General features: G+C 56.0%; 5 protein-coding genes across 9 annotated transcripts; 3 read left to right on the top strand and 2 right to left on the bottom strand.

Moving 5' to 3' along the window:
• The first annotated feature begins 475 nt into the window (after positions 1-475).
• On the top strand, positions 476-1,485 carry ISG15 (ISG15 ubiquitin like modifier). Its single transcript, XM_052654203.1, has 2 exons — positions 476-568; positions 1,015-1,485. The coding sequence occupies exons 1-2, from the start codon at positions 566-568 to the stop codon at positions 1,483-1,485; spliced, it is 474 nt and encodes a 157-aa protein (XP_052510163.1). The 5' UTR covers positions 476-565.
• A 2,293-nt stretch (positions 1,486-3,778) lies between these two features.
• Positions 3,779-42,624, top strand: AGRN (agrin). Its single transcript, XM_052653696.1, has 39 exons — positions 3,779-3,985; positions 6,158-6,419; positions 24,423-24,470; positions 27,957-28,172; positions 28,412-28,636; positions 28,725-28,949; positions 29,135-29,341; positions 30,404-30,622; positions 30,697-30,891; positions 30,983-31,183; positions 31,266-31,414; positions 31,501-31,606; positions 32,307-32,423; positions 32,510-32,674; positions 32,830-32,973; positions 33,080-33,204; positions 33,280-33,385; positions 33,478-33,810; positions 33,890-34,027; positions 34,483-34,610; positions 34,747-34,861; positions 34,940-35,059; positions 35,251-35,598; positions 35,715-35,907; positions 36,016-36,231; positions 36,694-36,923; positions 37,012-37,146; positions 37,244-37,340; positions 37,443-37,607; positions 37,722-37,833; positions 38,040-38,051; positions 38,278-38,394; positions 38,551-38,743; positions 38,823-38,910; positions 39,075-39,098; positions 39,774-39,806; positions 40,092-40,316; positions 40,782-40,885; positions 41,238-42,624. The coding sequence occupies exons 1-39, from the start codon at positions 3,779-3,781 to the stop codon at positions 41,393-41,395; spliced, it is 6,201 nt and encodes a 2,066-aa protein (XP_052509656.1). The 3' UTR covers positions 41,396-42,624.
• A 1,655-nt stretch (positions 42,625-44,279) lies between these two features.
• LOC128061515 (tyrosine-protein phosphatase non-receptor type 11-like) lies at positions 44,280-55,958 on the top strand. 5 transcript variants are annotated; one of them, XM_052653870.1, is made up of 14 exons: positions 44,280-44,321; positions 50,108-50,230; positions 51,225-51,422; positions 52,107-52,293; positions 52,368-52,487; positions 52,688-52,801; positions 52,941-53,037; positions 53,250-53,329; positions 53,662-53,817; positions 54,027-54,158; positions 54,879-55,033; positions 55,140-55,207; positions 55,338-55,656; positions 55,828-55,958. In XM_052653870.1, the coding sequence occupies exons 1-14, from the start codon at positions 44,308-44,310 to the stop codon at positions 55,880-55,882; spliced, it is 1,818 nt and encodes a 605-aa protein (XP_052509830.1). In that variant the 5' UTR covers positions 44,280-44,307; the 3' UTR covers positions 55,883-55,958. The 5 variants fall into 5 exon arrangements, with proteins under 5 accessions (XP_052509830.1, XP_052509833.1, XP_052509832.1 ...); XM_052653871.1 differs by lacking the exon at positions 44,280-44,321 and adding an exon at positions 44,601-44,815; XM_052653873.1 differs by lacking the exon at positions 52,368-52,487.
• Positions 55,959-57,920: 1,962 nt separating this feature from the next.
• On the bottom strand, positions 57,921-58,670 carry RNF223 (ring finger protein 223). The gene has a single exon (XM_052654283.1). It carries the CDS (start codon positions 58,668-58,670, stop codon positions 57,921-57,923), a length of 750 nt encoding a protein of 249 aa, XP_052510243.1.
• Positions 58,671-60,184: 1,514 nt separating this feature from the next.
• C16H1orf159 (chromosome 16 C1orf159 homolog) lies at positions 60,185-75,589 on the bottom strand. The gene is made up of 14 exons (XM_052653563.1): positions 74,890-75,589; positions 73,950-74,311; positions 73,593-73,699; positions 73,412-73,500; positions 71,798-71,873; positions 69,590-69,676; positions 69,212-69,277; positions 67,630-67,764; positions 66,989-67,014; positions 66,854-66,884; positions 65,685-65,767; positions 65,018-65,077; positions 61,081-61,183; positions 60,185-60,468 (listed from the first exon to the last, which is right to left on the bottom strand). The coding sequence occupies exons 4-14, from the start codon at positions 73,481-73,483 to the stop codon at positions 60,185-60,187; spliced, it is 1,023 nt and encodes a 340-aa protein (XP_052509523.1). The 5' UTR covers positions 73,484-73,500; positions 73,593-73,699; positions 73,950-74,311; positions 74,890-75,589.
• Positions 75,590-121,896: the final 46,307 nt, after the last annotated feature.

Raw genomic sequence — 121,896 nt, 5'->3', positions numbered from 1 at the left:
TTCATTTTTATAGAAAAGATACATTCTTTTTCATTAAAACAATCTGAACCCATATTGTCATAAACACAACAGTGATTATCTCTGAGTAGATTGTCAACATTTTGTTATTTTGTAATTAACCCTGGCAATATTTTTCAAGGTTAGTAATTTTGCAAATTGGTAAATGGAAAGTGAAAGTTTCTGATTCTTAGCTCATGTTATTACGATATGTGTGCATCTTGGAAAGGACCCGAGGTGTGGAACATGCAGGGATTTCTGAACACTCAATCCTGGAGGTGGGGATGCTATCACAGTCCCAGACCCAGCTGGTCAGGTGGAAAGCCCCCCTGCCCAGCCCACCTCAGTTCCTTGTGTCATCGGCATTCTATTTGGTTTCTGTTTCTCACTCTGGGGCTGTCCTGGGAAAAGGAAACCGAAACTGAAGCTGAATTAGCCTATGTAACTCTGACGTGGTTTGCTCAGGCTTTTAAAGGGCTGAGCTGCCAGCGCTGGAGAGCGCTGAGAGCGGAGAGGCAGCTACAGCCAACCAGTGTCTGCAGAGAACCAGGCACCAGAACCCACGGCCATGGTGAGTGGTGAGGCGGGTTTGACAGGTGGGGCACGTGGGCTCTGTACTCCCCTGCCTGGTGGCATCTCCCAGGAGAAGAATGCCTACATATGCACAGGCAGGTAGAGCTACTCAAAGCATCCAGTTCCCTAAGTTTGAGGGGAGGAACAAGGCTCTTTCTGAAATCAGGGTCTGGGTCCTGAAAGGTGGCTTCTGCCCAGCGGCCAACTCTGAGATCCCTTGGGATCAGCACAGGGCAGGGGGGTATTTTATTGGAGAGATGACATGAAGGTTGTGGGTAGTGGCTCTTCTGCTCCCTTGCATTCTCCAGTGCCTTGGGTCCCCCTCCTGGTGGATGGGAAGGGTGGAGAGGAGGGAGCTGCATCCCTGGGGTCTGACACTCACCCAACTGTCAGTGCTGTACGTGCAGTAGTCCCAGGACTTCTAAATCTGTGTGATGCCCACAGGGCGGGGACCTGAAGGTGAAGATGCTAGGGGGCGAGGAGATCCTGGTGCCTCTGAGGGACTCCATGATGGTATCCGAGCTGAAGCAGTTCATCGCCCAGAAGATCAATGTGCCTGCTTTCCAGCAGCGCCTGGCCCACCCTGACAGCAGGGAGGTGCTGCAGGAAGGGGTGCCCCTTGTCCACCAGGGCCTGAAAGCTGGCAGCACCATCCTGCTGATGGTGCAGAACTGCAGCGCCACCCTGAACATCCTGGTGAGGAACGACAAGGGTCGCAGCAGCTCCTATGAGGTCCAGCTGACGCAGACTGTGGCTGTGCTCAAGCAGCAGGTGTGCCAAAAGGAGCGTGTGCAAGCAGACCAGTTCTGGCTGTCTTTTGAAGGGAAGCCCATGGATGATGAGCACCCGCTGGGGGAATACGGCCTCACGACCGGGTGCACCGTGTTCATGAATCTACGTCTGCGGGGTGGGTAGGGAAGGGCCAGGAGGGTCTTAGGGAGGGCTCCCCATGCAGCGCAGTGAATAAAGTTGTAGCAAAGCCAAATGTGAAGTGTTCATTCCACCCTGTCCAGCACCCCTCGTCATCAGCCCTCCATTCGGCACCCTTCTGGTGAGATTGGGGGAAGGGTGGAGGAGGAACTGGGTGGGGGGACCCAGGGTCACTGGGTGGTCACCAGGCTAAAGTGGCCAAGTTAAGGGACAAACCTTGTGGGATCAAAATGGTGACACCACCCCCACCCTCTGGAGAAACTGAAGATGTGTCCTCAGCTCTTTGGGAAATTAACTTCTAGAGAAATAAAAAGAGGCAGGTCTGTTGAAGCCCATCCCTGTCTTCCTGTTGAGCCTCAGTCAGCCCTGCACAACTGGTCCCCACCCTCACAGCTGGGTCAGCAGATAGCACAGGGAGGGAAAAGGCCTGGCTGGGTCCCAAAGGCCACACAGTGAGTGTCCCTGGAAGTGGTGAGGGGCTGAGTCCCTAGGGCCTTCCTTGGCCAGTTGTAAGGGAGGCTCCCCCACACCAGCTGGGGGCTGAGGGCCTCCAGGACCCATCAGAATACACTGTCCAGCGTGCATTGGTCTGGAGGGAATTGCGGACTGGGCCTTGGGCACACACATCACCATTAGGGTGAGCTGCTCCTTCAGAGTTCACTTCATGGCAGGGCCAAGCCAGCAGGTGAGGGAGCACCCACGATGGAGGTTCCTGTTGTTCACATGGATGGGAGGGGAACAAACTACACCTGCTTCCAAACTAGATGCTTCTTTCTGTGCCAGTTTCCCAAGTGAGTCAGCCGTGGACAGAACGCAGTGGGCAGGGAGGGGGACATAGAACCTACACCTCTTGGGCCAAAGTCCATGACTCTGGGAACACTCAGACCTCAGCTTTTGGACTCTTCAGGGGCATTTGGCTGGAGACCCAAACCCCTTTCTGATCTGTGGGAGTTTGCATCTGAGCTGGGGGACCCCCAGGTCTGGCTTGCCTGTGACACTTATGTGTAGACACGCAGGTGTGTGTGTGTGTGTGTGTGTGTAGGGGGACTCCTGGCTCTAGCCTCATCTCCTGGGCCCCCACCCTCACCTCTTTGTCATACTGTAACTTAACAAGTGTGAGCACACCCTCTCGGTGACACCCTCCTTTCTTGAATACCTTCAGCAGGGTCTGGGCGAGGTAGGGTCCTTCTCCAAGGTGCCTCTGGGCTGCTCACCCTCCATGGCCTCTGGCTCAGAGATCTGTGGTTTGCTTGGGTGAGGGGGTGTGCAGCAGACTCAGCCCTGGAGGAACAGAAGGGATCTCCTCTCCTCCCATTCCCACCATCTTCAGCTAGGTTGGGTTCTAATGTGCACACTCTGGATCTCGGTTTATCCCCCTGGACCCAGCGGGAATGGTTGGAGAAGTGACTCAGGGGAGCTGGGAAGGGGGCGTGGCTGGCCGTCCATCGCTGCTGCTATTCCCACCTCAGTCAACAGGGGGAGCCCGCCGCCCTGCAGAGGGCTGGGAACCGACCCGGGATCGCGAGGTGGGCGGGGCTGCGCTTCGCTGCGACCAATCGCCGCAGCTCCCAGCCCGCATTGGTCCCCGCTGGCCGGTGGTCCCGGGCGGCCGAGCTTCCGTCCCCAGTTCCAGTGAGGGACTAGGGTCCCCCGTCAGGTTCCTCTCGCCGGGGGAGGGGCGCAGCCCTTTAGGGCGCGAGGGGCGGCAGGGCCTCGGATCCGGCAGCCCCTTCCTGCGGCCAGGGAGCCCCCGCCGCCCCAGCCCTGGCGCAACCTGGAGCCCCTTGGAAGTCCCGTCACGTCGTCTCCAGATTATGCATTAACCCGATTTCAGCCGCATTTCCTGGCGGGGGGGTGGGGGGGTGGAACGTCCGCGCGAACGGGGGAGGGGCGTCCGTGGGAGTGCGCCGCAGCAGGGAGAGCACCCTCGTGCCCGCCCCAGCCCCGCCCCTCGGCCTGGCCAGGCCCACCACCCACCTTGGCCAAACCTAGACCGGCCCCCTCCCTCCCCCAGCCAGGCCTCCGCCCGGCGCCGCTTTCCCGGCGCTTTGTTTGCGGCTGCCGCGGGTCGCAGGGCGCCGGGAGGGCCGGGGGCGGGGGCGGGCGGGCCGGGGGAGGGGGGCGGGAAGGGGGTGGTGCTGCCTCAGGGCCCGCCCCCGCGCCGCCCGCGCTCCCGCCGCCTCCCCAGAGCTGCGTCCCGTCCTGTCCAGTCCCGTCTCCGGCGCGGCCCGGTCCGCGCGCTTGCTCCGGCCGCCTTCCGCCGTCCTCTACCCGCGCCATGGCCAGCCTGCGGCCGTTCAGCCGGGCCCTGCTGCAGCCTTTGCTGCTGCTCCTGGTGGTGGCCGTGCGCGCCCTGCCCAGCGCCGACGGGACGTGCCCCGAACGCGCGCTGGAGCGGCGCGAGGAGGAGGCGAACGTGGTGCTCACCGGCACCGTGGAGGAGATCCTCAACGTGGACCCGGTGCAGCACACATACTCGTGCAAGGTGGGCCCCCTGGGAACCCCCGGGACCCTGAGTCCCTTCAGACCCTTCTAGAACCCCTGGTTGGGGGCCTTTCCCCCGCGATCCCGAACCCCTAGCCCGGAGGTCTTCCCGTCGCGATGCCGGCCACCCGCTGAGACCCCCGCCCCGGGCCGTGGGAACGAGCCCTAGACATTCTGCAGCGCCAGCTCCGGCTCCCGCTCCCTTGGCGACCGCCGACCCCCGGTGGGGGGGCGGGTGCGGGTCTGAGAAAACTCGCTAGCGCCGGAGGGAAAGTTCCTGCTGTGCCGCTGCAGTCCCGCTCGCGGTGCCCGGGCCCTGGAGACCCGATGGTGTCTATTCCTTCACCCCAAACCCACCCCCTTACTGGAAACAAGTGCGCCCCGCCCCCCGGAGAATGTTTGGCTACCGCGCCCCTTCCCCACTGGCCAAAGGAAAGGGGACGAGGGGAGGTGACGCTTTCTGCTTGGGGTGGAGGTGGTGATTTGGCCTGCGGTCAGTGCTGTCGCCCTCTCCGCAGAGGTGAGAAGGGGTGGTCCTGAGAGAGAGGAGGGGTGCACACCTGTCTCCCAACCGCGGGGGTCCTGGTGGGGCTTGCTGCAGTGATGGGTGTGGGGTCCGAGCAGAGAAGTGGGCGGGGCCGTTGCTGAGCCTCAAGTGCGGGGGGTGCAAGGCAGGTGCTCCATCCCTGGGAGAGCTGTATATCCCCTGGCCTTAGGGAGAGGGGCCTTGCCTGGCCTCTCCTTCAGTTGGATCTGGGAGCCCCCGGGGTAGGTCTGGTGGTTTTTTCCCCACAATCTGTTCCTAGGGAGGGCTGAAGGGACCCAGGCCCCTGCTCCCCTCTGGCCCCTAAAACCACCTCCCTGACCAGAAATCGGATCATTCCTCTTCCCTGGAGATGGGGAGGGGTGGCAGCTCCTTTCAGACTGGCCTGTGCTGACTACAGCTGGGATCCCCCGCCAGGCCCCCTCCCCTCCACCACCGCCAGGGCACTTTGCCAAGTCCCTGCAGGATTTTCCCGACTTCCTCCCCGCTGCTCCTGGGTGTGGCTGGGGTGGGGGGAGGCGATGAAAGCCGCCCAGCCCGCCCCTGCTGGTTATGGGCCTTCCAAAGCCTACTCTGTATCTAGGCATGGGGGGTGGGGGAAGAGTTGGCACCCCCACCGTCCCTGGGCCACTGGGGGGTGGAGGGAGTCCCTGTAGATTTTGCAGACCCAAGGCTCCCAGCAGGAGGGGCCAGGTGGATGGGCCACTGTTAGCTTTCTCTCCCCTTTCCAGAAGTCCTGGCCCCCAGAGATCCTGAAGAAAGGGGTGTCTTTTCTCAGAGACAGCATTCACGGGCAGTCCCCATGGGCCTGTTCCTTTAGGGCAGCTCATTCTGCCTGCAGTGCCTGTGGCCCTCCTGCCCCCACTGCCAGTGGTCTGTGGGCACCCCAGGGCTTGGTTTGTCTGAACAGGTGCCCTCAGGGCCCTAAGAGCAGAGTGTGGAGGGTGGGGCTGCCCTGTGCTGCCCAAACTTGATTTTGTGGTTCACAGGCTGCCTTGGCAGCGCTCATTGTAGGAGCCCTGCAGGAGGAGGGGTCTTTCACCTCCTGGCTGGCCCGTGTCTTGGCCTATCCACAGGGCTGCATGGAGCCAAGCTGGACCGCAGCCTTGAGCTCAGAGCCCATCACCTTGAAACTTCATCATCCCTGTTAGTTGCTCCTGGCTCTTCCCAGAGGTGGGCCCAAGTACTGGGTGGGTTGACAGGGAGAGTAGGGTGTGGAAGGCAGGCACCCCAGGCTGGATGGGTCCCCTTCCCATACCTGAAGTGAGGTGGACATTTAGAACTGGGGTGGCTGGGGTCACCTAGACCTGAGGGTTGGGGGGCTGCTTCTTGAGGGAAGGGGTGTGTTCTCAGGCCAGGTATCCTGGAGTATAACAAGGGCAGTGGCATCTGTCACGTGTGTGTGCTTCCCTGAAGCTTCCTCCTAGGCGGGGGCGGGGGGCACTGACTCCACATACCTGCCCAGGGTTTGGGTATACTCTGGACATCTGGCCTGAGCAAGTGAGGTGGGAAAAGAAGGAAAAGTCCAGGCACCAGTCTAGTGTTTGCCTCTGGCCTCGCCACCTCCCCTGGTCTACCCAGTGAGAAGAGAACCGCTGACACTTGAACACCCCCTCATGTCCACTCTAGGTTCGGGTCTGGCGGTACCTGAAGGGCAAAGATGTGGTGGCCCAGGAAAGCCTGCTGGACGGAGGCAACAAAGTGGTGATTGGCGGCTTCGGAGACCCCCTCATCTGTGACAACCAGGTTTCCACTGGAGACACCAGGATCTTCTTTGTGAACCCTGCCCCACCATACCTGTGGCCGGCCCACAAGAATGAGCTGATGCTAAACTCCAGCCTCATGCGCATCACCCTGCGGAACCTGGAGGAGGTCGAGCACTGTGTGGAAGGTGTGTGGGGGGCCGAGCAGAGCATGTGACTTGGGGGCGGAAGAGAACTTGTCCTAGGCTAGGGCACATGGCATCTTGTGGTCTGACCTCCTTTTCTGGGTCCTGGCTCCCTGGTTTCCTGGCCACCTCAGCTCCAGACTCATAACATAAGCAGCACTCCCCACCCTGGCCCTAGCGATGCCACTATCTGTCATCTTGGAGTCTCAGCCCTGCAAAGGGATAGGCCTCCCATTCTTCCCTCCGCCTCCCCAGCTCTGCACACCCCTTCGTGGAGTTCCCTGTTCTAGGAGAGAGGCTGGGACCAGGTGAATGAACACCGGTTGTTTGTGTTCTGCAGAAGCCTGAACACATGTCTAGACGGGGCCCAGATGTTGAGCCATTGGGGTGGGGCTTAACGATTGTGCTGGAGGGGAGGCTACCCTGTTATGTGTTCCCAGAGGCCTGCCATTTCTGGGAAGGGACAGTTATGTGGAGTGAGCTGCTTCTAGGAGTTTGAGGGGTTGTGGAATCCCCTAAGAGAGGTGAAGTATCTTTCCTTGTCTGCTGTCCCCATGTGTCTACTCTGAATGGCTCAAGAGCAACCCTCCCTCATCCTAACCTCTGAGAGATGAGCAGGAATCACATGATGGCTCACCCATCCCCTTCACCCCAGGAGAATCCCAGTTGGGGGCTGAGATCCTTGGCTGAGGAATGTAGCAGGGAGAAGTAGGAACTGCCTGTCGCCCTCACATCCTGTCTGTCCCCTTATGGCTGCATGGGGAGGGATGTATGGGAGGAGGCGGAGAGATCGCTTCCTCCCAGGGCAGCAGGAAGGGTCCCTGACTTCCTGTCCTGGGAAGGCGACCCTGTCCCTGTGACTTGCTCTGTTGGCCGGTAGGGAAGTTCCATCTTCTACCCAACTTATTGCTGTGGTGCTGGCTTGCTTTTGTGGGATCCTGGATGGTGGATTCATCTGGCCTGGGGCGGACTATGTGTGTGGGGGGATGGTGTGGAACCTGAAGTGAAGAGCCCTGTAGCATCCTGCTCAGCCTGTAGTCATTTTCTCCTGGGACTGCATCTATGGTCCTGATGCAACACCGCATAGAGATGCCAGCAGGGCTGTGTCCCTGGTCCCTTCCCAGCACTAGCTTAGCTGAGGGGTCCAAGCATGGCCCTCCCACAAGGTGAGGACTGGAGACCCTGACTGTGCTTTGGAAGCTTGTACTCTAGGGGAAAGATGGGAGAGTGGCATGGAGAGGAGGCAGGTTGTGGAGTGTGATCCCCAGTTTTGGAGGATGAGTTGGAGGCTAAGGAGAGGTGGGAAGAGGGGTCAGGCTGCAGAAAATCTGTTTCTGCAAGATCAAGAAGACAAGTCATTAACTCCATAGCCAGAAGGGTCTAGTTCAAGGATCTGTGGAGTCAGAGGGCATGTGGCAGGGGGGCCACCCCAGGCAGAAGAGGGTCTGCCATCTTGCCAGGTCCTACTCTACCCAGGCCAGGCCCTGGCTCTGGATATGTCAGGCTGGGCACAGGACCCCTGGAAAGGAGGGTCTGCAGAGAGAGCCCCCAGTGAGACTTCATCTGCTGTCTGCTGGCTACCCAGGATAGGGACCAGTCTAGGGCCCCAGCTCCAGCTGAGCAAGTATGGGGATGGTGGTAGAGGGGAAGCCCCCAGGGAGGGAGGGGCCCAGAATGAGAAGCTTGGGGTCCACTGTAAGGCTCTGGGGAGCCCTGGAAGTTTTGAGCTGGTGACACGGATCCCTTCTTTGGAAGGAAAGCAGTGCCATAAGGGGGAGGGGGCCAGGGAGAGGGTAGATTAGATGCGGTGCTTCCCTCTAAGGATCCCCAAGGCCTGAGGGACAAGGCTCTCAGGAGCTGGGGCCAGGCTTGAGGAAGGCACAGCCCTCTTCCCACCTCCCACAGCAGGGAGCAGGCAGGAGAAGGGCCTGCCTCTCATTCTGTAGGTGATGCCTCCCATTCTGTAAGAGAGATAAAGACCTCTGACTCCACCGCAGGCTCTCCAGGGAGCCAAGCCTCACCTTAGCATGGGGGTTAGGGTTAGGGATGGGCCGAACTTGAGCTCCAATGACCTCTCATCTGACCCTGACCCTTTGCTGCTCCTTGGGGCCCCACAGCTGCCCCTGTCCCTTGGGACCCAGAGTGAAGGCTGTGAAGCTACTGATTGTGGAGGTCACCCCAAGACCTGTGTATCTGTCACACCTGTCCCCTGCCCCTAAAAGGCCCACAGGAGCCAAGGTCAGGGGACACATCCTGGAGGCCCACCCCCCTGGATGCCGCCACCTCATCCCTACCTGGACTCTGCTCCCTGCAGGGGTACCTGCTGCTGGGGGGCATACCTGGTCCCCAGCTCCACTGGGATTGTCTTCCTCAGTTTCTCCCTTAGGGCCTGCAGGGTCTTCCTGGCTTCCCCAGCCTCCAGTCCCCAGGAAGCTCCTCCTCCCCAATCCTCTGCCTGGGGAGCCACATTCCGAGCATAACTGAGACAGGTATGTGTCCCTCCCTCTGCACCACTTGTGGGTGAAGGAGACTGCAGGTTTGCTCCAGGAAGGAGAGAGACCCTCCCGCCCTGCTTTGTCAGGGAAGTGGCCTGGCCTCTTGCAGTGCCAGCTGCCCACGCACCATGAGCTGCCCAGGCTGGCAGCTGAGCGGGCATCTCCTCCAGCCCTTGGCCACTATACCCTGGTCCGGACACCACTCGTACACTCCCACCACCCTCCTCTCCCCCACCTAATGAAGACTGGTTCTTGGGCCCCCCTGAATCCCCTAGGAGGGATGCAGGCTTGGGGCCCTTCCCCAGGCCTTTCCCTCCCCAACTCCGAGCCAAAAGCAGAGAAAGGAAGTGTTGTCTGCCCTCTCCGGGCCTGGCACAGGAACAGGGTCGAAGAGTCTGGCATTAGTCCAGACCAGCCCTGCCCAGTCCTGAAGCCGGGGGTCCTGGTGGCCACAGCCTAGCCTGGCCTGCCTGATTCCAGTCAACACCCTCCCTCCTTCCCTGCCATGCCAACCTTTGGGCCTTTGGGGAAGGTAGTCCTAGGCTATAGCTCAGGCCAGAGAGATGCTGGGTCCCGGGCCGCCGGCCTTGGCCTTGGTGCAGGCCCTGTGGCCTGGGAGCTGGATGTGGACACAGACACCCCCAGACAGGGACTGGCTCTGCAGAGCAAAGCAGGGCAGGTAGGAGCCCAGGGCAGGTTCCAGGGCTAGCTCCCTCAGGGCCAGAGCTGGCTCCCTCTGCTGTCTGGCATTTAGCTTCTGTACCCCCAAGTCCTGAGCCCGCCCTACTCCCCCACATTCCTCCCTGCCGAGGTGGGAGGTGGCTTCTTCCTGTCCCTGTTTCCCTCTTGCAGACGTAAGTTCTCACCCCACCCCCTCCAGACCCGCCCCATTGCAGTCCGTGGCCCCTCCCCCAGGCAGGTCCTTGGAGCAGGGGCAGGCCCAGGCTGGAGGCCTAGGCTTTCTCCTTCCTTCCAGCCACTGGGGGCGGGGCATCTGCTCAGGTGGAGCGTGGCCTCCTCCTGCACTGTCCTCTCTCACCTAGGGTCCCCGGTAGGAAGTCTGCGAGAACATGGGCTTGTGGGACCACAGCGGGCTGGCTGATACCCTCACTGGGGTGGCCCCAGGGCTTGGGGCGCAGTGGGGGGTGGGGACGGGGTGGGGGGGTGGTGCGCTGCTGAAACCAAAGGGCTTTGGATCCATCACTTCAAGGCAGTGCGCTCCTTTCCCGCAGGAGGCCTGAGCTGGTAGAAACAGCTCCTGACTTTTTCCAGACCCCACCCCATCACCCTGCTCCCCACCCAGAGAAGTGCCCCAGCCTCCATACTCCCCAGCAGATTGTAAATGGAAAAAAAAAAGTTGTTTTGAAACTGTCCTCTCCTCCCCTGCTGTCTATACCTGCCTTCCCCAGGGCTCTGGACAGAGTAGATTCCAGTGGGGCCTGCCTGTGGAAGGAAGGCAGAGCCATGGGGGTGCTCGCAGCCTCTCTGGGGTGCTGGGAAGAACTGGATCACCTGGTCAGGGCTAGCTGGTCTGGGTCTGGGGCTCCAGCCCCCTGCCCCGCCAATCCTTTCAGACTGAGGTAGGGAGAGTGCAGAGGGTGGGATGAGGCTGCCCCAGGTAAGGTTAGCAGGGGAGTGAGCCCAGACTTCAGGGTTGTAGATCTAGCCAACTGTTGCTTGCCCTGCACAGCCTCCTCCAGCCTGTTTTGCTTCCTTCCTAAAGGGTTAATCCCCCAATCCCCTGAGAATCAAAGCCTGCCCCCACCCCATCACCACAGGGGGGTGGAAAACAGCTGGTGAAATTGACCTCTCTCCTGCCCCTGCCCCCCAAGTCCTTTGCCTTCACCTGAAGGCCCAGGCCAGCTGCCCAGAGGCCTGAACTGCTCTGCTGGCCCCAGCAACCCCCTCAGCATTGGGATAGGGGAACTGTGGCTCCCCACACAGGCCCCTGAGGCCCAGCCCAGCAAGCTGGGGACTGCAGGCACAATCCCTGAAGTAGCCCCAATAGCACTTAACACTCCAGAGTCCCAGGAAGCGCCCACCTCTCACAAAAAGAAAAAGGGATCTCAGAAATGAGACAGTGACAGCTACCCTGATGAGAGTGACCCAGCTCATCAGAGAGTTCTGTGTCCCCATAGGCTACAGGGGGCTCAGGAGGGATCTGGGCCCTGTCCTAGGCTGTGGCTGGGAGCCGGGGAGGGGTGACCTAGGCCTCTGGGGGGCCTTAGGGGGCCCTAGGCCTTCCAGTGGGGAGGGAAGCTCCCCTCAAAGGGGCCTCTCCCCCCAGAGCAGAGCCTGAGAACTTCCTCTGAGGAAGGCCCCCTGCTAGGGGGCTGCTTACAGCTGGACCTGGGAAGGGGAAGATGGTCCCTCCCATCTCCCCTCCCACTGAGGCATGGGAGGGGCAAGCTCTCTGTCCTCACAGGCAGCCAGCTGTTTCCAGCTGTGTGGCCTGCACTTGTGTGTGTGTGTGTTTACATTTGTATGCACATGTGCCTGCAATCTCAGGTGTACCAACCAGCACACAACAGTTCTGGTTGAAACTCCAGCTGGTGGCCTGTGGTTCCTGCCACCCTTGTATCGCAGGACTCAGCCTGGGGAGGGGACGCTGCAGATACTCTGCCAATGCGATGGTACCCGGCAACCTTGGCTTGTGTCCCAGAGCTCTGAGAACAGGGCTGTGGGCCCTCTGTGGGTCCCATCTCCTGCCTGCTGCCCCAGTGTCCAGCTTTGCTCCCGTCCCACCACCCCATCCCCAGCAGAGAGCTGGGCCCCTCCTCCTGTGGGCTCTGCCTCTAGGTTTCTCAATGCCAGAGATGGAAGGGCTGCACTGGACAGGAAGAGTCCCTGGGGTCACTTGGGTTCCCTGCCCCCTCACACGCCTGCTGGACCCTGTGTCTGGCTAGGTTAGGGAGCAGGGCAGGTCAGGAGAGGTGGGTCTGCCTTTGATGTGAGGTGGGCCTGAAGCTCCCTACCTCTCCCCTTAGCAGCTGCCTCTGCACTGCCCCCTTTGCATACCAGGCCCAGAAGCAGGCAACCTGCTGTGGCTCCCTGAGGCACCTGTCCCTCTGGCAACAGGTACATGATTTCTAAGTACATTGGGGAGACATAAAGGCACAACATCTGGGCCAGATTATGGCCTGTCCTGACCCACGAGTGGGGAAAGCATGTGTGTCCACCTCTGTTCCTGGAGGGGGCGCAGTGAGGCTTGCTAGAGTCCACTCATGACTCCATCCATCAGTTCCTTCCTCACCCACCCGTCCACGCAGGGCCTAGCAGCAGACCCTCACAGGACCACTAGAAGAGCTGCTGCAGCTACCCATGTGGCTCTCTCCTGTCTGGTCGGTCTTTCTGTCCCTTTGTTCCCAGCTTCTCTTGGTTCCAATGTTGTAGCCATGCGTTCTGGGAAACACACTCACTCAGAAGGACAATGCAGATAGTGGAGTGCAGTTTATTACACCGGCGGGCCCAAGGCAGAGTCTCTTCTTAGCCAAGGACCCCAACCAGTTTTTCTGAAAACTTTATATACCCTAAGAGTACGTGCCCAAACCCACCTCCCCAAATTCCCTGAAACTAGTCTGAACAAAGGAAAAGAAAGATACAATCAAAGTTAAACCATGATTCATATGCCTTAATCCTAGGTAGTTAACGTGGACAATTATTAATAGGCCTGTGATCATACCCCAATAAGCATAATAGAATTTATGATTCTATTTGGTTACACAGATAATTAGGGTATTCTTTTAGGTAACAGACACTCTAGGAACGAGCCCTGAGGCTCTTCCATCCGGGGGTCTGGTTTTCCAGTTGGTATGTCGTTTCCATAGATACTGGGCATAGAGCTCAAAGTCCACGGTCCAGCCCAAGATGGAGTCCTGCTTTCAAGATGGAGCCTGTTCTGTCTGTTTCCTCATTCATTCCCTCTTCTTGATGCTCTTAACTCATAGTATGAGCATCATTCATAGGGGTAAATTGCACCCTGACTCTCCAACCCCCAATTTGGGAGAACGACATCAACCTTTGGGTTACAAAGTTCATAATACATTGTAAAATAAAGGGTCCACAAAGCAGAACTATCAAGGCAACTATAACAATAGTAAATATGGTTTTCCACCAATCACCCTTCACCCAACATAGGACTGAAGTCCAAAAAGGAAGATTATCATCAGACATAAGTTTTACCTGACCTTTCATGTCATCTAGGGTGGCTGATATATAGCCAGATAAATCAGGAATATATATACAACATTCAACTTTAATTATAGCACAGGTCCCTCTTTGTACTGAAACTATGGTCAGTCTCAAGATGATACCAGCAAGTCCTTGTAGCAGCAGTTGATTGTAGAGCTTCATCTCTGTTTCTTCTTTAAGATGATCTTGGTTTCACAGGGATCAGAGGGGTCCCTCTGCGCAGTCCACTAGGCGTCCTCTGGGTCTGCGTGGTATGCTCTCTTCATCTTCATGTGGTGGATCCAGGGAGTGACACCTGCAACTTTAACTGCAGTAGGTCTGGTTAGAACAGCATATGGACCCTTCCATTGTGGGGCCAAGGAGTCATGTTTCCAGTCCTTGACCACACCTGATCCCCGGGCACAAATTCGTGAATCTGTTCCCCAAGGTGGAATGGCACCCTTTCTTGTACAACCTTAGTTACCTGATTTATTACCTTACCCAGTTGTTCCATCTGCTGTGAAATCTCATCTCCCCTTACCTGAGGCAAATTTGTTGACACCTGTTTTATTATGGGAGAGGGCCTCCCATACACAATTTTGTATGGAGAAGAGCCATGGGACTGTGGGGTCATCCTGAGTCTGAACAGAGCTGTCGGAAACAAGTCCACCCAGGAACAGTCAGTCTCTAAGATCCACTTGGAGAGTGTCTCTTTAAGTGTCCGGCTGGTTCCTTCCACCATCCCAGAACTCGGGGGCCTATATGCTGTATGTAATTTCCACTTGATGTTTAAAGTTTTGCTTACTTGTTATACTAAATCAGCTACGAAAGCCGGGCCATTGTCCGATCCAATGCTGGTAGGAAATCCAAATCTGGGAACTATTTCCCTAAGCAGGCACAGGCTGCTTTTGATGCTCTTTCAGTCTGGGTAGGAAAAGCTTCTACCCATCCTGAGAACATACATACTATGACCAGCAAGTAATGGTAGTATCAGTGAGGTTTCATTTCAGTGAAGTCCACTTCCAGGTGTTCAAAGGGCAGCGTGCCTTTTACCTGAATCCCTGGAGGTTTCTGTCTGTGCCGAGAGGCAGCATTGACCTCAGCAGGCAGTGCAGTTCTGAGATTTTGTCCTGCACAGGGAAGAGAAGTGGGGAACCAAGAAATAGTTTCAAATTAGCTCTTCCAGTTTATCATGGCCTATATGGGTCGCTTGGTGTGTTTGGCTTACCAGAGTGGGTGCCAGCTCCTCCGGTACCAATAATTTGCCACTTTGCAATTCCCACCATCCCTTTTCAGTCTTGATGGCCCCTTCTGCTTTGGCTAGTTGGTTTTGGGCTTCATTGTATTTTGGAGAGTCTAGTGTTAGCTCAGGTAGCTCCGCCAATATGAGAGCTTTAATAGGGGCTTCACTTGTCACCCCCAAGCCCTCGGGTGCTGATTTAGTGGTCTTATCTGCCAGGCTGTTCCCTGAGCCCGGGGGGTATCCTCTTTTTGATGTTCTCAGCAGTGTATGACTGCAATCCTTTCTAGTTCCCAGGCAGCATCTAATAGGGTCTTAATTTCTTATTTTTAATATCTTTTTCACTAGCTGTCAAAGGCCTCTCTCCTTATACAGGGCCCTGCAGTGTGGCAAAAGCATACTTGGAGTCTGTGTAACTGTTTGTCTTCTTACCTTTTGACAGCTGGAGGGCCTGGATTAGAGCATATAGTTCGGCCTGTTGAGCGGACCAGTGTGATGGCAGAGAGTGAGCCTCAACGGTGGTTTCTTCCATGACTATTTCATATCCCGACAGTCATTGTCCTTGTTTCACCAGCCTGGTGCCATTGGTGTACAGGACCAAATCTGGGTCCAGGATTGGTTGGTCTCTCAAGTCAGGGCTGCTGGCATATGTCCTTGCAATCATGTGAGGGCCCACATTCTCCCACAAGAAAGAGTGGCCAGATTCAGGGCCTGACAAGGCTCAGTAGTAACATGGGGGTTCTCACATAACAGTCCCAGGTATTGCGTAGTCCGGGATGTTGACAGCCATTTATGGGGGTCTCCTCACAGGAGAGTGTTGACTTCATGCGGGACTTTTACGAACAAATCTTGGACCAAATCAGCTTGGTTGCCTCCCGGACCAGTAAGGCAGTTGCAGCAACTGCCTGTAAGCATCCCAGCCACCCAGTGTCAACATTGTCCAGCTGATTAGAGATAAGTCACAGGTCTGTCCCATGTCCCCATAGTCTGGGACAACACTCCTATAGCCACCTTGTCCTTTTCAGTCATGTAAATAGTAAACGGCTGAGCAAGGTCTGGCAGGCCCAAGGCGGGTGCTGACATAATTGTACCGGGTTTGAGTTCTATTACCAGTGGGACTTGTTTTGCAAGCCGGGGGGGGCTGTCTTCCGCCCAGACCTCAGGGAATTGTTGAGTTAACTTTCTCTCTCTACTGTTTAGCCTGTCCAGTTTCCCTTCTGGGAGGTCGTGCAACCTCCATTCATCTTGAGGGGTTACTGAGAGGAAGAGTAAAATAGGTGGTTGGGCCCACTCGAACAGTGGGTCTTTCATGGGGGGAAAGGTCACTCGTATCCCCAATTTAGACAGCAAGTCTCTTCCTAACAAAGGTACTGGGCATTCAGGGATGTATAAAAATTCATGAGTCACTTGGTGTCCTCCCATCTGACATTTTCAGGGTAGGCTAGAGACCAAAGGCTGCATTTATCACCATCTGAGACCCAGCAGCCTCTGGCTGGGTCTATTGGCATATAAAATCTATAGGCCTCGCATAGTCTTTCACAGAACTCAGAGGGTGATTCGCTTTCCGTTTGAATCACTTCGGAGGATTTTGGGATACTCATAGCTTTTCGGGCCCCCCTCTTGAGACCTTGTAAAATAGTAACCCGATAACTCTCCAGGTGGCCCCTGCCTTCCTCTGTGTTACAGTCTCCATTGGGCCTCTCATCGGTGGTGGCTAGCTCTGCCCACCGCTGTGGGTTTGCAGTACCCTCAGGTGCCATTTCTCTTAACCATTTTTAGTTCTCAGTTAGGATCCTGTTGTCTGTCCTCAGTGCTGAAAAGGGAGACAAGTAGTTGGATTATGTCATCTTATGTAGGGCGGTGGGTTCGAAAAATAGTCTCCATTAGCCTAATCGTTGCTTGTGGCTCCCCCGAGTAAGGTGGAGCGTGTCTCTGCCAGCTTAATATATCCGTAGAGGAAAATGGCTGGTAATAATAGGCTACAGGGGGCTGATGGTAGTGCCCCATGCGTCCGGAGCTGGAGGCTGTCGTAGCTCTCTGAGGGGCGTCTGTAGTGGGGTTCTTCCCCCTGTTCCTTGGCAGAGCACAGCCTCTGGCTAATTGCTGTGTTTTCTTCCCCCTTCCCATCAGTACTCACCGGATACAATCTAGGAGGTCCAGCTGAGGTGGAATTCTGGGGGCATTGACCAGAGGTCTCCATTGCTGGGATTGGAGCCTGCCGAAACGGCAGCTCTATGAACTCCTGGAGAGCTGGTGGAAGAGCAGGGGCTGCTGCAGGAGCTTCACCTGGCCCTGGATTGGGCAGTAAGGCAGCCTCCGGTCCTGGTGGAGCACTGCGAGGCAGGCCCGTCATTATCCAGTATGGAGGAGGGGTCAGGTCATCCCCGTCCAAATCCTGTATAATTTCCTTTTTTATCATCAGTCAATTTTTGTGCCATTAATATTTTCCCCTTTCCCTTCTGGATACAGAACCTTGTCTAAGTAGGAGGGTCTTGAGCTAACCCTAGCCATGAGTCAATATATGGATATTGATCCAGGTGTCCTGGCTCTGCATAGTGACTGAGGTGTCCTGTCCTCAATCTGTGACTACTGTATAGACTGCTTCCACTATTTTTAAGTTCATGGTGTTATCTGGTGGCCATCCTACTCCCATAGGGGGCCATTCAACCTCACAGAGTATGTGGAGGCGGTTAGGCTTCATCTTCACCCAGTTCAGTTCAGTTCAGTTCAGTTGCTCAGTCGTGTCCAACTCTTTGCGACCCCATGAATTGCAGCACGCCAGGCCTCCCTGTCCATCACCAACTCCCGGAGTTCACTCAAATTCATGGCCATCGAGCGGTGATGCCATCCAGCCATCTCATCCTCTGTCATCCCCTTCTCCTCCTGCCCCTAATCCCTCCCAGCATCAGAGTCTTTTCCAGTGAGTCAACTCTTCACATGAGGTGGCCAGTCTCCTCCACATCCCTTCTTTAAATTTTTAATCATGCACTCCAACACAGTTGCCTTAGATTCACTTCCCCCCATCTTGCTTACCTTCTCGGACCTTCTACTTTTCCTTTCGTTCTGTCTACGAAGTTCTCAGTAGTACTATGTACTTCCGATATTTCCACTCAATGACATTTAAATTGCCATTCTGCCTCCTTCCTAATTGGGGTGAGATCCCAGAGGGAGAAAGGGGATCAGGGTGTCTTCACCTGCTGGTCAGCACAGCCTAACCAGAACACCATGTGATCTAAGACTGTTTCTCCCTTAACTTTCAAAGTCCATTCTGCCTTGGTGGGCTTGATCAAGTGCAGATGAAAATACAGATGGGTTAAATATCCCACGTCCCAGGCCATCTCCGGAAAAGCCAATTCGTACTCACTTATGTATCCCCCTCCTTCTAGCCTGACAATTCCGAGGGGGTCGCACAGAGTCGGACACGACTGAAGCGACTTAGCAGCAGCAGCAGCAAGAATTTCATAGCAGATGGGACACCTCCTTGGGGAGGGCAGAATACGAGCATACAAAACCAAGTGTCTTCTCCTAAAAATCCCCTGGCAGTTGGCTTGATAATAATTTTCCCCAAGATGGCGTGGACACCACCTCCTAAATGACCTTCACAAGTTTCCTTCCTAAGCCCTACACACTCGTCAACCTGTGTACCAGGCAATTGTTGCCACCTGCCTATTTCAGGCTTCTGTGGGTCTGTGCCCCTTCTAGTCCCTCCCAGGGGGGTGATCAGGCCCCATCTTCCACGCTGCCAGGTGGGTTCCTCCTCACCTGAGAGCTTAGTTCCCCTGCTGCCATCCACTACCTGCTAACATGAAAGATCTGGGCATTGAGAAGCAGAATCCTTCCAGAAGGGCGAGGCGCCTTCCCCCTCTAGAAGATTTGAGCCACAAGGCCTCGGGGTAGTCTCAAATGGGACTTGTCTCCTCAAAGTGAGGAGTTTCTCGGCCAATGCACCAAATGTTGTAGCCACGCGTTCTGGGAAACAAACTCACTCAGAAGGACAATGCAGATAGTGGAGTGCAGTTTATTACACCGTCGGGCCCAAGGCAGAGTCTCCTCTTAGTCAAGGACCCCGACCAGTTTTTCTGAAAACCTTATATACCCTGAGTCGGGAAGATCCCTTGGAGAAGGAAATGGCAACCCACTCCAGTACTCTTGCCTGGAGAATCCCATGGAGGGAGGAGCCTGGTAGGCTACAGTCCACGGGGTCGCAAAGAGTTGGACACGACTGAGCGACTTCACTGTACACCCTAAGTGTATGTGCCCAAACCCACCTCCCCAAATTCCCTGAAACTAGTCTGAACAAAGGAAAAGAAAGATACAGTCAAAGTTAACCCATGATTCATATGCCTTAAGCCTAGGTAGTTAACAGTGGACAATTATCAATAGGCCTGTGGCATATCCCAGTAAGCATAATAGAATTTATTATTTTATTTGGTTACACAGATAATTAGGGTATTCTTTTAGGTAACAGACTGTCTAGGAATGAGCCCTGGGGCTCTTCCACCTGGGGGTCTGGTTTTCCAGTTGGTATGTCGTTTCCATAGATACTGGGCATATAGCTCAAAGTCCACAGTCCAGCCCAAGATGGAGTCCTGCTTTCAAGATGGAGCCTGTTCTGTCTGTTTCCTCCTTCACCAATAGGTGTCTGTCTGCCACTCCTCTTCATCTTGACATCCAGCTGGTCAATACCTCCAAGAAGCACCGCCCCCCAACTCAGACCTTTGTGCTGGACTGTGCATCTCTCTTGGCCTGCCTGTGGCCCTCAGCAGGAACACAGGGTCTCCTGACTCACTGGCACTGACCACACCTGGGTGCCACCCTGGCTCCTCCAGCTTTCTGTTTCCTCCTAGACATGGGCAGGACCTGGCCAAAAGAGGTGGATTTGGGGCTGTCCTAGAGGGGAGGGACAGAAGGTATGGATCAGCTACCTCCACCCCATCCCCTACCTCACGGGTCCCCAACTCCCGGGCCATGGACCACTTCTGGTCGGTGGCCTGTTAGGATCCAGACCACACAGCAAGAGGTGAGGGGCTGGAGTGCTGGTGAACAAGCGAAACTTCATCTGTGTTTACAGCTGCTCCCCATTTTGGTATTACCAGCTGAGCTCTGCCTCCTGTAAGATCAGTGGCGGCATAATAAATGTAATGCATTTGAATCATCCCCAAACGTCTCCCCACCCAACTCCCAATTCGTGGAAAAACTGTCTTCCACGAAACTGGTCCCTGGTACCAAAAAGGTTGGGGACATTTGCGCTACCTTTGATTTCCCTGGTGGCTCAGACGGCGAAGCATCTGCCTACAATGCGGCAGTCCTGGGTTCGATCCCTGGGTCGGGAAGATCCCCTGGAGAAGGAAATGGCAACCCACTCCAGTACCCTTGCCTGGAGAATCCAACGGATGGAGGAGCCTGGTGGGCTCTACCTTTTCTTCAGGTGTCTACTACCCCCTCTGTTCGGCTGGCGCCCCCTGGTGGCTGAAGCCTGTCTTGGCAGGTGTCCCGGCCCTGGGTTCCCCAGGCCTGCTGGTCTGGCCTTGGCCCTTGTTTCCCTGAGGCCTCACCGGGCTGGCTTCTCCTGGTCTCATGCAGTCTCCTGAGCTTGTTTTTACTGGGCCTCTGTAGTTGGCTCTGTCTGCATGTGCAAATCCCTCGACTCCGTCCTTCGGGTCTCCGTACAGACATTCCCCACATAGATGCTGTGATCTAGGGCAATCTCAGCTACAGGGTAACCTCCCAGGGGCAGAGAGCTGACCTGACTCGGCACCTGCCTCCTGCACTGAGCCCACCCCCGGAGGAGCTTGGCCGAGCCTGGGCAGGATGAATGCTGAGTAATGAAGGAGGAGAGGTGCCGGGGTCAGCGGCCGCTGCCCTGCGAACCAGCCCCAACTCTTCCACAAGTTCTCACTTAATGCCACCTCCCGACAGCGCGGGGTAACCAGCAGTGTGGGCCCTGCCCGGGGGCTCGTGGGCGGGCACACAGCCCGCGGACTCAAATGGGCGCCTCCCGGCCTTAGCCTCACCTGAGGGGGCGATCGGGCCGGGCTGGACGCCGCCTCTTTACCAGCGGCTGGCCGCAGTCCAGCAGCGACGTCCCGCTGTGAAACGCCCATTGTCTGCTGAGGCCGAGGGGGAGGGGATGGCCCTGAGACCCGACTCTAGGAGGCTGGGGGAGGGGGCCGCCCTGCCCTGTCCTCTTCCCCTCCCCCACCAGGGCGGCCAGACACCTGTGGCTGGAGGCCACATACCTGCACTCGACTGTTCGATGCACTTTACACACTAACCGGGTACCCTCAAGGGCCCAGGAATGGAGACTGGCGGAGGTCCCCACAGCAGAGGTGTGTGCGCATGCGTGGAGTGTGCCTGCCGCTGGGAGGGCGGTGCCGCCCCACTCCCACCCCATCCTTTTGGAGCGCGCCGGCCCCTCCCCTACGGAGTGAAAGGGATCAGAGGGAGGCCAGTAGGTAGGCTTTCTATTCTCTCTGGACTTCGTTCCCCATCTTCCTCTCAGGGCCAGGGGAGCGTCTGGAGGGGCCCAACTACACGCGTGTATGTGGGGGCTCACTCCATGTGTGCTGTGTGGATGAGGGGCAAGTTTTGCATTGCATGAAGGTGTGCAGTGTGTATGCACGCAGGTGTGTGTGTGACTGCACGGTGCCTGTGCAGACTTGAGTGAGTGGTTGTACATATGTCTGCGTATGGGAGACCTGGAACATGGAATGTGTGTGTAGCATGTGAGCACTAGCATGTTGCTGTGTTTAAGCCTAGAGGGGGTCTGATTCTTGGCTTGGTTCATCCTCTCTTCCTGGGACCTGAGCCTGTGTGGGCTGGTCAAGGCTGAATGACTTTGAGTCTGGAGATCCTAAAATAGCCGGAGTAGCCTGAGCCCTCCTCCCCCTTGACTGGATCTGAGGCCTCAATGGCCCTTTGTCTCTCTGAAGGCATCCAACCCCCGTGGGGGCTCAGACTGGAGCTGAAAGACACCAGGCTGCATGCGGTTGCCTTTACCCCAGGCCAAGCCCGACAGGGCACCCAGCACCACCGCCATGGGAGCATCTAAGGCCAGCCCATTTGCGGGCAGATTCCAGGCTCTCTGCCTGGGGGAGGCTTCCCCCAGATCCCAGGCCTTACCCCTCCCACATTCTGGTTCCCTCCCATGGCCCACCCATGATGCTCCACAGCTGCAGTGGCAGCAGCAAACAGGGCTCCTGTGCAGGCATGTGTCCAGTGGGCAAGTCCATGGTTTAACTCCTAGCACTGACTGGACCCCTCCCCAAATCGAAGGATCAGATTGCAGTCCTAGGGGGGCTGCAGTGAAAAGTAAACGGGAAATGTGTCACTGCCTGAACTCACCACACCATGTTCTGGGCTCTGGGCCAAGCCCTGCCTGGAGGAGATAAAAAGTCAGACCCTGCCCTGGGTGCTCCCAGTCTGGGGCACCGCCAGTATCAGTGTGGTGTGGGCAGTGCCAGGGTGAGGTGAGAGGGTGGGAGGCTCCTCTGAGGAGAGAGTGAGGACAGCCAAGGGCAGGGTCTCCAAGTAGCCTGACTGCTGCTCTGGGTGCATTGTCCCACTTTGTGTATTGGCTTTTCCTACAAGTTTCGGTAGAACCCTAGGTTCCAGGGCTTCTCTGCCGTGGGTGATGGGGGACCCGGACAGGGTGGGCTGATCCCGCTGGGATTTGGCAGCAGTGTGCCGGGCCGTGGGACGGAAAGGAGTACAAGGAGATGGACCTGACAGAACTGAGAGCTGGCTGGCAGGTGGTTGTCCCAGCCGAGGAAGGTTGGGAGGCGTGAAGAGCCCACCTGACGAGGAGGGAGTGAGCGGGGTGTGTGTGTGAGAACTCCAGGGAAGTGTTCGTGAGGCAGCTGGACACGTGGTGGGGAGGACGCGAGTGCCAGGTGGGCTGCACATCCTGGCCGGCTGTGACGTCACGGTCCCGACTTTCCCGGACGGCCTCTGGGGGGCGCTCCGGGCCTTCGGACCGGGCTTGGAGCCCCCGACTATTTGCATAACGCTTACTTACATGGGACTCATTTGCATGATCCTCTCTCCGTGCGGACGCGAGTTGGGAGTGCCGGGATAATTTGAGGTGCTGATGTCAGTTCCTAGGGAGGGGTGGCCCACTCTCTGAATTGAACCCAGCCCAGTTCCCACCTGTGTATATGCACTTGGAGATGCTACCCCCACAGTACCAGGGTGGGGCCAGCAGAAGCAGAGATATTGACACGCACAGGCGGTGACACGCAGCCTGCAGCCCAGAACCGGGTCTTTGGTGCAGGCCGAGCCCCGCTGCGGGGACTCAGACCCTCCGCCGCGCCGTCGCTCACACGCACAAGACAGCCCAACTGGTTGGGAGCGGGAGGGAACCCGTCCCTGTCCCGCCCCACCCTCGCCCACCTACTCGCACCCTCTCTGCAGCCCCCCACCCCACCCCCACACCTGCGCCTCCAGCTCCAGCCACCGCTCCCCTTCATCTCCCACCCCGACCCCGGCCCCCCAGGCAGACCCTGCACCCTCCCTAGCCTCAGCGCCCCACCTCTGCGCCCTCCCCGGACGTTGCTCCCTTCCAGCCTCGGTTCCCACAGCCGCCCCCTAGCACCCCCAGCCCATGCGTTCCCTTTTGTGCCGCCGCCTTCCAGTCCTCATCCGCCCCATCCTTCTTGCAGCGCAAGCCGTGACTCCCCGCGGACGCTGGGGTCCCCGGAGGCGTCTTCCTTTGTCTCTGCTCCCCGCCCTCACTCAGCGGCGCCCCTCGCCCCTCACTCACCGCCTCAGCCCCGGCCTGGGCGCGGGGAGCGGGCGCGGCCCTCGGCAGCCGGCTCTTTCTTCTCTCCGGACGCGCGCTCGCTCCTCCCGCTCGCTGCCGTCGCCGCTCCCGCCTCTGCCAGGGACTGAGCAGCTGGGACCCGCCGCCCCGCGCCTAGCTGAGTCCTGGGCGAAGGGCCGATCGCCGCCAGTCCCCATCGGACCAGCCTCTCCCAGGCTGCCGGGCGGGCAGGATCCGGGGCTGTGGGACTACCGAGGCTGGCTCCGGGAAGACTGAGCACAGCTGGACCCCGGCCGAGAGCTGCCGGAGCCTCTGGCCCAGGCCCTGACCGGTGTGGACAGCAGGGGTGGTGCTGGCCCTTGGTTGTTCCTCCGAGTCCAATTTTGGGATTTCTGCTCCAGGAGAATTCTGCACATCCATTATGAGCCTCAAGGGCTGTGGAGGGGGCTGGTGCTTCCCACTCCCTGGCTGTGACTGGAGCTGAGCTTTGAGAATAGAGCGGCTGTCAACTGCCCCAGGGGTCCAAGAATGGAGAGAGTGGCACGGAAGAGGCCCAAGGGCACCCCGTGAGAAGCCCCACACCTCAAGAGTGGGGGCTGAGGAGCCTGGGTCATGCCTCCACTGCTGCTGGAGCGGGACCGCCGGCAGCGGCGCAGGGTCTCCGTCCTGGTGCGGTATTTCATGATCCCCTGTAATGTCTGCTTGATCCTCCTGGCCACGGCCACGCTTGGCTTCGCGGTGCTACTCTTCCTCAACAACTGTATGTGTCTGCGGGTGTGACTGCCTCTTGGACCCAAGTGACCCTGCCTCTGCTGGCTGAGGTCCCCTGCCTCAGCCAAAAGATTAGGGAACAGGCAGAGTTACAGAGAGGCCATTAGCTGCATCTTCTTGGAACACCATGGGTTGTTCTCTGAATGCCTGAGCCCCCAAAAGCCTGTCCATGGGCTGGGTGGACAGGTGGGAGGATGGTGGCCAGCTCTCATCCTGAGCTGCACTGACAACTTTCTTTGGGATCTGGGGAGTTGGGGCAGCTGGTTACATTGGGAATAGGGGCTTTGGAAGGGCTTGGGGCTCATCTAAGGAATAGATGGTGCCTACACCTCTGCCACTGGGCCTTCCTGACAGGTGTCAGGCCAGGATGATACAACTAGAGGGGCAGAGAAGAGCCAAGGCCTCTGTCTTTGTCTACTGCCAGGCCTTGGCCAGTCTTCATGGCTCTGAGTAGAGCCAGGGGAGGGATGTGTACAGGCAAAGGTGACCACCTCCAGGTTGGACAATGGAACAGGCTAGGGAAGGATCAGCTCAGGGGGAGCTAACTTGAGATTTGTTTTTTTTTCCAGACAAACCTGGGACCCACTTCACGCCAGTGCCCCCAACACCTCCGGATGGTGAGTAGGGGTTCACCTAGTGACAGATTGAACTTGGAACTCTGTGCCTGGATGGGCAGTGGCACTCGTGAAGGGGGAGTCAGGAGCTATCCTTGGGGTGTGCACATCAGATGTGTTAGGAGTATCTGGAGCAGAGGAGCCTGGAGGAGGAAACCTGAGGAGTCCATAGTAGTGGACAACAAAAGGAACGTGGAGTCTGGAATCCCTGGGCCTGGCTGCATCTTGGCCTCAAAGTTGGGACTGGAGCCCCCAGGTTGTGAGACAAGATGTGAACAGAGGGGTTGGGGGCTGGGGACTCGGGGAGGGTCTCAGCAGGACCAGTGACAGCTGTCTGAGGAGAGATAGGGGGGTCTGTCCCCAGACTGAGCAGGCTGGGCCTGGCCTTTTTGCCCTGTTTTGTGGGCTGGGTCCCAGCCCCCTGGGTGCCTCCTGCTGTGCAGGCTGCTGTAATTAAGCTAATGTGAGAGCAGAGGAGAGGACGCTGTCATTGCTGCAGGAGGGCAGGGGTGGATGCGGTCCTCTTGGGAGACAGGGGCGTTCCCAAGTTTGCTTTCAGTGCCTGGGAACCCTGCTGGGCAGGCAGCTGCCCAGGTCCACCGAAGTACACACACAGAGGGCCATCTATAATGGGATGAGCCATGGGAAGGGGCAGGGCTGCACTGGACAGGGAGTTTGGGCCCAGGACTGTCTCCCATAATCTGTGGGCAAGAGGCCTGGAGCTGGTTGGATTTAAGCACCCTCTGTCTCAGTTATCCTCAGTCTCCTCTCCTCAAGCCCCAAGGCCTGCCATGTCTCACCTGTCATGTCTCTTTGCTTTCACACATGCACTGCCCCTCCCCACAGCCTTCTACGCGGGCCCCACACCTGCATTCTGAACTCATTCTGAACTCGTCACACGTTTGGGGACAGCTACCTTCGCCCCACCCCCATGACCATCGTCATTCCTCCTAGGCACACACACTGCACATTCTTGGCCACAGGCAGGGCTCAGGGCATCAGCTCCATCCTCCAACCTACCCAAGTGTGGGGAGAGAGTTAAATATACCCACTCTAACCAGAGGCTATAAAAAGCCACTGCCGCCTCCAGCATTGCATGTTGTGAGGGGGGCCTTGGGCAAGCAGAGAGTGAGGCTCCTGCAGGAGGCCAAGCCCCAGAGGTGACCCTTAAGGGCCACGCAGCCTGCAGGTCTCTGGGCACTCCTCCTGCCCTAAGAAGACGCAGTTTACATGACAAGGATGAAAGTGTTGGAGGACGAGGAACCTAGTGGTCATACAGAAGCAAGTGTCCTTGGCCCAGGGGCTGGGACCTTGAGTGGTATCTGGCTGAACCAGGGTGACCAGAGGGAGAGTGAGGCTTGAGCTCAAGGGCACAGACACAGAGCAGTTGAGAAGGGAGCCTGTAGTACAGTGAGGTGACCAGGTCCTCAGCCATGGGGTCAGGACCCTGGAGAAGACCTTGATCAGCAGGTCTAGTTGAAGCCAAATAAAGCAGCCAGCCAGCCAGAGGAAATGCCCATGGATTTGGCCTAGGGATCCCCAGGGCCTTGGGCAAGAGAGGGCTGAAGGTAAAAGGAAGTGCTAAGGGGAGAGAGAAGGAGATGGTTGAGATGGAAAGTGAAAGGAGGGGTCAGAGTGGACACAGTAGTGTCCCTGAACAGAGGAGCAGCTGACGTGCTGGGAGCTCTTACAGCTGTGGTCCTCGGGGGGTTGACCCACACACAGTGGCATCCTGGGCCTCTGTGAGCCTTTGCAGGTATTGGCCTATTTAGCCTCACAACAACCCGGGTTTTGGGGGGGGGGGGGTAGGTTTATTGTCTCCATTCCTGGGAGGAGATCCTGAGGTTTGGCCAGGTGATAACTTGCCCGTAGTCACATGGCCAGTGAATCCTGGCTCCAGGATCCGATGAAGGATCTGGGTGGTTGCCCATATGAGGTAGAGTTAGGACAGGGGTGTTGCAGGGACTTCAGGCTGGGATATCCATGCTAACCCCACCCTTGCCTCCAGCCCCTGTTCATTCAGCCTGTGTCGGGTGGGGGCAGGGACTCCCAGACAAATACACAGGAGCCCAGGTGGGCTGTTGCTGTGGTGACAGCTCCAGCTTCCTATGTGGCTCCACCTTCCTTGGAATTGAGGGTACTTCCTCTTGCCCCACTTCCTGAGCCCCCTGAGAAGTGACGAGGGGGTGCATCCCTGCTCTCCATAACTTATTAATGATAACTGGACCCAATTAAACATTTATTAGATCCAGACAGCTGCAACCAGTAATGGGCCTACCCTGCCTGCGGGGTGTCATCCTGGGCAGGGGTCCTGAGGATTTCACTGCCTTGACACTGCTCAGGAGGGATTGTCCTGATGGCTTTGTAGCTCAGTGAGAGGATGTGCACTGGCAACACTACAAAGTCAGGAATTAAAATGTTTTAAGAAGGGATTTCCAGGTGGTCCAGTAGTTGACTCTGAGCTGCCAAAGCAGGTGGCACGGGTTCGATCCCTGGTTAGGGAACTAAGATCCTGCATCCTGCATAGCCCCCCAAAAAGTGATAAAGTGTTTACAGAAGAGAAGGGGTCTGCAAAGCCTTGTGTAGGCTTGGGTCCCTGAGGAGGTCATGCTGAGTGTGATGTGGGGCGGCAGGACCTGAGTTGGGGGCTCAGGAGGACAGGTGGGGAAGGATGAGGTGGGTGAGTACAACGGGCCCCAGGGAAAGATTGCAGCTAGGAGGCCTAGGAGGGTGGGCGGGCTAGGAGCCACAGCAGAGCATGCCCCTGGGGAATGCTGGCTGGGGGGCATGGAAGATGGGGAAGTGGGCAGAGAACGGCTCAAGTGGGGACAGGCCTGAGGAGAGGGGAGGCCTCTAGAGAAGCAGGAGGAGGAAGGAGTGAGAAGAGTCAAGGAGCCCTGGAGCAGGCAAGGCACTGGGCCAGGGTGGAGCATGCGACCGACCTCAGATACTCCCACCCCCTGTCCTACAGCTGAGTGACATCAGGCCTGACCCTGAAAGGCAGGGGAGGTGGTCCCTGGGGAAGTGACAAGGGCCAGGTGTGGGGGTGGTCACTGGAGCAGTTCCCAGGGATGTGGTGGGGAGGGCCAGGCTCTGAGGAGTAGGTCACAGTTGGATGAGGGGCTTCCGTTTTGATGAGAAGGCACTGATTCCCTGTGACAGAGTTGGCCTGGGGGCCGTCTGCTCTCTGTGTGGGGACTGGGTCAGGAGCAGATGCGATGCCCTTCCACAGTTGAGCAGAGAAGGCTCTGGTGGGAGAGCTCTGCGGGGCGGGGGAGGGGGAATTGTTGAGAGGGGGAGGCTTGAGGCCGTGGCTACGATGGGCACACCAGGGTTCCTGTGAGCACTAGCACAAACATGGGTGGGCACGCATATGCAAGGTCTGGGCAGGTGTGCAGACATTGGTCCGTGTGCGTGGTGACTGGAGGCCTGGAGATGGCAGAGGCCAGGCCCTGACCCACCCCGTTGCATCTTCCACCCCACACGCAGCGTGCCGAGGAATGCTGTGTGGCTTTGGCGCTGTCTGCGAGCCCAGTGCAGACGAGCCGGGCCGAGCCTCCTGCGTGTGCAAGAAGAGCGCCTGCCCCAGCGTGGTGGCGCCCGTGTGCGGCTCGGATGCCTCCACCTACAGCAACGAGTGCGAGCTGCAGCGGGCGCAGTGCAGCCAACAGAGGCGCATCCGCCTGCTGCGCCGCGGGCCCTGCGGTGAGTGGGCGGGGATGGGGGTGGTAGGGGGGGTGGGGGGCGGGGCCTGTGGGGATGGGGCTGGGGCCTGCGGTGAGGGGGGTTGCAAAGGGCTGGGCAGGGGCGGGGCCTGTGGGGATGGGGGTGCGGCCTGCGGTGAAGGGTTGCGAAAGGCTGGGCGGGGCCTGAGATGAGCCGGTGTGCGGAGGGCCACTGGCCAATGTACGGAGGGCCGCTGGCCCACCTTGCTCTGCCCACAGGGACCCGGGACCCCTGCTCCAATGTCACCTGCAGCTTTGGCAGCACCTGTGTGCCCTCTGCGGATGGACTGACAGCTACGTGCTTGTGCCCTGCCACATGCCTGGGGGCCCCGGAACGCCCTGTGTGCGGCAGCGACGGCAGTGACTACTCCAGTGAGTGCCAGCTCTTGCGCCAAGCCTGTGCCCACCAAGAGAACGTATTCAAGAAGTTCGACGGTCCTTGCGGTGAGCGCTGCCCTGCGTGTGTAGCCCGACCTCCCTCAGTGTGTGCACACAACTGGCAGTGCCCTCACCTCCATCTTCCTGCCCCCAGACCCCTGCCAGGGCTCCCTCAGTGACCTGAGCCGTACCTGCCGTGTGAACCCGCGCACGCGGCGGCCGGAGATGCTCCTGCGACCAGAGAGCTGCCCTCCCCATGGGACACCCGTGTGTGGGGACGACGGGGTTACTTACGATAATGACTGCGTCATGGGCCGAACAGGGGCTGCTCGAGGCCTCCTCCTGCAGAAAGTGCGCTCTGGCCAGTGCCAGCCTCAAGGTGGGTGGCTCCTGGGGGAGGGCCCCTTCCTGGGACTCTGCATGACCCAGGGACCTACTCATCCCCACCTTCCCCTCAGGTCTCCTGGGTCCCCAGTCATCACCCCATGTGCCCATGGAGCCCCTACCCATCCCAAGGAGGTCTGTTGTGGTTCTCTTACTCTTCTGATCTCCCTGGTCCCCCAGACCAGTGCCCGGAGCCGTGCAGATTCAATGCCGTCTGCCTGTCCCGCCGAGGCCGCCCCCGCTGTTCCTGTGACCGCGTCGTCTGTGACGGGGCCTACAGACCCGTGTGTGCCCATGACGGGCACACGTATGACAATGACTGCTGGCGCCAGCAGGCCGAGTGTCAGCAGCAGCGTAGCATCCCCATGAAGCACCAGGGCCTGTGTGGTGAGCATGCGGGCGGGTTCCGTGCTGGGAGCAGGCTGGTCCGGCGGTCCATGCTGCCTGTCATCACATGCCATCTCCATGCTGAATCATGCTCCTCCTGGGCTGGGGGCAAGAGCTGGTCACTATGAGGAGGGCTGGCAGGGCTTTTGTCTGTCGGTGGGCTCTGGGGGTGGGATCTGTCAGGAAGTTGGCTGCAGTGCCTGGGGGGATGTTGGGTCCAAGGCTGGTGTCTGTGGGCGAGGTCCTGGGTACCTGCCTGGCAGCTCTCAGGTCTTCTGGGTCGCACACTCTTGGGACATACAGCCACATTAGAAGCAGAGTCTCAGCGGAACTTCAGTGGGCCCGGAATGGGCAGAGACAGCGTGTCCTGTGTGCACTGGGGCTCTGCCCACCTCTCACTCCGTCCCCGTCAGTTGGTCTGTCCATCTTTCTGGTCTCTCTTTCTGCGTCTGTATCCTCTCCTCTGCCCTTCCTTCCCTCTTGGCTCCACCTCTTGTGTCTTCCAGCCTGACCTGCTGGCAGGATGAGGTACCGCGCCTGCCGCCAGGAGCCCACAGCCCGAGGTCTGCCCCCCGCGCGGCAGGGGGGGGGTGGCTCGCTGCTGCCTGGCCTTGTGGTCCTCAGAGCAAGTGGACAGACACCTCCTCCCCCGTGTGGCCCTGGGTGTGGCTCTGGGTTGCAGACTCCTCCACCCACAGAGAGACTCCCCCCCCGCACATGCATGAGCCCCAGGGCTCTGTCAAGGGTCAGTGGCCTAAGCGGGCGAGTAAACCTGGCCCTCCCATACCCCTCTGAAGTCAGTCAAGAAACTCCTGTGCTAGAGGGCATCCCCATCCCACACTCATACAGGGGCCCAGGGCCGTTTGGGTCTGTGTCCCTGTCCATGTCTCTCCTGTGTCTGTCCCTTTCTCTGCTGTGTCCTGTGCATCTGGTCCTTCTCCTGGTCCACTCTTCCTCCACCATCCCCACCCTGGGTGGGGGTCTGCTGCCTGGGGCTAGGGGCTTTGTGCATTGCCTAGGAGAGCAGGTGGAGACCTTGCTGAGTGCCCATGTTCTCCCCAGACCAGCCCCCATCCCCATGCCGTGGGGTGCAGTGTCCATTTGGGGCAGCGTGTACTGTGAAGAATGGGGAAGCCGAGTGTGCATGTCACCAGGCGTGTTCAGGCGTCTATGACCCTGTGTGTGGCAGTGATGGCGTCACGTATGGCAGTGTGTGCGAACTGGAAGCTTCAGCCTGTGCCCTTGGGCGAGAGATCCGAGTGGCTCGCCGAGGACCCTGTGGTCAGTGGTGGATAAGTGGGCCTGGTTGTGGGGAGGCCATCTCTGTCACCATGGTGATGGAGTCTTCTCCCCAGACCGCTGTGGGCAGTGCCGCTTTGGAGCCCTGTGTGAAGCTGAGACTGGGCGCTGTGTGTGCCCCTCCGAATGTGTGGCCTCAGCCCAGCCTGTGTGTGGCTCTGACGGGCGCACATATGCCAGTGAATGTGAACTACATGTCCACGCCTGCACACGTCAGATCAGTCTGCACGTGGCCTCAGCCGGTCCCTGCCGTGAGTGAAGCTGGGTACACCTGGTGGGTTGTGGTCCCGAGTGTCCTTCAACTGATATCCACTGACCCCCTTCTGGCTCCACCTTCTCTAGAGACCTGTGGAGACACAGTGTGTGCCTTTGGGGCTGTGTGCTCAGCGGGGCAGTGCGTGTGTCCCCGGTGTGAGCGCCCTCCACCCGGCCCCGTGTGTGGCAGTGATGGCGTGACCTACGGCAGTTCATGTGAGCTCCGTGAGGCTGCCTGTCAGCAGCAGACACAGATCGAGGAAGCCCGGGTGGGGCCATGTGAGCAAGGTACGCTGGTGGGCAGCTGAGGTGGGCTGGTGTGTGCCAGCCTAGGCCAGGACCCCAAGGTGACCTGGCCTCTTCCCCATAGCTGAGTGTGGCTCCGGAGGCTCGGGTTCGGGAGAGGACGGCGAGTGTGAGCCTGAACTGTGCCGGCAGCGAGGTGGGATCTGGGATGAGGACTCGGAGGATGGGCCATGCGTCTGCGGCTTCAGCTGCCGGGGCGTCCTGAGGAGCCCGGTGAGCATCCCCCGCAACCCGGCTCTGATTGGGCAGTGAGGCAGGGGCCATGGCCGCCCACACCTGCCCTGATGCCCTTCCTTCAGGTGTGTGGCTCGGATGGAGTCACCTACCGCACCGAATGTGAGCTGAAGAAGGCCAGGTGTGAATCACAGCCAGAGCTGTATGTCGTGGCCCAGGGAGCCTGCCGTGGTGAGTGAGTTTGTGGGCGTGTTCGGCTGCATGTGGGCCATGTGTGCATGCTTAAAGGTACATGTGCCCATGGGTATGAGGGAAGTGGGAGTCTGTATTGTTTGAAGTTGCTGTGTGTGTGCTGGGGTGGGTGTGTGTGAACATGTGTGTTGTGTTTGAAGTGTACAGTTTTGGTGCATATCTGTATTCATGCAACTGTGGTGTGTGGATGTGTGTGCCTGCTGCTCAGCAGGTGTTTGCTGAGCACCTACTGTGTGTGAGGGCAGCAGTGAACCAGTGAAGCACACCCATTAGGCTCTTTCTCTCGTGGGAGGAGACCAATGGTGACCAGCAGTCATGTCTTTGTGCATGCACAAGTGCTCCTGTGTGTGTCTGCGTGCAGGGGATGTGCTGGGTATGTGTCCTGCCACCTTGCAAAGGCTCACTAATCTGAGTGTGGCTCTGGTTGTACACGTGTACACAGGGGTTCACATCCCAAATCTGTGGTGTCATGTATTGCTGGTCCTTTGCGTATAGATATTCTCTTTCTTGTGTTGTATGAGGTTCTCACCTGTGACCCGAGCTGCAGTCCAGAGGCCCCAGTGGGAATTGGCATCAGGAGGGCTGAGTGGTGATGGCTGGGGAGGTTGAGGCACAGTGGTCACACCCAGGTTGGGCATCCAGTCCTGCCTAGCACCTAAACCCCCGCCCCTCCCTGCAGGCCCCACTTTGGCCCCATTGCCACCTGCGATTCCCCTGCACTGTGCTCAGACCCCCTACGGTTGCTGCCAGGACAACATCACTGTTGCCCAGGGTGTGGGCCTGGCTGGCTGCCCCAGTGAGTACCCGAGCTCAGCCCTGACCCACAGCCACGCAGAGCCATGCGCCTAACTGCAGTGACGCTGTCTTGTCCTGGCCTTGCAGGCTCATGCCAGTGTAACCCACACGGCTCCTACGGCGGCACCTGTGACCCAGTCACAGGCCAGTGCTCCTGCCGCCCGGGTGTGGGGGGCCTCAAGTGTGACCGCTGTGAGCCTGGCTTCTGGAACTTCCGTGGTATCGTCACTGATGGCCGGAGCGGCTGTACCCGTGAGTGACAGGGCCTATGGTCAGTCCCTAGCTGAATGCTCCTGCCTGTCCATGCTGTCCCTGTGTCCCTTGTCCCACCTGGCAGGAGCTGGGTCAGGCTCCGGAGCCCATGGAGAAGCCAGCACAGACCTCAGCCTCCTTCCCCTGCCTCCCAGCCTGCAGCTGTGACCCCCGGGGCGCCGTGCGGGACGACTGTGAGCAGATGACTGGGCTATGCTCCTGTAAGCCTGGGGTGGCCGGGCCCAAGTGTGGGCAGTGTCCAGATGGCCGTGCTCTGGGCCCTGCTGGCTGTGAAACAGGTGAGGACCAGATCTGGCACTGCCCCAGGCCCCTCTGCTAGGGGGTAGATCTGTCATAGGGATGGAGCCTCCTGAGCCAGTGGACTCTCCTGTGTCTGTGCTCCAGACTCTTCGCCACCCACGACCTGTGCTGAGATGCTTTGTGAGTTTGGGGCATCCTGTGTGGAGGAGGCTGGCTCTGCCCACTGCGTGTGCCCAACACCCACCTGTCCAGCGGCTGATGCTACCAAGGTGAGGGATGGGGAATGTGGAGGGTGGCAGGAGTGGGGCGGGCCCTACCCTCTACATCTTTGCCCTGTGCCTCAGGTCTGTGGGTCAGATGGAGTCACTTATGGCAATGAGTGCCAGCTGAGGACCATCGCCTGCCGCCAGGGCTTGGAGATCTCTATCCAGAGCTTCGGCCCCTGCCAGGGTGAGGCTTTACCCACTGCCCTAGACTGACCAGGAAGGCCTGACTGTGCTCTGACCCTGGGCCCTGCCACCTGGGTTCTCCTCTCCTCGCAGAAGGCATCACTTCTGGTCCGCATCAGACATCCGCATCTGTGGCCCCCTTAGCACCTGACCTGAACAAGGCACCATTGCCGCCCCCCAGTGCCTTGCCCCTGGCTCCCAGCAGTACCCGCCACAGCCAGCCCACTGCTCGAGCCTCATCACAACCTTGGACCATGGCCAGCATCCCCAGGACCACCGCAAGGCCAGTGCTGACCATGCCTCCCATGGCCCCCTCCCCGGCAGCCAGCCTCGTCACCTCTGCCTTCGGCGAATCTGGCAGCGCTGATGGGAGCGGTGACGAGGAGCTGAGCGGTGACTTGGAGGCCAGTGGGACTGGCTCAGGAGGTGAGCATGGGCTCTGGGACCTGGGGGCAGGGCCCAGGAGGGCTGCACCTGCAGCTGGGCTCAGACTGTACCTCCCCAGGACTTGAGTCCCCGGAAAGAGACAGTGCTGGGACCCCTGGGCTACCCATGGAAAGGGCTTCTTGCTACAACTCACCTATGGGCTGCTGCTCAGATGGCAAGACACCCTCCCTGGACGCAGAGGGCTCTAACTGTCCTGGTGAGTAGGGGTCCAGGGGCTGGGGTGGAGCGTGAGGCGTGGCCTAGCCATGGCTAGAGACGCCATCTCTCCTCCCAGGCCACAGGCCTGCCCAGCAGGTAGGCACCCAGGGTTTGTGGTCTTCTGATTTTATTAATAGCACACATGTGCCAGTGGTCCTGGGGATTCAGCACAAGCACATATATGTGTATTCTCGGCCCCTGCACATGCGTGGGTGCCCAGGACCCCATGGCTAACGTGTTTTTCCTGTTGCAAGCCAGCCTGGGGCACTGCTCCAAGGAGTCTGCCTGGTAACCGAAGCAGCTCTGCCCTGGGGTCCCCACTAACCTCATGACCATCTGACTAACCGCCACCTGCCCTGCACCCTGCGTGGCTTGCTGCTGGGGCCTATGTCCATGGCTGGTTCAGAAGCCAGGCAGGTGCCGGGCAGGACCTCACTGGCCCCTCCTCTGCAGCCACCAAGGCATTCCAGGGTGTGCTGGAGCTCGAGGGGGTCGAGGGGCAAGAACTGTTCTACACGCCGGAGATGGCGGACCCCAAGTCTGAGCTGTTTGGGGAGACTGCCAGGAGCATTGAGAGCGCAGTAAGTGTGGGGCTGGGGTTGCAGCCCTGCCAAGCCACCAGCCTTTCTCCAGAACTGACCAAGAGAAGCGCTGGGGGGTGGGCCTTAGCTCCAGCCCGGGCAGCCTCCCAGAGCCTAACTCACTCCCCACCGATAGCTGGATGACCTCTTCCGGAATTCAGATGTTAAGAAGGACTTCCGAAGTGTCCGCCTACGGGACTTGGGGCCAGGCAGCTCGGTCCGGGCCATTGTGGAAGTGCACTTTGACCCCAGTGAGCCCCCACCCTGGTCCCCCTGGGGGGTGGAGGGGCACCCTAGGCTCCACCATGCTCAGGGTTGCTCCTCCCCAGCCACAGCCTTCAGAGCGTCCGACGTGGGCCGGGCCCTGCTCCGGCAGCTCCAGGTGTCCAGGCGCAGATCCCTGGGCGTGAAGCGGCCTCTGCAGGAACACGTGCGGTTCATGGACTTCGGTGAGTGCCTGGTCCAGCACTGCCATAGCTTGTTCCCTCCCTGTGCCCCACCTGCCCGCAGGGCCCCTGCTCCTTGTGGATGTTAATGGCGTTCCCTCCCCTCAGATTGTCCCCACCTTCCTGTCTCCCCCATCCCCGCACTGCCTTGGGGACCCTTCTCTTTCTGGGTCTTGATGGCATCCCCTCCCCAGACTGGTTTCCTGCATTCTTCACGGGAGCCACCCCAGCTGCAGCCACAGCCAGAGCCACCACACTGGCCCGCCTGCCACCTTCAGCTGCAACCCCTCGGGCCCACTTTCCCAGTCACACAAGCCGGCCTGTCAGCAGGACCACACCTCCCCTGACCACGCGCCAGCCCCCCACCACTGCCCCTAGTCGTGTGCCTGGACGCCGTCCCCTGCCCCCAGGCACCCAGCAGCCCCGAAGGCCCTGTGACTCCCAGCCCTGCCTCCATGGGGGGACCTGCCAGGACCAGGGCTCAGGTGCAGACTTCACCTGCAGCTGCCCAGCAGGCACGGAGGGTGCCGTCTGTGAGAAGGGTAAGGTCTTACATGCCAGAGAGGGACAGGGAGGCAGAGGGGGCCAGGGTGGGGTGAGGGGCGGGTTGGACTTTGTGGCCCCCATGCCCTTCACTGCCCTTCCCTGTCTCCTGCAGCCCTGCACCCCTCCGTGCCAGCCTTCGGGGGCTACTCCTTCCTGGCCTTTCCCACCCTCCGTGCCTACCACACCCTGCGCCTGGCGCTCGAGTTCCGGGCGCTGGAGCCCCAGGGGCTGCTGCTCTACAACGGCAATGCCCGGGGCAAGGACTTCCTGGGACTGGCGCTGCTGGGAGGCCACGTGCAGTTCAGGTGGGTGGCGGGTGGTGGGGATCAGGGATGGGGTTTAGGGATGGGGGACAGGGCCAGGCAGTGGTCCTGGCTCCGTTTGGCTGTCCTGAGTGCCTGCTCCTGCCCCAGGTTCGACACAGGCTCAGGGCCCGCGGTGCTGACGAGCTCCGTGCCCGTGCAGCCCGGCCAGTGGCATCGCCTGGAGCTGTCTCGGCACTGGCGCCAAGGTACTCTCTCCGTGGATGGTGAGACTCCTGTTCTGGGCCAGAGCCCCAGTGGCACTGATGGTCTCAACCTGGACACTGACCTTTTCGTGGGTGGCGTCCCTGAGGATCAGGCTTCCACGTGAGCATGGCGGAGGGTGGGGTGGCCCCAATCAGAGACCCCCCAACCTTGGCTCTGATCCCAAACTCTTGAGGGTGGCATCCAGTAGGTCCAAGATCCCTGTGGGATAACACAGGGGTGGAAGGATGGGCGTGGACAATCACTGTGACCCTGACCTCAGCCCCAACCCTTGACAGTGACCCTGATTCTGTCCTGATCCTGAGGACCCAGCTGCAGTGTGACCACCAAGGAGGGGCTGGGCTGGCCTTGATCTTTAGTCCCATCACTTGACTCTCAGCCCAGCCCCCTCCTGATTCTGTCCTGTTTGTGGGACTGCCCATCTTGTGAGCACCAGGGTAGGGGGTGGGGATGGGGAACAGCCCAGGCTCGTGGTCCCGACTGCATGAGGAACACCAGTGTCACAGTTGGCCGTGAGAGAGGATGCCTCTGGTCTCTGACCCCTGCCCCTCATCTTGGTGGCAGGGTGCTAGAGCGGACCTCTGTCAGCGTCGGTCTTAGGGGTTGTATCCGCTTGCTGGACGTCAACAATCAGCGGCTGGAGCTGAGCAGCTGGCCGGAATCTGCGACTCGAAGCTCCGGAGTGGGCGAGTGTGGGGACCACCCCTGTCTGCCTAGCCCCTGCCTCGGAGGGGCCCCGTGCCAGGCCCTGGAGGCAGGCAGGTTCCACTGTCAGTGCCCACCCGGCCGCTTTGGTGAGGGCAAGACGGGGCTGAGTGTTGGGGGGCTGTGTGTCTGTCAGCAGGGCTCAGGTCTCCTGGAACCCATCCTGCCTCCACCCAGGCCCAACTTGTGCCGACGAGAAGGACCCTTGTCAGCCAAACCCCTGCCATGGAGCAGCCCCCTGCCGCGTGCTCCCCCAGGGAGAGGCCAAGTGCGAGTGCCCCCATGGCCGGGAGGGCAGCCTCTGCCAGACAGGTTGGGGCAGCGGTGCTCAGGGTGGGGAGGGTGGGAGGTGAGTGGGCTCCAGGAATCAAAGCCTAGAACCCTGTGTGACCCTCTCCTGTCCTCACAGTCTCAGAGCCAGAGGACAACCAGCCGTTCCTGGCTGATTTCAGCAGCTTCTCCTACCTGGAACTGAAAGGCCTGCACACATTTGAGCGGGACCTGGGGTCAGTGGGCAGAGGGGTGGAAGAGGGGAAGCGCCCCCCACCCCACATCCAGCTGTGAAGTGAGGGGCATCAGGTCACCCACCTGCCCTCCCGTGGCCCCAGGGAGAAGATGGCGCTGGAGGTGGTATTCCTGGCTCGGAGTCCCAGCGGGCTGCTCCTCTATAATGGACAGAAGACAGATGGCAAGGGTGACTTTGTGTCCCTGGCGCTGCACAATGGCCTCCTGGAGTTCCGCTACGACCTGGGCAAGGGGGCAGCAGTCATCAGGTGGGTGGGGGCACTGCAGTGGGCAGGACTGGGCCTGCTCTAAGTGTTCCTGGGGCCCCTGGCAGGTAGACTGTTAGAGCCCACCGTCTATTCACGACACCTGTTCTTCTCCAGGAGCAAGGAGCCGGTGGCCCTGGGTGCTTGGACCAGGGTCTCCCTGGAGCGAAATGGACGCAAAGGAGCCATGCGGGTTGGCGATGGGCCTCGCGTGCTGGGGGAGTCCCCGGTGAGTCAGTGTCTCCTGGGCCACCCCCCTGCTCCCCGCCTCCCTCCTCCTCCTGGGAGGCGTGCAGCCCCCGCCCCATGGCTGGCGCTCACTGGACTGTTTTTTCTCCCCTCTGTCCTGGGCCTCTGTCTGTGTCTCCTCTCTGCTCCCACTGCTCTCTGGCCCTTGCTCTGCAACCCCCACCCCGCTCGCTCTTCGGATGTCAGAAATCCCGCAAGGTACCGTCTCTTCTCATCCTGCTCATCCATCTTCTGCCGCCTCCACCCCTAGAGTAGCTCCTTCCCCACTAAGCCTCCACATCGCGGCCACATCTGTGTGATTAACTGCCTCCACCATGCTGGAGGGCGCGGGGGGGTGGTCACCACAGGCGGGCGGGCCCTGGTGTGGGGATCACATCCTGTTCCTGCTGGTGGGAACTGCCCCTTACCCTGCACCTCCCCGCAGGTGCCACACACCGTTCTCAACCTAAAGGAGCCACTCTTTGTTGGGGGGGCCCCTGATTTCAGCAAGCTGGCCCGAGCAGCTGCTGTGTCCTCTGGCTTTGATGGAGCCATCCAGCTGGTATGTATGGTAGGGGTGGGACCCTGGGGAGCCCAGGGTCGGGGGGATGGCAATGCCCTGGTACAGTTTCAAGGAAGGGCCCATCCCAGGAGGGGCCTCTGTCCTCTGGGCCAGAGGACACAGGCAGGACAGAAGCTGTCACGCCCCACCCCCCAGGTCTCCCTGAATGGCCGCCAACTGCTGACCCGTGAGCACGTGGTCCGGGCCATGGACGTCTCGTCCTTTGCAGACCACCCTTGTACCCAGGCCGAGGGTCAGCCTTGCCTCCATGGGGCTTCCTGTCTCCCCCGTGAGGCCTCCTATGAGTGCCTGTGTCCTGCAGGCTTCTCGGGGCTGCACTGTGAGAAGGGTGAGTGCTGCCCACGTGGGCCGAGGCTGGACATGGGAGGGAACCTGCCAGAGGCTGCACTCACCTCGCTGTCTCTCAGGCTTGATTGAGAAATCAGCTGGGGACCTGGACACACTGGCCTTTGATGGACGGACCTACATCGAGTACCTCAACGCTGTGACCGAGAGGTAGTATGTCTCCTGGAGCCGGGCACCCCTCAGCCCTCCGTCCCATCTGCCCAGCTGCACAGGACCATATGCGTGATACTCCACACCTGCCCCTGCTCTGAGCCCACCTTTGCCCCTCTTCCACCCTCCTTTCTTCTCACTGTCTCTGTCTCTTTGTTTCCAAGCGAACTGACCAATGAGATCCCAGCGTAAGTAGCCCACCTCCACTCTCACCAGTAGTCCATTTCCTGGTCCTCTGCTCCTCCCACTCCTGGCAGCACATCCCAAGGGCGAGGGCAGAACTTTCCATCCCTAGTGGAGGAGGATGGGGGTTTGTGGGGTGCTGCGTGGGGCTCAGTTTCCTAGCTTGGAAGTAGGGAATCACCCTTTCCGAGATGTGTGTTGGATGTCAGTCTATCCCTCCTCCACCCCTGCAGCCAGGCCCCTCACCACAGGGCACCAGCACGGTGTGCAAGCATGTGCACACCCACATCTGTGTGCACACAATGCAAGTGTGTCACTGTGCATGTGAGTCCATGTGCCCCCATGTGTGCACACATGCACGTGTGTGGGGGCCTATCCAGGGCTGTCTCCCAGCCAGGGGCCCTCGGTCACTATTTCACGCCACCCGTGTCAGAGCTCTTCCCTCTGCACCTGGCCTGGGCCATGCGCACCAGCTCTATGTCTGCCCATGTGCGTGCACGTGTGTCACTGCCAGGCCTCTGGGGTGGGTGGGGCCAATGTTTCTCCATGGATGTTTGTCCCCCCGCCTTCCATTGGTGAAGAGGGGGTGTGGGGAGGGCTGCTGCTGGGTCCTGCCCCACCCTGCGCTATAGCCTGTCTGCCCTCCTGCTTACCTGCCTCCCTCTCTTCCTGCTTCTAAGCCCTGAAACTCTGGATTCCGGGGCCCGTCCCAGGTGAGCAGTGGCCCCTGGCCCCTGCTGTCTGCCCACTGCCTTCCCATCTCTTCGAGCATCTCTGTCGATCTCTCCCTCTGTCTGTCCACTTCGCTCCTCTGATCGCTGACTTGGCCCCACCATCTGTCTCTCGTCCCACTGGCCGTGTCCACCACCTGCCCACCGAGCTGCTCTGGTGGCAACACTGCCCTTATGGCCTCTGGAGTCATCCCCCTCACCCTCCTCCCTCCCCTGCCCCATCCCCACCACCTTCCCAGAGGTCCTGACCAGCCCTCTGCCCACTAGTGAGAAGGCACTCCAGAGCAACCACTTTGAGCTGAGCCTGCGCACTGAGGCCACACAGGGGCTGGTGCTGTGGAGTGGCAAGGCCACGGAGCGGGCTGACTACATCGCACTGGCCATCGTGGACGGGCGCCTGCAGCTGGCTTACGACCTGGGCTCCCAGCCCGTGGTGCTGCGCTCCACCGTACCAGTCAATACCAACCGCTGGTTGCGGGTCAGGGCACACAGGTCAGCAGGGAGCCCGGGGCCACCAAGAATAGCAGCGGGTGGTGTCTGGACTTGCCCGGCCAGGGCATGCCTGGCCACTCGTGGCCAGGGTAGGAGTTTGGTGTGTGTGTTGGGGGGAGGGATGGTGGGTAGGGCTGGTGGTGGCCCGACCTGAGGTCACTGCCAATGAGGAGGGAGGGAAAAGAGGGTACAGGAGAAGCAGTGATAGCCAAGAAACCCCTGATTTGAAAGGGGAGTCCCTGCTCTGCCCAGATGCTGGTCTGAGTCTGGCTGCTCCTCCAGCAACACTTTTCTCACAGGAGGTCCCCCCATCCTTGGCTACTAGCTGCTCTCCTGGGGTTGGTGCCATTCCATCCTGGCCCCCAGGGTGACACTGGGTGACAGTCCCCAGGGTGTGGTGTTGGGATGAAAGGGATGGGGGTCAGGATCTGGAGCCCTGACAGCCTCCCTCCCCCCACACCCCAGGAAACAGAGGGAGGGTTCTCTTCAGGTGGGCAACGAGGCCCCTGTGACTGGCTCCTCCCCACTGGGTGCCACGCAGCTGGACACAGATGGAGCCCTGTGGCTGGGTGAGTGATTGTGGGGGAGGCCAGGGAAGGGGCAGCCAAGGGTCTCTGAGGGACAGGTTCCGCCCCCTGGGGCTGGCAATTAAGAGGGGCACTGTATCAGCCCCATCCAGGACAGTGGGCGGGCTGGCTGGGCTAGGGTTGGGGTGGGGTCCTCCCTTTCTGTCTCAGCCCCTGCTGTAGCCAGGAGGGGGTAGGGCCAGGAGGCTGGAGCACACCTGCTGGCCACCTGGTCTCCCCAGGGCACTGACAGCCCTCCGGTAACTCACCTAGCCATTTAGCCTTTCTGCCTACCAGTGCCCAAACTGCCCATCACTGAGTCACGGCCTGGGGCCTTTCCTGTGTCTTCCTGCAGGTGGCCTGGGGAAGCTGCCCACGGGCCAGGCCCTGCCCAAAGCCTATGGCACAGGCTTTGTGGGCTGCCTGCGGGACGTGGTGGTGGGCCAGCGCCCGCTGCACCTGCTGGAGGACGCCATCACCAAGCCAGAGCTTCGGCCCTGCCCTGCCCTGTGAGCCACGCTGCAGCCGCTGCCCACCCTGTTGTAATTATTTTCTATTTTTGTAAACTTGTTGCTTTTTTGATATGATTTTCTTGCCTATGTGACGGCTGGAGGGACTGCTGGCACGGCCTCCCTCCTAACCAGGCAGGCGAGCTGCAGAGATGGACTTGGTGCCGAGGGACTCTCAGGGTCAGGAGGGTAACTCGGCACATGGAGGACTTGGCTCACTCAGCAGCCTTGGGATGCGATGTGACCCTCTGCGTCAGGACACTGTGTCCTGGCCTCTCAGGCTGTGCCTGCACAGTGCCCACTTGTGCTGGCCCCTGTTCTCCAGCCTGTCGGCAGACCTTGCATATACACATTGCCCACATTCCCTCTGGCGAGGCCTGTCCCTAGAGCAGCAAGGTGCTGTGGGGTTTGGAGGGGCCCTTCCTCTGTGTAGGCCTGAGGCCTTTCTGGATTCCAACTGAGCTGCCCCTCCACTCTGCCTGTGCTGGGTGGGGCCAGCCTCACTGAGCCTCATGAGCCCAGGCTTCATGTGCCAATCCTGTGAAACAATGTCATTGTTGGGGCCATGCTAGCCCCTCCCTCCAGCTATGCCCACCCATCCCAGGGCACTGGAGAGCAGAGGCCAAGCCCAGGCCTGTTCAGGGCACCCTGGCCCACGGCTGGCCCTGCCCATCTACCCAGCCACCCTGGACGTGGCTGTGACCCCTTTCCACTGCCCAAGTTCCTGTGAGGAGCCCTGAGAAGGAGCAGGGCCACTTGTGATATGTGGACTGCTTGATTTTGGCCAGCATCCCCTCTCAAGGATGCATGTCCAGGCATGGCCACCAACCTCAGAGTCTTTATGTATGGATTTTATTTGATACCTGGGGTGGCGGGCCTGTTGTCTTTCTTGTCCTGGCCCGAGGACAGCTGAGGACACCACATAGAAAACATTTTGTCCAGTTCGGGGGTGAGGAGTGGTTGTCCTTATCCAAAACTGACCAGGAGTAGATTGGGTGTCTTACCAAGGCCAAGGAGCAGGTGCAGGGGTGGCAGAGATGGCTGTGAAGCCAGAAATGCCTTAAACTGCAATGTTAGGTCTCATCTGGTCCCGTCCCCCCAGCTGCCCACACCTCTCGTGGTGGGGGTGGCAACCCCAACCCTCCTGCAGCCTCTCTCACAGCCCAGCCTGGGCTGTCAGGCTTAGAGGCTGGAGGAGCCTTATATGTCCTGTTACTAACTCCAACCTGTATCTGTGTCAATCACCGTGAAATAAAGTCTGAACACTTTCAACAGGTGCTTGTGTGTATCCACACCAATGCCACTCCCCTCAGACCTGCCTGGCCCTACGCTCTCCCACTTGGCTGGTTTCTGTCCTGAGAGCACCATGATGCTCAGCTTCATGGTGGCGTGCAGGCTTCAACCTCCTTTTGCTCTGGGTGGAGGAAGGGTGCTGAGTTGGGGGCTGCTTTGGGCAAGGAGACCCTGTGCAGTGAGTGCACACACTTTTGTGCATGGGGCTGGCCAGGTGGGTCCATGAGGCCTGCACCCCAGGTAGCCTCCTTAGGGATGGCAGGTCCTGCCTTGTGTGCATTTTTGCACACATATCTGCCAACATCTGTGTGTCTGAGCACAGGGTGGGAAGAGGAGCTATGAGGACAGCAGGTTGGTTATACTCAGGTTAAAGGGGGCCTGTGGGGGGTCAGGATGGGGTGAGGGGAACCCTGGTGGGTGGGGATGGGGTGGGCCTGTGCTGGGCCGGACATGGGGTGGAGAAGACACTGATTGAGGTGCTGAAGCACCTAGGGGGGGGCCTTCCTGCAGCATCTGGAGTGGCTAGGTTTGAGGAGCTGAGGCCACCTGAATGCAATCCATGAGGCCAAGGGTTACCAGGCAGAGGGGAGTCTGGGCTGAGGCCAGACTGGGGAGTAGGTGGCTCTGCTTGGTGTTGAATGAGGGGAGAGGAGACCTCCATGCTGGGAGGACCAGGAATGGGTGCTCTGGGAGCTGATGCTTCCATGAGGGGCTCTCAGGGCAACCAATGCTGAGGGTGCCGGGCCTTCAAAGTTGTCAGGAGCATGAGGAGGAAGAGCTCAGGGTAGGGATTTGGGGTCGGGGTTGCAAGAAGCAGAAGGTTCCAAGCCATGGTGTGGTGTACCACTCCTGAGAAGGGGAGGAGCTGGGGTGCTGGGCAGCCGCTGAGGCTCCTAATGGGGATCCCAAAGTTAGGAGCTCAGGCAAGGAAGGGTGGAGCCCCCACGCAATTGGCCAGTGGGCACCGGGGACAATCGGACCTGGCAGGGGCATCTGTAGCAGGAGTAAAGGCCCCGCGGTCAGAGAGGTGTCAGCATTGCCTAGGAAGAGTGGCAGAGGTGGGGAGAAGGGAACTTAGCAGCCCAACATAGGACTGGGTAAGAGGAAAGGACACAGTTATCAAGTGGGCTCCCACCTCCGCCCCTTTGGGGCCCTCTCTGGGACACAGGGCGGGTGGGGCCTGTTTCGCCCACTTCTCTAGCTCCCAGCCCCTCCTTCCAGGGTGTGGGGAGTGCAGCCCCTCCTCCCTCAGGACAGAGGCAGAGCCAGAAATGTTCTTGGAAGGAAAGCACCCAAACGAGCAGGACCCATAATTAATCACTTTCTGTGCAGCCCCGGCCAGGGCCGCCTGGCACCTGCGCCCTCTGAGCCCGAAATATGGTGTGAACTCCTTGTCCTGAAGCTCGGAGCGACCTTAGGAACTGGTGCTGTTAACTCAACCTGCCAGCAAGGCAGCGAGACCTGAGGGCTCGGCTCCTTTAAGGGAAATATGGAGGGGCGGGACCTCTCGATGGGCGGGGCTCCCTGGGCGGGGCGGGTCCCGGTGGGCGGGGCTCTGATGGGCGGATCCTCTGGGTAGGCGGGGCCCCCTCAGAGCTGCCAGAGAGCTGGAGCCCAGCAGACATGACCTCGCGCAGGTGAGCCTGGTCACCCGGTGGCCTGACGCTGGACCCCACCATATGCGCTTCGGGCCGACGGGTGCGGACAGGGGGTGCGGGAGAGATGGGACCCGGGACGTCTCCTGCTCCTGACCGGTGGCCCCCAGGCCTGACCTGACATGTCATCTCCACATGTGACCTGTGACATCTCCACAGCCAGGGCCAGATGCCTGGGTCCTGGGACAGTGAGGCCTAGCCTTACTCTGGCCGGTGGAAAGGACTCTTTCAATCTGGGCCTGGGCCTGGGTGGAGGTCAGAGGTTCCCTGACCCTAGGGAATGGATGGTGCTCTTGCATGGCAGCCGCTGGAGCCTAGAGTGGACAGCAAGTGTCAAGTCACTGACAGACCCTCTCTCTCTCACTCTCCTGGACTCCTTGCCTTCCTTTTGGTCACCAGAGATGTTTTCCACCTGGGGGTCTGCCCTTCCCCAGTTTCAGGACTGAGAGCATCCTGGAAGCCCCTTGACCTGCAAGGTAGGCTCATCCCTTCCCGGGCTCTCCTAAGGGCCAGGTTTAGGGGCAAGATCCCTGGCAATGGTGTGTGTGCAACCTGGGACAGGACACAGCTCTGCCCCCATGAAGAGGAAAGGTGGGGCATGTGCAGGAAGGGGCACTTCCTGCCCTTTCTACCAGATCCCCACTCCCTGGTTGTGCACACACTCATGTGAGCTCAGACTCTAGCTGGATGTGGATGTCACTGGGGAGCCACACAGGTGTGAGATGCCTGTCACCACTTCTTAGCACTTGGTACATCCAGAACACCTCTCTCTGGAGCTGGGTGAGTCTGGAGGTCACAGGAGGGGTTGCCCTAAGACCCCGAGTGACTCCCTAGATCATTGAGGGGCTGGACAAGATCTGATCTGTGGGTCTAGGACAGTGCCTCAGTGGTGAGGGCCCCAGAATCCCTAAAGGGGGTGTGGTGGGCCTGGCAAGGTGGCCTCTGGCAGGGCCAATGGCCCTCGAAGGCTCAGGAACAGTGGAAGTGAGTTGATCTCCAAGAGCCTGTCAGCCTAGAGCCCTGTGGTTCCAAGATGTAACATCCAGCTGGAGCTCAGGGAGAAGGGCATTTGGGATCTGTTTGGAATGACCCTCAGGCTCCCCTGAGCCTCATTTCTTGGTTCCCCAGGCAAGTTCTGGTGCTCAGAAAAGATCATGTCTGTGTCATGTTCATGTGACCCTGGGCCAGCCTGGGAAAGCCCCGGGTGGGGCTCTGCCTGCCCTTGCCAACCCTCCTGCCCCACCCTGTGATGACCATCTGGACTGTCACTCCTCCGACCCCTGGGTCACTGCCCACAGCCCTATCAGGCCTGGGCAGGCCCAACCAAATCCCAAGCGAAACACATCCCCCCTCCTGCTTACTCCCACCCAGTGGCCCCTTCCCGTTGCCCTGTGGTTTGTGGGTCAACGGGCATCACCATCGGCACCACTCGCCCTGGGACTCCGGCTGTGGGCAGGGCTGGGCTCAGGTCTTGCCTAGCACTGAGGTTTGATATGTTGATATTGGTGCTTGGGAGGGGGCTGGGTCCTATGGGGGTCTACTGAGCCCCCTCAAGTTCCCCCTGTGTTCCAGGTTGGAGAGGAAAGCATGTCTCTGGTTAATTCAGTTCTGCACAGACAGGACAGGCCTGCATAAACAGGGACCAGAAGGGGCTAGGGGTAGGGAGATGGAAGCAGACACTAATTGTGCTCTGTGGTCCTCAGCTGTGGTTCCAGCCTGGGGTTCTCCCCTCTGTTCTGTGTATCTCCCATCATGCTAACTGTCTTTCCTGCAGGTACCGTGTATATAGCATGTCCACAAGCCACACATGGAACTCCCAGGGTCCCAGGGTGTCCCATCTACTGATGAGACACCAAGGCCACACAGAAAGCTGGACCAGACACTGGCCAGTGGGTTCAGGCTGGGCTCTTCTTGGGCTCCTGAGCATCGGCCAGACTCAGCTGGACCTTGAAGGGCCCAAGCTGTTTGACTCGGTGGGGAGCCCAGGGTATCCTGCCCACCCCACCTGCCCCTCTCCCGGACCTGCCTGACCATGTGACAAGGGCAGAACTGAGTCACTGACCTGCCACAGAGCAGGAAGCCTTTCGGCACAGAAGTGACCCTAGTGTGGAGATTGGAAATGGGACTTGCAGCTTCCACCTCCTCCCACCCCGCAGCCAGAGCTGTGGCTGCACCAACCTGCTGGACACCTGACTCCAGCTCTCAACCTAGTGGGGGATGTGAAGCCTGCCTCAGCCTGGGGTTGCAGGCAGGCAGTAGTGTGAGCTGCTGTGACCGCTCAGGATGCCTTCCCTTTAGGGATTTCCACCTGACAGACCGCAGGCAGCTTGTGGGGAGGACAGAGGGACAGAAAGTATGAGCAAGAGTCCCTGAAAGGACAGTGTGTCCTGCGCCCTGCTCTGTGGCTTGGGTGCCCCTTCTCCCCTTACCCCCACACTCTGGGCATCGTCCATCTTGGATAGGATTCGGAGGCTGCTGGGGCCTGGGGGTGGGCATCTGGGATAGGATGTGGTTCCGCAGAGTTGGTGGCCCCAGGATGGGGATCGGAAACCTTCCTCTGGGTTCCAGCCCCCCACCACCTCCACACTGCATTGTCTCTGGCAGCAGGAGGCCTTCACCCTTTTCCTGGTGGCCTGGCCTGCTCTTCTGCGACTGGCCCTAGAACTCATCCTGCGGCAGCTCCTAGCCAAGGAAACCTTCCCTGGCAGCCTCACCTGCTGGACTACTCAACAAAAACTGCCCCTCTAGAGCCAGCATGGGAGGGAGCTCGAGACCCCAGGCCCAAAACATGTCCAGGAAGTGACTGGCTGGCAGGATACCTCCCTCCCCCTGGAAGAGCTGAATGGGAGTGTTGGGTGTCCCTGGGCAGGTCACCTGAGCTTCTGGGCCTCTCAGAACCTCTCAGAACATGGACCCTGGGGAGCCACGGAGGTGAGAACGGAGTCTGCCCTCCCCGTGATTCACATCTGATGGTGAAGACATGGGGGGGGGGGGGGGACAGGTAAACTCAGAAGCCTGTACACACCTGTCTGCTTGCTGTTGCAGCTGTCATGCATGGAAGGAGGGGCAGAGATGCAGCTGCAGGGTGGGGGCTGGAGTGTGTCTCTCAGAAAATGAACAGAGAGGGTGTGTGAGCCATGGCCTGCAGGACCAGCCGGAGGTGGCCAGATGAGGGGTGAGGTCGGAGAACAGAGAGATGAACAACGGGATGGGAGGGTGCTTTCCAGTGGGAGCGGGATCCTTGAGGCAGACAGGCATCCTGAAAGCCACACAGGGCCACTGACAAGGCTTACGCAGCTCTGATGTGTGTTTTCTGAGAGCCTGTCTGTCTGCCATGGCTCAGCTGGGGGTCACGGATGGGGCCTGAAATCAATACTGCAGTCCAGGCAAGAGCCGGTGGGTACTGGTCCCAGGGGAGTGAGAGAAGTGGTTGGGTCTGGGTCTGGGGAGTTTGGAAGTCAGGACAAGAGGGTGCAGCATTGGGAGAGTGCTGGGGAGTTGAGGGCAGGGACCTGGGCCATGTCAGGCAGTGACTCTCTTCACTAAGTGAGGACCATGTGGAACAGGGCCTCAGGGGCCTTGTCAGGACTTTTGAATCTTGCAAATGTCAAGACAGAGATGCTGGAAAGGGTTGTGTCTGTGAGCTTGAAGCTCAGATCCCAGGTGGGGCCAGATCCCTGGGTGTGGTTGTGGAGACACATGGAGGGCAGAATGGGGAAGTTCCAACACCATGGGGTCAGAAGGAGGAGGGGGACACAGGCCAGGTGAGGTGGGGAACCAAGAGAGTGTGGGGAACTCCCAAGTAGAGGTTGTGCTTCTGGGGACCTGAGCACCAGTCACAGGAGGCTGGAGGAGACCCTGAGAGCCCAGGGAAATTGTCCTGTGGGGACTCAACAGTGTGGGCCAGTGCAGGACCATCCTTTCTGTGATGGTGGAAATGATTCTTTCCCACATGCAGTCGACAGCCTCCACTGGCCACACATGGCTTTCACCAGTGGAATGTGGCCACTGTGACCCAGGAACTGGGATTGTGATTGTGCTGAATTTCGACCCATTCACCTGCACACCCCACACCTGCCCTGGGCTGAGCATCAGATGGTGAGGTACAGACAGCACAGGTGGCTTGTTGGAAGAGTAAGGAAGCCGCTGAAGGCAGGGACAAACGGAGCACAGGATGGGGCAGAGCGAGGGGCAGGAGGACCTGGAAGAGGCGTGAACTGACTCCCATTCCAGAAAGATCTCAGTGGGGCAGGATGGTCCAGGGCCATCTGCAAGGACAGGACAGGATAGGGTCTGTCCAGGGCACATCAGCCCCTGCCTCACTTGTGCCCAGGTTATGACAGCGAACAGCTGCGTGGGGCCTGGAGGTAGCAGGTGGCAGAATTGGAGTCAGGGGCCCTGGTGTCCCACTGGAGGCAGGACAGGGGTAGGACTACCCTGGACACCGTGTGTCATCTGTACAGTGAACCAGGGACACACACCTCTGAACCAGACGGCGCAAGACCCTCCTGCAGTGACTTTTGTGCCTCTATGGGAGACTCACTGTTGCCGGTGGAAGTCCAGATACTGGGTTACAGGGTCCCACTGGGGGGTCAAGCCAGGCCCCTGCTCTGAGATGCTCTGGGGCCCCCACACAAGTAGATTTAATCCCCGGCCCAGAAATTCTTGCCCTAACTGGACAAAAGAAGCCACCCAGGTAAAGAAAACAGCAGTTATGATCTCAGCAGTGGGCACCTGTGGAGCCCTGATGATGGCCCCCTGAGCTGTCCCCCCATCTCACGGGGGTGACTGTGAAGGGTGGTCCCAGGGCAGCAGCAGGCGAGGGCAGGGTTAAGCCCCTCTCAGCCTGGACCTCCAGCAGAATAAATGATGACTCTCTGCCTTCCTGACCTGCTCCTGCCAGCCACCCAGCCCAGCTCACCCACCACCCACCACCCACCTTGGGTTCATTAATCATTCACTTCTGAATTCACGTCTGTTTTTTTAATACCCAGGCTCTGTTTTCTACCCTGGTGTACACATTGCACGGAATGTTTTCACCCCTCGTGGAACTTAAATCCTCCCGTAGGAGATAGATAAGCCAATAAATATGTAACGTATGTCAGGACGGCTATGAAGAACAATGAAGCAGAATATGCATCCAAGAGTGAGGGGAGGGGGGCTCGGTTATGCAGTGTGGGCCGGGAGCAGAGAACAGCTGGTACAGGGAGCCCTGCGGTGCACGGCCTTGTGTGGTGAGGGGCGGAGGCTGGTGGGCAGCAGCAGGTGGAGGGTGGACCTGGGCCTGTGGGCTGTGCTCTTCTCCCAGGGGCGTTGCTCAAATGACTGACAAGACCTGCCAGTGTGCCTCAGGAGAGGGGAGGAAAAGGCGGGAGGGGCGGGGCCCCCACGGTCCGCTGCCAGGCTGTCAGGGGAGGAAGGGAGCTCTGGGTGGCCATGGGGGATCCCGAGTTCCTTTGGCCGAGCTGGGATGCCCGGTGGGCAGTGAGTGGGGGAGAGACGGCAGAGGGCTAGAGTTGAGGTTCCTGCTGGTGTCCTTCTGGGAGGGGATGTCTGTCCTGCCCACCTGCCACTGTGGGAAAGGTTCTGCCCATCTATGTCCCTGGTCACTCCCAGCCTCACCTCCTTCCCCACAGACCCCAGACCCTGTGGTCACAGACCAAGGATGGGGGTCGGCACAGGACGGCCCCAGCGGGCATCGTGGGCGTGGTCAGGACGGCCCAATATCTCCCAGCTCTCTCATCAGCAGCTCTCCCTCTTCATTTCAGGTGGTTTCACCCCAACATCAGCGGAGTTGAAGCTGAGCAGCTACTCATGTCCAGTGGCCAGCACGGAAGCTTCCTGGCAAGACCCAGCAAGAGCTGCCCCGGGGGCTTCACACTGTCTGTCAGGTGGGTGAGTGGTGCAGGGTGGACAGGCCTGAGGCCCCGGGGGACCTCAAGGGGTGGCAATAACCTTAGCTGAGGGCGCATCAGGGGGTCAGGCTCCCTAGTCCTCCCAGAGAGCTGGTGGACAGCATTCTGAGCAGCAGGGACCTCTGCTGGGGGCTAGACATGCAAGATCTGGGAGTTCTGGTGTTCTGGCCAGGAGGGGCCACTTAGATCTTCAGGGATGGCTCAGTGTGGTGGGCCCTGGTCAGCAAGATGCCCTCATCCCTGTGCGGGGCCTCACTGGCCATAATTGTACCTCCATCTGATGGGGATGTTGCTCACTGGAGATCTGCCCAGAGCCCTACAAAAGCCAATGTGTAGGGAGGATGGGCAGGAGGGGCCACGACCAGCAGAGTGGACAGCCAGACCCATGTCCGCCCTGCATGAGGCAGGTCAGTCTAGAGTCTGGGGAGGTGGGGTCTTCCCAAAGCACTCCAAGTTTTTCTGGGTTTTCTGCTAAACCTGAGGCAGCAGGTGGGACGAGTCCTCAGGGTGGATTTCCCTCACCCGAGAGATAGGCGTTCTGTTCTTACCTGGGGCTTCCCCAGCCACACTGGGCACCTGGAAGAATCAGTCCAGCCCCTGTCCTTCAGAGCCCCTGGGGAGGTGGTCTGGGGTGAGGCAGAGTCTGTCCTGAGAGGCTGCCCCAGCCTCAGCCACCAGGCCAAGGGAGAGTTAAGCCTGTAGTCGCCAAATCCAGTCCTGGCTGCCCCGAGGGCAATGGGGGCAGGGTGCCCGCCACCCAGGGTGAGGCCTGGACACTAACTGGGCAGGAACCTGCAGAAAGGAGGGAGCTGACTTTGACTGTAGCTGTTCTGGGCAGAGGGATGGCAGAGGCCAAGACATCAGGGCAAGAACACCCCTGGGGCTATTCGGGAAGCTGAGTGCTCATGGGAAGGAGGGTGGTTGGTGGGAACAGTGGCCCTGATGGCAGCTGGTGCACTGGCCCTTCCAGGCGCCATGATGAGGTGACTCACATCAAGATCCAGAACACAGGTGACTACTACGATCTGTATGGAGGGGAGAAGTTCGCGACACTGGCCGAGCTGGTGCAGCACTACACAGGCCAGCATGGGGGGCTGCTCCGAGAGCGTGGCGGGGCCCCCGTGGAGCTCCGGCACCCGCTGGGCTGCCAGGACCCCACGTCGGAACGGTGAGCGGCTGCATCTGCATCTGGCCGACATCTGTGTCTGCACTTGTGTGTGTGCGAGGGTCCGAGGGGCAGGGGTTGATGGACACAGCCTTTGGATTTCTTCTGCCCCCAGGACTCAAGGTCAGGCTTGGGCACCACTGTGGCAGAGTTGAGGGAGTATAAAGCAGTCCCTCCTTAGGGGTTTTGGCCTTGGTTCTCCAGGTCCCAGGCACCAGGTACAGAGGGGTGCCTGTGGAAGAGCTGCAGCCGGCCTCCTCTCTGCCTGCCTGGCTGGTGACCTGGGGAGAGCAGGTCTCCCAGCCTCGGTTTCCCTGGCTGCACTGCGGTGGCCTGAGCCAGCTGCACCTGCTGAGGAAGCTGGGTGGGGCTGGCCTGGCCCCCTCCTTGCTGAGGACTAGGCTGCCACCTGGTGGCCACTATGGGGCACTGCAGGGCCTGAGGGTCCTGCCTCCTGCCACTTTCTAGGTTGGAGGAGGTTTGGAGGAGGCTTGCAGAAGGGTTGAGAGGTGGGCGGGGCTGACCCAGGTTGGCCTCGGTGTGGGTGCTGCCCGGGGCCCACGAGGTCTGGGTGGCTGTGTGTGTCTCTTGGTGTCTGTGCCTCAGAGACTTCAGCTACCTGTGGGTCTGTGCCCCTCACCTGTCCAGTCCAGGGCCTCCTTTCTCACGTGTGTTGCCCTGGGCCAGGTGGTATCATGGGCATCTGTCTGGGAAGGAGGCTGAGAAGCTGCTCATGGAGAAAGGGCGTCCAGGCAGCTTCCTGGTTCGGGAGAGTCAGAGCAAACCTGGGGACTTTGTGCTGTCAGTGCTCACACAGCAGCTGGACAGGGCAGACCGCCAGCTACGCGTCACCCACATCATGATCCACTTCCAGGTAAGAGGCGGGGGTGGGTTGGGGGTGTGGCTTGGGGAGGGGGTAGCCACCAGGCCCTCACTGCCACCCCACAGCCAGATGGGAAGTATGACGTGGGAGGTGGTGAGCAGTTCGACACCCTTGGAGATCTGGTGGAGTGCTACAGGAAGAACCCCATGGTGGAGAGGTCAGGGGTTGTGGTGCATCTCCGGCAGGTATGTCTCCAGGCACCTGAACTTTGGGGTCTGAGTGAGCTTCTCCCTCTGGGAGACAAGGGACTCCGGCATAGCCCCACCAGGGAAAGAGGGCACCAGGCAGTGCTGGGGCAAGGGTGGCTGAAGGCAAGGGTGGGGGCCAGGGTGCTCTGGGGTCCACTGGGCCTTGCTAAGCTTGGAGTCGAGCCTCTACTTGCCAGCCCCTCAAGGCCACGAGAATCAGCGCTGCGAGCATTGAGAGCCGTGTGCAGGAGCTCAGCGAGGCCACGGATGCCAGCGAGAAGGCCAAGCAGGGCTTCTGGGAGGAGTTTGAGGTGTCGGCCTGCTGCCCACTGCCCCTCCTCAGACTCCTGTCCTCTGGGCTGCGGAGGGGTGTGGGTCAGGGCGTGTAAGGCGGGTGTTGAGGGCTCTGGGGAAAGGTCGGGGCTGCAGGCTAAAGCCCCACTCCTCCAGATGCTGCAGCAGCAGGAATGCCGGCTCCTGTACCCCCGGAAGGAAGGCCAGCGGCCGGAGAACAAGCCCAAGAATCGATACAAGAACATCCTTCCCTGTGAGGCTGGGGCTGGGGTCACATGGGGACCAGGTCCTCACCCACCAAGTGCAGGGCCCATCTGGCAGAGGGGTCCTGGGGGTGGAGGCAGGGGTCATTCCCCACCACTGGTGCGATGCCCTCTCTTGCCCCTTCGTCCTCTGTCTCTGCTCACCACAGGTCAGCGGGGATCCCTCTTCCCTGGAGACCTGAGCTATATCTTCCCTTCTCAGTTGATACCACTCGTGTCATCCTTCATGATGTGGATGACAGAGTGCCTGGAGCCGACTACATCAATGCCAACTACATCAGGGTGGGTACTTGGCCTGCTGCACCTGTGGCCTACATGAATCAAACCCTGGTCACTCCATTCCCCATAATTATGAGCCTGGAGCTCCTGGAGTGGTCTGTGGACTTTGGAAAGATAACAGATACTCGGGAAGGGTGCAGCAGTCTGCACTGGGTCCTCAGAGGGGCAAATCCAGAAAATACTGGATTAAATATTGGTCCTAAGCCCCTTCCACCCTCCATGGACTGTGTGTGAGCCACTTTGGCTACTTTGCATATTATTTGCATCAACTTGAATTGGTCCTCTGGCACTTTAATTCCTGGAAAGACCAGGCAGCTGACCCCACCTTCTTTCAGAGTGACCCAGAGGAGAAGCCAGGCCATGGACTGGGCAAGGTGTACATTGCTACCCAAGGCTGTCTGCCGACTACAGTGGCTGCTTTCTGGGCTATGGTGCACCAGGAGAGCACACGTGTCATCGTCATGACCACCAGGGAGGTGGAGCGAGGCCGGGTAGGAGCTCTAGCTCATGTTCCTTCCATCCTCCTGCCATGTGCCCCACTGGACCTGTGTTGGAGCTGGCCCAGCTTTGCTTCTTCAGTCTTAGAGATGCTGGGACACAGCGAGGGCCCTAGAGAGACTCTGTGTGTGCCCCTCAGGGAGGAGGGGCATGGGTGCTGGTGGTCTTCCAACATGGCTAATGCCATGCCCCCACCCCCCAGAACAAGTGTTTCCGATACTGGCCAGAGTTGCATGGCAGCCAAGAGTACGGCCACCTGCATGTGTGCAACATGGCTGAGCACTGGGCCCAGGGCTATTGTGTGCGGGAGCTGCAGGTGTGGAGGCCAGACCAGGTGAGCCTGAAGAGCCTAGGAGCCTTGGGACCAGGGTGACGTGCTCAGGAAGTCCCCAGGTCTGTACTGGGCTGGCCCAGCCTCCACCCAACCCCACTGGCTTTGGTGGCTTCCACATCGCTCAACCCAGTGGGCAAAATGCTGGCCTGGGCCTTGCTGGGCAGTGATCCCAGTCAGGCAAGTTCTCAACCCAGCTGCCTAGATGCAGGGTGGCCTCACACCCATACAGGCCTCTCCTTCCAGTTCCTCCCTGGGCGTCTCAGTACCTTCGGCCTTCTTTGTATGCCACTGGTGCCTGTTCCTCTCCCAGGCACATTTCCCTCCTAGCCAGTTCCCCTCCCAGGCACATTTCCCTCCTGGCCTGTTTCCTTTAATAACCACTGGGGCTCCTGCAAGCCTGTGCGTTTGGCCCTTCTTAAATAGAATGAAGTTCCTGGAAGCTGCTCCTCCCCAGGACCATCTTTCTTCCTTTCCCCAGGCACCTGGGCTGCCTGGGGCCATCTACGGGTCCTCCAAGCCCTGAATCCCATCTTTTCCTCCCACTCCCTCCCGCTCTTTCTGGGTCCTGCTGGTCACTCCTTCTGGCAAACCCCGCTGGGCCTCGCCCTGTCTCTCCCCGGTTCAGTCCGTGTGCCCCTCCCAGCCAAGGGTCACAGCAGCCCGAGGCGCTTGGGACAGCCCAGACCTCCCAGCTGGCACTCACCAGCCCACCCTGCCCAGGAGGAGTCGCCGCGCACAGTGAAGCACTACCAGTACTTCAGTTGGCCGGACCACGGCGTCCCGGCCGAGCCCACCGGCGTCCTTAGCTTCCTGGACGAGGTGAACCGTGCCCAGAGCAGCATGCCGGGGGCCGGACCCATGGTAGTCCATTGCAGGTGCGACCGGGGATGGGGCGGGGCCAGCGGTACAGGTGCGACAGGGGAAGGGGCCACGGCTCTGTCCTGTCAACTGGCCACAGGCCTCCTTGGTCCGTCCCAACAGCGCTGGCATCGGACGCACTGGCACCATCATTGTGATTGACATCCTGGTGGACGTCATTCGCAGGCAGGGTGAGCCGCCCCAGGAAGACCCCGCCCCACGTAGCCCCGCCCCCTATGCTTGCCGGTCCCGCCCATTGCATCTAACCATCCCACCTTTTCCCTGCCGGCCCCTCTCCGCCCTGAGCATGCTCCTCCCCAGGGTTAGACTGCGACATTGACGTCCCCAAGACGATCCAACTAGTGCGGCGGCAGCGCTCGGGGATGGTGCAGACCGAGGCGCAGTACAAGTTCGTGTACCTGGCGCTGCAGCGGTACATCCAGGGAGAACAGCTGCGCCTCCGCAAGCCTGTGGGGGCGGGGCCGGGCCGGGGCGGAGCCTGCGCTGGCATCACCATGGTGACCAGGGGCCCCTCCCCTCAGCGTGAGCGGCCGGAGGAGCGCGGCTCACTGAACCTGGGCGTCTCGCCCGCCGACCCCGGCTGTAGCCCCGGACCCGCGCCGTCCCGGGCGCCGGCGGCGTGAGTGGAGCATCAGGGACTGTGGAGGGCAGAGTCCCGGCCCGGGGCGGCTGCGGGGTGGGGGAGGGGAACAGGAAGGCCTCGGGGGCGTGGCCTGGGCTTGGGGGCGTGACCGGGGCGAGGGGGCGGGATCGCAGGTGGGCCCCAGTCGAACTCTGTCTCCGCCAGCAGGACCCGGGAGGCCCCCCGCCACGAGTATGAGAACCTGCAGGGCCTAGAGCCGTAAGAGCCCCTCGTGCGCGTGCCCCGACGAGCCATGCAAGAAGGCGGGAGCCCAGCAAGGCCGGCCTCCGCGTTCCTCCAAAAGACTGTTTAGGATTGTGCAGACAGGGCCAGCCCTGAGCGCCGCGGAGTCGGGGTGGGGATGGGGGTGAGGATGGGGGTGGGGTCCCGGGTCTGCCGCTCAGACCCTCCCTGACCAGGTCTGCACGCCCAGAAATGGTGAGGGGCGGGCAGATCCAGTGGCCCTGGCACTCCTGGAGGAGGGGAGGCAGAGCTGCAGGGCTGAGGTTTGACTCAGTTTGGGAGGCCACCAGTGACCAACTGCACGTTGCAGTGAAGACGTGTGCTACATGTCTGAGGGTCAATTCGTATGTGGGACACGAGACCAGCAAGTGAGTGCCAGTCTGTTCACCAGCATTTGTGACCCTCTCCTTGCTTTCTGAGTGCCCCTGCCCCTTCAGAGTTCCTTCTCAGCACGGCCCGTGGTGTAGGCTGTGGCCTGCCAGTGGCTCATTCCTCCCACATCCAGACCTAACCCAGACTGTCACATTGCAGTCATGCGTAGATAAATGCTTGTTAAATGAGGGAATATGTGACGTGCTCATCTGACCACAGCGAGGAGGGTGAGGCTCCATGAGCGCATGACTCGTTTGTGACGATGCGATGTCACTGGCTTGTGGTCCACACTGGCACCCTCCCATTATGGATGGCCCTGTGACTTTCTGGTCTCCTCAGTAAAATCCCTTCTCAGTTCTGCATCTTTGTTGGGGCTTGGAGAAAGGGTATCTGTGGGTCCCTATGACTGGGCCCAATTCCCCAGGGTCTTTCTGAGCCAGAGGTGCAGCTGGTTGGAGCAGGAAGTCCTGGGCTTTGGGGTGAGGAATGAGGAGGCTGAGACCTATGCAAGCCAGAACTGGCTTGGCCTCTCTTCGTCATGCCAGCCTGGCGGTGCAGGATTCCTGGACTGATAGCAGTACTGGGTGGGGGATGGGTGGGGTGACAAGACTCCCGCCCATCCCCCAGGATGCTCGCTTCACCAGCCAGGTCTGGCCCTTCTCTGCTGGAGGAACCTGAGGCCTGTAGATCGTCAGGATACGCTGGTTGTCGCCACCTCTGCTTCTGTGCACCCTTGAGCCTCAGTTCCCAGGGGTCGTGAGGTCCTGTAGCCCTCCACTCAGGGCTCTGGGCAGGGCTGTGGGATCATGACTTCTGGGGGTTGCAGCCTGTTGTGACCACAGTGGGGGTGGGAAGGACTCTGGACCAGGCCAAGGCCCCATCCCGGTACCCGCTGCCCCAGGTGCTCCCGGCCCTCCCTGTCTCCCTCAGGCAGCCTCCCAGCCCCGGGAGACAGCCAAGCCCAGAACTGCTCCAGCCCATCCACAGCCCAGGCAGGACCGGAGTTGGACCCCCTAGAACTTGGGCCACACACGGTAGGGGCTGCTGGGAGTCCAGTCCAGGAGCTGTCCTTTTCAGAGCCTTTGTGGAAGGGGCAGACTGGACTTTTCTGGAGAGAGGGGCTTAATAGTACAGGAAAGAACACAGAGGGTGAGGACCCCTTATCAATTGTGGGTACAAAATAGTTTATTTAAAAATGTACAATTCAGGATGGCAGGAAGGGCACTGGGGAGCTGGGCTCCCTGCCACTGCCCTCTGTCCCCGTGGCCACCCAAGGGAAGGGGCCAGCCCTGCCTGGGGAAGCGAGGAACCATGGTGAAATGTGAAAATAAGATGAGGGTGGCAAGCAGCCTCCCTTTTCAGCAAGGAGTAGGTCCTACAGGTGATTCACAGTGTGGACAGGGAGGGGCCTTGCCGAGCTGTCTCTTCTGGGGCTCAGTTTCCCCATCTACAAGATGGGGGTTAGGGAGGTGGTCTCTGGAGCCCATAGCAATCTGACTGTTGGAAGCTCCGGGGACCATTTTGTCCACCCCATAGGACCCAGCCCCAGAGAGCGAAGGGTTGTGTGCTGAATGGGGTGGGGTTCCTCAGAGACGTGGGGGCTCCTCTGGGATCCTGAAGGGGTGGGCTCGGTGGGAGTGGTGACACTAATTGTCTGCCAGGGACCGGAGCGAGGAGGTGGTGGTGGCGGTGGAGGGCGGCCGGGGGAGGCAGCGCAGGCTCCCAGTCTTGAGTGCACACTGCACGGGCCAGAGAACTACACAGAAGAGCACGAGCAGCAGGGCTGTGATGAGTGCCACGCGCCTCCAGTCCCTGCAGCGTGCCCAGCAGCGGGCCAGGGGCCCCCGACGGTGGGCGGGGCCTGGGGTGGGCACAGGCGCAGCAGGCTCAGCGGGCTTGCTTGGGCCTATGTCCACGCACATGAAGCCGGGCTCCACCGGGCCAGGCACAGAGGGCGGTGGGTAATAGCACAGCTTGGTGCCCTCTAGCCACACGGGCTCCTCCTGCCGCAGGTGCACTGGCATCCGGGCCTGCAGCTGGCGGCTGGTGCGCAGCGCAGGGGCTCCAGCAGCGGGTACAGCTGTGGGTTGCCGGCAGAATGGGCAGGGCACAGCCTCGCTACCTGGCTGGCCTGTGGGCTGGGCAGCCGCCAGCCGTGCCAGGCACTCCAGGCAGAAGACATGGGTGCAGGAGAGCTCCTTGGGTGTCTTGAAGATGTTGTCATAGCCCGAGAAGCAGATGGAGCACTCCAGAGGGGAGGCCACTTTCTCTGAGCCTGGGGTGCCCGGAGACCTGGGGCTGCTGGCTGAGCTGGGGGACCTGGGCACTGTGGCTGTGGGGCTGCTCCTGCTGGTAGGCGGCATGGTCGTGTGCCACACCTGTGGGCTTGACGACATGGTTCTGGGCTGTGGGACAATGGAGACCACTGTGAGTGACCTTGACTGCTCCTTTCCTGCAAGGTCAGTCAGTCACTCTCTCCCCATCCCTCTTCATTTTATCATCTCAGAGATGCCTGTGGGCACCTCTGCGAAATACCCCCACCCCTGTCCCCACCTCAAGGTCTTACTGCTCAAGTTGTACCCCAGCGCTCCCCAGCTCCTCACATGCTTTATCAGGGGTCAGTACCCTGGGGTGCCCCAGCCTGGCCAGGCCCTGTGGACCACTGCTCAGTGAACCCCTCCCACCAGCCCTGGCCTACCTGACTGTGCCATTGGGCAGAAATAAAAGTGATGATGACAACGGCCCCCAACAGTTATTGTTTACATCCGGGCTCTTCTGGGCTGGACCCTGGTCATGTGACCAAGAGCCACAGTGCAGAAGAGGCAGCTCGGAGGGGCCTCGGGGTGTCACAGGAAGAGTGTGGCTCTGGGCCAGGTGAAGTTGGTTTGAACACAGATCCCAGTGCGGGTGGCCTATTTGGTGGGCGCACAATAACTGGCAGGCAGTTGTGTGAGGGTGGGCGCCAGCCATCTGACAGGCTGTGGGAGACCAGGGGACCTAAGCAAGGGTCGTGGCCATGGCCTGAGAAGGGGCTTTGTCTCCCCACCATGGCCTCAACCTGCAGGGCCAGCTCATCTGGCTGGTGACAAGAGCCTGGTGCTGGCCCTCAGGGCCTGGAAATGCTCCTCACCCTTTGGCCAGTGGAGTGGGGAGGGTGGATGAGCCAGGCATCCTCTTTGGGCTGGCCCACCACCCGGGAGGGTCACACCAGCCACAGCTGCCGTCCAGGAGGCAGTGAGACGTTCCACTCCTCACCTACTGCCCTCTCCATGGGAGGCCCAGCCTGTCTCCCTGATGAGGCTCAGGTAACCTGCCTGCTACCCCTTCTTGGGCCTAGGTCTCTACCCCAGGAAGCCACATGGGTCCTGCTTGGAGGAGGGCAGGTAAGGGGGGAACTCACCCATCACCTTCATGATGGATAGAGGAGGCCGGGGCCTTGGGACCTGACCACGTGACCCCATGGAGCCCATGAGCCCCCCAGAGGTGACCCGAGCCTGACTGGCTGGTCAGTACAGGAGGGCTGGTGGAATGACTTTGCAGTGACGTGCCACAAAGGCTCAGGTATTGCTGCCACCTGACAGTGACCACTGTGAGTCACGGTGGTATCACTGTGATGTCACGAGTGCTCTGGCATCACGGTGTGAGATGTCAATGTATTTTGGTGACAGCAGCTGCCACAGGCCAGGTACAGCTTCAGCAGGGTCTGGGGTACTGCAGCCGTCCTCCCCCAGCCGCTCCCCACATGACTGGTTCCTTGGCACTGGGTCCCACCCTTCTGAGGAGGTGCCCCGCCCTGAACCTGTACTGGTGAGAGGCGAGTGCCAGCTGAGCCGGCCTTACCTGGTAGCCAGGGTCAGAGGGGCCCGGGCATGACCCTCTTGGCTGATTCGGCCAGGCTGAGGCCCTGAGCTCACTCGTCCTGGAAGCGCTGGCTTTGTCTCCTCTGGTCCAGGCTGGCCTGTGTTCCCCCGACTAGTGTTCCTCTCCAGAGCTGTCTGTCTGCAGCTGTGCCGGCCAGGTGGGGTGTGGGACGTGTGTGCTCCTTCAGGTGTGGAGCGCTGTCCGAGGCAGGTGTGAGTTCTCTGGGCGTGGGCTCCTGGCAGGTGTATTTATACGCTCGCTTGGGATCACGCTGGCCAGGGTGTGGCCCAGGGCCTTCAGGATTGGCTGGCCTCCCATCCTCTCCCTGGCAGGCTGGGCAGTAGAGGGCGGGGAGTCAGAAGTGAGAGGTCAGAACCTGGGGTGGGGCTGGGGGTCAGTAGGCCTCTGCAGTCTGGGCAGGTCTCAGCGGGTGACTGGGTGCCTGGTAAAACCTCTTCCTACCCTGCAGCTCCTGAGATGCTGGAACAGCCACTCCAGAAACAGACCTACCCGCTCACTGGCCTGGTTCAAGGTGGGGGCACCTAAGCTCCTTGGGTGGGCCCCCAGAGGGTCCTTGCAAGGAGGCCCCCCACTCAGTTCACTGACACCCTCCCCTAGCAGCCCCTGTTCCTGCCCCTTCCCCCCAATACCCACCTCATCCGTGTGGCTGCCACTCAAAAGCACAGCACCCCCCAAATGGGCTTCTGCTGTCCCCACCCATCCCTTCCCACCTGCAGCCTTTGGGGGCTGGAAGGGAACTCCTTGCTCTGGGTCCAGGGAGTGGGGTGAGAGGTCAGGCTGGGAGTGCCCGCAGGGTGAGTGAGGGGTGAGTCAGGGGTGAAGGCGTGTCAGGCAGCAAGCTGGCCACAGGACTTGTTTCAAGGGAGCATCTGCTGGAGGGACCTTAGTTTCGTAGGTAGGGAAGGGACTCAAGGAAGTGCCCACCCAGGCAGAGGATCCAGAAGTCTCCCTGGGGTACAGGGAGCGGTTTCAGCAGGTCAATACCGAGTCCCAGCACACCACAGGGCCAGCCTGCATCCAGGCCTGTCTGCGGCCAGGATGGAGGGTGTGAGGGCTGTGCTGGAGGGGCCTGGAGCCTAGCCAGTGGCATGGGCTGTGACCAGCCATAGTCACCCTGTTCCTGATCCTCCTGGCCACAGGGTCACGGCAGGCTCTCTCCTCCACCCTGTGGCTTCGCTGCTCACCCCCCACCCCAGCTTCACATACCACACCTCAGTGTGCACCTGATCTGACCTTGGGGCCCAGGACCTGAGATGGAACCCCATCATGAGCCTGTGGGGAGGGAGTGTTGGGCTTGGTCAGGCTGAGAGAGGGTTCCACCCTGGTGGGGGACGGCCCTGACCCTTCAGTGGATGGTTCAGGACCCCCAGAGGCTGCCCAGCCCCAAGAGCACTAGGAGAAGCACTGACGGCCAACAGAGGTCAGAGGTCATCAAGAGGCATTAGCAGATGGGTGCATGGAGCAGGCTGCCTGGGCCCAGACCCCAGGGGGAACCAGAGTGAGAGGAGAAGGGGGCAGCCAGGACTGCAGCCACAGGAGGTTGAGGTGTGGGGCAACTGCAGGAGAGGAAGAGAGGACCGGGGCTTCCTTGTGTGCTCCAGGAGCAGGAAGAACTTCGTTGAGGGGCTTAGTGAAGGTTCAGGGCCAGCGGGGTTAGTGAGGGCCCAGAGAATGGGGAGTCTCTATGAGGGCGGGGCCCACCTGAGCAGGACAGGGCTCTTGTTCCCATGGGTATCGTGACTCAGGGTCTGATGCTTCTCCAGGAAGTGTCCTGGTCCTCTGAGCACACCTCCCCAAGGGCTCCTGGGAATATCCGAGCTCTGAGATCACTCCAAGCTCCTCAGTGGACAGTCAGTGCCCGAGGCAAGGGGACAGGAATGCCCGAGGGATGTGCCATTGGGGTGGGGCCAGGTCTCACCACACAGGACCGTGGCGCTCAGGGCTCACCTGGCCCCACACGCCTGCTCACTCTCATCATGATGAGGGAAGAATATCTGCATCTTGTGAGCGTGTGGGCTTCATGTGAGCAGGTGAGCTGCTTACCAGCTTACTCCGGCTGGCTGTGTGCACCTGTGTGTGTGCACCTGTGTGTACGCACATGTGAGGGGAGCCTGGCTGCCAGCAGGTGACCATGAAGCTGGGGCTTACTTGCCAGACTGGGCAGAGAGCAAGGCCTGCAGTGACCATCCCTGTCCAATCATGGCTCTCAGATGGTAGGGGTCCCCAAGACCTCAGGACACCTGGGAGTCCTAGGCTGGAGGCAGAAGCTACTTTTGGCCAAATGAGCAGGGGAGAGGCCTGCCCCACAAGGCCCACTCTGGCCATGGCTCCCCACCCCCAGTACTTGTGTGAGGACAGGCTTCAAGACTCTGAGGGCGTGCAGGGGGCACAGAGAACAGCCAGTTTGGGGAAAGGTCTCAACATGGGTGTGAACTCTGGCATGCCCCACAGGCCAAAGCCTGGGAGGCAGAGGCTGGGCTGCAGCAGGGGCTCTAGGGGGTGCACTTGGGCTCAGCCTCCACCCCACCCTCTGCACTCTGGCTCCTGACAAGCTCAGAGTTGCCCTCTGGCCACAAGCTGACTCCTCCGGTCCTGTCCCTCCCACACCCAGCAGTGAGCCAAGTTCCCAGTCGGCCTGGCCTTGGGGGTTGGCTCTTTCTGGGGCCCAGTGCCCAGGCCCCACCAGGGCCTCTGTTCTCATGCCCCATCCTCAGGCCCTGCTCATTCTGCTCTGTGCTCCCACCTCCCAACTCTACAGCCGGTACTGCCTCTTGCTGACCTCTGACGGCTCTGGGTGCTTCTTTGGCACCGAGTGAACAGATGAATGAATGGACAAGCTGCAGCTGTGACCCCAGGGCCATGCCCACTGCCCAGCCCCACACCAAGCTCGCCTCCTAGGACATGGGGCTCCTTGTGGTGGTTGACATGGTGGAACACTAGGAGGGGACAGGTGCCCCACCTGCCTGCTTTGGCCAGAAAAGACCCCCAAATTGGCCTTATCTTGGCATTTTACATGAAGGCATGGAGTCCAGGTGAGGAATAGGTGACAGAGGAGGGGACTGTGCAGGGTCCCCACACAGACACCCTGTCCCTGCCAGCTGCCCCACCCCCACCTGCTTTCTGGCCTGGATACCCATCAGTCATGTGCCCAAGAGTCCAGGAATGCCCCCCCAACTATTTGGGAGGCCTGAGACAGTCACACCCAGGCCCAGGGTGTCCAGCGGTAGAGGGGAAGTCAGCGTGGCTGAGGGCCCAAGAGGCCAGGCTAAAAGAGGCCTGGAAGGTCAGGGGCAGCATCTCAAGTGTGGGGGCAGAGGGCTGCAGGGTCAAATTCAGAGTTGAGTGTTGCTACCAGGGGTGGCAGAGAAGGCAATGGCAACCCACTCCAGTACTCTTGCCTGGAAAATCCCATGGGCGGAGGAGCCCGGTAGGCTGTAGTCCATGGGGTCACTAAGAGTCAGATACGAGTGAGCGACTTCACTTTCACTTTTCACTTTCATGCATTAAAGGAAATGGCAACCCACTCCAGTGTTCTTGCCTGGAGAATCCCAGGGACGGGGGCGCCTGGTGGGCTGCCGTCTCTGGAGTCACACAGAGTCGGACACGACTTAAGTGACAGCAGCAGCAGCAGCCAGGGGTGGAGCAAAGCTGAGGCTGGGGGCTACAGGGCCAGGAACATTAGAGAAGAGGCGGCTCTGAGGATCCCAGGGGAAGCCAAGGATCATCTTGCATCCACAGGAACTCCATGGGAACCCCACAGCCCTCCGAGGCTGTCGGCTGCGGAGGCAGGTGGTTCCAGGCCACTGTCCCCAGAAGAGGGTGGAGCCTCCCCCAAGCCCTGGTATGCTGACGCACTCCCACATGCTCAGGCCCAGGGCCACACAGACACCCCCCAGGGGGGTGCCCAATGGCTGCAAAACTCAGACCAGACGGTCCAGGCTCTCTGCCCTGCCCTCGCTCTGTCCTGACGACTGGGTAGGATGCCTGGGATGAAGCCACCAGTTGGCAAACATCCCTGTGCTCACCAGCCCCTCCAAGGGTCACCCACTCATCCTTGCCTCCCAAACGTGACAGCTGATGCTGGCCTCCACTCTGTCCCCATGTGTAACTTCCTCCTGGGGCTGTAAGCCAGGCACCACGGGCGCCCCATGGTTGTCGTGTCTGCACAGGCACGGTCTCTTCACAGAAAAACCTCCCTAAGAGGCACCCACACGCTTCCCTATCTCTGTCCTGACAACTGGGGGCCACTGCGATCTCCTACTCACATGAGGCCACTTGGGACAAGCCCCCTTCGCCCATGGCTAACATCCGCAGGGCTGGGGGCTGCCTGCAGGGTGGGGGTCTGGGTCCTCGTCAGGGGCTCCCCATCTCCCACGAGAGGCTTCCTCCTTGCTGAGGAATAGGGAACCCTGGGGCAGTAAGAAAGGCCTGAGTGGTTTATTGACACTAATTTCAGGTGGCTGCCGCTCATGGCCACCAGCCAGTCATCCGTTCATGTCCTGGTGACCAAGCTCACGTCCAGAAACTGCAAAGGCTCCAGTGGGAATCACGGTGCAGAAGTTGGGAGGCTGGCCACACAGGCCCTGCCTCGGGCAGCACGGACTCGGACCAGATCCTGAAGGAGGAGACAGCAGTCCCAATAGAGATTCTGGGGAGGCCAGGCCACACTCCACCCGCATGCAGCAGGTGCCCCAACACTCCTGTCTCCATGGGAACCTTGGCTGGTGCCTCAGGGTGGGGGCAGCCAGACAGGACTGCCAGCCAGTGAGGTCCTTGGGAGGCTGGCATGATGAGCTAGTCTAGGCTTCCAGGCAGCAGTCACAGGTAAATGTGGCCCTGGGTGGACACGTCCCTGGGGGACCTTGACCTCCAGCAGTTTCAGGCCAGTTTCCATCCCCAGGTAGATGAGGATCTGTAGCGCCTGGGGCCCAGGCAGGGCTCAGATGAGGGCAGCATGCCTCTTGGACTTCTGTACAAAATGCGTTTCTGCTTAAACACAGACAGGAGTCAGCAGGAAGCCAAGCAGCTCGGTCCTGCAGCTCCTGGGACTGGGCAGCAATGCAGCACAGCCTGTGGTGCCTGAGCCTGGGGTGGGTGGGCGGTCCCCAGGCCTGTACCACCTCCATGTGGACGCAGCTGGAACCTCAAAGGCCTGGGCCTCACTGCTCTCAGAGAGGATGCAAGGAATCTGCTCACCATGGACTCCAGGGCAGAGGAGCATCTGGAGTCCTGCAGGCTGTCTCTCCCGTGGGGCCCAGACCCCATGTGCCTGGCTCCCCACCTGGGCTCAAGGGCAGAGGCTGGAGTGATGCCCCGGGTTGGCCATACTGAGTGCCATGTGCGGTGAGGAAGGCCTGCAGGTGGGCGGCTCCCCCTGCATATGTGGCTGGAATCAGACGAGCCAAGCCAGGGCCATGTCTGAGCCCATCCCGAGGCCTCGCTGGGCAGCGCCCAGCCTTTGTGCATGGGGGCCCCTCTTCTGCGGTATGTGGAGTTGCGGGTGGACCTCGGGGTCAGACGTTGCTCACTCGGGCCTCCACAGAGGAGACAGTGGTGGGGCCTACATCTCTGTCCAAGGGCCGCTCACGCCGGACGTAGCGCGGCTTCCTCACTGAAATAGAGTCAGAGACAGGTGGGGTCAGAGCAGGGCCTGATGTGGCAGGAGGGGAGCGGGCTTCCCTGGGGCTCATGGGAGTGGGGATGGGCAGCCACAGGGGAATGGGAGAGGAAGCCCACTGAGCTCCAACTCCTGGAAACCTGGAGCCCCTTGGCCAGGGCAAGGGTCTGGCTCTCCTGAAACACAAAGGTACAGGTCGTGATATGCTATAGGGTAGACGGTGGCCCCCTGCAGTGTACCCATCCTAAGGCCCAGAAGCTGGGAATGTGACCTCACTTGGAGAAATGGTCTTGGCAGATGTGATTATCTGATGGGCCCTAAATCCAGCGACCAGTGTCCTCATGATAGGGAGGCAGAGAGCGGGAAACCCAGAGGGGAGAAGCCAGTGGAACGTGGGCAGTGGCCAGAGGGCCACGAGCCCAGGGACACCTGCAATCCCAGAGGCCAGAAGAGGCAGGAGGGATCCACCCCCGGGCCTCTGGAAGGAACGGCTCTGCCCACACCTGGACTTCTGACTTCCGGCCTCCAGGACTGTGAGAGAAGACACTTCTGTCCTCTCAAGCCTTGATTTGCAGACTTTGTTATGGCCATCACGGGAGACAACGCAGGCACCTGTGCTTGGACACGGCTCCGCTCAGGAGAAATGAGGTGTGTGTTTCACCAGACAGAGCAGATCTAGCCTTGACAGAGTAGCTTCTCTGTCCCCCAAAGGAGGACGTCCCCACCTGTCCCCACTCCAGATCTCTGCATGGTGGCAGGAACAGTCTGGGGAGGAAGAGGCTGACGCCTGCTCTGTGGCTTGTGGCTGCGACCTCTCTACTCACGGCATCAACCGTGACACAGCTGACACAGTCAAACTAAAGTGCCCGTCACTCTGGAGGGGCCATGGGAGAGCTGGTGAGAGCCACCAGCTCCTGGAGAAGGGCAGAGCTGGGTCCTGGAGAAGGGCAGAGGGTGGCAGAGGTGACTCTGGATCCATGTTGGGAATCCTTGACACATTGAGCATCTGAGGAATAAAAGGGAAATTCTCACCAGAGACAAGGCACCCAATAGGATGCGGGGTAGGAGGAGCTGACGTACCTGAGGACTGAGGTGGGGGAATCATCACAGCCTTGAAAAGAGGAAAAGGCACAGTGAAAACTGTGGGCAGGACGACCACCAGCCCAGACGGACATGTACAGACACAGGGCCTCCGCCTGCCCACTGGGTACTTACGGCTTCGCCAGGCTGCAGGGCGGGAGCTGCAGGGAGAGCACAGGTGTCACCTGGAGGCCACAGAGCTGCCTCAGCCTGGGGTGAGGGGGTGGCACGTAGCCTAAGGGAGCCTCAGCTTTGGGAGCCCTCAGCCTGGGGGGGCATAGCCTGGGGGAGCCTCAGGAAGGGTCCCCTCAGCCTAAACAGGTATTGAGGGGTCATCAGCCTGGACAGGGGTCCTCTCAGCCTAGGCAGGTGTCCATGTATCCCTCCGCCTGGGGATCCACAAGCCTGCAGAGGGTCCCTGGATCCAGGCTCACTCCAGTCCCCACTCCTGTGCCTGTGGGTGCCCTCAGCCTGCCCCTGAACTTGGGATGGTGTCCCCTCATCGCCTTGAATCAAGCCGCCCCCTCCCCTCCCCAGCATCCTGCCATGGAGCAGACAAGCCAGTCTGCAGAGTGTCTGCCACTGTCACCTTTCACACTGAGACACCATGACATCCACACAGAGCATTCCTAGGACGTGCCCCCCCATCCTGACACAAGAGCCATGTGACAACTCAGTCCCCTTTAGGCTGCCTGAGATGGAGCTTTGCCCCCAGACACCAGCATCTTGGCCCTGCCCCATGCTGTTCCCCTGGGACCCCTGGCAGGAGGGCGTACCTCTGTTTCTTCCATAGAAGACCTTGGGCAGCTTGCTGGCTCGCTTGAGGTAGAAGAATGCAGCCACAGAGAGGATGAGGCCCGAGCTGATGAGAAATGTCCCCAGGAAGAGGGAGGCGGCCACCTGAGGGCCCCCTGCAAGCAAGGTGAGGGCTGGTCGTGTGCACACCTGGGTTCCCGCAGGGCCGAGGGTCCTGCATGCAGAGGTGTGGGCCTCCCCTGCACCCAGCTGACTCCCCAGGCATCAGCTGGGGAGTTCTCAGGGCTGTCGAGAGGTCCAGTGTCCCCAGCCCAAGCTCCCGATCTCCTCCTCATCACTTGGCACCCACTCAGGGCCCCACAGCTCTGACACAAGGATGTACCCTGTCTCGCCTCACTGCAGCCTGTTGGCTGTCACCTGGGTGGCTTTCCCAGCACCGGGACACCAGCCATCTCCACCTCCACAGGATCAGGACAGCCAGCACACTGATGCCGAGCAGGGGGACTCTGCGTTCAGAAGCCTGTGGCAAGCGCCCTTCTGACCCTGCCATGTAGACAGGAGGCCAGCTACAGCCACACTGGAGCCTCAGGAGGGACGACTTCCAGCTAAACTGGCCTAGATTTGCCACAAAGGAAATGGGCTCAACACTGGACTGCATGGGCCTTACCTACCACCCTCTGCTGCAGGGCCCAGCCCCATATCACAAGAGGCGGGCGCTGTCTGTGCCCAACTGCCCTAACATTGTTGTTCAGCCCACAGCAGCACAAGGCTACTTGCTTCCGGTTCTGAGACTCACAGGGAAGGCCTGAACCATTGGTCCAGGTCAACATGTCCTCTGCTAAAGGACCAGGGTCTGGACGATCATAACCCCCATCATGACCCCAACACCTCAGAAGAGGAGGTGGCCTCACTTATCCTCTTGAATCAACCTCAGGCCCAGGGCAAGTCCTGCTCCCTGACTGCAGTGGCCTCGGGTGGCCTGAGTACCACACCCCCGTGGCCTGGCCACTCTGTGGCTCCGCAGGTGTGTCAGGTATGATTGGACGCCTGGCAGCAGGAGTCGGCTGGGGCCCAGAGTGCCCAGGTGGCTCCTGTGTCTGCCCTGAGGACCAGGTGGCGTAGTGGGCCCTTCTCTCTGCCTACAGTGTCTGTAGTCTCTTCAGAGATCTATGTCCTAGAGGAGCCCCCAGGGACAGGGCTGGGGTTTCTCAGGATGTCCTCCCATCGTGGAGAACCATACGTCTTGGGCTCCCAGGGACTGAGGGGCTTGGGCGGGGTGGTGGCTATGAGCAAGGCAAAAGGTTAAGACATGCGGCCTGTTCAGAGGCATGCGGGGGCCCATGCCAAGTGACCCCAGCCACACCCACCCTTTTGAATCAACCCCAGACCCTGACTTCAAAGCTGATAAAGCCTCCAGACCATGGGCTCTGCTCTGTGAGCAGAGCGGGGTCCTGTGCAGAGCTCTTGGCTGGGGTGGAATCTGCCCTTGACTGTAGACATGGCCCTGCCGAGGCCAGCATGGGTGACTGGGTCTGCGCTGGAAACGGCTCTGATGGTGCCCTGCATCTCCCCAGAACTGGTGTGGTGAGCTGAGAAACTTACCGACATTCTGCCGCCCAGGCATCCCTGTGCTCTTGTTCACCGGGAACTGTGCACCTCGGCCGGCAACTGTGGGGGAGCACAGCGGTCAGTGCTGCTGGAGGACCCTGAGGGAGCCAGAGATGCAGCCCAAATGCAACTGTGGCCCGGAAATGAGAAATGGAGGTGGCTGTGGAGTCAGAGCGGCCCCTGCCCCACAGCTGCTCTGAGGGACATAAGGACTCAGGGAGGGGACTCCTGGGGTGCCCACGGGGGGACAGTGGCCCAGGATGGGGGACAACAACCTGGATCCCCACCCTTTCCTCCAGAACTCGGAGGTGTGGGCCCCTGGTGAGAAGCAGGCCGGAGGACGGGGTGGGGAGGAGGGGCGGAAGGACATACGGCCTCTGCACTCGGAGCTGTTGTGGGTTCCGTTCCTGCACTGGATGCAGCTGACGCTCCCATCCTCGGCCGGGCGCCCGTAGCAGCCTGTGCCAGGGGACAGAGGATGCAGCTCGAAGCACAGCCATGCCAGCTGGCTGCCTTCAGGGAGTGCTATGCTTTGCATTTGTAAAACTACGTTTATTCCAGAACACTAGTTCACCCATTCTGGAAGTTTGGATGGACTTCAGAAAAAGAAGCCCCTCCACAGGAACCACAGCCTGCCTTTTCTTGCCTGGGGATCCCCATGGGCCCCTTACTGGACGTCTCGGAAACGGCTTCTACAAGAATGGAATCTACAAGTATTAGGAATAGGCCTTCATTTCTTGTAAGAACCGGGCTTCTCTTCTGAAGCAGGTGGACTCTTTTTCCTTCACTTGGCATTTCTTGGGAAGGGCAGACCTCAGGGAGGCATCTCAAGGAGGCCCAGGAATGTGGGGTCCTGGGCACAGACCTGTCACCAAGGCAGCAATACTCTCGAGGGCTCCCTTGGCCAGCCCTAAGGTAACTGGGCTCCTTGGCAAAACTGCCAGGGTGGCTGACCACGAGGAGGCCCTGGGCTGTGTGTGCAGGGCAGGACTAGCGACCAGACTTAAGGAACAAAGGTTGACTTTATGGAGCATTATAGCACCTGGAAAAGGGCCCAGGGCCTGGCTCACTGGCTCTCCACCTTTCCCAGTGAGTAAGGAAGGTCACCGCCCAGAAAGGCCAGGAACCTTGGCACATGGGGACTCAGGAAGGGGGAATTCACCCCAACCTAAAGATACTAAGGTGAGGTCTGGAGGTGAGTCCTTGGCTAGGCTTCCTGGATTCGAGAGGCCTTCAGAAGTCCCATCTGAGAGTCTCTGTGAAGAGGCCAGCAAAGTAGACTTCAGAAGAGCCTATGTGGTCAATCGCTGCTTTGGCTAAACTTCTTAATCAGGCCCAATTTAAAGAGGATAGACTTATTTTAAAGACAGTTTGTGTCACTGTGATTTCCTCTGGTGGAAAGGGGTAGCTGTAGAGAGAAGTGATCTTTCAGTAGCAGACTGGTCTGGCTGATGGACAGCAGACTCCAGTCCTGCTCTTCGACCTTGAGGTCCAGCCCCCATAAACTGGCCTGGATCCTGAAATTCCCGGTTCCCCGAGTCTGGCTCTGACTCTCCAAACTAACGTTTCTGCCTCTCGCCCACCTGCTGACTTGGAATCACCAAGAACCAAAACTGCCTTTTCCCAAAGCCCTGCAAACGGATGTGACCTTCACCTAGTTGGCAGTCAACTCAACAGGTCATGGCAACCTGCTGCCATGCGGGCCTTCTGGAAAGTTCCAGAGAAAATCGGGCTGTATCAAGGATTACCATGCTGCCCCCACCTGCTGCCCACATGCAGAGGCCTCACTGCGGATGGAGCCCACCCGCAACTCTCTTTTTGACGTGGTCTATGGGATGGCCTGTCCCAGGGCTGATGGTCAGCGCAGCGTGGGAGCCGGTGATTGCCTGGTTCCATCTGCTTTCTTTCCCTTTTGCTGACCTCCTGTCGCACAACTTCTAACCCAAATCTCTCCATGGCTACCAACTTGGCTTTCAATTTGTGACACTATCTGAAGGTAAAGGTTCAAGTGGGGACTGAAGGAAACCAGAATATGTCACCACTTCAGGACAGAGACTGTTTTGAGGTTAGGCAATGAAAAACAGCAGGTGCCAGAAGGGTGCTCTGACCTTCCTTTTCTTTCCAGAAGTAGGAAACAAACCCCATGACAGCTGCCCCTTTCCCCCAATCACGAGGAGACGGGACTCAGGGGCCTTGTCACCATCCCCCTCGATCCCCTTCAGCTGCCCGTGTCTCAGTCCCTTGCCCACAATCACCTCCTCATTCAATTTGATGTGTCAGCACTGAGGTTCTGCCACTTGTTTGGGGCTTCATTTCCTCCTGAGTCAAAATGTGTGTAAAACTTCACACATTTGTGTACTTTGCTGCTCCTATCTTACGTCAGCTTGTCTCAACCCAGCTGAAACTCGCTGCGGGGAACAGGCAGTCTTGCCTGCCCCTACCTCCCAGGACAAGGCCACTGTGTCCTCCTGGGGTTCTGCCCCAACTCTCAAGATGAGGCCCCATCAACCCTGCTGCCTCTGCCCACACCCCAGCCCCTCCTTCCCCAGGCCGTCTAGGCTGGTTCACACCAAAGCTCACCTGGGCCACACAGGCTAGTGCCTGGGCAGGTGGCGTTGATGTCTCCCGCATCCACACAGCACTCAGGCTGCTGACCCTAGAGGGGAGACAGTGATGAGTTTCTGTGGCCAGGTGGCATGTGTGGGCCAGGCCCAGGGTGGTATCCACAGGGGCTCCCAGAGAGCTCACCCCTACACCCAGGGCCCAGCCTCCTGTATTCAGCATCTGGGGACTGCACCTGCTGACCTAGAGCGAGGTCAGGACACACGATCACACCGCACAGACTCTCCCTGGGACAGTACTTGCTGTCTGGCAAGCGTTTGGAGATTGAATCAACAACTGAGGTGTCTAGATGGGACCTGCTGGGGCACTCTCCCCAGCACCCAGACTCCCAACAGCAGGAAGGAGACTCCCTCGGGCTGACCCAGAGAGACTGTCGGGGGGCGCTGGAGCAGCCTAGTGGGCAGGGATGGACCTCTCCTCCGCTGCCCGCTGCCCTCCCTCGAGCCCTCCATGTCGCCCTCCCTCGGGGCCTCCACGCCACTCTTTCTCAGGGATCTCTGGGATCGGGGGCAGAGCTGCTACCTCTCGCCTTGTGAGCTACAGGCAGGCACAGGGCAGGCATTTCAAACATGAAGTTATTAGTTGACACTTGCAGCTGGTGGCTTTGAAAATCAAAAAACGAGTGTGCTAAGAAAGCAAGCACATGTGTTTCTGGACTGTGGTGACTCAGGAAGATAAACCCAGGCTCCCGTGGCCTCCCTGGTGAGAGGCCTGGGTGGCTCTCATGACGTGTCTGCCCCTCGCTCCCGACCAAACAGCTCACAGTCCTGGACACCTCAGTGATGCTCCTGCAATTCTACAGACACCCCCTGGGGGGTTCCAGCTTGGCCCCCACAGAGGAAAAGTTTGCCCCAGGCAGCACTTCGGGGCAAACACGCTGGCCAGGCCCACATGCAGGAGTGGGGGGTGCGGGTGCTTCATTCACAGACCAGATGGTTAGAGGTGCCTTGAGAGGGTGTTCCAGGCAGCTCTGCTCCATGTTTACCCAGGTTTCCCAAGATCCGGCCCAGGACTGGCAAGGAGCGCCAAAGGGTGGCCAAGAAATGGAGGGTGCCATGGGGGCCAGGCCAAGCCTGAGAAGGGAGGCTCAGCTGTCCTGTCCCACCCAACCCAGCTGAGGCAGAGCAGCTGGAAGGCCCACCATCCTGGAGACGGGCAGCCGGGTGTGTGTAGACGTGGCCAGGCACCTCCAGGAACCACCACTCAGCACACCTGTCACTGACTTGGTAGTTGTCAACTGGCCAAGTTGAGCCTGGAGCGGGCATCTCTGTCCATCCCACTAGCTCTGGCCATCCCACTAGCTCTGGCCAGTGCCAGTGGGCAGCTGTGTGGAGACCCCATTTCAGCTCCAAGAAGAGGTCCAGCTGGGCAGAGGGAAACGAGGGTCTAGCAGGCAGAGAGGAGCAGGGGCCACGGGCAGGCCCATGCGTCAGCTGCCCACCCAGAGTCACAGGCCCTAACCCTACAGGGTGTGCAGTCAGTGTCTCTGGGGCTGGGACAAGGGTGGCGCCCACAGGTGGAAGGGCAAGACCCTCTGGTGAAGGGCCCACTGGCCACATGACAGGTGCTTACCGCAGTTCCTGAGGCTCTGCTAGCAACTTCCACCAGGAGGCCAGCCAGGAAGATGGCACGCCGGAGTGCCATGTCCCGGAGTGCAGGCTCTGTGAGAGAGAGGGGTGCTGTGTGGCCACAGGTGCCACCTGCCAGCGCAGGGCATGGTTGAGGGAGGTGGGCTGGGGCAGAGGACACTTACCTGGCCCTCTTGGACGTGGGCTGCAGACATTCAGGCCCTTGCCACTCTTGATCAGCAGTCAGGGGGTTGGTTGCTGGCTCCAGAGTGTCACAACCCTGGAGCCCAGCCTGCAAATCCAGGTGGACAGGTGAGGCCCTGCTGCTGGTCAAGCACAGCCAAACACGTCTGGGCCTTGGCCTTGGGGCTCAGGGTCCAATCAGACTTCCCTTCAGGAGCCCCTAGGGCTTAGGCCGCCCGAATCAGGATCCGACAGACTCACTCCCTCCCCCTGGCTTTCCACCGCCCATGCACTGGGTCTTCCCAGAAGGGAGGCTGAACCTGAGCGGAGGGGTCAGGGGAGCTGGCCATTCTACCCACCACTTCATCCTGTCCTCGTAAGACCCGAATTCAATTTCCAGCGTTTTCACCCAGAGATAGAACTGTCCGGCGGTGGGTGTGCCTCTGAAGGGCCAGGCCGGTCAGAGGAACATGAGCTGCCCACCTGCCGTCATCACAGAAGGGCGTGTGAGCAACCTCCAGCTGGGCGACAGCACAGGGAGTCCAGGGCAAGAGCTTCTGATGGGCAGTGGGTCCAGAGAGCAAACAGACGAAATAGGATCACCGGCCTCAAGTAAACTTCCTAACATGGAAACCACTCGAAACGAGACAGCCCAGGTGATTTAGTGCTCATGCTGCCACATCTCTAGAGTAACCAGGGAAACACACTAGCCTGCACGACCCTGGAAGTAAACGTTAGTTGGATTTTTAATCAATTTCTGCAAGGTGGGAACCACAATTATAATCTGTCCCAAACACGCAAAAGTCACTTCTAAAAAGACTTCTCTCTTAATAAAAACAGCTGTAGGAGGAAGCTGTGCATGAGGAAGACGAGCTCAGGTTCAAGGGAGGGTGTGTCCCAAAAAGCGCACTTGGGCCTGGGGGATGACGAGCGGCTCCGTCCACTGGCCCAGGGCCCAGGGGTCCCAGGTCTGTCCTGTTGCTTGCTCTGTGCTGGGTTCAGTCCAGGCTGATGGAGCAGATGGCGCTCCCCCAGTCTGGAGTCAAGTACCCTCATTAAAAATACCAGCTCTTCCTTGGGGCACCAGCCCCTTTCTGGGATGTGAAGTCCCCTCGGTGGCAACTACTGGTGTCACACGCTGCCAACTCTGATTCAGGAATCAGCTCAGCCGACACCTCCATCTGCTTAACAGACACCACTGATAGTGTGCACACCACACTGCCCCTCCTCAGACCCCACCACTACACGTGGACTATGTCTCTTGGAATTTCAGGGGAAAAGACCACACCATCCACGCACCTTGGGTTGGGCTCCTGCCCATCAGCACGGCCGTGGGGATCTTTGAATTCCTCTGTACTTTGCCCTCTTGTGACTCAGTGGCATCCACTGTAAGGACGCTTCCCCTGCCCACTGCCTGCCAATTGCCACATGGCTGTTTCCACATTTTGGCTAACGCTGCCGGAGACATTCTTGGGCCTGTTCCTGCACGGTCACTTGCCTTCTTTCTTGGGTCAACATCTGGAAGCACTGGGTCAAGGTAACTCTGGGAAGCTAATGCCCAGCTGTTCTCCGGCCATGGCTCCACATGCAGCCCCTGCAGCTCTGAGCGCCTCACCTGCTCTGGCCACACCAGGTCGTGATCACACACTGGCAGGTGGGCGGTGGTTCTCTGTTACCATCTGTGTTTCTGTAACTAGATATGGTCAGCACCTCTGTCCTGCTTGTGGGCCACTCACACACCTTACATCTCTTGTGATGAGTCTGTTCACTTTTCTGGGCCACCGTGTTCGGCTGAGTTGTCTTTCTATTATTATGTGCTAGCTCTTCACATGTCCTTTGCCGGGTATGTGTACTGCAGACATTTCTCCCATTCTGTGACTTGTCTTTTCATTTTCTTATGGGTCTCTTTAGAAGAACAAATGTTTCATTTTCATAAAATTAACTGCATCCATTTTTTCTCTAACGGTTCTTGCTTTTTTCCATCCTAAGGACTTTTTCAGATTTCTTAGCATCTTCTATATAAATAATCATGTCCTATGCAAATAAATGCAGCTTTTACTTCTTTACTTTTCCTGGAAGCTTGTTTCAGGGCACAGCATTTGGTCTATGCTAGAGAACATGCACTTGAAGGAATCTGTGTTCTGCTTCTGATGGGTGTGGCTCTATAAACAACACTCAGGTCAAGATTCCAGGAGCACTGTTCAGACCCTCTATGTCTTCACTGATTTCTTTAGGTCTTTTGTTCTAACAACTGGTGAGAGAAAGATGTTAAAATTGCCTATGATTGTGGAATTGCTTATTATTCCCTTTATTGGGTGCATTTGTAACTGATATGTTTTTCTGATGAAACCACCTCTTTATCACTAGAATTTCCGGTTCTCTTTGGTAATACTCCTTATCTTGAACCTACTTTACCTGATATTAGTACAGCCACTCCAGCCTTCTTGTGCTATTTGTATACATACACATTTTGCATCCACTTATTTGCAGCTTGTGATTTTTATGTTTAAAGTGAATCTCTCATAGACAGCATGTCATAGGGTCTTGCTTATTACCCATTTTATCATTTCTAACTTTTAACTGGAGAGTTTAGTCCATTAATATTTAATGTAAATATCACTGTCGTTAGACTCAGGTCTACCATTATTTGTTTTCTACTTGTTCCTTTGTCTTAATACATAAAAGATTATTTTTTTAAGAACAGTTTTGGGCTCATCGCTAAACTAAGCAGGAAGTAAGAGAGTTTCATACATCTGCTGCCCCCACATAAGCAGAGCCTCTTCCACTATTAATATCCTGCCCCAGGTAAGTACTCTGATGAACCTACATGGGCACATCACTCTTGCCTCAAGTCCATGTTTACAACAGGGTCACTTTTGATGCTGGGCTTCGGCAAATGTACAATGACACTATGGCTGGGTTTAAGGCTACTGTTTTGTTTTCTGCCCATCTCTCCAGTGTTTTACTTCTCTCTTTCCTGCTTTCTTTCATATTATTTGGATTTTTTTTAAGTTCCCTTTCAATTTATCTTCTTTAGTTATGGTTCTCTGCATTATTTCATGGTTGTTGCTCTGACCCCATTTCACAGCCTGCTTAGAACACTGCAGCACGACACGCCAAGGCAGAACCTGCAGGTCCGTGGACCCCTCACCCGTGGCTTCATGTGATGGCCATCATGCGTATTTCACCTGCATGCATTACAAACTCAAGACACGTTCTGGTTTTTTTCTTTAAATACATATTGCACTTTTTTTGGGGGGGAGGGGGGTGAGTCATGCGGCATGCAGGATCTTAGTTATCCGATCTGGCATTGAGCTAGTGCTCCCTACATATGCAGTGTGGAATCTTAATCACTGGACTGCCAGGGAAGTCCCTAAATACATACTTTAAAGAAGATGTTCCCCCAGGTATTTACTTGCATAAAGATCTGAGTTTCACTCTCATATCATTTACCTTCAGCCAGGAAAAACTTCCTTTAGCATTTCTGACAATATACAGATAATGGCAACAAATTCTATCAGCTTTCCTTTTTCTGAAAATATCTGTATTTAGCACATGCGGCTGGGAGGCTGACTATCTTTCTTCCAGCACTCCACTGGCCTTATGATGATAAGTTCCCAGTGTTTGCAGCACTGTGTGTGTGTAATCTGTTGTTTTTCTCTGGCTGCTTTCAAGATTTTTAAAGTGAATCTTAAAGTGTTCAGTAACTTAAAAATGATGTGCCCAGGTGTGGCTGTAATCATATTCACCCAGTTTGAGACTCCCTGAGCTTCTTTAATCGGGAGAGTCTGTTCATCAAGCACTTCTCCTGCCCCACCATGCCTCTCGCCTCCCCTCTGGGCTCCACAGTCACTGTGCATTTCACACTTGTCGCTGCCCTCTGAGTCCCTAAGGCTCCTCTTGCTCTCCCCCATCTGACTACTTCTTGTCCTTTCCAGTCTATTATGCCCATTCAGTGAATGTTTTATTTCAAGTATTATATTTTTCAATTCTAAATTTCCATTTGGCTGGTTTAAAAAAACATCTTCTATCCCTCTGCTGAGATTTCCTATGTTTTTGTTCGCTAGGAGTGTCTTTTCCTTTACGTCACTGAACACAGTTACTCCGTTGGCTTTGAAGTGCTTGTCTGATCACCCAACACCTGAGTCATTACATGATGACAGTCTGTTGACTGTATTTTCCCTTGAGGATGATTCACAGCACCCCAGCTCTTTGTATGTGGAGTAACTTTGGATTGCAAAGACTCTGCAATCTGTTATGTTGCAGAGACTCTGAATTCAATTATATTCCTCTGGAGAGAGGAATGGTTTATGATTTGGTGGTAGTGGTTTAGTCGCTAAGTCGTGTCTGACTCTTGCGACCCCATGGACTGTAGCCTGCCAGGCTCCTCTGTTCATGGGATTCTCCAGGCAAGAATACTGGAGTGGGTTGCCATTTCCTTCTCCAGGGGATCTTCCCGACCCAGGAATCAAGCCTGGATCTACTGCAGTGCAGGCTGATTCTTTACAGAGCTACAAGGGAAGCAAGGGAAGAGAGTTTATGGTTATGATTTAGTAGGTAATTAATTTCACTAGATTCAAAAAGGAAACCATCACCATCAATGTTGTGATAAGCAGTGGCCTCACTCTTGGTTGAGGTGGCTTCCCACCTGCCCTGTGTGTGCCTGGTTCAGGGCTTAGGCAGAAATCGGAGCAGAATTTATTCCTTTTTCTGGAATTCTCTTACTCTGAAGCAGCTGCATCTGCCCAGCTCTTCCCCCTGTCTAACAAGTAAGATTGCGGTCTTTCCACCAGAGTTCTAACCACCCCACACCACCGCTGCAACTGCACTGCCCTCAAAGTTAAGACGTACAAACAGGAAACACACTCTGGGCCTGCCACTTCCTCTAAGTTTAAGCTGCCCTCAGAGCCTGCCTGCCGTGTCCCTTCTCAGGTGTCCTCAGGCAGCTGCTCCCCATAGCTTGTTCTTGGTTGATAACTGCCACCTGAGGGAGAGTCGCTTTGTTGGAGCTAATTCTTCTACCATGGGAACAACTAACTGCACTGCATGGTTTTTTAATTCAAAAACCCAACGGTGGGCACAGAGGCTGTTTCCAACGTGCTGCCCCTGGTCAGCAGCAGGGCACATGGAGAGAACTGCTGGGCCACGATGGTCTTGTCTCCACTGGGCAGGAGTCAGCCCCAGGGAAACAAACAGGGGATGGACGCCCAAACACTATTCTCGTTTAAGAGTGTGAATCCAGTTGCAAAAAGATTAATTTAAAATAGCAAGCTACACTGAACATTACTTTAGTAGCCCCTTTCATCTCTAAAACATTCCCCGAAGGATGATCAAATTAATCATCTGAGGTTTATTCTCCTATGATATGTATTTTCACAACTTAGAGATTTGTCACAGTCTCTTTTTGCTGCAGATCCTGGATCTCCAAGGGATGTGTGTAACCACAGCAAGAACAGCAATCATACAGTACCTGCTGTGTGCCAAGCACCACTCTGAGTTCTTCACTCATATCGACCCATTCGACCCTTCCAACAATGCCTACAATAGACTCCTTTTAAAGAGGGGAAAACGGGCTTGCACAAGACCACATGGCGAATACATGGCAGGGTGAGGACCAGCCAGGCCTGGTGCCAGAGCATCTATCTACCCACCACACTGACTTGGGGTCCAAAGGTTTCTCCTGAAGCCAGTGGGCACTGCTTGTTTTACAACGTTCAACTAATACATTCAGCATGTCTGGTCAAGTATGGTGCAGTTCTACAGAAATTCTCCCTTTTTGATTTTGGCTGCACAGAGAGACTTGTAGAATTTTAATTCCCTGACCAGGGATCGATCCCAGGCCCTCGGCAGGGGGAGCACAGTCTTAGCCACTGGACTCAGAAATTCTCAATGTAGTAAACAAAGGCATCTGAGACTTTAAAAATTAAATATAATACACCTCTATTTTTAAAGAATATTAGCTAAAGATAAAAATTGTGTTGTAGGATCTTCTAGCACAAGAAGTAAAACATGCCTCCAAGAGTACAAGAAGTAGAAGGTGGTCACTGGGACCCTCTGTATACAGATCTCACATTGTTTGTGAAGTACAGGATTAATTTTTAAGGTAAACCACGACAAAATAAACCTCTACAGGAACCCCTAAAAAAGTAACATAAAACGGCAGAACTAAAAAGTCAATAAAGATCAAACAAAATTTTTAAAAACTTGGATTCCAGGAAAGGAGGAATAGAGAAACAGATGGAAAAACGGAAATCAAACATGAAGGTGGTAGACTTAAACCCAAACACTCTAATAATCGTACTAACTGTAAATGGACTAAATACCCCATCAAAAAGTAGAGATTAACACTACTAACCCCTAGGGAAATGCAGCAAATATACTACTCCACAACCATGAGGATGGCTGCTATCAAAAAAAAACCAGAAAAAACGAATGTGGAGAAATTTCCACCACCTTTTCTGTTGCTGGGGGAAATGCTAAGTGGTGCAGCTGCTGTAGAAAAGGGCAGGGCAGTTTCTCAAATAAAACACAGAATTACCATATGATCCAGCAATTACACTTGTGATTATACACTCAAAAAAATAAAAAACAGGGTCTTACACTGGTGTCCACAGCAGCATTATTCACAATAGCCACACATACACAAAAAGGGTAGAAACAACCCAGATATCCTTCAATGAATGAATAAACAAAATATGGCCCATCCATACAATGGAATATTATTCAGCCTTATACAGGAGGAAATTCTGATACATGCTGTAACATGGGTGACATAATAAAAAGTGAAATAAGCCAGTCATGAGAGGACAAATAATGTATGATTCCACTTATATGAGGTCACCAGGGTCATCAAACCCATAGAGACAAAAAGTAGGAGGGTGGGTGCCAGGGGCTGGGCAAGAGGGATGGGAGTTAGTGTTCAATGGGGATAGAGTTTCAGTTTGGGAAGATGGAAAGTTCTAGAGGTAGATGGTGGTAAGTGTTGTACAATATCATAAAAATTCTTAACGTTATAGGCTACAGACTTTAAAATGGTAAATTTCATATTATGTATATTTTACTGCAATAAAATGTCAAGAAAAAGTGAAAATACGTAATACATATAAAGTGCCTCACAAATGAGTTATTAAAGTTATTTTTTTAAATAGAGATTGTCAGATTGAATAAAAAAGCAAGACCAAATGATATGTGCTTTATAAGAAACAAGTTTGACTCTTGTATAGATATATATAAATAATATGCATAATATACATATTCTAGAAAACTTATGAATTTTTGCCTAACTAAAAATAATTATGACAGTTTCATTCCACTTAACTTAGTATGAATAGATTGCTAGGTTTCTAATTTTAAAAATAGATATGTGACAAGCAACAAAGGTTTGCTGTACAGCATGAGGAATTATTGTCAATATCTTGTAATAACCTACAATAGAAAATATAAAAAATAATGTTTATGTATAACTGAATCACACAAAAAAAGAATTCTACATTTTGAAATTTAGTAATGTTTATCTTTTTGCCAGTTTTTCTAAATGTCCTATGGACATCTAATAACGTATGATATACAAAATTTTAAATATTTTATGTAGGATATAAGATTAATATAAATTAATGTAAGTAGAAATCTATATTTAAATTATTAATGACATCATTCAAGATGCTCCTATTCTTTTTTCTGCACTTGATAAAAGATTCTCAGAGAACTGTTAATATGTCTCACTATGATTATATTTTTTCCCTTATATTTCTGATTTTTGCTTTATGTATCTTTGTTCCTTTGTTGTTACATGTCAAATGGTTTTATGATGTCTATCTTCTTTGTGAACTGTACTTTTTATCATTAAAACTATTCATCTTTGTTTCATTTAAAAATAAATAAAATTTAAAAAGAAGCAAATATTTTAAAAAAAGAAACAAGCTTGAAACATAAAGACACAGAATATTGAAAGCACAAGATGGAAAAGATAGCCTATACAATTACTGAGCATAAAACACTCATGCTAATATACTGATACCAGACAAAGCAGACTTCAAGAAGATAACTGTCTTAGAGAAGAGAGGGACCTTTCACTACAATAACAGTAAATTCATCAAGAAGATAAATGAATCTTCTTGTACTGATTTGTATGCACTCAATAAAACCTTCCAAATACATGAAGTTGACAGAACTAAAAGGAAAAAGATCCACAACTGTGATCGGAAACTTTAATATCCCTCTTTCAATAACTGATTGGATGAGCAGACAGAGAAAAAGAGAAAAAAGATATATCAACTGATTCAACTTAACTCACAAGTATAGAATATGACACTCAACAAAAGTATAATACACATTCTTAAGTGGAAACAAAATATTCACTAACAGACCATATGCTAGACCATAAGACAAGTGTCAACAAACTCAAAGGGTAAAAATCACACAGAATATATTTTCTAAGTGTAATTATAAATCAATAACTAAAGATACTCAGAAAATCTCCAAATATTTGTAAATGAAACAATAGACTTCTAAATCACTCATGGATCAAACACAAGAAAATTTCAAGTATTTTTAACAAAAAGATAAAGTGCAATCTATCAGATTTTGTGTAGGGAACTAAGCAGTGCTTAGAAAGAAATTTGTGGTTTTTAATGCCTGTATAAGAAAAGACAAGTGTAAAATCATCGATCTATGCTTCCATCTAAGAAGACAGAAAAAGAAGACTGAATTAAACCATATAAGGCAGATGAAGGGAAATAACAAGAGTAGAAATGAATGAAACGAAAAATGAACAAAAGTTAGAGAAAATAAGCCAAGTCAAAAGTTGGTTCTTTGAAAAGATTAATGAAATTGATAAACCTCTAGCAAGAATAATAAAAAAAATCAATGTGAATTATCTACATAGAAATTGAAAAGCAGACAGGCATCACTACAAATACTACAAACCTGATGGGACCATCAGTCAATATTATAAACAATTTAAAGCCAATATATTCAACAACCTAGAGGACATGAGCAAATTTATTTAAATATACAAATTAACAAAAATGAGACAGATGAAGAAGACAATCTGAACAATCTCTTATATACATTAAAGAAATTGGGAGCTTTTATGGTGGTCCAGTGGTTAAGAACTCACCTTGCAATGCAAGGAACACCGGTCCAATCTCTGTCTGGGAAGAGTCCACATGCCGCGGAGCAATTGAGCCCGTGCACCGCAATGACTGGGCCTGCACGCCTAGAGCCCATGCTCTCCAACAGGAGAAGCCACCACCCCGAAAAGCCCTTGCTCTGCAGCGACACAGTAGCCACAGCTTGCCACAACTAGAGAAAGCCCGTGAGCAGCAACAAAGACCGAGCACAGCCAAAAATAAATAAATATGTTTTTTAAAAAGAGAAACTGAATTAATAACATTAAAACTTCCCACAAAAAAAGCAATGAACCCAGATGGCTTCAATGGTGAAGTCTATCAAATAATTAAGGAAGAATTCATGCCTATACAACACAAAGCCCTTCAGAAAGCAGAGGGGAAAGCATCTGTTCCAACTCGGTTATAAGCCCAGCAAGCAGGACTCAGACCCAGACTAGCAAAACCAGACAGAAAAAAGACAAAAACATCACAAGGGGAAAAAAAGCAGACTAACATCCCTCATGAACACAGATCCCCAAACTCTCAACAAAACATTAGCAAACTGCATGCCTGCATTCAGCAAATAATGAAAGGTGACAAAACACGACCGAACAAGTTTCTTCCAGGAACATAAGATTGACTTTACATCAAAACCAGCAATCAACCACTTTAACAGAATAAAGGGGTTCTACTGAATATAACCATTTTAGCAGATGCAAAACAAGCATTTGACAAAATTTCAGGCCCATTCGTAGTAACACTCAATAAACTGAAAACAGAAGGAGATACCCTCAGCATGAAGAAAGACATCCCCAAACAACCCACAGCTCATGACAGGCTGACGGAGACGAGGCCGAGGACACTCAGCCTCTGCAGGTCTTGTCAACACTGCCCTGTGGCTCAAGCCAGAGCAGTAACGACAGAAAACAAAGCAGAAGCCACAAGGATTAGAAACAGGAGTGATCCTGCCTCTGTGCTCATAGCATGATTGTTCATATGGGAAATCCTAGGAAATTTTAAAAACCTGCTATGATTTGTAGGTGAATTCAGCAATGTTCCAAGAATATAAAGTGAAAATGCAAAATCAATTGTTATTTCTATACACTGGCAACAAGTGACTGGAAAATGAAACTTAATAAATATTAATATCATTCACAATAGCATCCAAAAACAATCTATTGGTGGGAATAAATTTAATTTTAAAATGTGTAAGAGCTGTACACAGAAAACTACAAAATACTGCTGAGAGAAGTTCAAGATCCAAGTAATGGAAAGATATACTATAATGGTGTATATACATATGTACATATATAGGCACAAACACACACACATATATATGTGTGATATCTCCATTAATCCATGTAAATGAACTGGAAGACTCAATATTATTAAGATTAATTCTCCCCAAATTGATCCAATATTTTATATAATCCCAAGCAAAATTACAGCAGGCTTTTTTCGAGGAACTGTCACAAGACAGTGTGGACTGATGAACAGAGATTAGTGTAACAGAAACTGACCCTCACAAAAACAATCAAATGATTTGTGACAAGGTGCCAAAGCAACTCAATGGGGAAAGGAAAATTTTTTCAACAAATGATGCTGGACAGCTGGTTACTCACATGGAATAAAAAGTGAACCTAGGACTTCCTTGGTGGTCCTGTAGTTAAAAATCCGCCTGCCAGTGCTGAAGACACAGGTTCAATCTCTGGTCCCATTATCACACTATGGAGCGTGCACTCTAGAGCCCACAAGCCACTACTGAAGCTTGCAGCCCCTAGAGCCTGTGCTCCGCCACTGCAATGAGAAGCTCGCGCATCCTGCTTGCCACAACTAGGAAAGCCTGCCTCCAAACGAAAACCTACCACAGTCAAAAAAGGTGAAACTAGGCTCACAGCATACGAAAAATTAATTAGAGACGGCTCACAGACCACCTGATGTGAACAGCCAACTCACTGGAAGAGACCCTGATGCTGGGAAAGATTGAAGGCAGGAGGAGAAGGGGACCACAGAGGATGAGATGGTTGGATGGCATCACCGACTCAATGAACATAGTTTGAGCAAGCTCTGGGAGATGGTGAAGGACAGGAAGGCCTGGTTTTTGGCCTTCAGTCCAAACTGGTTTTTGCAGTCACAAAGAGTCGGACACAACTGAGCAACTGAACAACACAGACCTAAACACAAAACTGAATCTATTAACTTTCTACAAGAAATTACAGGAGATTATCTTTGTGACTTTTGGTTGTGTGCGTACATGCTCAGTCGCTTCAGCTGTGTCTGACTCTGTGTGACCCTATGGACTACAGCCTGCCAGGCTGCTCTGTCCATGGGATTCTCCAGGCAAGAATACTAGAGTGGGTTGCCATGCTCTCCTCCAGGGGATCTTCCTGACCCAGGGATCGCACCCACGTCTCTTCTGTCTACCTATATCGGCAGGCAAGTTCTTTACCATGAGCACCACCTAGGAAGCCTTTGATTTTTGGTTAGGCAAAGACTTTTAAATAGAACACCGAAAGCATGAACCAAAAAAGAAAAACTGATAAAATGAACTTCAACAATATTAAACACTTTCGCTCATTAAAATACACTGTTATGGTGGATATACACTCTATGCATTTGCCAAAACCCACAGAAAGTTATATCATAGAGTATACTTTAATATATACAAAAAAATCAACAACACCCACCAGGGATGTCAGGACGGAAAGCAGACTGTGGCCACCGAATCTAACTGCATCACAACGTATGACACTAATACACAGGAGGGGACAGGATGAGAGTGTTTGGAAAATACTCTTTGGAAAGTGTTAAGACCAGTGATAAGAAGAAACAGAATATAAAACATTGTACTCAAGTTGATAATTTTGTTTCTCAAGGTGGGGAGGTGTATCGGTGAACAATTCTGAAACTGCTTTCTAAATACATTGGGGTGGGACAAATAAGAAAATGATGGCAATGGTGGTGAGAAGGTTACACATAAGCACTTTCGTTACAGATTACAGGTTACAAACACACAGGTGAACAGGTATATACTTACCTATCTGCTAAGAGGACTACAAGCAATGACCCCAGCAGCAATGCCCACACCCACTGCCTGGTTCCTGGTCTCTAAATCCCACTCTCCAATGAAATGAACTAGCGCTCCCTGGAGAACTGTGGCAGGACACTACAAGAGGGAGAGAAGCTGGAGTGGCTGGCAGTGTGAGAAAGGGAAGTTCTTAAAAGTAGCAGCTAGGGGTTGATGGCGTCCTGGTGGCCAAGGCTGGAACAGGTGAGCAGCCAGACAAACAGCACAGAGCTGGGTCCCCTCCAGAGTGCAGACACACACCCACAAGTCCGTCCTCCTCATGGAATTCCAGACCACGCGGTGGGTCTTCCCTGAGCTTAGCTCCCACCCCCAGTAGGGTGGGCTGCCTCTCCCTGCACAGCTGCCAAAGAGACTGGAGAACAGGACAAGGAGCACCTCTCCTTGGCAGACACCACCTGAGCCAGGTGACCAGGCCAACAGCCCCATGATGTCTTGCAAACGTCAGCTGCCCTGATGTGATGTGACAAGAGGGCCACCTCACTTCTGGGGTCCTCTTTCCAAAAACCCACAACCCCTATCCAACCAGAAGAAAACACAGCAGACAAACCCCAAATCAGGGACATGCTACAAACACCTGAGTCCTCCTCCTCATAGCTGTCATGGGATCCAGGGCAGAAAGAGGACCCTGGGGCAGCATGTGACCCAAAGCCTGGAGGGCCGGGAACAGTAACAGAGCGCTATCGCGTTTTAGCTTTCACAAATGTGCCTCGGTTTGCAACTTCTCTGTAAATCTAAAACTACTCCAAAAGATTTTAAGTTAATTTTAAAAAGACACAATAATGTGAATAGGCAAGTTCAAACAATGGACAGTAATATCTATCTATCTGTATTAAACCCCAGTCTCCTGCATTATAGACAGATTCTTTATCGACTGAGCCAGGGCTTCCCCGGAGAAGGCAATGGCACCCCACTCCAGTACTCTTGCCTGGAAAATTCCATGGATGGAGGAGCCTGGCAGGCTACAGTCCATGAGATCATAGAGTTGGAGACATGACTGAGCACATATATATATATACACACACACACACCTGTCTCGGCTTGTATCCAGAGACCTAAAGGACCTGCTTAGATGCCTTGAGTGGGTGCAACAGGTCCAGCATCAATGTTCAAGCACATGCAAACGGAAGACACAAGCAAACACCTCTGCCCACCAGCCCACACAGCAGTCTCATGCCCACAGAACAGACATGGAAGAATGTGCACAATTCTGTCACCCAAGGCAATGCCAGGAACCCACCCAAGTGCCCTCCAGGGACAGGTATCATGCTGAGAACAACCAAGGCCGCTCCACAGACCACAAGGTCTAACATGGCACCACAAAGGAATGTGGCAGAAGTCAGAACTGTGCCTGCTTCTTGGAGGTGGGTCTGGGAAGGCTTAGGAAGTCTCAGTCAGCCCAGGGCAGCGTAGACAAGGTGCTGCTCCTCACAGAACTGGGTCTGGGAGGCCCAAGATCTGGGTGCTGGCAGATCTGGGTCTGGTGAGGCCCTTTCTGGACTGTAGAAGGCTTCCTTCTCAAGATCCTCCAGGCCCTTCCTTGGTGTGCGAGCAACTGTGTTCCTCCTGTTGCTAGTGTATTGATCCCCTCGTGGGCCCCACCTTACCCTGAGCACCTCCAAGGGCCCAGCTGTAGACACCAACACATGGGGATCAGGGCTTCCACCAGCCGATCCAGAGGACACAACACAAGGGAAGCTTTAGGGATGACAGAAGCGCCCTCTATCACCATGATGTGCCAGCTACACAGCTGTATACATTTGTCAAAATTGGTCAAACTGAATCTATGCATCTCACTTATGTGAATTATACTTAATCATGAACTGAATGATTGCAATTGATTTTCAATTTTGAAAATCTTAGCCAAAAAGCTAAGGAATTGGGTACAAAAACTTATTCAAGGTAATTAAAAATTTGGTGAGAATTTAAATTGTACCATGTTTTCTTTCACAACTCATTTTTCCTTAGAGGAATTGGTTTCAAGGAAGAAGTCACTGTGATTTCTGAACAAATAACACAACCCACTCCAGCGTTCTTGCCTGGAGAATCCCAGGGAAGGGGAAGCCTGGTGGGCTGCCATCTATGGGGTCGCACAGAGTCGGACACAACTGAAGCGACTTAGCAGCAGCAGCAACACTTCAGGTATCCAGGGGGGAATTATTCTGGCCCATCAATTTCCTGATGCTGGGAAAAGCTGAGGGCAAGAAGAGAAGGGGGCAACAGAGGATGAGATGGTTGGATGGCATCACTGACTTAATGGAAACGTGTTTGAGCAAACTCAGGGAGACAGTGATGGACAGAGAAGTCTGGTGTGCTGCAGTTCATGGGATTACAAACAGTCGGATATTGCTGAGCTACGGAAAAACAACAACAATCAACTGGGGTTGGGTGCTGGCCAGAAAACCTCACGAACGCCTTTCCAACAGGAGGCCCTGCCCGGGAGATCACGGTGGGAATGCACGCTTCGCCAACCTTCCCCGCGGCTGTGGCTGGAGAACGGAGAGGGGCAGGAGGCCAACCGCTTCAAAGTTCACGTTGCTGATCTTTGCTTTTGCTTCTCCCACTGGATCTCCAGCTCCTCAGCGAGGCCACCGCTCATCAGCGTCTCAGCAAGCAAAGAGCGCCGAGGCGGAACTTGGCTCTCGGGACAGAATGAGAACACAGACTCCTCGTTCACATGCTGCCCGTTCCGAAAATCCCCCCGCGCTCATGGAGGATCATCAGCGCAGTTATCGATCTGACAGCTGTACAGAAAACACTCCAGGCTGCTCACACGCTCTGTGGCCTCAGCAGCGCCGAGACGGTGCTGTCGGAGGACCCCTGGAGACTCGCTGGAAGGGGTCCTTGGTCTTGGGGACGCAGAATTCTCAGTGATGCGGTGACCAGAGGGTGTTCTTCAGGTGAATTACCGGACAAATCACAGCTTACCTCGCGGAACTGGGCAATACAGGAGAGGCGGCAGCGCCCTCGGGGTGCCGGTGACCCTTCGAGGCGCGGCCGCTCCGCCTTTGGGAGGAGCGCCCGGGGCGGGGTGGGGCGCGCATGTGCCAGGAGAAACTTTCCGGAAAACCCAGGTTTTATTTCCTCCGAGGAGCTGGTGAGATCACTGTGGCGGTTCAGATTCCGGCTAACACAGACTGCTGTGGGGGTGCTGGGAGGAGCGGAGAAGGACGGGACCCAGCTCTACCCCCGCAGGCACAGGGACCCCGGAACAAGACAAAAGGGCCACCTGGGCGCTCGGGAACCTCCGAGGAGCGCGTTACCCCGAACGCTGCGCCTTGAAACGCTGTGAGACGCGCGTCCGAACCCCGATATCAAATAAACGGAAACTAAGCGTCAATTAAATCGTCCTGATGACAACGCACACAGACCCTGCTGAGCCACAGTGGACACTCTAGGGCGATAAACCCACTCGCTGGCCCTCCCGCGCGGCGGAGGCGTCCGGAGCCGGTGACCGGGACGCGAAACGCGGAGGAGCAAAGCGGCCGGACCCCGCGCCACCGCCCCACCCCGCCACTGCAGCCTTGCCGGGGGGCCGCACCCTGAGGGCCGCCCCAGCCCCTGGCCCGCCCCCGCGCGCCCGCACCGCCCCCCCGCCGGCCCCTCACTCACCCCCGCGCCCTTCGAGTTCCTCTTTCGTACCCCCCGCCCTCCAGGCGGTCGCGTTGTGCCCCCTGGGACTTGTAGTCTCTCCGCCACCCGAGCCAGAGCGCCAGGGAGCGTGGCTCCCAGCCCAAAACTACACCTCCCAGCGGTCCACGGTAAGACCGCCCGGTCAAGTGGGTGACAGCCCAGAGTTCTCGCGAGATCTAAAGGTGCACGCAGAGCGACATGGGAAGTGTAGTCTAGGGCCCTGATCAGGTCTGTTCAGTTCGGTTCGGTCGTTCGGTCGTGTCCGACTCTTTACGACTCCATGGACTGCAGCACGCCAGGCTTCTCTGTCCATCACCAACTCCCGGAGCTTACTCAAACTCATGTCCATCAAGTCGGTGATGCCATCGAACCATCTCATCCTCTGTCATCCCCTTCTCCTGCCTTCAGTCTTGCCCAGCATCAGGGTCTTTTCCAATGAGTCAGTTCTTCACATCAAGTGGCCAAAGGATTGGAGTTTCAGCTTCAGCATCAGTCCTTCCAATGAATATTCAGGACTGATTTCCTTTTAGGATGGACTGTTTGGATCTCCTTGCAGTCCAAGGGACTCTCAAGGGCCTTCTCCAACACCACAGTTCAAAAGCATCAATTCTTCGGCGCTCAGCTCTCTTTATAGTCCAACTCTCACATCCATACATGACTAGTGGAAAAACCATAGCCTTGACTAGACGGACCTTAGTTGGCAAAGTAATGTCTCTGCTTTTTAATAGACTGTCTAGGTTGGTCATAGCTTTTCTTCCAAGGAGAAAGCATCTTTTAATTTCATGGCTGCAATCACCATCCGCAGTGATTTTGGAGCCCGAAAAAATAAAGTTTCTGTTTCCATTGTTTCTCCATCTATTTGCCATGAAGTGATGGGACCGTATGCCATGATCTTAGTTTTCTGAATGTTGAGTTTTAAGCCAGCTTTTTCACTCTCCTCTTTCACGTTCATCAAGAGGCTCTTTAGTTCCTCTTCACTTTCTGCCAAAAGGGTGGAGTCATCTGCATATCTGAGGTTATTGCTATTTCCCCCAGCAATCTTGATTCCAGCCTGTGCTTCATCCAGACAGGCATTTCACATGATGTACTCTGCATATAAGTTAAATAATCAGGGTGACAATATATAGTCTTGACATACTCCTTTCCCAATTTGGAACCAGTCTGTTGTTCCATGTCCAGTTCTAACTGTTGCTTCTTGACCTCCATACAGATTTCTCAGGAGGCAGGTAAGGTGGTCTGCTATTCCCATCTCTTTAAGTATTTCCCATAGTTTGTTGTGATCCACACAGTCAAAGGCTTTGGCATAGTCAATAAAGCATGCTAAGTCACTTCAGTCATGTTCGACTCTGCAACCCCATAGACGGCAGCCCACCAGGCTCCGCTGTCCCTGGGATTCTCCAGGCAAGAACACTGGAGTGGGTTGCCATTTCCTTCTCCAATGCATGAAAGTGAAAAGTGAAAGTGAAGCCACTCAGTCATGTCCAACCCTCAGCGACCCCATGGACTGCAGCCTTCCAGGCTCCTCTGTCCATAGGATTTTCCAGGCAAGAGTACTAGAGTGGGGTGCCATTGCCTTCTCCACAATAAAGCATAAGTAGATGTTTTTCTGGAATTCTCTTGCTTTTTTGATGATCCAACGGATGTTGGCAATTTGATCCCTGATTCCTCTGCCTTTTCTAAATCTAGCTTGAACATCTGAGAGTTCTCGGTTCATGTACTGTTGAAGCCTGACTTGGAGAATTTTGAGCATTACTTTGCTGGCGTGTGAGATGCATGCAGTTGTGCAGTAGTTTGAGCATTCTTTGGCTTTGCCTTTCTTTGGGATTGGAATGAAAACTGACCTTTTCCAGTCCTGTGGCCACTGCTGAGTTTTCCAAATTTGCTGGCATATTGAGTGCAGCACTTTCACAGTATCATCTTTTAGGATTTGAAACAGCTCAACTGGAATTCCTCCACCTCCACCATCTTTGTTGGTAGTGATGCTTCCTAAGGCTCACTTGACTTCACATTACAGGATGTCTGGCTCTAGGTGAGTGATCACACCATCATGGTTATCTGGATCATGAAGATCTTTTTTGTATAGTTATGTGTGTTCTTGACATGTCTTCTAATATCTTCAGGGCCCCGACAGAGTAGCAGAAGCAAGGGGAGGCCCACGCTGCCCAGGATCTCTCGCATGCAGCTGTCTCTGGCATTGCCAGGAGACAGGGAAGCCAGGCTGTCGGTGCCAGAGCATCTGGCTCCTGGAGTTGGGGGCCCGAAACCCCTCTGCGGATGCTCAGCGAGGCTGCTCATTGGTGTCCACCAGGGTAGCGATTCCTGAGACAGCATGGGGTTACACAGATGTGTCCCAGAAAGTGACACCAGACTTCGAACAGGGTCCCCACAGCGTTTCTGGACTCGACCTCGGGGCTGCTCCCCGCGCTCAGGCATGGTGGACGGCGGGGCCTGGAAAAGGCCTGTGTGGGGGTTGTGTCCTCTGTGCACGATTCCCCAGGAAGGCAGCTGTTCCTGGGCTGCCCTGCTTCGCCCCCCACTCCACCCCTGCGCCAACTTTGCCACTTTCAGGGTTTCAGGCAGAGCCTGTGGGTCGGGGAACGTGGGGCTCCCTGGACCTGGTCTGCATAAGGCTGTCCCTAGGGAAGGCTGTGCAGAGGAGCTTGGAGAAAAGAGAGGACGATCAACCATCGCCTTTTCGTGCTTTCTGGGCTGTTGGATGGGGGCCGAGTTTCCTCAAAGGCGGCTACTTGGAGAGGAGTGTCTGGGCCGGTGGGTCTGAATTAAGAGGCCTGGACCAAGACGGGCTCCCACGCCGCAGACTGCAGTCCACAGGGACACATAAAACATGGGCTTTTCAGGTCTCTCTCGAACTTCCTTATTCGATATGAATAGGGGTGGATGGGATAGATTTCTGGTTTCTCTGAACTGGTGAAGCTGGTCCAACTGGTTACTCTTTCCACGAAAGCTCCACTCTGGCCTTGTGGTACCTCCCAGGCGCTGGGAATGCTCCCCAGTCTGTCCCTAAGACCATGGGGTCTAGGTGACAGGATGGTTGGCATCCCGGACTGGTTTGTTCTGACAGGATGACACTGGAGGAATGTCTGCATGTGTGATCTCAGGCTCTGCCTGTGTATATGTCCTGCAGTCCTTCTCAGCACATGGGATCACAGGTGTGCCGATGAAAGGATGGGGGGGCCCCTGTGGGCGTCCCTGGGAGTGTCTAGTGAGAGTGGGGTGCAGGTTAGGGTCAGGATCTACAGGTGTGTGGGGTGCTGCAGGCCAGCTAGCATAAGCCTACACCTGACCCTGGGGCTCCCAGCCTCCAAGGCTGACACCATCCGCACCCTCAGCTGGCTTCTGCCCCAACTGGCCATCTAGCCCGAATCCCGTGGGTTCTCTTCCCCGTGGGGTGCCGCCTCAGGACACTCATCCAAAGTTTGAATGTCCAGAGTAGAATGTCAACAGAATCTCTATTTTGTGGTGTGAGGCTACTGCTCTCCTAGGAAGAGTACTGAGGACTGGAGGCCGAGTCACATTTGTGTCTTCTCTTCCAGAGGACAGTGGTCACTGAGTTTCTTTAGTTAGAGCCGGGCGCTCCCTCTCAGGACGGCCCTCGGGGGGCCTCCGAGGCAGGAGCTGATGTAGGCTCCAAGCATGACCTCATGGCACATCGTTGCCATACAGCAGAGCTGGGGAGTCACTGACTACAGGTTTTCAGGATGATGCGACTTTTGATGGTGATGGTAAAGTCTCTCAGGATGAAATCGTGCCTGGGAATGTGACAGCTCTGTGGGCCCATGCAGTCAGGAGGAACCTGGCCTGGCGTTACTGGGACATCTGAGAAACATCGTGGGGTGGCCCGGCAGGGTCTCTGCCGCCTGTGGCTGCTCTGTGGCCCTGCAGCTGCCCTGCCTGCCACAGAATCACTGCTCCCTTCCATTTCGTCAATTTCCACTTTCTCGGTGGTTTTCTGAACTCCAGTGGAAACAGCGTTCTTCCAGGATCTTGTTACTTATCCCTGAGCCTGCCTGCTTCAGCCCCATGTGCCCCTAACATCAGGCTGTCCCTTAATAACAAATCATCTAGTATCAGAAGGTGGTCTTTTCACTCTAGTGATTCTTAGGTCAAATGCGGGCTCCCTGAAAATGCTGCCAAAGAAGCCTGCAATGAGCCAAAGCAAGTATATTCTCAACTGAGTCTCTGCAGAGTCCCCATCGGGAGGCTGGGGTCTGGGTCAATCTGGGCCTTCAGTGGGAAGGAGGCTTGGTTCAGACTGGGTAAAGGTCCCCAGGCTGGTGGACATAGCAAGGCAAAGGGGTCTGAGGAGTCTTTTCATGGGATCTATTGAAAGCCTAGGGTTTGCATTTTTTTCCATAAAGTTTCTGAAATGAACAATAAAATTATCTACAACTTTTTCTGTGTAGTAGTTTCTTCTTTTCTCTTTAATCTATTTATTAATAAATCTGTAAATCCACTGAATCCCTGTTAAGACACTAAGAGGATTTCACTTTCACAGTTTGACAAAAGCATTCAAAAATCACCGGTGGGAAAAATGTAGAAAAATAGGACAATTCTGTAAAAACCAGTAATAAAGTGAGAGCAGATCTCAATGTTTAGGAGTTTCTTGAAGTCTCCTGTGACAAGATGCCTCCTTGACACCTCTGCCTGGAAGTTTCATCTGTCCTTCATACTCATGGCCCACAGGGAACCCCCATCTCACTTCTACTTGTTGTTTTTTTGTTTGCTTGTTTGTTTTGTTTTAAACCAGGAATGGATGTTGGGTTTTGTCGAATGCTCTTTTTAAAAAAATAACTATTGAGAAAAGTCTGTGTGGTGAATTACATTCTCTAACATTAAACATCAGGGCTTCCCTGATGGTTCAGCTGGTAAAGAATCCGCCTGAAATGCAGGAAACCTGGGTTTGATCCTTGGGTTGGGAAGATCCCCTGCAGAAGGGAACAGCGACTCCAGCGTTCTGGCCTGGAGAATTCCATGGACTGTATAGTCCATGGGGTCGCAAAGAGTCGGACACAACTGAATGACTTTCACTTTCAATGTTAAACTAACCTTATATTCCTGAGGAAAAGCCCATCTGGTCATAAGTTACCCTTTTTATATATTGCTGTGTCAGTTTGCTAAAATTCTCTAAGAATGAGTTGGCTAAGATTTTTGCATCTGTGTTGCAAGGGATGTGGTTTTCCTGTAAGGTCTTTGTTTGTCATTAGGGTCACATTGGATGTACAGAGGGTTAGAAGGTTTGCCCTGCTCTTCAGTTTTCCAGAGCAGGAAGCAGAGAATTGCTCTTGACTCTTCCTTAAACACTTGGTAGAATTTTTACCAGTGAACCCGTCTAGGCCTGGATTTCTCTTTATGAGAAGGTTTTTAACTATGAATTCAACTTCTTGAATGAAGTTATCTATTTTCTTTTGAGCATGCTTTGGCAGTCTTTGGCTGGTTGCTAGATGTGAATTTGACCTTGGTGTTAGACAATTTTGTATTCGATCAGTACTTCTGAGCTCTATCTTGGGATGCACAAAAGTTGACTGGAAACAGTTTGACCCTCTTGGACCTTTCTTTTAGCTTTGTGAGGATGTCTGGGCACTCCAGCCATACTGGGTCCTCTGGACCATCAGCTCCATCTCCTGACTCTGAGGGCCCTGGGCCCTGCATCTGGGAGTCACTGTCCTTGGTTGCCTGATGTCCAGTGCCTCGACAGCAGTCATCTGAATCTTGTCTGAGTTTTAGCTGGTTGGGGGAGAGGTGATTGGTCCCTGTGACGCCCTCTGGCCAGGAGTGGAAGTCTGTCTTTATTTTTGTTTTTAATCTTGATTACACCTTTTCCTTCCAAACTCCCAATTCCTATTCCTTAGGGAAAACAGCCCCCTGAATGTGTGTTGTGGTCCCCCTTGTCACCCCCTTCCTTCAACAATACACGTGAAAGTTATGCTGACTTTTGGGGTCAGCCTCCAGTGTCAGTGTTCAGATGTTTGCTCTGTGTAGCACCGTGCTGGACGCACCCCCGGCGGTCCCCACACAAACCTGTCTCCTGGCAGCTGTGTCCAGCACCACACCATCAGGGGCATGGAGTGCCACTCCCTGCTCCAGAAGGCAGGCAGGCAGGGGCTCACCTGGCCCCCTCCCAGGGCAGGGAGGGGCCCAGCAAGTCCTGGGCAGTGGTGCTGGGGGTGGGGGCACATCCTGAACAAGTCAGGTGGGTGTCTGCGGGCGGTGATCCCATGTGGCCCAGACAACCCTGAGAAAGATGTTCTGGGACTTTCTGAGGAGCCCCTGAACTGCATGGTCCCGGTCCTGTTAGGCTGGTGGGGAATACAAGGACATCTCTGAGGAGCCCATCAGGTTGAAGGATAATTTCCAGGATAAAGTGGAAAAATATGTTTACTGTCTTAAGGGCCACAAAAATACAAAATCCCCTACAGCAGTCATGTGGGGGAGGCTCCATGAAGACCACAGGGAGCAATGTGGGATGCCAGGGTCAGTGATGGATCTAGCCAGCATTCCCCAGAAATCTCTGGGGTCAAGGTTACTGCCTGGGCTGAGAGCAGACTTCCCATGAGTGAACACCTCCCCACTGGGGGGTTTTCATTCAGTGTAGGGACGGCTACAAGAAGCAAAGACTCAGGCACTGTTATTTATTTGTGTTGAAGGGAAATCAGTGAACATTTTGTGTTTGCCATGCAAAGATCTTTTCCTGTTCAGACGGTCAGCTTTGTGACTGAATCATCGTTCAAGTGGAGAAGGCAATAGCACCCCACTCCAGCACTCTTGCCTGGAAAATCCCATGGACAGAGGAGCCTGGTAGGCTGCAGTCCACGGGGTTGCTAAGAGTCGGACACGACTGAGCGTCTTCACTTTCACTTTTCACTTTCATGCATTGGAGAAGGAAATGGCAACTCACTCCAGTGTTCTTGCCTGGAGAATCCCAGGGATGGGGGAGCCTCGTAGGCTGCCATCTATGGGGTCATACAGAGTTGGACATGACTGAAGTGACTTAGCAACAGCAGCATCCTTCAAGAGAGGAAATTATTTACATTTGTTTCTTTAAGATGAAATCCTACAATCCTACTAAACTTACGTTAAGTGTTGAAAGTTTAAGAGAGTTTTTGGAATAACCTACATATAAATTTAATTAAAATAGGTATCTATCGATTATTTAATTGGGAGGATTTTGTTAATTCAGATGAAAAGGAAATAGAATGTCAAGAATTCCCTGGCAGTCCAGTAGTTAGGACTCAGCACTTTCACTGCTGGGGCCCGAGTTCAAGCTCTGGTCAAGGAACTAAGATCCCACAAGCCGTGCTGCACAGCCAAAGAAAGAATAGGAGAGAGAGAGAGAGAGAGAGAGAGAGAGAGAAGGAAATAGAATATATTACATTTGCAAATAGTTTAAAACATTAGAAGGTGGGTAAGAGACATTTCACTGAAAAGGAGTACAGATGGCAGAAAAGTACTTGTGAAGATGCTCAGCACCATTAGCCATCAGAGAAATGCGAGCTAAAACCACAGAAGCTACCACCACTCACCCATCAGAATGGCTAAGATTAAACATAGTGACAACACTGATGCTGTCAAGGCTCCAGAGACCTGGATCACTCTTGCAGTGCTGGGAACGTGTAAAGGGGCAGGCCCTGAAAGACTGACTGACAATTTCTCATCAACCGAACATTACCGCGGCAACCGGCAATGGCACTCCTGGGCATTTATCCCAGATAAACGAAGACTGATGTCTACATAAAAAAAACTGTACAGACTGTTCACAGCAGCCTTGTCTGTAAAAGCCAAACTTGGCAACCACCCAGGTGTCCCAGGTGGGACAGCAGCCCAGCCAGCTATGGGGCTGCCGCACGGGGGAGCTGCAGGCGAAGAAAAGCTAGTCTGAAAGGCTCACATAACCCCCGAAATGACAGAATTATGGGAGAGTCGGAGAATAGACAACAGCGGGTGGGGGGGCGGCTGGAAGGTTCCTTGTGGGGACTGCTCTGTGCCTGATGACAGAGTGCTCCCAGAATCACATGTGAGACAAGATGACAACGAAGCAGGCAGCCAGCAATGCTGCAGTTTGGGGAAGAAGTTCCTGGTGGGGAATAGGGTGGCCTCATTATCTGCCTCCGTCTAGCCTTGACCATCCCAGGGGTTTTGTTTCTGTCTCCTGAAACCCAGTGGCCTTCCTCGTGCTTCGCTTTTCCTGAGAGATGGCTGCTCAAACAAAGGACTCCCAGCCCCTCCACTCATCCTGCTGCTGCAGAGAGGGAGGGCCCTCAGGCTGGGCCAGGGTTGCCCAGAGGAACCTGAGGCACAAACAGCCCACATCCCCACCCCCCGGGCTCCCAGAGTGCCTGTGGGGCCTTTCTGTTGCGTCAGCCCAAGAAGGCAGGTCCCTGGGCACCCAAGGAGCAGGCCTGCCCAGGCTCGCCTCCTCCCGCTGTTTCCCGTTCTTGGATGTGGGAACAGCAATTATCCGCTCTGCTCTGGATTCCCCTGGGGGCTGCTCTCCCCTCCTCCTCCCCATTAAGAGAATGTTTTCTGCAGGTACTCGGAACCTGAGCAGGCATAGGCAGACTCAGGACCCCCAGCTCAGTGCTTAATGACCCCCAGGATCCAACCCCCAGAGCCCCTTGGGCCTGTCCTCCCCCTTCTCACCCCTACCCCGCCTCTGTGCAGCCCTTGAGACTGTTCCCCTTTCCCACCCACCCCACCCTCCTGCACCTTTGCAGCCCAAGGAGGAGCAGGTGAAGGTCCTTAGCTCTTTCCAAACAGCCCCTATGCTGGGGGAGGCTCAATCATCAGCTAATTAATCGCCTGCAATTAGAAGGAGGACTTAATTGCTGTTTACAACCCTCCACCCCTACCCGGCCCTCCCCAACCTTGTCCACTTCCCTGGGTTGTGGGCTTTGTGTGCAAGTATCTGTGCAGACTGGTGGGTGGAGCTGTCTTCTGAAGACCAGCAGGAAGCCTGCTGGGCCAGGTGCAGGAAGCACAGGCTCCATCCTGAGCTTGCCTTCTGGGGTCCTCACTGCACGCAGACCAGACTGTGCGGTCACCGGTGACCTGGTGAAGGGCTGGGTGGGGACAGCACCTGGAGGGTGCCAGCCTCATGGACCCCGTGCCTGCCAGGCTGACCTCTGGGCTCTGTGTGCTCCCCACTCATGGTTGAAAGCCCAAGAATACATTTGACCTTTGCTGGAAGCTTCCCAGAGCTCCAGACACCAGCCCAGCAGGGAAGCGGGTCTCCTGCTTGTCCTTAACAAACCTCCTGCCTGACCACCCGGGGTTGGAGCCCCAGGGATCGCGTGTCCCGGAATAGGCCTGTAGATGGCGCCCTTGTCCAGTGGGCAATGGTCTGGACCGAGCCTGCAGCCCATGCCTCCACTGTCCAAGGCCCTCTGACAGTGGAGAGGGGCAGACCTGGGTCTGGACCCTTCACCAAGACGCAGAAATTGATGTGTTGATGCTCCAGGACTGGCACTGAGGCCCTCTTCCCTGGGGAGGAGAAAGGGACCCTGCCTCAATCTGTGACCCCAGTGCCTCCCCGTACCTGGTGCCCAAAACTCCCCACCATGGCTGCCTGGGGTGCCCAAAACCCTGAGACGCACTAGGGGTAGCCCTAGCCAACTCGAGGCATTGGGCCTGCTGCCCACGCAAGGCCCTGCACTGGTCCTCTGTGTCCTCCTCAGGCCTTCAGGTGCTGCTCCTTCCCTGCAGCTGTGCTCCTGCCCCTCGTCTCAGACCCCCTTCCCCATGGATCACACAGCCCCTCGCTCTCACTCGCGGGAGAGTCCTGGCCAGATCCTGGGCCTGGACGCTGGGGCCTCCAGTGGCTCACATCCTCACTGACCCAAGACCAGGCCTCCTCCTACCAGCTGAGCCCTGTGTGGCCACAGACACTCATCCACCCGGACGTAAGAGTCAGGGTCTCCAGAAACACAGACCAGCAGGAGGTACATGGACAGACAGAGATTCATTATGAGGACTTGGCAGTCATGTAGGCCAAGAACCTCGGGAAGTGCAGTCAGCCCACTGAAGGCCTAGAGAGGATGGGTCACTCCTGTCTAGAGGCAGGAACAGCCCCCCTGCCACCCTGCCCTTAGTGGCCTTCTTCCATTCAGGTCCTCCACAGATTGGACAAGGCCCACTCTCACGGGAGGGACATCTCCTTTCCTCTGTCCACCAATTTAAATGCTAATCTCATGAGAAATTGCCTGGGACAGGATCTGGCCATGTCCCTGGGCTCCCAGTGGCCCAGCCAAGCTGGTACAAAATCAGCCCAGACTCTGACTCACCGTGGGGACTTGAGGCTGCGTCAGAGAGGCTGCAAACAGGGACAAACACACAGGATGAGTGCACACGTGCACCCGTGAAAACTAGGTTGGGAAGCCTGATGATGAACATGTCCCCATGATTCTGTGCACAAGAAGCTGTGGGACAGCAGTGGCAGGAACCCCCATGTGGGAACAGGTGCGCCTGGCCTGGCATTCATAGGAGTTAGGTTGACAACAAATGTGCATCTTTTCAAAACTCCTCTCACTTCACAGTCTTACTTAACCAACCAACTGCCAGTCCATCAGCAAAAGCAAAAATGCCCGCCAATGGGATGAGCGGCTTCCAGGAAACAAACCAGAAGTGCTGATACTGACCAGTGCCCTCCCCTCCAGTTTACTTCTCCATGGACACAAGTGAGGAAGGGAGAGGTGGCACGCTCAGGGCTGGTCACCAGGTGGCTGTGGCCACCCCTGTGAGCAGCCTCATGCCGCATCAGTTGCTCTGAGGTCCCCTGCTGTTTTCAGGCACCGTGTTGGGGTTGTCTCATACCTAGCAGCACATGACTGGCTCAGTTGGCCTGGACGTGCCTTTTCCTGCCTCGTCCCCTGTTGCTCAGGACAGGCCACGTTCTGGCGGACCTCTGAGGCAGACAGTGTCCCTCCCCGCCCCTGTGCACCTCGCATTCTCAGGATTTCTGCTGCCTTGGTCCTCCTTGGTCCCTGGGCTGGCCTTTGCTCCGGGCTGGGGTCAGCTCTGCCTTCCGTCTGGACGGTGAACGGGAACACAGCCGGGCCAGCATCCCCATTCCACCCGGGTCTTCGAGGATGGCTGTGGGGTCCTCCGGCTTTCAGCCCATTTAATACTTAACCCTGAGCACCAAACCCCACCCTGGGCAAATATTTATTTGGCAATTAAGGGCTCACCAGGACGAAGGCCACGGAAGGTTCTCACAGCCGGGGAGGCAGCAGAGCAAACCGCCGTGGCTGACTGTCCAGGAAGGGCTGCCAACATGGGCCTTGGGAGGGGAGCTGGCTGCACCTTGGGGCTTTCAGGCTGCATGGCGACGACAGCCCAGTTAGCAGGAGGCCACGCTTGAGGGGCTTTGGACATCCGTCCTGGTGCAGAGGCACAGGATATGTCCTGGTGCCTAACCTCCATGTACTGATGCCGAGATAGCAAGCCTGGGAGTGTCTGTACCCTGTGGGGGAGGAGGCCTGGAGAGATGCCCAAGGGCAACGGAGCTTCCAGCCTGCCAGCGCCTCAGTCAGCGTTCACCTGCCCTGGGGGCAGCATGGCACCCTTGCCCTGGAGTGAGGTACAGCAGTGGGACCTGCAGGCCCTCCTGATGGCAGTGCCCCAGGTCTTGCTCACTGTGGAGGGGCCATGGTGGGGCCGTGGTGGCTGCAGTGTGTCCTGCAGGGACCTCAGCTAGGCACTCAAACACCAGGAAAGGGCTGCCTCAGGGCTGCAGCTGACCCCCGCCTCTGCCGACCACAGTGGCAAAGGGACTGGGTAGGGACAGACCCAGAGCTGGCTTCCGCCTGGATTTCAGCCAGGATGCCTCCTGCCCAGGCCCTGGAGCAAGAAGCTAGGCAGGGGTTGTGTCTCCATTCTGGCCTCTGTCCTCTCAAGTCCCCAGGAATCTCCTGGACAGATGCAGGTGCCACCAGCCTGACCCACAGTCTGGATCAGGGAGAGCTGAGCCATTCAGGGAGTGATGAGCCTGGTCCCAGTCAAGGGCCCAGAGAGCCCCAGGGTCCCAGGCAGAAACAAGAAGCACCACCGGTCGCAGACCTTGGCAGAGCCCCTTGGCACCTGGGGTGCAAACGCATATGCTGTGGCTGGTGAGCACGCCTTGCAAGAGGCCAGTGGGAGGGCGCAGGCCCGGTGGGCCCCACAATTCTTTCTGGGAGCAGCCCCCACCCCCCCACCCGGGGGCACTGGCCTGGGGGTGGTTCTAGTACCCCTCGGGAGCAACACCAAAGGGGCTAGGGTGTCCACCCCTCTGTGGGGTCCAGGATGCGGCTAGCCCGCAGAGCCTGGGGGCCAGTGCTCTGCCCATGCTAACCATACCTGGGAGGAACCAAGAGGCCTCCATGTGGCTCATCTGTAAAGTGGACAGAAGCTGGGGACACCAGTGGGGCAGTCACCTGCCAGGGCGCTGGCTCCGAGCTCATCCCTGGAATTCTGACCAGAAAAGGAGGTGAGGTGCTCACCCGACACCCAGGAACCAACATGTTATGCACACATAATACAGGCAGACTTCGGAGACCCTGCGTGTTCTGTTCCAGACTCCCTGACACAGAGAATATCACAACAAACGAGTCATGCATTTGCTTTCCCAGCACATGTAAGTTATATTTACACTGCACTGTAGTTTATTAAGTGTGCAATAGCATTATGTCTAAAACCCAATGTGCACACCTTGATTTTAAGGTACTTTATTTCTAAAATCTGCTAACAGTTATTCGACACTGCAGGGTTGGCACACACCTTTGGTTTGTGAAGCACACAATACCCGCGATGTGCAGGGAAGACCACAGCGTGCCCGCTTTAGTATGATAACTACCATGTCCCATCAGGGATGTGTCATAACACCAAGTGAGAAGATGGAGCATGGCCTGGGATGGAATGAGCAAAGTTGGGTTTTAACCCAGGATTTATTTGCTTAGATTTACATCAGTGCATAGAAAAACATTTGTAAGGAAATGCGTGGAGATGTCAGTAGGATCATGTGGGGGCTGGGCTGCCGGCGGTTCCTCCTCACAGTCCCAGGCATCTCCCCTGTGAGTACCGCTTCATCACCAGGGACAACCCGGCCATGTGCTGGCCGGTGAGCTCCTGCCGGCAGTGCAGTACCTCTGCTCTGTCTGCTGAGTGGCAACCCCTGGGTGCCCCGTGGTCACTTCCCACTGCCCACTCACTGTGAAGGGCCCCTTTGTTAAACATGGGAATTGCCGACCACTTTTAAGAGCTCTCCCTCCCAGGGCCAGGCCACTCGGCCCCGAGGCAGTTCCTGGAGAACCATGCATGTTGTGCCCATTTCTGAAGGCAGTGAAGTGCTGGGAGCAGCTGGTTCCCTTCTTGGCTTCCACCGCCTCCGCTGCGTCCTGCATCCCCAGGGCCCTGGCCGCCCAGCTGCTATGCTGCCTAGAGTCTACCCAGGCCGGGGGCCCGGGCGCCTTGCCGTGCATCGGATAGAGCTGGCGGTGGTTTTGGATTCTAGCCAGTGGGCTCCTAGAGGCCACATCTCACCCAGAAGGAAACCCTGATGAGCCAAGGCTGCATCATCAAAGCCCCTCATCCCAGGGAGACTGTAGAAGCTCAGCTCATGGCCCGTGGGAAAGGCCTTCTCCACCTCCAGGGTCATCACTGCTCTGCAGCCTCGCAGGCACCCTGCCTGGCCCGGGACTTGAGGAGGGCTGGTGCTGGTGGAAGGGGTGTGCACCGGCTGATCTGGGCCTGGGGAATGCTCAGCCTTTGGATTCTGAGGGATCTGACCCTGGGCAGACCCCAGGCCCCCCCAAACTTCTGGCAGCCTGAATCTGGGCACGACTCTCCAGACACACTTTACCAGCAGGGAGCTGGACTGTCCTCGGTGGTCACAGACCAGGGCTAGACCTGGTCCTCAGTCACTCCCCATGGTGTGTGTGATGGTGCATGCACAGGCACACACATGTGCACACACGCATGCACACATGTGCACACGTTCCAAGGAGGTCCTGCCAGCCACCAGTCAGTGCCCTGCCACCACACACACTGGAGGACATGGGAAGCTGCCTCCCCTATGTCCCCAAGAGCTGAAAGGGCCTCACAGTTGGTGCTGCCCTTTTCTACTCCGGGCATCTGAGACATCCCTGCAAGCAGAGAGAATGGTCCCAGAGGCACAGGATGGACAGTTGGGCGTGGGGAGCCTGTCACCATGTGGAGACTCCAACTTCAGCCCTGGTGCCAGGGCAGGGCCGGAGCCCCCTGGCTGGGGTCAGATTCTTGCCCTGACCCAGTGCCTTCTCCAGGGAACACACTACACCTCTGACCCCTAGGCTGTCAGGGGCCATGGCCATGGTTCCCACCCTCCCTCCCTGGACCTGCTGGTCACTCCATCCTCAGACTTGCTCCCAGACAGTGTGGCACCTCCTGGCCTTTGTTTGCTGCCTTAACTTGTCACTCCTGTCAGGTGGGGGTGTCTCATCCTTTGCTGACTCCCGTACGTGTGTGGTTTCCCCGCAGATCTCCATGCTTCGGCACTGGCCCCCTCCCGACGTAAGTTGCCCTAAACTGGGTGACAGGGGCAAGCACACACCCCGAGGTCCCACAGCTGCATTCCTTGGGTTTCTTCCGTGGTGCCCTGGCACCCCCAGCAACGTTACAAGTCTGAACACACTTTACTTTCAGATGCTTTTTCTTGTGTTTCTCTGAATCTTGGTGCTAGATACTTGTCCAAGCGCAGCTTCCTAGGGGTACTTCCCTTGTGAAAAGATGTTACCTCAAGGCTAGAGGATTTCAGTGTATCAGTTCTTCAAATATCTTTTTGTTTTTTTTCAGCCAAGCCTCGCAGTGGGCAGGATCTTAGTTTCCAGATCAGGGATTGAACCCATGCCCCCTGAAGAGGAGGCGTGAAGCCCTAAGCACTGGACCACCAGGAAAGTCCCTCAGACACCTTATATGTCAGACAGTAAGCTCTTTTACTGATCTGTTCTCCCTTGAAAAAGATGAGCTGTGTTCCCTGTTCCCTGCATAGGATGACTTGTTTTCTAAAATGTTTTTTCTACTCTCTGCCCAGATTAACTGTCTAAGAACTGCATAAGCATCTTAAATGCCAGTGGAATTCACATCCTACAACAGCCTAACTCCTGAGTCCCTTTGAGGACTCTCCACCATAGTCGCTCCAGTTTCAAAGGGACTTCATTAGGCCCCTGGGTGTCAGGGAAGGAACCTACCCACCATGTCCACTGCTGGATCCTGATGCCCAGCACAGAACATGGGGAGTCAGGCAATCTTCCTTATGTTGCTGCTGCTGCTGCTGCTGCTAAGTCGCTTCAGTCGTGTCCGACTCTGTGCGACCCCATAGACGGTAGCCCACTAGGCTCCCCCGTCCCTGGGATTCTCCAGGCAAGAACACTGAAGTGGGTTGCCATTTCCTTCTCCAATGCATGAAAGTGAAAAGTGAAAGTGAAGTTAGTCATGTCCAACTCTTAGTGACCCCATGGACTGCAGCCCACCAGGCTCCTCCATCCATGGGATTTTTCAGGCAAGAGTGCTGGAGTGGGGTGCCATTGCCTTCTCCCTTCCTTATGTCAGGAAGTTTGATATTCAGTGTGCTGTGTCTTGGGCCATTCCTGATTCCTCTCCCTTGCACACCTTCTCATAGATGAGCAAAGGCTAAAAGGTCAGGGCTGAAGAAGATCAAACAGCACCCTGGGAAGGTGGGCCCTGCTGTGTGTCCCAGCATCTACAGTTTGCCTCTTATCATCCAGATCTTCTCGGTAACTAATGCAATTCAAGTGTATTAAAAATAATACATCATGTTCAATGGGCATTGTAGGGTTTCCCTGATGGCTTAGTGGTAAAGAATCCACTTGCCAATGCAGGAGACACAGATTCAGTCCCCGGTCCAGAAGGATTTCACATGCTGTGGAGCAACTAAGCCCATGTGCCACAGTTATTGAGCCTGTGCTCTAGAGCCTGGAAGCGGCAACTAATGAGCCACGAGCCACAACTACTAAAGCCCACATGCCCTAGTGTCCGTGCTCTGCAGCAAGAGAAGCCACTGCAGTGAGAAGCCGGCACACCGCAACTAGAGAGTGGGCTCCACTCGCTGCAACAGAGAAAGCCCATGCAGCAGTGAAGAGCCAGCACAGAATTACCCAGATAACCAGAAACAAAATAGCTGACTAAACAAAAATTGTTAAAAATTGGGCTTTGTAACAGGAAAGCAAAGACAGTTCGATAGAATAAAAAAGAAAATGTGGTTATCTTAACTGATTCAGGAAAAGTTTTACATAAATTTCAAAACCTATTTGTAACTTTTAAAACACCTTTTAATAAACTAACATTAAAAATGAAGTTCAGTAACATGACATATTTCACACATGAAAACCTCATAGCAAACTTTCCATTAACTGGAGAAACTTCCAGTGCATTCTCTTTAAGATCTGGATGGTACCAAGAGTGCTCCCATATCATGGCTATTGCCCAACATAGGACTGGAGATCATAGCCAACATAATAAAGAAAGAAAAGTAGATGACGTGTATGATTATGAAAGGAGGTAAAAATCAATACAATTTGCAAAGGTACAATCATCTATCTAAAAAAGCCAGTAGAATAGATGGAAAACCTTAGAATAAGAGTCCAATACAATTGCTGAGTAAAAGACCAATGAATAAAAATCAATAGTATTGGCTAGGACATTCAGTTCTGTTCAGTTCAGTTGCTCAGTCGAGTCCGACTCTTTCAGACCCCATGGATTGCAGCACACCAAGCTTCCCTGTCCATTACCACCTCTTGGAGCTTGCTTAAACTCATGTCCATCAAGTCGGTGATGCCATCCAACCATCTCGTCCTCTGTCATCCCCTTCTCCTCCCGCCTTCAATCTTTCCCTGCATCAGAGTCTTTTCCAATTAGTCCATTCTTCCCATCAAGCAGCCGAAGTATTAGAGTTCAGCTTTCAACATCAGTCCTTCCAATGAATATTCAGAACTGATCTCCTTTAGGATGGACTGTTTGGATCGCCTTGCAGTCCAAGGAGCTCTCAAGAGCCTTCTCCAACACCACAGTTCAAAAGCATCAATTCTTCAGTGCTCAGTTTTCTTTATAGGCCAACTCTCATAGCCATACTTAACCACTGGGAAAACCATAGCTTTGACTAGACGGACCTTTGTTGGCAAAGTAATGCCTCTGCTTGTTAATATGCTGTCTAGATTGCTCTAGGTTGTCATAGTTTTTCTTCCAAGGAGCAAGAATCTTTTAATTTCATGGCTGCAGTCACTATCTGCAGTGATTTTGAAGCCCAAAAAGATAAAGTCTGTCACTGTTTCCATTGTTTCCCATCTATTTGCCATGAAGTGATGGGACTGGATGTCATGATCTCAGTTTTTTGAATGTTGAGTTTTAAGCCAACTTTTTCACTCTCCTCTTTCACTTTCATCAAGAGGCTCTTTAGTTCTTCTTTGCTTTCTGCCATAAGGGTGATGACACCTGCATATCTGAGATTATTGCTATTTCTCCCAGCATTCTTGATTCCAGCCTGTGCTTCATCCAGACAGGCATTTCAAATTATGTACTTTGCATATAAGTTAAATAAGCAGGGTGACAACATATAGCCTTGACATACTCCTTTCCCGATTTGGAACCAGTCTGTTGTTCCATGTCCAGTTCTAATTGTTCCTTCTTGACCTCCATACAGATTTCTCAGGAGGCAGGTGAGGTGGTCTGCTATTCCCATCTCTTTAAGTATTTCCCATAGTTTGTTGTGATCCACACAGTCAAAGGCTTTGGCATAGTCAATAAAGCATAAGTAGATGTTTTTCTGGAATTCTCTTGCTTTTTCTATGATCCAGTGGATGTTGGCAATTTGATCTCTGGTTCCTCTGCCTTTTCTAAATCCAGCTTGAACATCTGGAATTTCATGGTTCATGTACTGTTGAAGCTTGGCTTGGAGAATTTTGAGCATTACTTTGCTAGTGTGTGAGATGAGTGCAATTGTGCAGTAGTTTGAACATTCTTTGGCTTTGCCTTTCTTCGGGATTGGAATGAAAACTGACTTTTTCCAGTCCTGTGATCACTGGTGAGTTTTCCAAATTTGCTGGCATATTGAGTGCAGCACTTTCACAGCATCATCTTTTAAGATTTGAAATAACTCAACTGAAATTCCATCACCTCCACTATCTTTGTTGGTAGTGATGCTTCCTAAGGCCCACTTGACTTCACATTACAGGATGTCTGGCTCTAGGTGAGTGATCACACCATCATGGTTATCTGGGTCATGAAGATCTTTTTTGTATAGTTCTTCTGTGTATTCTTGCCACCCCTTCTTAATCTCTTCTGCTTCTGTTAGTTCCATATCATTTCTGTCCTTTATCATGCCCATCTTTGCATGAAATATTCCCTTGGTATCTCAAATTTTCTTTAAGAGATCTCTAGTCTTTCCCATTCTATTTTTTCCCCCTATTTCTTTTCATTGATCACTGAGGAAGGCTTTCTTATTGCTCCTTGCTTTTCCTTGGAACTCTGCACCTAGATGGGTATATCTTTCCTTTTCTCCTTTGCCTTTAGTGTTTCTTCTTTTCTTAGCTATTTTTAAGGCCTCCTCAGACAACCATTTCACGTTTTTGCATGCCTTTTTCTTGGAGATGGTCTTGATCACTGCCTCCTGTACAATGTCATGAACCTCTGTCCATAGTTCTTCAAGCACTCTGGCTATCAGATCTGATCCTTAGAGTCTATTTGTCATGTCCACTTTATAATCATAAGGGATTTGATTTAGGTCATACTCAAATGGTCTAGTGGTTTTCCCTACTTTCTTCCATTTAAGTCTGAATTTGGCAATAAGGAATTCATGATCTGAGCCACAATCAGCTCCCGGTCTTGTTTTTGCTGACTGAGATAAGCCAGTCACAAAAGGAGAAATAATTATGATTCCACTTATATGAGGTCCCTGGAGGAGTGAAACTCAAAGACTGAAAGTAGGAGGATGGGTGCTAGGGGCTGGAATAGGAGGTGCGGAGTGAATGTTTAATAGGGACAGAGTAGCTTCTCCAGTTTCGGTGGGCAGGGGCTACTCTCTAGCTGTGGTGCATGAGTTTTTCATTGCAATGGTTTCTCTCTTGTGCGGAGCACAGGCTGTAGGGTGCCTTACAGTACAGGCTGTAGGATTTTAGTAGTTGTGGCACATAGGCTAAGTTGTCCCGCAGCATGTGGGATCTTCCCAGACCAGGGATTGAGCCCATGTGCCCTGCACTGGCAGACAGATTCTATACCACTCCGCCATCAGGGAAGTCCCAGGGACAGAGTTTTAATTTGGGAAGATGAAAAGGTCCTGGGGGTGGATGGTGGTGATGGTTGTACAACAATATGAATGTGCTTAACGTCACTGAGCTATGCACTTAAAAAATGGTTAGATAGTAAATTTTACGTTAGGTCTAATTTATAAAAATAAAAAAAAAATAATGTAGGAAAGAAGCCAGATAAGTCACAGAAGTCACATATTGTATGTGTGAGTATGTGTGAGCCCATTTTTAAGAAATATCCAGAAGAGGCAAATCCATAGAAACAGAAAGCAGACTGGGGGCTGTAGGGAGAATGGGAAATCACTGTATAATTCGTTTCAGGGGCCCTTGCAGTGGTGACAACATTTGAGGGGGTGTGCGGTCACACAACATTGTGAATGTACTAACTGCCACTGGAACAACCGACACTTTAAAATGGTTAATTTTACGTTATGTAAATCTCACCTCAATTTTTTAAAATGAAAAAACAATAATATTGCTCTATACCAGCAATAACAAATTAGGAAAAAAGAATTTACAATAGCAAGAGAGAAAATATAGCATCTAGGAATTAACTTAGGCGAAAATACAGACAACCCGAATGGAGAGAGCTATAAACTGAGATGAAGGCTGAAGTGCTGATTTGAGTCAGTAAGGGGTCCTTTGCCTTCTCGGGGGCAAGAGCAACATGGCATAGATGTCAGTTCTTCCTAATTAATCTGTATGGTCCATTCAATCCTAGTCAAAACTACAGTTAGAGTTTTGCAGAAACTAGAAAAGCTTACTCTGAAATTTATGACAGAAAAAGGTATGAATAATGGAGTAAACATTTTAAAAAGGGGAAGAGGAGAGCTTGCTCTCCCAGATGTTGGGGTACATGACAGGGGTTAGTCACACACCATGGCAGGGTGACAGTCACACATCCAGGCAGGAAGGACACATGGGCCAAGGGATGGGAAAGGTGTGTCAGTGTGAGTTGGCAGGGCTGGCATGGGGAGCGTGGAGCATGTTTTCTCACTTTTGGGTAGGATTCCTCCACTTCCTATTAAATTGCAGGCATTCCTCCGCCACCTGGAAAGCCCTCCGAGAATGCCTGGTGGCCTGGGAGGGACAGGGAAGGGGCCTCAGATACCGCCCCAAGCACCTGAGCCCTCCGGCAAACAGTGGATGTATGTGGTTACAAATATCAGGATTTCTGACCAATGAATGGGCAGAACTGGAGAAGATCGTGACTGTGCCCATCTGTAGGGACTGTTATCTAGGAAACACAAGGAATTCTTCAATTTAACAGGAAGGAGAAGAACCCTACCCAAAAAGTGAGAAAATGGTCATGTTTCAGAAGACCTCATGTGGGGACACCTTCAAGCCCAGTAGAGAAATGCACATGAGTGCCACCTCCCCATCAGACAGTCCACCAGGGAAGACTGGAGAATATGCAGCCATGGGACCCTGGGAGAGTGGATGGGGTGGCCAGGTGTGAACGTGGCAAGCAGCTGCAGCCAGGGTGGCTGGATATGATCGGGGTGGCCAGGTGTGGACAAGGCAGCCCAGCTGGGGATGTGGCCAGCTGGGTGATGACCTCCCCAAAGAGCTGTGTGGGTGTTGCAGGCATCCCCAAGTGTGGATGGGCAGCCTGAAGGGGGCACCTCACAGGGCCGGAGCATGTCTGAATGCTCAGGGCTCTGCAGACGTGTCCTGGAATCCAAGGCTGAGTGAATGATGTTGGGGGGAGAAATATGGGGTCGGCAGTGTCAGCACCCCAAACAGCCAGTGTAGCTTGGAGGGAGCGGGATGAGCGGGAGTGGGAGGGTGACCGGCACCCCTTGGCCCCTGGTCAGAAGGACTGGGGCCCTTTTTATTTACTTATTTATAGTTTTGGCTACACTGAGTCTTTGCACAGGCTTTCTCTAGTTGTGGTGAGCAGGGGTCTACTGTTTGTCGTGGTGCACAGGCTTCTCATTGTGGTAGCTTCTCTTATTGCGGAGCACAGGCTCTGCGCAGGCTCAACAGCTGTGGGGCACAGGCTTAGTTGCTACAAGGCACATGGAAACTTCCCAGACCAGGGATTGAACCTGTGTCCCCTGCATTGGCATGCGGATTCTTATCCACTATGGCACCAAGGAAGTCAGGAGGGCCCTTTGGCCCAAGAATCCCCAGCCATGCACACTCAACAGGCTACCCGGGCCATCAGGGGTCCTGGCTTTGCAGGCTTGCCTGGGTTTTCTCTTCACTGCTCTCTGGGTGACCATCTTGCTGGCAGGCAGGCCCTGAAGGGGGCCCCCCTGCAAGTTTGCGTGAGGTTTATTCCCAGCGTGGGTCTGAATCAGTGTCCCACTCCTTAGCAGAGAGCCTGTGGCCACCCAATAGGGTGTGGGGGTCACATGCGCTACGGGAGGAGTGTGGGGAGCCCAGGACAGGTGGTTGGTGGAAGCAGCCTCTCCTGGACCCCCGTGCCCAGGCTCTCGTATCGGCCTCTCTGGCTGGCCTCTCTGGCTGCTGCACAAGACCCCCTCACCCCCTACCCCTCACGAAGCTCAGCTTCTAAGGCACAAGGCTCTCCAAGGCAGGTCTCAGGGAGACCTGCAGAACAGAGCTGCAGTCCCCTATCCTTTGGGTGGTGATGATCTCATGTCCTAGGGGGCCAGTGCCCTCCCTCACAGGGTCTGCGGGCCTCACCTGGGCACCTTAAGCATTGATCACTCCTGTCCCAGCGCTGGAGAAACTCGGGGTCTTTTTAAAGGAAAACTCTGGTTTCTCAGCTCCCTGTGTAGCCATTTTGAGGGGGGCTGGCCAGGCTGTCCCCTCCCCCATCATGGCCACAGGGCTCATGGGAGCTCTGAGAGGACTTGCCACTGCAGCTGCAAGGTCACAGGCCCAACGCTGGATGAGCACAGAACTAACCCCAGTGTGGAAGGTGGACATGCAGGGTGCAGGGGTGGCGCCAGCTTGGCTCTGGCAGTTTGAAATATGAGGCTGTTGGAAGAAATCGCAGAACTGGGTGTGGGGTTAGAGGCTGGGGAGGTGGGGGCGGTCACCAACACAGCTTCATGTCCAAAGAGCAAGATGGGACCGGCCTGCTGCTGCTGCTGATGGCTAGCTGAATCCCCAGACACTTTCTTCTTCTGTTCTTCCTCTTCTTATGACGAGGTGGGTTTTTCTTTTCTTTTTATTACTGAGGACTCTGCTCCTGAGTGGAAGCCCCTGGCATTCCATGTAGACAGACAGGCACACAACCTTAGTTTTCTCTCGAGCAGAAGTTAAAGATTATTCAAGGCAGAATTCCTGGGCTGTGCTGCAGAAGCGGGTTGTACCAGGCAAAGGCTTCCACCGCATCCCCCGGCCAGGCCGCGATAAGGCAGCGGGAGCTGCACCTTGGTGACACTGCCTGCCGCCTCTACGGGGACCAGGTAGGATTGAGGCCCACAGCTGGTGCTGGGGAGAGCTTCTCTTGTGGGGGTCTGCGGTCACTCCGTGGCCTCTGCACAGAGCTGGCTCGAGAACTCCCCTCCCCCGACTTTGAAACTTCGCTGCTGTCCAGTTTGCGGTCACCGGGTGCCGCTTGGGGTACCCCTGAGCTGCGAGCTCAGGGTCTGAGCACTGGGCCAGCATAGAGTCTCCTGCAGGGAAAGTGGGGGTGTTTGGAAGAGCCTGTTTTGGCCGGAGGGTTTTCTCTCTGCTCTTTGTTGGGCGAGGGGGTGGGGACCAGGTCAGCGGCACACCCTGGGGCCTGTGTGGAAAGAGTGGAGCGGGCTGGGCTCTCCAGGGGACGGAGGGGCGCGCCGCCCTTGTGAGGGGGTTCACGGGCCTCCCTCAGGGACATTGGTCGGTGTTTTCGAGCCTCTGGTGGGCATGGGTGACTGTTAAGGCCCCAAACTGTTTACGGAGCGTGCCTGTGACATGGCCGCCTTTGAGGGTGAGAGCCAGAGTGCAGGCCCCGTGCAAAGGGAGCAGACCTGAAACGCGTGAGTTTGCATGACAGCGGCCACAAGGCTCTCGCAGGGAAACCAGATGCACTCCACATGTACAGTCACGTGTATCTGTGAGGTCCCCCAGGGGCGTGGAATTCAGGATCGGCTAGAGCAGGACCAGCTTCCTTCACCAAAGCTGAAATTCTATCCTGTCCAGGAAGCCCCAGTAAGAAGAGGGTACAAAAGAAGCAAGATGTGGGTCTAAGACTTGGGACAGCTCCGGCACAGCGTTCACTCTGCGTGGCCTCGTGGGAAGATGGGCAGGGCGCAGGGAGGCCACGCCTGACCAGGGAGGTGGACGCTGGTTGGGGTGCTGGACCCCACATGGCCTTGTGATGGGAAAACCCAGAGAAATGGGCACTGTCCCAGCAGAATCTCAACTGTCAGAGAAGAGGGGGAAGGCATGGCAGAAGCATTAGGCTAGGTAAATCAGAGGCATGTCTTGAAAGACAATGACAGCAGATGGGTCCTCAGCCCAATCTGCTTACAGGTCATTCCAGGGTCGTGGACACTGCTCTCAGACCTCAGAGGGTGTGAGGGCACTGACTCAGTTTTAATTTCTTTTTTATCAGAGTTACACTTGTATGTGGTTTAAAATTCAAACATTTCTACAAGGCTCAGACAAATACGCCCCGCCAGCCACCCATGCTGGCCCCTGAGGCAACTAATTGCCTCTCCCGCATAATTCCTAGGCCCTTTACCAGCATTTGGGCAACAACTTGATTGAATAACAGCTTCTCATTGTTTCAGGTTTAGGTATTGTCTATTGAATTCACCCCAGGGAAGCTGGTGTTTATTTCTTCTGCCTTTTCCCTTCCCCCATGCACTCAGGTCCCCCTGTTTTTCCAACAGAATGACGTTCTAATTTTAATTAGCTCTGAGTTCAGTGGTAAGGTCTGTCTGTGTTCACACCAGACCTGAGGCAGGCCATGGTTACTGTTCCAATCTGAACATGTGCAGTTTTCCCCAGAGTTAATCATCGCCTTCCTTTTTTCATGCTTGCTGAGTTTTCTCTGAACTCATGACTAATTCGTCCTCAGACTCTTGCTGTGGCTTCAGTTCAAACACACAGGCATTTCTGAGGCAGCGCCTCTGGGAGCCTCCGCCTTGGCCCCTTGGGGGCTGGTCCTCTTAGGTCTACAGGAGGGCTGGCACCCCGAGATCTCTGGATCTCACCTGGAAGATTTCCTTTGCTTTTCCTTTGGGTTGGATTTTCCTGGACCCCACACTCTCCTCTTTCTGGGTTCACCCTGGTCCTGATGATGCACATCCTTCCTGAGAAAGGGCACCCACAAACATGGGGCTTTTAATGCCTGTCCCTCCCCAACATGGAGGCCTGTCTCTGGGGGTGGCCCTCCAGCTCAGAACCTTGTCCCCCCAACCTGGGACCCCAGACTCTGATGCTGCTGCAGGTGAATTCCATGTCACTTTAACTCCTGATCAGGAGGTCAACTGGCTTATCAGTTCTTACTGGAAGTTTCAGGGCTCCTTTTTGTCTCCAGTGTTCTGACGGTTCATGAAAATGGCCTTCGTATGGGTTCCTTCTCACTCTCTACCATGAGCTCTGTGGCTCAATGAGTCTGGAAATTCTTGCTCATTTCCAGGATATTTTCTTTAATCATTAATTTTAAATTGTTTCCCGGCTCCTGTTTTATCTATTCCCTCTTTCATGGTAAATATCACTGGGACCTGGGAGCTCATAGACGGGAGCAAGTGATCTGATCTCCTTTGCTGGGTCTTTCAGCTTTAGTTTCCTTTGTTGAGGTTTGTGCTTGGTCTCTGAATATTTATTTCTAAAGCACTCTGATTTTTTTCTGTGGTCACTCTATTTTCTCTTCTCTCTTTGAAGAGATCAACAGTAGTTGTTTGTTTTTAAGTTTTTTTCCCCCTTGTACAGGCTCTGTCTGCAGAAATGCAATAAACAAATTTTTCCCATAATCACACTTACTATATCAAAGTTAAAACTTAACCATAATAAGATAATCCATAAGTAAAGTCTGCAGACAAATCATCAATTTGAGAAAATATTTTAAAGCAGACAAGTGATTACAAGATAAATATTGTATTAAGAACTTATAAATTGTCAAGAAAAAGATAAGAAACTCCATGGAAAGATGGGTGAGGGCTGTGACTGGCAACCCACTGAGAAATCTGGGAGCTGTCTAATGAGAATGCCTGATTTGCTGGCATCCGGGAAGCTAGAATCCCAGACATCGGATCAGTGTCCAAGGAGCAGAGCCTGGAACAGGGTCCTAGTGTGAGAGGGGACCCAGGAGCACCAATTGGCCCACCTCAGTGTGGGTCATCGTCCCAAGGGTGACTTCCCAGGAGGCCACTGAGAGCCCTGGGTTGGGGTGCCATGCACCTGCAGAAGGGAGCCTGAGTTGGGGCACCTGGCTTCTTTGGAGGTGAGCTGTCACCCAGAATGTGTCACTTGGGAAAAATGAAAAATCAGAAGCACAGATTGCCAGAGGGGCCAGAGGGAGGGGAGCTCGCTCTCGCATGTTGTAGAGGAATTCAGGGCCAGGCCATCTGGTCATATCACACAATTAGAAGCATCTGCAAACCCTGACTCCACCGGGTGTCTGCAAGGGCGCCAGGCAGGGGTGGTCCTGCAGCATCTCACAGCCCCTCTGGGGGTGGTGGTGCAGAGCGAGTGCTAGGCGTGTGGTTGCCCTGGGGAAGCTGTAGCAAAGTGCCACAAATCCAGGGCTTAGAGAGTAGAAGTCAGTTCCCTCCGCTGCTGAAGGCAGGGGGTCTGAGCTCAGAGCTCTCGTGAGGCCACTTCCCCAAGTTCTCCCAGGGTCTGTATCCTGATCGCCTTTTTTTTTTTTTAAGTGTAGTATTTCTTAAAACAATTGTATTTATTTATGGCTGTACTGGGTCTTTGTTGCTGTGAGGGCTTTCTCTAGTTGCGGCAAGCGGGGCTACTCTCTAGTTTCGGTGCACAGACTTCTCACTCTGGGGGCTTCTCGTGGAGCACGGGCTCTACAGTGTGTGGGCTTTAGTAGTTGTGGCACCCAGGCTCTAGAGCACAGGCTCAGTAGTTGCACACGGGCTTAGTTGCTCCATGGCATATATGAGTGAGTGAGTGAAGTCACTCAGTCATGTCCGACTCTTTGTGATCCCATGGACAGTAGCCTACCAGACTCCTCTGTCCATAGGATTTTCCAGGCAAGAGTACTGGAGTGGGTTGCCATTTCCTTCTCCAGGAGATCTTCCCAACCCAGGGATCGAACCCAGGTCTCCTACATTGTAGGCAGATGCTTTACCATCTGAGCCACCAGGGAAGAGTCTATGGCATGTAGGATCCTCCCAAATCAGGGATTGAACCTGTGTCTCCTGCACTGGCAGGCAGATTCTTTACCACTGAGCCACCAGGGAAGACCCTGATTGCCTCTTCTTATAAGGACACCAGTCAGATTAGATCAGAGCTCACTGGTCCTGTTTTACCTTAATTCCCTCTGAAAAGGCCCCGTCTCTAAACATGGTCACATTCTGAGTCCTGGGGGCCAGAGTTTCAACATATGACTCTGGGGAACCCAGTTCAGCACTTCCAAGGAGAGAAGGCATCCAGGTGACTCAGGGGCATCACCACACAGGTGAGGAGTGACATGTCATGCTTGCAAAGACTCCAGTAAAACCCATAGTCACAGAAGTGTACCTGCAGATCACATGCGCTTGCGTTCTACGTGTGAACATCGAGTTTTGTGCACAAGGAGAGCACATGAGAGATGATCCGGGCATGTGTGTCTGTGTGAAGAACAAAAAATGCCTCCTACAGGAAGACAGAGGGCAGATGTATGAGCTCTGAGGGGTGACGAGAGGGTGACCACATGGGGTCCCAGTGGTGGCTGGTCTGTCCCTGGGGGTCCCAGTGGGGACTGGTCTGTCCTCTGGGGTCCTAGTGTGGGCCTGTTTCCTGGTTTTGGCCCCTGGTGTATCCTTCCCACGTGGGGTCACTGTGAGGGCAACATTCCCACTGGATGGTGTCCTTTGCACAGGGAGGCCCGTGAGGGGTTTGGGGCTGGCCAGTGAGCGTGCCTTCCCCACCAGCCCAGGGCTTCAGTGGACCAAGCGCCAAGCCAGCTGTCCCTGGAAGAGGAGGCCTTGTGCCAGACATGGTTTCTGTTCCCAGGCAGTGTGGGGAGCAGCCGGTGGGACCACTCATGACTCCCTCCCGTCAGGATTAACCCCAGACAGGATCTTTAACAAGAAGTCGGCTCCAAGGAGTGGCACTTTCCCTCTGACCCATCAGGTCACGCTGGGATTAGCAGAAGCTTCAGGGACTGAAGGGTCACCCAGGGTGTTTGTCCACAAAATGGTTTAGCAAAGGGCAGATCTGTCCCCAATTTGGACAAGTGCAGAGTTCCTGGAGCGTGGGCCCTTGGGTGCTGGTCTGGGGAGGGGCCGTGTCCTAGGACGTGGAATTCGTGTTCTGTTTTCCTAAAAAGAAACAATGTGATAAAGTGCCACTCTTGGCTACTGGCTCACCTTTGAGAAGCAAGGGGTCAGGAGGGCTGACATCTCTCCTACCTCAGACAGAAGCCTGGGGTGATCAGCACGGAGCCAACGCCTCACTGCCCACAGCCCCTCTCCCTTCCAGGCCGTGGTGCTCCCCCACCCCACTCAGGCCAGCTCCCCCTCCTCCCTGCCCATCCCACTCTGCCAAAACCTTTTTTCACTTTCTATCAATGCCAGTAACACCAGAGGGGCCAATGGCCCCCCCGAGACATCATAGGTCTCCAGCAAGTGAGGTGCCTCGAGGGAGCAAAGGGTCCCCAAGCACGGCACTCCACACAGGTGGGCAGGATCCGGGCCACAGAGTCTCACCTTGTCCTGTGGGCATCCCTAGGTTCCCTGTGGGCATCCCCAGGTCCCCTGCAGGAGGGGTACCAGCCTGTTCCAATGTCCTGCTGAACAAGTGTCCAGAACATAGCCTGAGAGAGCTCTGAAGGAGGTGGCTACACCAGGGGCCCACATCAGGACCCACGTTTGCTGGGGTGGAGATGGCCTCCAGGAAACGGCATTTGGAGGAAGTGTGGAGCCCACAGAAGGCATAGCCAGGGGAAGGCCTTAGGAACAACAGGCAGGTTCAGTGGAGCAGGCCACTGTCCACCTCTTCAGCTACCAAGCCTAAGGTCACTGTCCGCTGGCCACTGAGCCCGGGAAGACGAATCGTGGGAGCCACGCCCACCTGATCTGTTTCCTGGAGGCTGAGGGAGGTAGGGGCCAAACTGCCTGCCCTTCCTGAGTTATGACTTCACTCCTGGTCCCTCTACCCCCGACTGGGGTCCCGAGGGCTGCTCTAACCTGGGACCAAACTGTCCACACCAGTGGATTGCCCAGGTTTTAACCTCCACTCCGCGAAACCCTCCATGCCTGAGAGCCCATCCTGTGATTTCACCTCCAAGGGTCAGTAGCGTTCTCCTTGCAGCAAAGCTAGGCCCCGGGCCACTGCTCTAGCCATCAGGCCAGGGCCATTGTCCACTGCTCCAACCACCAGGCCTGAGGCTGCCCAGGGTCATTCAGGTTGCCCTGTCCTTTGGAAATGCAAGAGCCCCGCAGGCCCACACCTAGTCCTGGGCAGGACTGGAGGGTCTGGAATGGGATGGTCCTGGACCACAGTGGGTTGAATATGTTACTAGCAGCCCCAGGGGCTGGTTGTGGCATTTGCTCATTTCTACGGTGGAGACACCCACCACGGATCTCAAGGCACTGAGGTGCAGCCAGCAGGCCCTGAGCTGGGGAGCAGTGTGGCGAGCTGGGTGGGGGGCTTCCTGGACAACCTGGGTGAGGAATTCAGGGCTGAGTCCTTTCCAAGGGGGTCCTGGGTGGATCAAGAATCGCTGGAAGCATGGATGTCCCCAGGTCTAAAAGTGGGGAACTTAGGGCCACGTGGCTGTGGTCCTTGGTCCCAGGGAGACGGAGTAGGCCCCAGTCTCCATTGCCCCCCATCCCTGTGAACTGGGACAGGATGGGGGCGGGGCCCATGGCCACACACCCAGTGAAGCTGAAAGGCCCTGTATGCTACCCTGCTCTCTGGGTGCCAGGGGGTGGGGGTGGGGGCAGACCCTGCAGCCTTTGATTTGTGGGGAGGGGCCAGCATAGCTCTGAGAAACATGGGAAGGGGGTAGAGGAGGGGGCCCTGGAGGGCTCTCAGCTGAGTGTTTGGGGGGCAGTGAGTGGAGGACTACAGGACCCCCAGCCCTGGGGATGGGCTGAGGGGTCCACACTAGACAGGCAGGCTATGTTGGTGGGTGTTGAGCGGTTGCAGCCACCTTGTAGAGAAGGGTGAGGTCAGCCATGTTCTCACTGGGAAGGTGGCATGGCGAGGGGCTGTCGCAGCCTGTGGCGCGGGGCCCAGGGTGGACGGTCGGCTCTGGAGCCAGGCTGTCTCCAGCAAGTCCTGAGGACAGTGAAAGCCTCACTGAGAGGAGCATCTCCCTGGAGCAGATCTGATCACCTCAAGGACAGAGCACGGGGCGGGTAGTGCTCAGCTCTGGGGATGCAGCTGGACCCCAGGGCTCCTGGCAGTGTGGAGCGGGGAGGCTGCTGGGCAAGCACCCCACCCTTCCCCGAGCCTCTGATGTGAGCAGACAGATGCTTGCCTTCAGCTGCAGCAGGGTGTGGGGGCTCTGGTCTTAGTAGGGTCCCCACCTGGGCAAAGCTTGTAGGATGACAGTGTGTAGGGGGGTTAATTTTTCTGGTGGGACTCATGCAATCCCGCCTCCCTTTGCCCAGTAGACCGGAGCGCAGGTGCAGGTCTGCAAACAAAGGTGTGGTTGGCCAGGCACTTAATGCTTCCCTGGGGTGGGGCAGCTGGTGGGGGCTGGGCACCACTGGGGCCAGTAGTGCTTTGCCCTGGGCACTCGGCCACATGCCCCTAGGTGGGGATAGTGGATCCTCGCACCTGTCCGCCACCACCCTCTTTGGTCTTGCGGTGAACAATGTGGGCAGGGGCCCCGAAGTGGCCTCATTGTGGGGACCACTCCTCCCAGGGTGGGGAGGGTGTGGCTGGGCGAGAGCTGAGCTTTGTATAGGGAAACCCGAGCCAGCCAGGTGCCCAGGTGCAGGGGGCGGGTGCTGGGGGCTCAGGTCTGCATGCAAGAGGGGTTGGAGGGAGGGGCCGAGACCCTGTGCCCCACCCCCACACCTGGGACCAGGGGGACCATGGGGGGACTGGGGGAATATGGGGGACCATGAGGGATTACAGGGGGACTGGGGGGACTACAGGGGACCACGGGGGACTATGGGGGACCATGGGGGACTACGGGGAACTATGGAGGACTACGGGGGATTACAGCGGACTAAGGGGGACTATCGGAGAAGGCAATGGCACCCCACTCCAGTACTCTTGCCTGGAAAATCCCATGGACAGAAGAGCCTGATGGGGTGCAGTCCATGGGGTCGCTAGGAGTCGGACACGACTGAAGCGACTTAGCAGCAGCAAGGGGGACTATGGGGGACTAGAGGGAATATGGAGGACCATGAAGGACTATAGGGGACTACAGGGGGCCATGGGGGACCATGGGGGACTATGGACAGCCAGGGGGGACTACAAGGAACTAGGGAGACTACGGGGGGGTACTACAGGTACTATGGGGGACCACAGGGGACTAGGGGAATTAGGGAGACTACAGGGGACTATGGGGGAGTAGGGGGACCAGGGGGACTATGGGGACTATGGGGGACTACGGGGACTATGGGGGACTATGGAGGGACTTGGAGCAGGAAGCCAGTGTTCACTCCTCAGGGACCATCCCTGGGCCCGCTCACTAAATCAGTCTCAGAGATGGTTTCCAGGAAAGTCAGACCTTTAAGTTGAAGCGGCTTTGCTGGTGGGGTGTCCTGGCTCCCTTCTGCCACCTTTCATCCCTTCTTCCCTCCCCTGCCCCAGCCCTCTATGGGATCCCGGGGCCCGTAGCCCTGGACTCCCTAGCCCTCTCCAGTGTCCAGAGGTGCGGGTCCTCTGGGACCCCGGCCACATGCAGGGTCCCAGGGTGCACCAGACACTTGAGCCTGACTGTAGGGGTACTCTCTGGGGGGCTGGGGAGGTGGTGATTCTTGGAGACAGGACTCCTCCCACCCCACCTCCCCCACCCCAGGGGTGTGGCACAGCCTCTGGGCCCAGGTTCAAACCACTGTGACCCTGGGGGAGGGTTCAGGTTCTAAAAGCTCCCAGGCACAGCCACACCCAGTGGGTCAGAGGTCAAGGGCCTGAACACCTCCACTGCCTGCTCTTCAGGGCCTGCTCCTGTCCCCTCCCCATGGCTCTGCCTGCCTTCTCCTGCATCCACACAATCCACACACATGCTTGGTCACACACCCACAGCCCCACATTCTCCAGGCACAGCCTCTTGAACACATGTAGACATGCACACACACTCAATCACACACCCAATCACACACCCACAACCCCACATTCCCCAGGCACAGTCTCATGCACACACACATGCAGAGGAGTGTGCGCCTGGGGCTGGCGGTCAGGTGAGAGCACTGCAGATGCCCCCTGCCCACATCGTGGCTGCTCATCTCATTCAGCCCTCAGGATAGGGGCCTGACAGCCCCACAGCAGCCTCCCAGAGAGACAGTGTCAACGGGACCATGCTGGTCTCACCAGGTAGGGCTCTCACTCACTCTTGGCCCGGCGGCCCCTCCCACCCACAAACTCTGCCCGATTTAAGCCACCAGTTCCTTCCCGCCTCCACCTTCTCCAGGAACAGGGCAAGACCCCCATTCCCCTACCTTCTGAAAACCCTCCCTGACTTCTCCCCAAGCTTCCATCACACACTGGACATTCGGCAACCTCGTCCATTCCCAAAGTCAGTGAGAAGTGACAGAGCCGAGGACTCGGTGGATGGTGGGAGAGGGAGTAGCCTGCGAGGGTGGTGCTGGCCCCAGGCCTCCTCTGCTGGGGATCCTGGGCTGTGCAGCACACCTGAGTTTCCAGGAAGCTGAGTTTACACTGCTCCCCTTAGAGGCAGCATCCTTGATCCTGAGACTGTGGCCCCTCCACTTACTGCTGTGAAAGCACTGTGTGCTCCATAAGATATAGGCTGGTAGATGGTGGCATTTGTCAGTGTCCTTTTGGCCAGATAAACACATTCCCCAAAGTCCAGGACAGCAGGGCTGGTCTGCACTTTGAGGAGAGGAGCAGAACAGCAGCCAAACCTGGGCTTCAGTGAAATGGACAGATGGACAGTCAGATGTGGTGCTCTGGACATCTGGAGGGTCACGGG

The sequence above is a fragment of the Budorcas taxicolor genome, chromosome 16 (assembly GCF_023091745.1).
Source record: "Budorcas taxicolor isolate Tak-1 chromosome 16, Takin1.1, whole genome shotgun sequence".
NCBI lineage: Eukaryota > Metazoa > Chordata > Mammalia > Artiodactyla > Bovidae > Budorcas > Budorcas taxicolor.
This window is presented reverse-complemented; position numbering and strand designations above follow the sequence as displayed.

What these genes read in the sequence shown, in the direction of transcription:
- AGRN (XM_052653696.1), top strand. Translation starts at nt 3,779, where the DNA reads ATGGCCAGCCTGCGGCCGTTCAGCCGGGCCCTGCTGCAGCCTTTGCTG. An exon ending in GCTGCGCCGCGGGCCCTGCG is followed by an intron (nt 28,173 to 28,411) that starts GTGAGTGGGCGG and finishes CTCTGCCCACAG; the next exon opens with GGACCCGGGACCCCTGCTCC. An exon ending in TTGCGGGTCAGGGCACACAG is followed by an intron (nt 40,317 to 40,781) that starts GTCAGCAGGGAG and finishes CCCACACCCCAG; the next exon opens with GAAACAGAGGGAGGGTTCTC.
- RNF223 (XM_052654283.1), bottom strand. Translation starts at nt 58,670, where the DNA reads ATGTCGTCAAGCCCACAGGTGTGGCACACGACCATGCCGCCTACCAGC.
- LOC128061515 (XM_052653870.1), top strand. An exon ending in GGCTTCACACTGTCTGTCAG is followed by an intron (nt 50,231 to 51,224) that starts GTGGGTGAGTGG and finishes TGGCCCTTCCAG; the next exon opens with GCGCCATGATGAGGTGACTC. An exon ending in TCAATGCCAACTACATCAGG is followed by an intron (nt 53,330 to 53,661) that starts GTGGGTACTTGG and finishes ACCTTCTTTCAG; the next exon opens with AGTGACCCAGAGGAGAAGCC.
- C16H1orf159 (XM_052653563.1), bottom strand. Translation starts at nt 73,483, where the DNA reads ATGGCACTCCGGCGTGCCATCTTCCTGGCTGGCCTCCTGGTGGAAGTT. An exon ending in CACTAGCCTGTGTGGCCCAG is followed by an intron (nt 69,677 to 71,797) that starts GTGAGCTTTGGT and finishes CCCCTGGCACAG; the next exon opens with GCTGCTACGGGCGCCCGGCC. An exon ending in CTTCTATGGAAGAAACAGAG is followed by an intron (nt 67,015 to 67,629) that starts GTACGCCCTCCT and finishes CTCTCCCTGCAG; the next exon opens with CTCCCGCCCTGCAGCCTGGC.